Below are 143,738 nucleotides of genomic sequence, written 5' to 3'. Positions count from 1 at the left end.
GCAACAAACCTGCTGGAAATTCTGTGAGAACTAGGACTGGGGGTGAACCAGACTGGGCGAGGCTGTGAAAACCATCAGCCTGCCTGTGAGTTGGGTTTAGGGGAGGCCCAGGCTAGTCAGGACCATTTCGTCTGCTGGTGCTTGCAAGGGCCAGAGTCAGTGCCAACTGATTGGTCTTTGTCACACCATCAATAGCAACTGCCACAACTGGGTACCAGTCATGTCAGACTGGACCACAGTACTCCCTGGAAAGTGTGAAATCCAGGATTTGGATTGGGCCTAATAGGCAAAATGTGGGCACTCTTCTGCTGGGCTGTAGCTCCTACAGGAGTGCATGAGAGCCTGGACAAGTCAGCAGTGCCTGTCTGCATATGTGTGGACTGAGTCATGGGGTGGGGTTGGCCAGGCTAAGCTGAAATACCCATAGGTGTATACAGCAGCTTGTGGAATGTGGAACAAACCAGACTATTTGGCTGTACATACTGGCATGTGCAGAAACTGGAGTTGGGCTGGTTCTGGTGGGGCTTCTCTGGGGTTGCCCTAACTAGGCTGAGCTCCTGCTGGTGTGTGCAAGGGCCAGCTCTGTGGCACACTGGAGGGAGCTGGGCCACAGCATCCATCGGTTTGTATGGGACCTGGGGCTGGGGAAAGAACAAACCAGGGAATTGCAATTGCCTGTGTGGAGGTGCATATGAGTGACGACTGAACTGCAACCTGTGCTGGCTGGCATATGCAATAGCCAGGCATGGGGTCGCCTTAGGAGAGGTTTCTCAGGAGAAGCCCCAACTGCACCACTAAATTCAGAAGTTCAGCCTCAGAGAATCACGTGATTTGTGATCTAACCTTTCATTTCTCAATTCAAAGATTTCTTTATTTTTTAATTGCAAAGTCAGATATACAGAGATGAGGAAAGACAGAGAGGAAGATCTTTGTCTCTGTACCTTCTTCTCTCTGTAAATCTGACATTCATTCAAAATAAATAAATCATTTTAAGAAGGATGTATAGTTTAATTTTGAAGAAACATAGTAAATGTTATATGATGTATTGGAGAGCAATTTAGAAGAGAATACCAAGGATTAAAATGTAAGAGTATAGTCTTGAAATGGTTCACAAAGATTTGGTTAAATGAAAAATGAAAAATATAGAGCAATTGTAGTTTCTTGAAATTGTTTCTTAGTTTTCATGAATTTTTCACAGAGAACTTTACCAATTTGTTTGGAAGACAGAGTGACAGAGAAGGATAGAATGACGGAAACAGAGACAGAAATACATAGAGACAGAGATCTTCTTCCCACTGATTTACTCCCTGAATGACCAGAAGCCACTGATGTGCCAGGCTAATCCAGGAGCCAGGAACTTCATCTGAGTAGAAATTGTTCTATTCTCACCAAGGCCAAATACATCATGACACAGACATGACTTTAGCTAAACATTTAACACTAAGAGCTAGTGATGTGGCACAGCAAGTTAAACTGCCACCTGTGACTCTGGCATCCCACATGAGCACTGGTTCAAGTTCTGTTTTTTTTCTTTTCTGCTTCATCTCCCTACTGCTACCCCTGAGAAATCATTGAAAGATGGCCCAAGTACATGTACCTGCCTCATGGGAGACCACAGTGGAGTTGTTGGCTCCTGGCTTCAATCTAGTGTGGTCTCAGCCATTGTGGCCACATGGAGAGTGAACCAGCAGATTAACAATCTCTGTAATGCTGCTTTTCAAATGAGGTTTATTCATGTATTTATTTATTTATATCTCTCACATATATGTGCATATACATGCATTATTCAACTTCTTTTTTTTTTCTAAATGAGGTAGTGTTCTGAAACTCAACAACACCAATTAAGCTCCTCAATGTATGCAAGTATCACAACGTTTAAACAAATATTTTGTATTTCTTGTGAGGAGTGATTTGAACATCCCATCTTGGACCAGATGCGGCTTTCTGCTTCCTCTCCCCATTGTTTGTGAAATTAGTGGCATCTGGTTATCCACCAATGAAATGTAACCTCATGTCTTATCTGAGAATCCCACCCCCAAATCTCTCACTATCCCACCCTTTAGTCTCCACCCACCTACCTGTGGCTCAGATAATCCCTGTCACAAGTCCCTTGGGACCCTGCCCACAGGCCCTCCAACCCAATTGCCCATGCCCCGCCCACACCTTGCAGGTTCTCCTGGGTTTTGTGAATGAGCCTCCACCTATGCCCCTTCTCTTCCCTTCCTTCCCCTTGTTTTCCCATCCCTTCTCATTCTTCCCTCGGCTTCCCTCCCCTCCGCTTCCCTTCCCTTCTTTCCCCCTTCTTTCCTTTCTTCTCCTTTCTTTTCTCTCTCCAGTCCTCCATGCTGCCCCTTCCCCTGCCCTGGCAACCTCCATCCTGCCATGTCAGGAGATGTGTCGCTTCTAGTTTTGTCCCCCTTCACCCCCACTTCCAATCTTACCCTGTTGGAATATAAAGACCTCCTAATATCTCATCGCGTCTGGTGTTTTCAGCTTAAGGTAAAAGAGGACTTGGCTGTGGGAATTAGCTGCATGTAGCAATGTAAAAACTTTACAAACTTTAAGTCCGTTTTAAAAACCAACATTTCTAATTTGTGTATTTTGAAGAGTTGCAGTAGAGGTGAGGCCTAGCAGTAATGGAATATGGACAGAGAAGCCAGGAAAAGATGAATGTGTGTAGATTTGTAAGTGTGTCCTGGTTGTTTGCGGCATGTCTCTTAGAATACTTTATATTGTTGGGGAAGCTAGGACATAGGCAGTTTAATGGAATGGTTTCACAGTAATTATCGTTTGTTCTCTAAGGGTTTTCATTCAAACCGGATTGCCACCGGAGTTGCTATATGCTGATTTCTAGTGGCCCCTGTATCATCAAACTTGATTAATAAAGATCCCTTAATACATCCAATACTTGTCTGGCATGATCTGTCTTGTACCCTACAACATTTTCATACCCAAATGACCACAGCAGCCACAGCAGAGCTGATCTGAAGCCAATCAGCAGCCAGGAGCTTCTTCTGTGCCACACTCACAGATGCAAGGTACCAAGACATGGGTCGTCCTTTGCTGCTTTCCCAGGCCGTAAGCAGAGATTAAGGACATGGACCAGCACTCAAATGATATGCCAGTGCTGGCAGGTAAAGGATCAGCCTGCTGAGCCACTGCACTGTCCCCTCTTTGTGCTGTTCTTACAATTTTGTGTAAGTGTGAAATAGAATATTTCTAAAATAAGCATTTAAAATGATATCGACAAAACAGAATCCCCCAAATATAAGAAATCATCAATCCATACTGATGTAAGTCAATGAACAAATTGGAAATTTCAAAAGCAACAGCAATATCTACACTGAGTCAAATAATCTTCTTCCCCTTGAAAATCAATTGTGAAGTGAAAAAGAAACATAGAGGAGTAATCCAAGAGACACCATTAACACTATTAACACTAGCAGTAACACAAAATAAAAATAGATCATGTGATATTGTGCAGAGAGATCACAGGATGTTTTCTGAGTAAACAAAGCTGTGTCAACAGTAATCATTTAAATGCATTTGACAGATATTGTGCAACACTAGACTTTACTTTTTAAAGACGCAGTTTTAATTACCAATTGAAGAGAGACTGAGGAACTATTCCAGACATTTGGAATCTAAGGAATGTAATGGTTGAATCCAATTCATGCATTTGAATGAGATTCTTAGGCTAGAGAAGACACTGTAGACAAGCAGTCTATGGTGTAATCTGAGGATAACAGATAGAATATAATAGTACATCCCTTCCAATTATGAAGATTGTATGATCATATGAATAATATTCTCAGTTGTAGGACCTAGATACTAGAGTAATCAGGGATGATGTTACACATCATCATCAGTTTATTCTCTAATGGTTAAGGGAGGATATTCTTAACACTAGTGTGGGAAATTCAGTCTTAAATTTTCCTAAATGTCAAGAAAAATACATAATACATATATGAACAGAAAAAGTGAAAAGCCTTAGATAAATCTTATTTCCCTGTGAGGATGGTCTATTTTAGTCAGTACTTAAAATGCATCAGTTTTATGGAATTATGAAGACTGAACTATGTCCAAACATTGACAAAGGCCACAATATCAGTATACCAAAATGGTGCCTAGAGATTTAGATTTTCATATAATGGCAAAAATTGGTAAATAAGAATAAGCTACAAGTTAACTGCATGAAATTATGAATGAAAAAAATTTTAACTGTTGTGTAATGACTGACATACATCTCAAAAGTTATTTGCAGACACCAATGAGAAGAATAATATTCTGTGCAAGGTTAGATATTGGGTGCAGCAGTTAAGATCTTGGTTGGGGCATTCACAACCCAAGTCAGAGTACCTGAGTTCAAGTCATAGACACACTACAGGTTTCAGTTTCCTGTTAATGCACAGACTAGAGGATCCCAGGTGATTTCCCAAGTAATTGGTTTCCTGTGACACTTGTGAGAGACCTGGTTGGAATTTCTGGCTCCTTGCTATGATCTGGCCAAGCAATGAACAATGTATGAATTCCATAACAGACCAGAGGAAGGGGACTCTTTCTCTCTCCTCTCATTCTGTCTTCCAAATATCGAACAATTAAAAATAAGATAAAATGTTGTATAAAGGAACAAGAGTTATACAATTTGAAGAGAAATCAAATTATAAAATTTTATACTCACACAGGTACAAAAATATTTTCTTTTAGTAAAACTTTTCATGTCATATTTTAAATAGGAAACATTAAGATTTTGAGTTCACCAAGGAAAATTTTATTAACTCAGAGAATACATATTTTTTTCTTTCACGTATGTACAGATTAATGATCTCAGAACACAAACTTGGTTTATATTTTACCTCTGTTAGATGCTAGAGAAAGGCTCTATAAGATCCAGATCCAAGTTCAGCAATAGCTGGAAAGAAAAGTAAATTCTGTATCTCAGAGACTTCACAGTTAAGAACTTTATCAGTTTTAACAATGAAAAATTGTATATGTATAACTGTAGTACAAAATTGATATTGCATATACCATTTGCCTGCAGTTGCACAAGAATTAATTACTACTGTTTGTTTATTATCAAGAGTCCTGATTTTCTTATTCTTCAGCCAATTATTGTGTAATCATGTGCTAAGCAGTAACATTGCAAAGTGAAGACCATAGATGTACAGGCAGTTTCTACAAAGAGTTATACATGGCAGGAGTACAACAGAGTGCTACTGGAAAACAAATATGGGACACACATCTACCTTTATGACACTATGGTAGGCCTTTCGGTGGAGGTGGAATGGATGCTGGTACCTGCCAGAAAACTAAAGTGTACCAGAAAGACAGGGAAGCAGGGTATTTGCAAAAAGATAAAGAGAGAAAGACTTGTGGAATTTAAATAATCTAATTTGGATTAATAGAACCAAATTTATTTCAATTTTTTAAATTCCATGTCAAGAAACCTGGAATTTCCCTGAAGATAAAATGTAATTAAAGGACTAAGGCAATGACTAGGGCTATTACATGCAATCAGTCAAACAACAGCTTCTCAGCTGTAATTGCTTGACTGGCTAGTTCTAGATGAATTTGGATTTTTTCTTACTGTGTCACTACTATACACTGAGACTCTGATAGTGCCAGTTCTTAGTATGATTTCAATACTCTATCAGTGCCATAGCAATGGCAGAAAAAGTTTCATATTTTATAAAAAGATACATAACATGATGACTGAATCATGAATTATCATATTATTCAATATGAATGTTCATTTTCATGTATTTTATTAGATGTATCAAATGTCATATATTAAAGTAGGGTATGATAGGAATGCCATTTTTTATTTACTTAAATTTAATTGACAATTTTTATCAACATACCTCATCTAAGTCTCTACTTAGGTTGGTTTGTTTCTCTTCCAGCATCTGAAAGAAGTTTCACAAGATATCAGCACAAGGTATGTGAATGTAGTATCACTTACAAAATGTAACCTTTAAATAATACTACAACTTGTTGTTGTTTGTCTATTTATTCTAGGTTTTTTTTTTCTTAGTTTGTTTGTATGTTAGACTCAGACAGGAAAGAGCTAGCGTGGATTTATTCATACCTCACTAGGTGGGACACAAAGATTAGTCACTACTCACCATGGTGTTGAGGATTTTCCTGCACACCCCCTCCAAAAACAAAATGTTCTGCACCTTAATTGTTGACAAATGTCTTGTTAGAGTCATAAGCCAGTCTAGATTATCCTAAAATCAGCCAAGTTCAGCAAAATTATACTTCAACACAACAAACGGCTAAATACTAAAGTGAAAATAGACACGAACCAGCTGAGTAGTACCCTATAGCCATTTTAAGATGTATAGCAGCCGGTTCTGTATATAAGCTAAAATTGAAATGTCAATAAGCTAATCACAGGATGTGGTTAAGAACTTGCATTTTTTTTTAACATACTGGTTACTCAAAACCATGTCAATTCCATAATGTTGTAAATTGTTGTTGATGTTATGTTGGGGCTCTTAATTGATTGGGATGATATCCTGCCAGCTCTACCTTCAGACCAGAAATGGTCTCCCCAAGAAACTGTTCAATTCATCTGGACAATAAGATGCTGGACTCTATGCTTGGTATATGTTTGCAAAGAAAGAATCTTGATTGAATTTGAACTGTAATATTGCTACAAGGTGGAAGAATCCACCATGGGGGAAGGGCATTAGGAGGGGTTGGGGGATTCCCAGAGCCTATGAAACTATCACATAATGCAATATAATTAATAAAATTAAATAAATAAATAATAAATAAAAATTAAAAAAATAATACTACAACTGACTTGTGGATATCTTGAATAGAATAATTCCATAAATAAAGTTCTAATTTGTTTTAAGCTGACCATATTATAATGCTATTTGTATTAATTTTATAAGCAAAATTAGCATGAGTGTGTTGAATATGCTCTATTTTAGAAGGGTGAGGTCAGACCCATTTGACTAGCTGCCAGAAACAGACTTATGTCTTATTAATGAGCATGGAGTTCTAGGCACTGTCTATACTCAGGAAAAAATGTATTGATTGAAAATACAATTGACAAAATGCCCTTAAAGCAGTTTTTCAATAATTTTCAGGCATGAGACATAGAAGAGCAGCTTTCTAACTAGCTATCATTTCTGATGTTTTAAATAAAGGAACATAAATTAGCATCTCTTCTGTTGTATTAGCAACCTTCAGTGTATTTAATTTGTAAAATACATGTTTTAACCATAGAGAAAATTTTAATTGAAACAAGACACTGTTGAGAGAATTCCCCTATGATAGTAATTGTCTTGAAATAAGCTTGGTTTACACAAGTCAATCCACAAGTGAATTATTTTTGTAGCTGCTTATTTATAAGACAATGGAAAGGCAGACCTGAGCTCTTTACCTACTAGCATACTTACGTCCACCCAACTTCTAGTCATTGGTTGGAATGCATGGGCTCAGTCTCGCTCCACCTTCCTCAGGGGATTTGGGTGAAGCCCTTTGGGTGTGGATGCTTGGATCTACCTCTTTTGGAAAAGATGTGTGTTCACAAAATCATGGGTGAGAGAGTGTTGGCATCTCTGTAGTAAGCTGCCTGCTTTGTGAGTGTTGAGCATTTCTTTCCTGTTTTCAACTGCTGAGCAAATTATCTAATCTGATGTGACAGTTTGGTACCCCATACTCTTTGCACCTCTAAGTCACATTCTCTTGTTGGTATGTGTTAGCAACAAAATGAGTGCATTGATTTCCTATATTCAAAATTCAGAAGAGTAAGGGGAGTAACATGTACTGCCAGAGCCCCAGGCCCACCCCTAAAACCAGAACCATGCAACACTTGAAGAATGCGTTTCTACTTGACTTGAACATAATACTAGATACCTTCAAAACTCATTCCTATTTTTAAGAGATGGAAAGACTTGAATGGAAGATTTCAGAAATAGAAATATTTGAAGTCATTCAACAGTGACAAAGCACTACAAATGCTAACAATGCTAATACACTTGAAATTACAAGTTAGAAAATACGGTTAGTGCTTTTTCATTAATAAAATACATTACAATGTAACATTGTTATCTATTTGAGGTAGCAAAAAATTGTTTTAAAAATAAAGATACTCTTACATGTTTGCAAGGAAAGAATCTTGATTGGATTTGAACTGTAATACTGCATCAAGGTGGAGGAAGCCACCAGGGGGGAGGGGCGTGGGGGGGATTCCCAGAGCCTATGAAACTTTCACATAATGCAAAATAATTAATAAAAAAATAAAAATAAATAAATATACTCTCCCTTGGGATGACATTGGTTGGCAGTTCCCCATCTCTGGGTACTGAGGCAGTTGGGAGGCTGGGTGCTGCTTCTCCCTTTGTCTCCCCCATTCCCTCAGATACAGGAAGAAGATAAATAAAATTTGGAAACAGTGGTCTCATCCACTTCCCCTTAATCTTTAACCCTTACCACCCTGATCAACTATCACAAAAAATAAAACAAAATCAATAAAAATGAATATACTCAAATTTAATTAAGAGGATATAAGTTCCCCCATTTGAACTGTTGGTGTTGAGGAACCATCGGCAACAAGATTAATCTGTGAAGGCAGCTTCAAGCAATACTAAATATGTGTATTTTATTGCAAAGAAGAGAACGGGGAATGAAATTTTTTGTTTGAAAGTGATATATATTCTTTATAAAATAAGAATGACCTTTTAATATTTCAGTTATTAGCAAAGAATTCTTTAGCAAAAAAATCTATTCACATCTGTTAAACTGAATTTTTGTGAGATGGGGACAATGTGCAGCTTACATGGATTTGTGAAGAGGAAGAATGTAATTAATTATATTTGCTGGTATTTGCAGTTGAGATTTGTCAGCATAATCATCAGTTGTTCAAGTCATGGCAAGGTATTTGCTTTATTTAATTACTTAAATTGCACATTTTCCTGGCAATGGACACATTTTATACATAACAACTATTAGTAAGAGCAATTAGGTATGTACTGTTACAAAGAAAGAAATAGAAAGCAGAAATCTCTGTTAGTGTTGCAGGCTTCACGACTTATCTTGAATTCATTTAAAATGAAACATTCATCTGTTAAAAGAATTTATATGCCAATCATTCACAATGATTGTGGGGAAATTTACAGTGCAACAAAACCTTGAACTGCAGTCCAGTGAAAATCAATTAGACACTGAGCCAAATTCCTCAAAGTGTATTCTATGTTATTAGGCAGGGTTGTTCAGTTTGTAAAACCTAACTGAAAAGCAATTTTACAGGAAATTTTAAAAGCTTTCAACTTGATTAAATTTATTGAATGAAATTATTAAAAATTGGATGATGTAAAATTTACTTCCTTTGTGTGTTAGTTGTAGCAATTATGTGACTAACATGCATAAGTCAGTAAAATCCAGTGCTTTACCAAATAAAAAGTAAAATGGCATAAAAATTAAAGGAAAAGGAAAAAGAAAACCGAACCATAAATAAATAATCCACCATGCCGTTATGTGAAGTTTGTTGTCTTGAGATTGGGATCATTAAGTTTTCTTGTGAAATTAGATGTCTATTGAGTTCTAAAGTGTTGTTCACATTTCCAACGCAGCCTGACTCCAGGAGAGGCCTTCCAGTGAGAGTGTTGAGTAAGCATCTGTTCCGCTGTTTCTCCAGGAGAAGTTTGGTTCTGACCTCTGCTAACATGACAGTAGATCTGTTAAGATGAAAAAGATGAACTCTTAATATTTTATTTTTCCCTAATATTTAACTGACTTGCATTTAAAAACAAACAAACAAACAAAAACACCTGGCAATGGGAGTAAATGCTGTTTTCTACTCCACAGTTTTTTTTAACACTGCAGGTTTATCAGAACATATCTACTAAGTACAAACATTTTTAACTATTCAAAGTAGGGAGATTCCTAATTAATAGATGATTCAAAATGGTGGGAAATGGCTATCAGTGATGTATGGTGACCAGGGAGCACCACTGTCTCTGGCATGCCTGTCCTTACAACATTCATGGGAATGCCATTAGCAAAACTGTCTTTAAATGGTAATTGTGACATTATGAGCACATTGATTTTGTTAACTGAAATAATGGTTTTATTCTCCCTATAAATATACATAAACATGTTGCAGACCTTAAAGATACACAGTTGAAATCTTTTTAAAAAGGCTAACCAGTCTTGAGATTTAAGAAATTGTCCTGCAAAGACATTTTCAGAAATTTACTTTGAAAACTATCACATGCCTCAGGTTTCTTGATTTTTCCCACTTCTTGAGAAACACTAAACATTGAGGGGCAATTTGGAGCAGTAATCTTTAGAGGAGAATTAGATAGCTAAGTCAGTGATCACAAACTACTACAGAACTTCCAAGGGTGTTTAGGCTATAACACTACTGCCAGGGCTTCCACACACTCCCTCTATGTGGAACATATTTGATTTCCTTTTTTTTTAAGATTTATTAATTTTAAAATTATGTGTTTCAAAATTTGAGTTACACAGAGAGGCTGGCCAGGAGGCACAGAAACGGATCCTTCAACTTTTGGCTCACTCTCCAGTTATCTAACCAGAATGGCCACCACTGGGAAGGTCAAAGGCAAGATCCAGAAGCTTCTTCCAGGTCTCCAGCAGGACTGACAGATGTCCAGGCACTAGAGCCATCTTGGGCATTAGTAACAGGGAATTGGATCAGGGGTAGAGTTAGGTATGACACAAATAGGAGTTCATATGGCATTCTGGCATTACAGGACCCACAAAAATCTATTCCAAACCACTCTGAATTGCATTTTTCTAAGTTTCCTGTATATTTCACAAGCAGAATGAAAAAGCTGGGGAATCATTTATCTTTAAGGTACCCTGTACTAGTAACAATCAAAGAACTAACAATCAAGGAAAAGTTCAGTTTGTGTTTAGAATCATTTGCTCTATTGAGCTAGAGTGGTCATTCCTTTGGTTAGGTTATCCTAGGGTTGAAGTGAACCCAGCATCTGTATTTGAGAAATCTCAAACCAAAGCTAAATCATCATATTTGTGTCCTGACTTCCCACTGAAGGGCCCCATCAGATAACAGGTTTATTTTCTAGGCATGTGTGTAAATAAGCCCATGATGATTCTGTTCATCAGCTTCAAATCATCCCAGTTGATGTTGAGCTAAGAAGCGACTGTCCTTTTTACTCCCAACTAAATTCAGTTTATAAAAGCAAAAGAAATGTCATATTGAAACTGAATCTTTCTGGTTTTTTGTAAGAAGGTTGACGGAGTGGAAGGAAGGGAGCATAGAGGAAGGTGGGGTGGTGGAGGGTTATGGCTGATGCAGGAAAAAGAAAGCTGGTCTCCCATATGAGTTACAGGGATCCAGTGACTGCAGCCATAAGCTGTGCCTCCTGGAAACTGCAGTGCAAGGAAGCTAGAATTCGGTGCCTGATGCAGCAAACGCACCCAGGCACTCTCATATGGAACATGGGCATCTTAGGTTTTTCTATCCAAAAATATTGAAAAGTGACATTTTTAAACTTTATCTCATATATATGATTACACACATTTGTGATTGGATGTCTTAATACCACATGGTGATTATATGAATTGATACAAAACTGTGCATGTATACACAGTTAACTGCAAGCATTTGACTAGTTTTTGTTAATACACCTAGCTCTTCTTCCCCATATCTGATGGCTTTGTAGACTGTCGTGGCATTGGCAGACCTTGAATTACTTTCTAATCTAAAGATAGTTTTTTTTCTATTACTTACTTACTTTCTTTGTTTTTTTTCTGGTTGGGAAGGGAAGGCCTAATATGTGATAGTGAAATACAAAGGAGCCCAAATTTATTATGTTAAAATATGTGTGTCTAATTTATAAAATATCAGACTTTAAAATATTTTAAAATTATTTTTAAATATACTCAATATTCTGAAAAGTTTTATTTATTACATATAATATGTTCACTAAAATCTGTTTCATAAACATGTTTCAAAATATGCAGAAGATGTCTCAAATTGACTTACACTTTCTTCTTAATTTCTTCTGGAGTTTAAATTGCCAGTGGTTTCTTGTTGTTGTGTTAAAATAGAGATTTAAAGGCAAGCATTTTAATTGCAGTATAAAATCCTTTCTGACTCCAGATTGGGCTACTCCAGCTAGCAGCTTTCTTTTAAAGTGTACCCAGGAAGTTGGAACTGGGAGCATAGCCAGGATGTGAACACAAGCATTCTGATATGGAGGCAAAGTAGTGTTAAAGAAACATGGGGACGAGAGAGAGTGTGTGTGAGAGAGATCCACTAATCCTGAGAGAGCTCTGAACAAGTGCAGTGGCCATGGTTTAGCTGAAATAAAGAATTTAATCCTAGGGGCCAGCGAGATGGTTCAACTAGCCAGTTCTCCATTGGCAAGCACTAGCAGCGTATGGAAAATGGTCATGTTTTGCTACTGTACTTCTGATCCAAATCCCTACTGATGGCCTGGGAAAGCAGTGGAGGATGGCCTAAAACCTTGGAACCCTGCACCCTTTTCAGTATGTTTTTATTTATCAAACATCATTTTTGTTATTTAAACACAATCTAGTCCTCTATATTTAATATTCTCCAGGATTTTTTCTTCTATGTTTCTTGGTGTTCTCTTCTTTTTAAAAACATTTTTTTATTATTATTATCATTTTATGATACAGTTCCATAGGCTCCTGTGATCTCTTCTTGACAAACAAAATGTACTCATACTTCAGGGTCCCTAACATTCTCCTTTCAAGTTGCATATTATAGAAAACTACAGTCTGAACTGTTTTAATCTCATTAGTAATACTATGAATTATACATTTAGCCATACGGTAAGCTGGAATGATTCTTTACTTTTTAAATAGACTTAATTTCAGTACTCTAGTTGACCCCTGAGCTTTATTTTCACACTATACCTTATTGACTTCATTAGAAAGAAAACAACGCCCCCCAAAAACCTTGCAAATTTGAACTGTCCTATCCAGCAGCAATATAGTCAGCAAATTAATTGAGGTATTAACTATAGGATGAAACATTTAAGAAAGAATTAGTATATACATACCCTAAAGCAAGAAATAAAAGTCAAAAATCACCACACTAAGGCATTTTACTTAGTGATTAAGATGTCAAGTGGGATCCCAGCATCAATTTGGCAGTGCCTGGATTTGATTTCCAGCTATGACAGTTGCAACAGATGACAGGTCCTATTATCTATGTCCTTTTACCCATAGTGGAGTCCTGGCATGCATTTCCAGTTTCAGCGTTATCTTGGCTTTAGCCCACCCATACATAGTTTTCTTCTTCCATTTTCAATTGCATTCTAACTAGGAGGAATCTGAAAAAAATGCAGTGGAAAATCTATACAGTGAAGAAATATGAATGAAATGTCATAATGACTACAACAAATTAAATATCTTATTTCATGTTTCAATGAAGGTCATGCGTGTATTTGTTAGTGATGTGGAAAGACAGTTTGACTTGGCAATCTCGTTGCCTGCTTCCCAACCTTAGTGTCTCAGTTGGACATCTAACTCTCTCTTTGGTCTTGGGTTCCTGTTTATCTTGTTTTTGCAAAGTGATGATCCTTGAGTTTCTGATACACATGTTGAAAATTACTTCCTGGCAATGGTCCTGGACCAAAAGTTACCTTTGGAGTATTTGGGAACTATATCTACCTGTGTCTGATTCTTCTTGCCATTCAGAAAAAAAAAAAAACAGTTTTCCAAAATCTGTTATTTATAGGAGAACTTTTGTGTATTTCATTGGTACAGTTCGAAAAAGATACCCACACTTCGTTTACCCCCATTCTCTAATAAGCCATCTTTCCCCTTCCCCTCTCTTCATCACCATTCGAACATACATCAATTTAATTAACTCTACAGTCATGAGCTTAAATGACCAATAACCATAAGACTCAAAATGTGAATAATGGGAAGATCACAAGTTCACAGAAATATGAACAAGTTCTGAAAACAACAATGATATCCCAGTGATCATTTTATACCTATACCTATTTGGTATTCTATGTAAGCTGCCATGCATCAGAGAAAACATATTTTTTTCTGAGAAAGTCTTATTTCACTAAACATGATTATTCCTCTTTAAATCCATTTTGCTGCAACAAAAGACAGTACTTCACTCTTTGTATAGCTTAGTACTATTCCACCATGTATATATACTACATTTTCTTTACCCAATCATCCATTGATGGACATCTGGGTTGCATCAATATCTTAGCTGTTATGAACTAAGATGCAATAAATATGGGGGTTAATTAGCTACTTTATTCTCATTTCTTATTAAAACTGTACTCCTTTGAAAAGCAAAATACAGAGAAAAGGAGAGAGGAGAGATTTTGCATCTTTTAATTTTCTCCTCAGATGACTGCAGTGATTGGAGCTGGACTGTCCAAAACCAAGAGTCAAGAGATTCTTTTGGGTTTCTGTCACTGTTGCAGAAGCCCACAGACACTGGCTATGTTCCATTGCTTTCCCAGGCACATTCGCATGAGATGGGATCAGAAGTGGAGCAGTCTATACTCCAACCAGTGCCAGTACAGGATTCTGATGCTGCAGGTGGTGTATCTACCTACGTGCCACAGCACTCTGCCCCTCATGTACTGATTTCATCTTGTTTGGATAATTCCCAGGAATGGGATGGCTGGGTCATATCGTCACTTTACTGTCAGATTTCTAAGGAATTTCCATTCTGTATTCAGTAATACAAATCCTGATTTATACTCCTGCCAACAATGGATTAGCATATCTTTTTCTAACATATTTTGTATTTCCTCTAAGGTTGTAAAAGAGTTCCCCAATAATGTTTCTCTGTAAGATGTTCAGCTCATTCTTCTTATCAACCCTAACTTCATCAAAGAGGCAGACTGCAAGAACCTGAGGTTTTAGTGAGTTGGGTGGGGACAGTGGTGGGTTGGAGGCTTCGGGAGTTGGCCCCCCAGGGGCATGCACAGAGCCTGAACACAATTGGTGCTCGTCTCCCCGCCCCTCCACCCCCCGAGACTCCAGCATCTAGAGACAACGGGCGAGTGCTTTGAAACTGCCAAAACTATGTCTGGGAGAAAGGCAAAAGGCACACTGAATACTCCCTCGTGCCTTTGCGGTCTGGCACTCAGCTGGGCGGTGCTATTCCACAGGAACCCAAGCACGCCTCTGGGCTGGGCAGTCCCGTGCTAGCGCTGGGGCGGTCAGTCCCCTGCAAGCGCTGGGGTGGGCGGGCCTGTGCAGGAGGCTCTTCCAGAGAGCACCTGGAACACCCCACACCCTATAGTCCCGTGCTTGGGAGACGAACCAGGAGAGCACTGCGGACCCGCGTGCAGGAGGCATTCCCAGAGAGCACCTGGAACCTCCACGCCCTGCAGTCCCTGGCACTGGGGACACACTGAGAAAGCACCTAGAATCCTCTGAGCCCTGTGATCCCGCGCACAGGGGGCACGCACAGAGAGTGCCTTCACTCCCCCATGCCCTGTGGTAGCATACCTGTAGGGGACGAGCTGAGAGTGCGCTTTGAATCCGCTGGGCCCTGGAAGTGGCGCCCTGAGGTCCAGTGTTCTGGAGACGCACCAAAAGTGCCTTGAAAATTCCTACACCCTGATACTCCACGCCTGCAGACTCCGATCTCTACAGGATAGTACTTGGAGACCCCTCAGCACACTGGTGTCTATGTCTCCCAAAAAAGAAACACTAACACAATGGGAAGAAATACCAGAAAAGGTAATGATCCAGATGAGAGTGCCAACACCCCACCAATAAAGGATCAAAAGCCAATGTCTATTTCGGAGATGCGAGATGAAGACATAGAAGATCTACCAGACAAGGAATTCAAAAAAATAATGTTAAAATATGTCAGAGACAATGAGAAGAATTGGGAGGACTTCAAGGAATTCAAGAACCACATAGCCTCAGAAATACAACAAATGAAAAGTAAAATCCTTGACTTAGAGCACAAAATTGAGAGCCTAACCAACAGAACAAATACAGCAGAAGAGAGAATCTCTGAAACGAAAGACACACAAAATGAACATACCCAGTTCATTAAACAGCTGGAGACAAGTCTGAACAAAGCCAATAAGACCATACAAGAAATGAAAGACAACCTCAGAAAATCAAATATTAGGATTATTGGCCTTCCTGAAGGAGCGGAAAAAGAGTCAGGAATGCAAATGGTGCTAGACGAAATTATACAGGAAAACTTTCAAAACACTTGGAACATGAACCCAGCCCAAATCCAGGACGGTCAGAGGACTCCCAGCAGATATGACCCAAAGCGATTTTCACCCAGATATATGGTGCTCAAGTTCCACTCCAACGAAGACAAAGAAAGAATCCTAAGACAAGTACGAAGCAGAGAAAAGATCACATACCGGGGAAAACCAATCAGGATCACTGCTGACTTATCTGAAGAGAATTTACAAGCAAGAAGAGAATGGACACAGATTTTCCAAATCCTGAATCAGGACAACTGTCAACCAAGAATATTGTACCCAGCAAAGATCTCATTCATATTTGAGAACGAAATCAAATACTTTCACAGCAAAGAGAAATTAGAAGAATATGCCAGCACAAAACCAGCTCTACAAAATCTCCTTAGAAATGCACTAAATCCAGAAAAAAAGGAGGTGAATCATAAGCAAAGATGGCAAACAGGAAGATCTCCCCACTAAAGACCACACAAGGAAGGGCAATTACACAGATAACACACCCAAAAAAATAAGTATGGCAGGGCAAAATCACAACCTCTCAATTTTAACTCTTAAAACAAATGGCCTGAACTCACCAATCAAAAGGCATAGATTAACAGAATGGATTATCAAACAGCACCCAACTATCTGTTGCCTACAAGAGACACATCTAACCAGAAGAGATTCGAAGAAGCTGAAAGTGAAAGGTTGGAAACAGATATTTCATGCCAATGGACGAGAAAAAAGGCTGGGGTAGCTGTCTAAATTTCAGATGATGTGGACTTCAATCTGACACACATCAAAAAGGACAGAGAAGGACATTATATATTGGTGAAGGGACTGATCCATCAGGAAGTAATTACCATTGTGAACATATATGCACCAAATTCAAACGCACCTAGCTACGTGAAGCACTCACAGACTTAAGGGGAGACATAGATATGCACACAATAATAGTGGGTGATCTTAACACCCCGCTAACAACAATAGACAGATCAACAAAACAAAACTCAACAAAGAAACAACAGAGCTCATACAAACAATAGAACAACTGGACTTGGTTGACATTTTTAGAATTTTTTACCCTAAGGCCACAGATTATACATTTTTTTCAGCAGTGCATGGCACCTTCTCCAGGATCGACCACATGATAGGACACAAAGCAAACCTAAATAACTTCAAAAAGATAGCAATCATACCATGTACCCTCTCAGACCACCACGGAATGAAACTGGAAATCATCAATTCAAAATGCCCCAGGAAATACAGAAACTCTTGGAGGCTGAACAATATGCTATTAAACGAACAATGGATCAGAGAAGAAATTAAAGATGAGATCAAAAAAATTATGGAAACCAATGAAAACTCTGACACAACATTCCAAAATTTGTGGGACACTGCCAAAGCAGTGTTACGGGGTAAACTCATCGCAATTGGAGCTCATGTCAAGGCCCAAGAGAGGCGCCAAATACAGGAACTAACCACACACCTCCAGGAATTGGAAAAACAACAGCAGAAGAGCCCCACACACAACAGGAAACAAGAAATCATCAAAACAAGGGAGAAAATCAACCAGATAGAAATAAAGAAACCATACACAAAATCAATGAATCAAAAAGCTGGTTTTTTGAGAAGATAAACAAGATAGACACCCCACTGGCCCAACTGACAAAGAAAAAACAAGAGAAGGCAAGAATTAACAGCATCAAAGATGAAAAAGGCAACATAACAACAGACACCGCATCCATTAAGGCCATAATTAGAAATTACTACAAAGCACTGTACTCCAACAAATCAGAAGATCACCAAGAAATGGAAAAGTTCTTACACTTCTACCACCTGCCAAAACTTAGCCCAGAGGCAACAAACGACCTGAACAAACCCATAACTGAAGTAGACATTGAATCAGTGATTAAAGACCTCCCAACAAAGAAAAGCCCAGGACCAGATGGCGTCACTACAGAATTCTACAAAACATTCCGAACACAACTGACCCCAATCCTCTACAAACTCTTCAAAACAATAGAAAAAGAGGCAACCCTTCCAAACTCATTCTATGAAGCCAACATTACCTTAATCCAAAACCAGACAGAGAACTAACAGAGAAGGAAAACTACAGACCTATCTCTTTGATGAACATTGATGCTAAGATTCTCAACAAAATCCTAGCCAACAGAATTCAAAAAATCATCCCACAGATCATTCATCCAGATCAAGTAGGATTCATCCCTGGAATGCAGGGATGGTTTAACATTCGGAAATCCATAAACGTGATACACCACATCCAAAAACTGAAAAACAAGAATCACATGATAGTATCAATAGATGCAGAAAAAGCTTTTGACAAAATCCAACACCACTTCCTACGAAAAACCCTAACCAAGGTAGGCATAGATGGGAAAATCCACAACATAATTAAAGCCATATATGAAAAACCCAATGCCAGCATCATACTGAATGGAGAAAAGCTGGAACCCTTCCCACTGAGATCTGGAACAAGACAGGGATGTCCACTTTCTCCACTACTATTCAACATAGTCCTAGAGGTACTCGCTGAGGCCATAAGACAAGAAAAAGAAATCAGAGGAATCCAAATGGGAAACGAAGAAGTCAAACTCTCACTATATGCAGATGATATGATTCTTTATGTAGAAGAGCCAAAAGAGTCAATACAGAGACTGCTAGAACTTATACGAGAGTTTGTTGGAGTGGCAGGGTACAAAATTAATGAACAAAAATCAACAGCCATAGTGTATGCTAACAGCCCCAAGTTGGAAAAAGACTTAACCAGCAAAATATCATTCAAAATAACAGAGAAAAGTATGAAATATCTGGGAATAAATCTAACCAAAAATGTAGGAGACTTATTTGAAGAAAACTACAAACTACTTAAAAAAGAAATTGAACAAGACCTCAAAAGATGGAGTAACATCCCATGCTCCTGGATAGGTAAAATCAATGTCATTAAAATGTCTATATTGCCAAAAGCAATATATACATTCAATGCAATTCCATTCAAATTGACAAAAACTTTCTTCATGGAACTGGAAACAATGATCCAAAGGTTCATCTGGAAGCACAAAAAACCATGGATAGCTAGAACCATCCTGAAGAACAGGAAGTTAGCAGGGGGAATCACAGTTCCAGACTTTTGGACATACTATAAGGCAGTGGTTATCAAAACAGCATGGTAGTGGCACAAAGATAGAGAGGAAGATCAATGGAGCAGAATAGAAACACCAGAAGGAAACCCACACAGATACAGCCAAATAATCTTTGACAAAAAGACAAACGACAATCCAGGCAAATGGGAAGGTCTGTTCAATAAATGCTGTTGGGACAATTGGCTAATAGCCTGCAGAAACAAAAAAATAGATCCACATCTCTCACCATACACTAAGATCAGATCTAAATGGATAACAGATCTAAACCTACATCCAGAAACCTTCAAACTTTTGGAAGAAAATGTTGGAAACACACTGGAACACTTAGGGGTAGGCCCTCACTTCCTAAAAAAGACTCCAAATGCAGTAGAAATCAAGACCAAAATAAACAATTGGGACCTCATCAAACTAAGAAGCTTCTGTACAGCTAGAGAAACAATCAACAAAGTAAAAAGGCAACCCACAGAATGGGAGAAGATCTTCACACACGACATAGGTGACAGAGGGCTGATCTCCAGAATATACAAAGAGCTACAAAACAACCAAAATGTCAAAACAAACAAGCCACTCAAGAAATGGGCACGGGAAATGGGCAAACACTTCACAAAGGAACAAACCCAAATGGCAAATAAACATATGAAAAAATGCTCAAGTTCCCTGGCAATAAGGGAAATTCAAATTAAAACATCAATGAGGTACCACCTAATGCCAGTAAGACTGGCCCACATGAATAAAAGCACCAACAACACTTGTTGGCGAGGTTGCGGGGAAAAGGGAACCCTACTCCACTGCTGGTGGGGCTGCAGGCTGGTACAGCCTCTATGGAAATCAGTATGGAGAATATTCAAACAACTCAAATTCAACATACCGTATGATTCAGCAACAGCACTCCTAGGAATATATCTAGAACACTTGTTTTATGAGAAACCAACATGCACCCCTTATGCTTATAGCAGCACAATCAGTAATTGCAAAAACATGGAAGCAACCAAAATGCCCATCAACAGAGGATTGGATAAGAAAGCTATGGTTCATCTACTCCATGGAATACTACTCACCTATTAAAAAAAAACAAAATGCAGTTCTTTGTGGCCAAATGGGCCAAACTGGAAACCATAATGCTAAGGGAAATGAGCCAATCCCAGAAGGTCAAATACCACATGTTTGCCTTAATTTAAGATGATATGATGTTATGTATAACATGTTATGTTTTGAATGTTATATGTTGTGTATAAACTAAAATTGAAGTATAGGTGAGGTGGTCACAAAAACAATTTTGTTATTTATAAAAATATGTTAAAATTGCAAAATGTCCTATTCCTTCAAAATTGTTTTTGTGATCAACTTTCCATTACATATATTATATGTTGATAGAATACTTAATTTTACAAGTAAATAGTATGTAAAATTTGGTTCAGGTCAAGAGTACTTATTTCATAATAGAGCATTTACCTTGGAATCAAAATCAAACTCTTTCACTTCTGGTGTAGGCCATGGATCACTAGGATGAGGTTTTCTAGAAAGCCTTTAGAGAAAAATATACAAGAAAAGTGTGTGAATCTGGTGAGAGGTCAGCTCTCTTTATTGTCAATGATTGTTTGGAGACATAATTAAAATTTGACCTTTGCTTTAAGAAATCTTTTGGTTACTTATTTCAGGTTTCAATTCGCTCATCACTTTTAAAATTCAGTGAAGACTCACCATTAATATTACAACCAAGTCCGAAAACTGATAGTTACTGTAGTCCTGAAGGTTCAACAAAAGACCTGTTTGCTTGTTATTGGTGTTTGGTAACCTAAATGGAACAAACCTGACAGCCTGAGGTGAAATTCTATTCTAGTCCCTTGCTAACCTTTTCTGAAAAAAAACTAACCAGTGTGCCTCTAGAAGGTCCCATTCCTTTTAGAAACAATACAAGGTATCTCATGAAGCATCTGAGATTTTTGAATTCTAAAGACATAAAGCATACAGGAATCTATATAACATTTTCAGATTTAACCAGTAAATATTACAGAATACAATTATTTTCTTTATGTAAGTCTTGCATTATTGAGGTTCATGTAAACTAGCAAGCCCTCAAGCACTTCCACAGTTACTAAAATACCTCAGGGAGACTCTGCTGGAACAACAAGGGTCCTGATACATGTGCCTCTCTTTTTCACAATAGTCTGTTTTCTGTTGGGCTTCTACTCCCAGAACCCTCTTTCATCGTTTCAATGGCAGTGTTGTGTTTTGCATAATAATTTCGGTACCCTCCAAGGCCCGAGTACTTACTAGAGACTTGGTACCCCAACTCTTATGGCAATGATCAGTGGATTCAGGTGAAGGTAATTATGATACCTACAATCATGATGCTAAAGTAGGAGGGCTGTAGCTGGTCAAGGCATGACCTCTGAAGGCAGTTCCCATAAAAGATTAGGTAAATGAAGTCTGAAGCAAGTTATTTCTCGGCTTCCTGGATCACCACATCATTCTCCCTCCACCCACATGTTGCAATTTCTGCTGCACAACAGATGTCAATTTGCACTCTTAGATTCTGAGTCTCCCAAAGTCCAAGTCAAAATGAATACTCAAGCTTTATGAATTGCCTCCTCTCAATATAACAAAAAGCTCTCTAAATTTAAATCTTCAGCTTATGGCACATAGAACCTTTGGGTTAAGAAGGATAGAAGATATTTTTTTTCTGCTTCTGTCACACACACACAAAAAGCCTAGTACACAGATATAATGTTTGTTTGAAAGGGAGGAGAAAAGGCTTCAGTTGAAGCCTTTTAAAATTCATTTTAAAATTCAACTTGCTATGACCAGCCAAGAAAACAAAGTTGTGAAGTATGTTTAAGTCCTGATTGAATATATCTATTACACCATATGTGTTCAGGTTATGTTTGACAAACAGAGTTCCAGAAAGATTGAATACAGCTGGTATTGTATATAAGCAAAGTTGTATATCTTTGAAGAAAAATTCTATAAAATACAGAAATTCTTTTAAAAGCAGTTCTGAGCATTAATTTTAACATGAACAGAGCTAATATAAAATTATGATCAGCAACAATATGTTATTAAATTGTCAAAATATGTATACAATTAAAGGCATGGAGAGTGAAATTGGCAAGCATGGAGAAAAATATTTGGAAGATGTTAAAATGTCCGCAAAAATTTAATTGCAAGTTAGAAATTTTTATCTGACAGGACTCATTTCAACCGTTTTCAAGGATTTGTAAAAAGCAAACTTGAATTAAATATTTTTGCATGTTCATTGTAGAAATAAATAAATAAATAAAATAAATAAAAATAAAATAAAATAAATAAATAAAAAAGAAATGTTACATAAAATTCAGATGCCTATAGTGTCAACAGATATCCAGTTTATATTTTGCTCCTTTTATTAACTGATATAAGGCTATTTTCTGTTGTATTCATATTCAAACCTGTTTTTCTCATTTGGTTTACCAGTTATATCTGCACATGTTCACATATACCCTCTGGCACTCTCAGTGGTCACATACTGCATACTATGGATGCACTGTAGCTTACAAAACAAAATATGAGATATTGGGAAGCTATTTGCTGTACTATTTAAAAACAAATATCTTCTATAAAAGTTACTTTTGTGTTATACAAGGAGGGCATAGGTTTTTAAACAGGATACAATACTTAGCCCCAAAGTGTGTATTTTTAAAGTCACAGGCTAAGTAAACTTGAAGCAGCAGTGTATGTTCTACTTCTCTCAATATTCACAAACTTACAGAGAGAAGAATGTATTTTAATTCTGACTTTAATTCCTTCAGAATGCTTGGTTTTGAGGTAACACAGACTCAACCACGTAAGGCTGTTGATGGGCACTGTGTTTTAGCATTTTTTAGCTTTTGTATATTTTAAACTGCTAATATTTATTCTATAACCATGACATCATATGTGGCCAGCTTGCCAAAATTTGCAGGTATTTACAAATGATTTTCACATTTCCCTAGTAATATGAAATGTAATTTCCATCAACTGTTAAATTCCTAAGTATGCTTGCGTGTTCCTGGATTTTCTGTTTAGCTCCCTTCACTTATAGGTCTGTTCAGCCAGCAATAAAATGTTTAATTTTTGAAAATTAACAGCATATGTTTATAGCTAGAAGTTCAGGCATTTCACCAACTAACTAATGAAAGACAAAACAATGAAAGACAACATGTGTAACTCAAATATTTAAAACCTTCATGTTGCTTGTGGTTTAGCAAAATAGAACAACAGCTAAAGAATTCATGCTTGGAAAACAGATGAGTCTTGCTATTCAAGAACATGGGTCAGTGTGTCCAGTTCAGTAAATACAGACACGTGCACAGGGGTATGAAATAACTATTTGATCTACTTAAAAAAATTTCAGCCCAGAAGTTGGTATGTAATGGATATTATTTATTTCAAGTCTATTTTTCTAATGCATATAGAAATGTTTTTTAAGCTATGTGCACTAAAGGCAAATGGTGTAGACTTAATTGGGTTGGTTACATATCCAATAAAGTGCGCTGTAAGAACTCTTGAGTAGACAGGAACTGGCTGAAGTTTGGGTTTTGTTGTAGCCACTCCCAAGACACCCAGGGTGCCCTTCGGTTCCTGTTGCTGGACTTGAAAAGTTGCCTGGGTGTGGGGAGGGGGCATTTCTCCCGCTTTGGCCTGGTTTCTTTCCTGTCACCGCTGCCCCCATTTCCAGTTAGCTACTCTGGTATCTGCCATTCATGTCATTTACTCTCAGCCAGAGGAGCTGCCCTCCGTGGGCTGCTTCCCCCACGCTGGCAGCCTTGGGGATCTTCCTGAGGCGCTTGTCCTGGGAACAACACCCAGACAAGATCAATTCCCAACATCTTCCTCACACTCAACAGAGGACCTCAAGGGCCTCTGCCGTCTCCTACCCACCAAAGTGAAAATCTTCCTGTCCTCCTGTGCCAATGGCTGTGGAGACTAGACTTGAGCTTGGTGGGTAATGCCATCCTACCAATCGAAGATTTCTGCGCGTGAAGGGTAGGCGATTTGGGAGGGGCAACAGCTAGCCAGAAAAAACACATTTGCGCATATGTATGTGTGCTTGTGCTTGCGTGTCTATATTCCATTTGGATCTCAAACAACACAACCAAAATATCCAGATGATAAATGTAGAACACATAAATTCAGCTTCTATTTTAGAAGGACTGTTGGCCGGCCTGGTAGAGTAGTCAAGCAGCTAAGGTCCTTGCTTTGCACATGCCAGGATTCCGTATAGGCGCGGGGTTTTATCCTGATGTCCCCGTTTCCCATCCAACTCCCTGCTTGTGGCCTGGGAAAGCAGTCGAGGACGGCCCAAAGCCTTGGGATAGTGCACCCACATAGGAGACCCGGCAGAACCTCCTGGCTCCTGGCTTCAGATTGGCTCAACTCCGGCCGTTGCCGCGGATTAGGGAGTGATTCAAGAACAGAAGACCTTCCTCTCTGTATATCTAACTTTCCAGTAACAACTAAAATAAATCTAAAAAAAAGAGTGTTGGCAACTGCATGTACTTGTAGATTCACATGAAATGGACTATGAGAAAAAAGGTCCCTAATCCATTTGAATTGACATCCATTCAGGCAAATTTCCTGTCCTCATCCTTGAAACATCTACAGTGATTTTCATTATTCATGGATAAATGACAGGGGTAAGATATACAATATTAAACTATAAAACTCTCATAAAATAAAAAATAATCAGATTCCTTGTGTTGATTGTTTAATTTTGTATCTTGATTAAATGTATCTGAAGATCTTAGTTTTGATATTGCAGTGCTACAGTGAATAGTTTGAAAGTTGCTACTGTTGGAGGAAATTGAGTGACGCGTACAAGGAATATCTGCGTGATTTCTTGAAACTACATACAAATATTTAATTACATCAAAATTAAAACCTTAACTTGAAGAAAAAAGCACCCAGGAGGCAGGCTAGGCATTACCACTCTGTGTCAAAAACTTAGAAAGAGTGGGCCAGAAAAATAAGACCTTCCAGCGTATAAACATGAAACTGCTTCAAGTCTATCAGCTTACATTTGCTGGAACCAACATGTGAAAATGATGTTTCTCCTTTTACAGTTGTCAGCTAATGATGTGTTTATCATGGTTTCTGCCTGGCAGCCTCGTGGATATCAGGGAAGAGTGGATTCTAATCTCTACTCAGAAGGGACTGCTCCAGGTTCAGTAACCACCTTCATCAAAATCCTGGTCTACACAGTGGTCAGCGACTCTTTCAGGATAACACATTGTAAATCCCTAATTTGGGGGGTGGATTTGTGGCCCTGCATGGTAAAAGAGCTGTAAACTGCTTTTATTGGTTTAAAAAGCCCGAGCAAAATGTTATCACTTCAAACAGCCATGCTGTCTCATGTGGCTCTCTGTAAGATGAGCATTGTACTGATATTGATCCAAATAAACATATATTTTAGAGTCTGTTTTGGCCATTTCCCAAATTTATCAAGTTCATTCATTTTGTATTGGTAATGTACTTTTCCGGCATCATGAGCAATATATATGGTTGTTTCCCAGTGCAGGATGGTGTGTACCTTCAAGTTTGGAAAGCTATGATTTCTATATCACATTGTATTTTTCCTTTTTAAAAAGATTTATTTATTTTTATTGCAGAGTCAGATATACAAAGAGGAGAGATAGAGAGGAACATCTTCTGTCCAATGATTCACTCCCCAAGTGTCCACAATGGCTGGAGCTGAGCTGATTCAAAGCCAGAATCCTCAAGCCTCTTCCAGGTCTTCCATGCAGGTGCAGGGCCCCAAAGCTTTGGGCCATCAACTGCTTTTGCAGGCCCCAAGCAGGGAGCTGGATGGGAAGCAGGGCCACCTGGATTAGAACCGGCGCCCATAGAGGATCCTGGTGTGTGCAAGATAAAGACTTTAGCTGCTGAGCTACTGCACCGGGCCCCACACTGTATTTATTTTAAGAGAATGATTTTTTTTCCTCATTATGATTGCAAGATTTTGGGTGTTATTGTGAAATATTGAGCACTGGGGTGAAATTGCTAGGCAAATATTGGCTGCATTTATTGTGAAATTTGAAGAAATGTCCACATAAATATAAATATTGCAGATTCTAGTTAAAACAGCCGTTCAATATATTAACTCAGGCAGATCAGATGTTCCTATCATGTTTTTACTTTGAAATTCCACTGTGAAATTTTATTTAAAATATCATTAGAAAAATATAATCTTAAAATATCTTGAGTAAATTAAGAAGTAATGTCATCTCTAATATAGTATTGATAATTAAGTAGGAAGCTTTCTAGTTGCAAGTAATTTTATTCCATCATTAGAAATTATGCTTAGAATTTCAATGTTTTGTGTATCATTTGTACAAAAAATGGAATATTTTTTGTTGTACCTTCTACATTAATTTTAGGTGAAAACAAGCTGCTATAGAGTTTTTCAGTTAGAAATTTTCTTCCTTCCTTTCTTTTCTTTTTTTATCTTTTGTTCTTGGTACAGTTCCATAGGTTCTTGGATTTACCCTCTAACCTCCTTAAAACCTCTCTCCTCACTGATTTCCCCTGTATTATTACAGTAGTAGAGTCTTCATAAACAGTCCTAAGCCTGTCATTCTGCTATTTAAGTGTATCCTAGCATAGATACGGGCAATGGCAGAGTCTAACATCTTATTGTCAAGATATATTTAACAGTTTCAATGGGAGTTCATCTTTGATTTGTAAGTAAAGATGCCTATTGAATTGTATCATCACATCTAGATATGATAGTTTCTATTGCACAGTCCTCTAGATGACAGTACTTTCTAATAATGAGGAACCTCTTTTCATTATCCAGTTTGCTTCCATATCATATCACAGATGCATTATGGATTTTGTTAATCAGTTTTTGTCTGTCTCTTAAATATAGTCTCTTTTTATATTTTAAAAGCCATATATTTTAAAGATCATGTTTACAATAAATAAATTACATTGTGAAGAAATGTCAAAATAAAGTTGGTGGATAAAAAGCCACATAGTAAAGTTTGAGAGTAGAGAGAATAGAACAGTTCCTGTTTGTGTTGAAAGAAGAAGGAAAGGGTGACAGACATATTACAATGATTTCTCAGGTTCAGGGTTGTTGTCAGTTGAGTGATTAACATGAGCTGCTTTTTTCCCTCGTCCCAGCAGTCTCTGCTTTTCGCTGACATTCGGGCAGGCCCTAGGTCATGGGCCGTGTAGAGCTGATGCATCAGTGCAGGGCTAGGGCGGAGATGGCTGTGATCACCCAGCTGGTCGACCAGCTGGAATTAGAATCGATGGTGGTGGTAAGAGTTTACGTGGGCTTGCTCAGCTTTGATCCATCTTCCGGATGCAGCTCCCTGATGATGAATTATTTGGACAAATCTCTGGCGTGTATAGGGTGCCCAACATCCTCAAAGTTCTCTGTGGCATCGCCTCTGGCCTGTTCCCTCAGGACTTCCTCCCCAGCAGGATGCTCCTCCAGGAATTTGGTCAGGTGAATGATCACCTTGTGTGGTGATCAGCCAGGGGCTTTTGCTGTGGTTGTGCTTCTTAATCTCTTCCAGGGTGTAGTACTTCACTGCTTGGTTGCACTGCTCGGCCATTTCTTCACGTTGCGAGCCAGGCTGTCACTCAACATGAGTGGAACACAGCTAGTGTCTCAAGATATCTTATCTCTTTTGATAAAGTATTTGACAACTCATACTGATTTTTAAAATATTTATTTTATTTTTATCAGAGAGATATACTAAGAGGAGGAGAGGCAGAGAGGAACAGCCTCCTTCGAATGATTCACTCCCCAAGTGACTGCAATGGCCGGAGCTGAGCCGATCTGAAGAACGGAGCCAGGAGCCTCTTCCAGGTCTCCCATGCTAGTGCAAGGACCCAAGGATTTTGGCAGTCCTCCACTGCTTTCCCAGGCCACAGGCAGGGACCTGGATGGGAATTGGGGTTGACAGGATTATAACCAATATGCAGATGGGATCTTGATGCATGAAAGGCAAGGATTTTAGCATCTAGGCTATGGCACCCAGTCCCAATTTATGCGGATGTTAAAAAGATTTATTTATTCATGCTCGAAAGGCAGGCCTGTAGAGAGTAAGAGAAAGAGAGAAAGAGAGAGAGAGAAATATCTTGTTTTGCTACCCAAATAGCCACAATTGCTGGAGCTGGCCTGATCAGATCTGAAGCTAGGAGTCAGAAGCTTCTGCTAGGTCTCCAATGTGGGTAAAGTCACCCAAGCACATGGGCCATTCTCTCCTGTTTCCTCAGTCCACAAAAAAAGAGCTGGGTCTGAAGTAGAGAAGCTGGACTAAAACGTTTTCCTATGGGATGCCAGTTCTTAAAGGTGGAGGATTGGCCTCTTAAGCCACAATATCAGCACCAATTGATGCTTTTAAACATCATGATAACTTTGGATTATTAAGGTATCACATGTTTATGACATAATATTATATTGCCACATTTGATCTCTTAATATTTTATCACATATAGTCTATGCACAGTAAGGATTATTGTTCTGCAGGGTTTTTTTCCTTGTAATGTGTTTCTCAGAGTTTTTTTTAAGGTTTATTGATTCATTTATTTGAAAGTCAGTTGCAGAGTGGGAATAGAGAGATCTTCCATCTGCTTGTTCACGCTCCAGATGGTTCCAACAGTCAATTCTCGGCTGTGTTGATACTAGAAACAACACTGGGTCTTGTACATGGGTGGCTGGGGCACGAACACTTCAATCATCTGTTTTTGCAAGGCCATGGCAGGGAGTTGTATCACAGCTGAAGCCTCTAGGATACAAACCAAATCCACAGTGGATGCAGGTTTCAGCTTTACTCACTCAGCCAAAATGCAAGTTTGCATCTCTGGTATTAATAACAGTATTTTGCTACCCTCAGGAAGTTAAGTTGAAAGGTGTTCTTTCTACCTCATTTTTTTGTTTTTTCTTTTAAATAATTATTTTGCATTATGTGACAGTTTCATAGGCTCTGGGAATCCCCCCATCCCTCCCCCTCCCCTCCCCGCCCCGGTGGATTCCTCCACCTTGATGCAGTATTACTACCACATTTTTAAAAAATAGATGATGATGGATGCTTTATTGTGTTTTTTTCATCAAAGGTTTTGTGGAGTTATGAAGTCATCTAGGCCTGGAGATTATCTGGAAAGATGTCTTTTTTTTTCTTCCTTTAAATTTCCAATTCAGTTTCTTTAAGAAATACAATGTGAAAATACATTATTGTTCTTCAGTGAATTTTGATGACTTGTTTTATAAGGAATTCATTTCATCTGTTATCAGTTGTTTCTCCTTATTATTTTCCTAATTATTTTCCTAATTAGTATCATTATTATGTCTTTAGTTACATGTGCAATTCTTTTTTTTTTTTTAACTTTTATTTTCGATAATGTTTATGTAGTCAATCAGATTGGAAAGCACCTAGGGTTAGGGAGAAGTGGGTAGGATCATTGTTTCCAAACTTTCTATTTCTTCTTCCCAATTCTGGGGGGACAATACAGATAAGAGGATAGGCCACACTGAACCTGCCAACCATCCCAGTACTCGAGGATGGGGAATGGCCACCTGATATCAATCCAGAGTTACAATAGCCGCTGTTCAGAAGGTTCTGCCCAAGAGGATGCAATAGTTTCAAACAATGCTCCCAATTTCATGAATCTATGGATGAGGAATCCCTCCCAATGCTGACACCATTGACCTTACAGTCTCCAATCACCCAGATATTTGCTCTCATCATTTGGCTGAAGTAGTTGTCCATATGTTCTGTATTCCATTCTCTGCTATGGTATCAGATGTCCTCTGCAGGCCCCAATGAGCTACCATGTTCTTCCATGTGCAACATGGTGTGCATTCTAGCATTCCATCTTCTACACTGTGGAGGACCAGTTGTCCTAGGTGGGCTAATGGAACTGTGTCAGGTGACCTGGACCATGCTGGACCCCCACCACTGGGATTCATACATCCAGCAACCACCTTGCAGGCAGGCCCATGTCCAGCCTCACAGATGTGAGGCCAATGATCAGAACTCCAGAGCCAGTCAAACAGGTTGAAAATTCAAATATTATTAGTTACAATGCAACCTCAGGCCAGTATTCTTACCTGCCCCAATTGATGTGGGAACAAAAATTTTATACTGCATGCAAAACTATGCCCCTCCAATGACCTTCCAAACATTGGTACTTATTATGCTGTTTCTTATTGACACATCAAATATTTTAATTCATACTTTGAAAATGTTTATATAAACATCCCTCAAATCTGAAAATTTGTTCTAATCCAGTGTTTCCATAAGGGAGAGATTCTACTTTTCTGAAGTCATTTCTGCCATTCATCAACTTCTCCAATCCATTGCAGACTGGGTTCAGTGCACAAGTTTCCTCAGCATAAGTCAGAGATTTCTGAGGGAGTATGGTGTTAGTCTCTTCAGCACCAATGCCATGCAGTTTTTGGAGGGTGGCTGGAGTGTCAGGAAAGTGAGTAAGCAATGTGCTTGTGATTGAGATTTATTGCTAAGACTGTGCTTTCTCTTTGGATCAGGTAGGCAGAGTCTTGCAGTCATGCATAGTTTCATCCTTTAGGAATCTCCTTTGTTATTCAATCATTTATCTCCCTTTATCCCCATCCCACCCCACAATGCAAACCTGATCTCTCCCGCTTCTACTTCATCTGCTGCATGCACAGAATGACCTGGAAAAGTCTCTTACTATGTAATGCCCTCCCACCTGTCTTTCTGCCCAAACCTTGGCAGAAGAGCTCTCCTTAGCGCATGAGCAAAACACGTGTTTCCCAGTGTTGAGTTTGTTGCCACCTTCTCCTAGGAACCCTGTTTTTCCTCCTGCCCCTCCCTAGACATGAACTCAAGAGGGGTGGCATAGTCTCCTCCTTTTCCTTCTGGTTGCTTACAGTTTGCAAATCAGGGTCTAAAGAAAACCTTTTCTAGCTCCCTTTCCAAGCTTGTGCCACCTCCAAACTCACCTCCAAACTCTACCCTTCCTTCTTCCCCTTAGTCACTAGGAAGCAGCTTCTACTGCTGCTTCTGGTCAAGACTCAAGCTCCAGGTCAAAGACCAGTTTCTCCCCATTCTCTGTTTATGTATATTGATCACTGTCCCTTTCTCCTGTGTCAGGGAGAAACTTGCAATTCCATTTTCGCCTGCAAAAGAGCCCTTCTGCAACCTTCAGGCCAGGGTAAGGAAGGAAAAGGTTTTTGCTGCATTTTATTCACATTGACTACAAGAAAGCAACCCACAGGCTGATGTTTTACAGAAAGTGTGCCATGACCAGGTTCGGAGGATTGTACCTGCCTATCCTCAGGACTCTGTTGGTTATGCTGCTGAGAGCGACTGTCAAGGCCTTCTAATCATATGGGTGTTCCTAGAATGGGGGGTTCTTGCAGTATAAGTGGTTGGGAGGAAGGCTACAGGGAAATATCTTGTGGTCACTGACATAAGGGGTGCACACCAGAATAGAGCTTTTTTTTAGCTTCCAGGCGAGGTTGTGTTTGGACACCGTAGTAGACTGAGCTAAAGACAATTCTGGGGTTAAAGTATCTTTGGAATCTTTGGTGACTCCCTTTTCTGAGGTCACTTATTGGATGGTGAATGGCTCAGTCAGCACCACAGACCATACAGCCTCTTTACCATGGAGCTGGAGGCTCAGAGCTCACTGGTGTTACATGTAGATGCTCTGTACAGTCCAGGAAACCAAACATAACATTTGCATCATTGCTAGTGCTACAGCTTAGGACAGTTACTGGTTTCTGAGAATTTGCTTCTCACCTCCAATGCCAGCTCCAGTTTCGGGTCATACTGGAGTTGGTCACAATTGGGAGCAGCCTCTGGCAGCACAAAGAAGTAAACTCCTGACTCCTTTCCCTTCCTTTATCCTCTACCTCCATCCTCACCTCTACCCTCACCTTCTGTCCCAGACCTTCTCTCTTCCATGCCTGCTCACTGTCCACTGCTAGGAGGTCACTGAAACCCCCTTGGAGTATGTACTCCACTGAGTTAGAGAAAGGCAATAAGCTGCCTGCTCCCCCCACAAGCTGCTCAAAGGGTGGTGAATGAGAGTTAAACCTAGGAAACAGTCACAGCTCGTGTTCTCATGGAAAAGGCTGAGACTGTGATCATAGGAGTTAGGTCTGTCCTTCAGGAAAGATTGCACCAAGGTAAAGTACCTTTTCACTGTGAAGTATAAATATCCTTTTATCAGAATGTGGTCTCAGGCACATATCTCCTCTCAGCATACACACTCTCCTTTAGCAGTGAAAGCCATGGACCAAGGAGACCACCCCCATATACTTAACTTCCAAATCTATTTGTTGCTCCAACTCATACATCCAATAGCTCAAGTTCTACCTGAATGTCCCACAAATAGCACTCAGCTGAGAGATCTAGTGTCATCCACTCTCTGCTCGCTTCCTTCCTTCCTTTTTTTTTCCATAAACCAAACTAGAAATCTGGAGTAAGAAATATCATCTTTCTCTTCTCTTTTTTCCTTCATTCCACACTTAAAACTTCTGCTCATCAAACATCCATGTTTTCAACAAATATTAATTTGTTCGTTTTTCTATTATCCTATTGCCAGTGACCAACTCTATAGTTTTGGTAACATTCACTAGATCCAGTGGTGCCTCAACCATTGACATCATCCTAACTTGCTTAACACAACCAACAATGACATGCACTGGTACTTTCTTGCTATTAACTCAAACCTTGCTAATTTGTGTTTAAGAGATCAAGAATGTCCCCCCAAATGTTGAATGTAGCCCCAGTGACTCAAAGGTTTATTGTAGATGGCACAAAAATAAAAGCTCTTTTTTACATTTAAGAGTTCTGTATATATATTAATGTGTATTAGGAAAAATGTACACCAAAACCAGAAACACGTTTTTTCACATGTATTTTTAATTATGAGAGTTAAATATTTTCAAAGTGATTTTTTCTGAATAAAATGATTAAATAAAATTGATAATACAAATGGGACAAAAGTTAGGATACTTGACCAGGCGTGATAGTGTAGCAGCCAAAGTCCTGGCTTTGAACATGCTGGGATCCCATATGGGTGCCTGTTCTAATCCCAGCAACTCCGCTTCCCATCCATTTACCAGAGTGTGGCCTGGGAAAGCAGTCCAGGACGGACAATAGCTTTGGGACCCTGCACCCATGTGGGAGACGCAAAGGGATCTGCTGAATTTTGGGCTTATATTGTCTCATCTCCAGCCATTGCGGCCGCTTGGGGAGTGAACCATTGGATGGAAGATGGTCGTCTCTGTCTTTCCTCCTCTCTGTAGATCTGCCTTTCCAATAAAAATAAATTATTAAAAAAAAAAAAGGACACCAAGACCTCAGTGTTTAGTTTTTGGGAAGCACCAATTTGAAGGGCAAGTGCATGTTGTTTAGCACAACGTCAAGATCGTCTTTAATTTAGCTTTACCCACTTCTTCAGCCTTATCTACCATTATTTCTCACTTTCAACTTGATAAATTCATCCATCCTAAATGACTAGGGAGTCTATAGTTTCAAAAGGTCCATGTTTCCTCAATTTGCCTTTCCATGAACACTTCCTCCTCTGTCTGGCTTCTGGCAAATTCTTATTCAGCCCCCAATACTCCATTAAATCTCATGTCTTTGTGAAACCTTTACTGACTCACCTCATCCCTCCATACAAAATTAATTAAAGAAAATCATCTGTACTGATTTGGGATTGTGACATAGTTCTCTTATTGCCAGGATTGTCAGTTTTGTATTTATTACTGAGTGTCTATCTATGCTAATAAAACAGGAATGTTAAAAAGACTATAACTTCATTACCTAACAATGGAGAAAGATCTATTTACCAAACCTGAGACCATGTTAGGTATTGATTGCTCTTGGTCACACATTTACACCGTGATCTTGGGCAAGTCATTCATCTCTTCTATTTAAACTCTGGCTAAGGGGAGATAAGGATTCTGACAGGTTGTGTTTGGCACACAAAGGGCCTTACCTGGAAGAGTCCCATACAAGTGGCGCGAGAGTGACAAGGCAGGGCAGAGCCAGAAGCTGTGGTCCTGGACCCTGGCCAGCTCTGCTGGCGGCTCTGACCAGCACCAGGGATCCAATGCCCACAGCAGGAGTCAGCTGGAGCTGTGGCCAGCCCAGAATGCCTGTGAGTGCGCATGTGCCACTTCACGGAGGGGATCTCCCAGGAGATGGAGGCGCGCCACGCCCCAGTTGCTGGGCAACGAGGCAAGCCACTTCCCAGCCCTGTTGTGGGGAGCTGCTTTCTGGTCCATGGTAGGTTCCCTTCAGTATATCTGTGTTTGAGTCAGGGATGTGGAGGCGTGGCGTGGGGCTTGGGTGCGGGGGTAGTGCAGTCACTTTTCTGCCTGAGAGGGCAGCAAGTTGTGTCCCTGATGGAGCAGGTGCCCTTGGGGCCGTGACCTCCAGTAAGGCTCTGAAAGTTACAGGTGCACTGTTTTGGATGGGCACTGGGAGGCACAGCACCCAGCGGGAACCTTTGTCCAATGCTCACGTCCCTCACTTCATATAGCATGGATTCCCTCAAGCTGCTCCTTCATCTTCTTTCTCTCTTCTTCTTTTTATGTTTATTATTAAACCCCTTCTCCTTCTCTTCCACCCCCGCCCCTCCCACTACTCCTCCCCCTGCTCTCCTGCTTCTCTCCTCCTCCTGATTCTTTTAAAATGAATTTTCTTATTTTTTACAAGGGCAGATTCACAGAGAAGAAACAGAGAGAAGGAGATTCAGAAAGGCTCTTCTTTCTGCTGGTTCAGTACCCCACATCCTGAGTTGACTCAATATGAAGCCAGGAGCCAGTGGCTTCTTCTTAGTGTCCCATTCAGGTGCAGAGTCCCAAGAGCCTGGACCATGTTTGACTGCTTTCCCAGACCACAAGCAGGGAGCTGGATGGGCTGTGAAGCAGCAAGGACTCAAACTGGAATTCTGACTCTAAGGGATCACAGAATCCTGAGGGGGGTAGACAAGATAAGGATTAAGCCAGCAGACTATGGCCCCAGGCCGCACCTCTTTCATTTTTGACATGCCCCACCTCTTTGGGGTAATTCACAGGGAGGGTCTAACCAGTGAGCAAGGCCTTCTGTGAAAAGCTGGTCTTTCACTTGTCCAGTTCTTTGTCTAGTGAGTGTCATGACTCAGGGGAACAGTTAGGGCCTGAGGAGTTGCAGGAATCAGGCCTTTTCAGTCACAAGGAATTTGAATTGATTTTTCAAAATGTTTCTCGAAGGTTGGTCCTGGAGGGAAAATACTATATTGCAGGCACCTGGATATTGTAGTAGAAGTGGCATTCCCAAAGAGGATATATTAAAAATCAAGGGAGCTCCCATTTACTGATTTTTTTCACAAGGATCTGTAATTGCTGGTGCTGGGCTGGGGCAAAATTCACGAGCCATGAACACAATCGAGGTCTTGCCCAAGAATAGCAGGATGCCAGTTCGGTGAGCCTCCCAGGGTCTGTTGGTGAGAAGCCAGCTGGCGTCAGGAGCCAGAGCTGGGAGCCACAGCCAGGAATGCCAATGGAGTGATGCATGTGTTTCAAGTAGCAGCCTGAAAGCCTACTCTAGAGAGGAGGGGTGGGGTTCCTTTTCTACATGATGTCTCTTGCTAAATTGAAAGGCAAAGCTAGAGAGAGAGAGAGAGATGGAGCAATAGAGATCCCATCAGCTGGCTGGTTCACTACCCGTAGGGCCACAATGGCCAGAGCTGATACCATCTGAACCCAGGAAACTCTTCCAGGTCTCCCCCATGGGTGCAGTGTTCCAAGGGCTCAGGCCATCCTCCACTGTGTCCCAGGAAATCAACAAGCAACTAGATCACAAGTGGAGCAGCCAGGACACAAAGTGGTGCCCATAGGGGCTGCCAGTGCATGCCATTGGAGTATTAGGCTGCTGAGACACTGTGCTGAGCGTTCTCTCCCTCTTTGAACTCCCAATACAGCCCTAGGGCCAGCTCCAAGGTCAGCCCTAGATGACAGGCCTATAGGACAGCAGTTGACAGCATGTGACACCCTGAACCTCACCCCCTCTTTGGGCTTGGACTTTCACTCCTGGCTGCCCTTCTGAGGCCACCTCTCTGCACGTGCACACCCTGGCAGGGTGACTCAAGGATCAGGGTCCTTGTCACCCCCAGATCAAACGAGCCTGAACTTTTGCGCTGCTGACTTCCATGTATGCCAACCTCGGCCAGTGCATGTACTGGAGGCATGAATCAGTGCAGAGAAGATGGTCTGTGTCTTTGTGTCTGCCTCACAAAGCAAATTACATTTCATCATTCAATGTTTTTGTGTTTTTGATGCAAGTGAAGGGCCTTGCGTGATGGCTCCATTGACTAATCCTTCCGTTGCAAGTGCTCAGATCCCATATGAGCGTCAGTCTGTGTCCTGGATGCTCCACTTCCCTTTCAGCTTGTTGCTTGTAGCCTGGGAATGCAGCAAAGGATGGTCAAAATTCTTGGCAGCCTGTTCCTATGTAGGAGACCAGGAAGAAGCTCCTGGACCTTGGCTTTGGATCGGCTCAGATCTGGCCATTGTGGCCAGTTTGGGAGTGAACCTGCAGATGGAACATCTCTCTACTTCTCCTTCTCTTTGTAAATCTGTGTTTCCAGTAAATGTCAATAAATCCAAAGTTAAATAAATAAACATGAATGAAATAAAACTTAATATCCCTTACAGTTGTAGTCTCCCTTGGCACAAGTGTGGACTGGGACAAGAGACACCAGGCCAGGCCAGACTGCAACACCTTCTAGTGTTCTGGAGGACCAGGGTAGATGTGGGATGGACTCGGCTAGGTCTCAACCCCTACTGAGCCATATATGAACTATATGTGGGTATGGATGCACTATATGTGGGCTGAAACATCCAACAGCAAAAGCCAGAATGGGTTGAAGGCCAGTTATGAGAGGCCACTGTTCCTGCTAGGACAGGAGGTGAGCTGAGTAGTGCTAGCTCATGGACCCACTGGTATGTGTGAAATCTGGCACTTGGAGGGGTTCTGCTGCAGGAGCCTGGGCAACTCCTCTGGCAGTACACAGACCCTGCAGGTAAGCACAAGAAGCATGGAAGGATACAGCCAAGAGGTCATGGAAAGTGTCCCACTGGCATACATTTGGCAAGGGTCGGGGGCAGACCAGGCTGAATCAGTTCACGTCACCCACTGGCAAATCCGAACACTGGAACAGAGTATGAGTGGAGCCAGGTTTGGTCATGACAAAAGCTGTTCACAATGCAGAATGCCAAGGTGAGGTTGCCTGTGCCAGACGTGATTGCAGCACCCAACCAGCACATGTGAGAGCCAGGAAGGGAGGGGGCAGAACCGTCAGGGGAATAAGGGGTGGTCCCCTTGCTGAACAGCTACTCCCACTGGAGAGTGTGAGCAGGGATGGGGGGCAGACCAGACCAGGCAGGGCTACTGTACCTGTGCACCTCATGTGGATCAGAACAGGGAAGAACCAGGCTGGGCCGATTGTTCCTACTGCTGCAATCTATAATTAGAGTGGGTGAGGATTGTTGGAGCTTGGCTGCAGCATCAGCTGACAGAAGCTGGCACTGGGGGCTAGTTCTGTCAAGTTAAACCACAAAACCACCCGGAGACTACATAATCCGAGAGTGTGAGTGGCCTGGGAGGGAAACAGTGGGCTCCTCTCTCGGGTTACAGCTCCCCATGGAAGGGCATGAAAGCTAGGGCAGGGGTTGGGGTGGCTAGACAGAGAGACACCCAACAACATCTGTGAGGGCTGGGTAGTTGAGCTGGTTAGATGGGACATGGTTCTCATGCCCATTGACATCTATGAGAGCAGAAAGGGATGTGAGATATACTGGACATACATATTGGCAAACCAGGGCAGGGGGCTGGTCTGGTGGGGTTATTGTGGGTCGCTCCAACTGGACGGCAGCCCCCACTGGCTTGGGCAAGGGCCGAGTATGTGCTGGGTAGAGCCAGTCTGGACTGCGGATTGGTTCCAGTGGAAGGCGGGGCTGAAGACAGAACTAACCCAGCAACCGCAACCACCAGCTGATCGGGGCGATGGACTGTGACAGGCTCGGTTCTTGCCGGTACATACAGGAGTTTGGCCTGGGACCATCTCGGAGAAAGGTTCTATGGGGATTTCCCCAGTCGAACTTTCGGACTCAGAACACTAACCATCAGTTGACGGAGGACAGAGCAGGTTGATCAACCACCTCAGCTATGTGTTGGCAATGTAAGTGCTGGGCAAATGGAGACTCTATGATGGACTATGTCAATCAGTGGATTCTCCAGAGACCGCAATGTGCTTGGAGTGGTGAGAGTGGCAGCAATTCAGATCCTTTGAAATGTCAAAAACACTCTACCAGCTCTACCTTCAGATCAGAGATGGTCTCCCCAAGGAACTGATGAACTTATCTGGACAGTATGATGCTGGACTTTATTCCTGGTAGATGTTTCCAATGAAAGAATCTCAGCTGAATTTGAACTGTGGTAACGCAACAGGGTGAAGGAGTCCACCATAGGGGGGTCTGGGGGGTTTGGGAGGGGTGGGGAGAATCCCACTGCCATTAAACTGTGTCATATAATGCAATGTCGCCAATTAAAACATAATAATAATAACTTACCTAAAAAAAACTTAATATCTTGTTATCAGTAAGCACAGGTGAGCTGCCCTTGTGTCTGGCACCCCATTTGGCTGATAATTGGTTTCCCAGTGCCCGACTTCCCATCAAAGTTCCCTTTCATGACCTGGTAAAAGCAGAACATGATGCAAGTCCTTGGGCTCTTGCACCCATGTGGGAAACACAGAGGAAGCACCTGCATTCAGTGTGGCTCAGCCCTGCCCATGCAGCCATCTGGTTAGTGAACATGCAGATGGACAACCTCTCAATGTTCCTGATTTCCAGTCAAGGAATTAAAAAAAAAAAAGCAAACAAGGAAGAGCAAAACCAAGGATACAGACCTAGATAGGCATCTTAATGAGTGTCTCGTTTGATCATTGGGGGCTGGTGATAATTTGTGAGCAAGTAATTGATCTCTACTTTGGAATAGTGTTCTCGTAAGAATCAGTCAACAGGAAAAGGCGAGTTGGCATAGTGACCTACTGGTCTACCTACAAGTGCTGGTATTTCCTGTGGCAAGTGCATATTGTGCTGATTGTTCCTCGTATGTTCCAGATCTCTGCTTGTGGCCACAGAAAGCAGTTGAGTTTTCCCCAAAGCCTTGGCAGCTATAAGGGAAGCAGAGCTGGAAGAAGTTCCTTGCTTCCAATGGGCTCAACTCAGGCCATGGTGGTCATCTCCTCCTCCCTGTAAGCCTGCTTGAAAAGAATAACACTTTCTGGGCCTGGCACAATAGTGTAGTGGCTAAGGTCCTCCCCTTGCATGCCCGGGATCCCATATGGGTGCCGGTTCTAATCCAGGAAGCTCCACTGCTCATCCAGCTCTCTGCTTGTGGCCTGGGAAAGCAGTCGAGGACAGCCTAAAGTTTTGCGACCCTGTGCCTGCGCTGAGACCCAGAAGAAGCTCCAGGCTCCTGGCTTCAGATTGGCTCAGCTCCAGCCATTGTGGCCTTTTGGGGAGTCAACCAGTGTATGGAAGATCTTCCTCTCTGTCTCTCCTCCTCTCTATATATCTTGCTTTGCAATAAAAATAAATAAATCTTTAAAGAAAAGAAAGAATAACACAGTCTGTTCAAATCCAATCCTATTGGAGCTTGGGTCCAAGTCCAGGTAGAGAGAGCTTGTCCCAAGTGAACAATACCGACTAGGCAACAAGACCTGCACATGCCATGGGGAGGCGGCTGAAGATGTGTGCAGTGTGTGAGGGTCCTGCCTAAGTGACAAGACTTTGCAATGAGCAGGAAAGGCAGGCAACCTGATGGACCATTTGGCATGTACACTCTGAGTTATGTAAACAGGTACACACAGCTGTCCTGGAGCCAGTGCTGTGGTGAAGCTGCTGCCATCCATGATGCCATTCCCTATGGGCTGCAGGGTCGAGGCACTTCTGCTCCACCTCCCATCCAGCTCCCTGCTAATGGCCCTGGAAAAGTGGCGGTGGATGGTGCAAGTGTAAAGTGCTGAGCTGAGAGGCACAGGGAAAGAGCAGGGCAGGAGCCCCAGCTAGGGGTGGAATACTTAGCAGGGTGACCTGCTTGTCACTGGGGCCTCCTGTTGGGACCCAACCAAGGCCACCAGGTGCTTGGCATCCATGACAGGCATGCTAGCCAGACAGCAGAATCTAGGGCCTGAATCCAGAGGCCTAGGAGGGCTCAAGCGGCTTGAAGGTCCTTACCAACACGTGCCCCATGCAGGTGGCCAGGTGGCACCGAGGATGGTGACAAGGCGGCTGGGCCTCGGGACAGGGACCAGGGCAGCACAGCCACCAGGAGAAGGCAGCTGCAGCTGCAGGTGGCCACTGGAACAGTGCGTCCATGCATATGCCACATCACTGAGGGTGTCTCCCAGGAGAAGGAGGCTCACCAGGCCCTGGTTGCCGGACAACAAGGCAAATCACTTCCCTGCCCTGATGGGGAAAGCCTCTTTGTGGTCCACAGAGTAGGTCTCCTCCTCCAAGTGTCTGTGTAGGTAGGGTGGCAGGGGTGTGGAGGTGATGCAAGCAGGGATGGGGGATATATGAGAACTTTTCTCCCCTAGGTGGCGCTGTGCTGGGTTTTAGATTGGGCCCTGCAGGGACACAGTTGGACTGGCAGGAATCCTTGCCCTAAGCTTTCTTCCCTCACCTCACCTGTATTGCCTACAAGTCTTGCATGAGCTCTGCCAGCTTGTGTTTCCTTGATCTTGGATTTGGTTCTCTCTTTCTCCAGGATTGATTTCTTTTCATTGAAGGGCTGATTGACAGAGGGATGGAGATACAGAGAGGATCTTGTGTCTGCTGGTTTACTATGCAAGGGGCCACAATGGCTGGAGTTGAGCTGATCTGAAGCCAGGAGCCAAGAGTTGCTTTGGAGTGTCCCATGTGGCTGCAGGCTCCCAAGAGCCTGGGCCATCCTCGACTGTGTTCCCAGACTACAAGCAGGTATCTGGATGGGAACTGTAGTGGTAGAGACATGAATTGGTGCTTCTTTGGAATCCTGGCTGCTTGAAGTGGAAGGCTTTAGTTACTATGCTACCACATCAGGCCTAGTGTCTTTATTTTTATAGATCCACATATTGGGATGATTGTTGGATAATATATTCTGTAGTGTTATTCAGCCATTCTTGTTTTCATATTTTGCCTTTGGCCTATACCTTACTCTGTTGAATCAGAGAGGCTGGCTCTTTGTCTTTTTTGAGCCTCCACATTTATTTTCTACCATCTCATAAAGCCAGCAACAGGTGCATTCCAATCTACAACATGTGTTTCCAGGCCAGATCAGACGTTTATTTGGAACTCCCTGTCATTGTGTATCAAATGGATTGATCCCATTTCGCTGGTTCCTATAATTCCCTACCAGATTGATACTTAGTTCTGGCTCTCACATGTGTCAGTGGGTGCTATAGCCCAGTTCAATCTGGCCCACCCTTAGTTTCCACCTTGCATGTACCAGTGGGTTGTGTGTCCTAGTTTATGTGACTCTGAAGAACTCAGGTCTGTGCCCAGGCCTGACCTATTCCTGTCCTGGCAGGTGTTCAGCCTATTTGTGGAGACTCATGGGATTCCCTTCCAGGACTGCCACCTGACGTTTCTATTATATTTGTCAGTGGGTGCTACAGTCATGCCTGGCCTACCCCAGCACTGGCTTACATGTGTCAGCAGGGGCTGTGGTGTGATCAGGGATTCCTAATGCAGGCCCACACCCAGTTCCAGCCCCCTTGCATGCCATTGGATGCTGCAGCCAAGTCCACAGGACTGCACGTCTATCTCCCATGTACTAATAGCAATACTAGTGGGATGGCCATGGGCAGCATGTGTCCAGGGTGGCACTTGCTCCCAATTCCTCCAGATCTTTAGAGAAAGAAATATAAGAATTGGAAAGGTAACTATGCTGACATAGTAGTATAGTAAACAGACTTGGCATGAATCAGGCCCAGAATGCTCATGTGCCTGTGGCTGCTTTTCTCCCAGCACTGTAACACTTGCCTAGATACAATGCAGCCAAGGTTGCTCCTACATCTGGGCTTTTCTCCTTCTTTAAAATGTCATATTTAAACATTATTTGAGAGGAAAATGTAGAAGAGTAGAGTAACTTTATCTTTTTACTTGAGATGAAGGCATCTTCAAGAAATTCAAATGTGGATATCTTTTTCAAAAAAGAAACTACATCCAGGTTTTACATTTTGTCAATTCATGTTATAACTGAATATACCAATAATAATTCTTAACCTGAGCAAATAATAGTTTGAACACAATTTTAGAAGATATGTATTTTTATAGCAGAAACAGTATACCTTTCGTGATATGAATGTAAGCAAAAGTTAATCATAAATCTATCAGCAAATATGTCATAAGCGAACGTTACTTGATAGAGAATAGTGGTATGTGGAAACTTATTTTGCCTTTTGATGTCTGCTACAATTAAAATAAATCCCAATGAGTTACTCGCAAAGTTGGCATCTAAAATGATGACAAAATCAGATGAATATGTATTTTTAAAAATTAATTTACTCATTTGATTATTTGAAGAACAGTTTCCATCTGCTGGGGCATTCCTCCAAAGGCCTATACGAGCAAAGGCCGAAGTGCTGGAAGTGTCCAATGAATCCTCTCTGGGTGGTAAGGACATTGATATTTCAACTAATAAAATGTATGTCAGGGCCTGACAGAACAGCCTAGTGGCTAAAGTCCTCACTTTGTATGTGCCAGGATCCCGGATGGGCGCCCTTTCTATTACTGGTGACTCACTTTCCCACCCGGCTCACTGCCTGTGGCCTGGGAAAGCTGTGGAGGACAGCCCAAAGCCTTGGGACCCTGCACGCACATGGGAGACCTGGGAGAAGCTCCAGGCTCCAGTCTCCTGTGTTCAGATGAGCGCAAATCTGGCCAATGCAGCAGCTTGGGGAGTGAATCATCAGACGGAAAATCTTCCTCTCTGTCTCTCCTCTTCTCTGTATTTCTGACTTTCTAATAAAAAAATAAAATAAATCTTTTTAAAAATAATCTATTTTAACAGGGATTTGTGTTGAAAGTGATGCAGGATTGGAACTGTGGTACTCCAGTTGGGATACAGGCGCCCCAAGTGGCATTATAACTGCTGTGCCAAACCCGGGCAGCCTCATTATCAAACAACACAAAAACAAACAAACAACAACAGTGAAAACTGGGTCCAGCATAGTTGCTCAATTAGCTAATCCTAACCCTTAAGCAGCTATATCACATATAGTTGCTGGTTCACTGCCCAGCTGCTCTATTTCCCATCCAGCTCCCTGACTTTAACCTGGAAAAGCAGTAAATGATGGCCCAAACTGTAGGACCCTGTACACATGTGGGAAACCGAGAAGAAGTTCTTGTCTCCTGGATTTGCATTGGTTCAGCTCCATCTATTGCAGCCAACTGGGGAGTGATCCGATTGATGGAAGATTTTTTTCTGTGTCTCTCCATCTCCCTCTATAAATCTGCCTTTCCAATAAAAATAAATAAAACACTATAGTTACAATTGAGAACTATGTTCGGTTGAATAGCTTTAATATTTCATTCAAGTATTTTTGTATAAAAGACTTTAGTTGAAAGGCAATTAGAGAGGGAGTAGAAAAGATTTTTCTGTAAATTTATTTAGTCTCAGGGCTTTTATATCTTGCGCTAACATACAGTTCCTATTTTACATTATGAGTGTGAATGCAAGTAGGGAACTCACACTTTGGCCAGCACAAGAGGGTGATGCTGTCTCATCCCTGACTGGTAGAAGACTGGTCTGGCACAATGCCATAGGTCCCAACATGGGATCCTCATGCAAGGACACCCCGAGACCAGGGCACCATTTCTAATGGGTCATCAGATGGAGTACACATGGATGGAAATATGCGTAGAACCTTGTGTACATGCAGTGTATCCTGTGCCTAATCAAATGTGTGAAAATGGAAAGAAGAAGTGCAGGATTATACAAAGCCTTGGAAGTTTCTTGTAGCATAATGTCCTTAGCCAGGATCTCAACTTCAGAAAGGAATCAGGGCAAGGTTCATCCACTCAGAAGAATCATTCATTGCACATTGTGTCCTGCAGGATTTGCCTCCATTTTCTGCCTGACCTGTGTGGTCAGGTAAAGCACATGACAATGACCTCTAGGGTCTGCTCTGTTGTTGTCAGCAATTAATTCCAGGAGTGTTTTTCATGTACTTGTGCCCATTGTGTGATTATTTTAAAGCTAGATCATGTTCATCTTGAGCCTCTTACAGTATCATTATTAGGACCTGGTATACCCTGATGGGCTGGAAAGTGGACACCATGGGAGGAGTGTTCAGCAGGGTGAGTGTGCACCCCACATGTGGCTCACACATATCCTGCCTACCCCCAGTCCCAGGGAAAGCAGTGACAGCCATCTGCATATAATGTAGGTGAAGGACAGAGCCTCTGTGACATCATCTGTGACATCATCCTGTGTATTAGTAACAGGGAGGGGTGTGCCAAGGATAGAAGCAGAGCAGGGAGAGCCCCTGGATAGTCATTTCCTGCTGGGAGAAGGCTTGAGGGTAGGGTTTGCAAGGGCACAGTGGATATGAATGAGAATTCAAAGGCCCAGTGGGTACAGATGAGGGAATACAGTGGATGCAGATGAGGGAATTCGAGAGGCACTAAGAGAGAAATGGTACAGGTGGGAATAGGTAAGGTTATGGTGGGCTGAGGGTGGGCTGAAGGTGGGTCAAGGGAAGTTAAGTGTTGGCTGAGGTTGTACACGGGAGGGCGAGGGTGGGCCAAAGGTGGGTGTGGGCTGGCAGAGGAAAGTACAGGTAGGCTTAGGGTTGGCTGTGGGTCCTATCCAACCAGGACATGATGACAACCACAGGACGAGAGTGGGCAGAAGGTGGGCTCCCAGTGAGCTGAGGGAGGGTGAGGAAGGGTAAAGGCAGAAGAGGTTCTGTTGAACTGGGTGAGAATGGGCAAAGGTGGACTGAGGGTGGGATGAGGACAGGCAAGTGTGGGCCGAGGACTGCCATGGGTATTGAGATGGGAATAACAGGATTGATGGTGGTGAGGCTGGCATGGCACAAGGGCTGGTGGCTTCCAGGGCAATGGGAGAAGTGCTAAAGCCAGGGTCCGGTAGATTACATTGTAAGCCATTTTGGGCAGTCTGGGAATTTGGGGCTGGACAGTGAGAGTGTTGGAGGTTTCCCTTCCTTAGTACATGGCGAGAATTTGGGTCCATGGGAGTTCTTTCCTTCAAGAGTTAGGGAATGTACTTCTGTCATTCAGCAACTTGTGTACAACCTTTTGTTTCTTCTTTAGTTCTCAGATTTCCCAGGACATTTTTCATGGTGTCCTGTCTCAAGTTCTGACGTCTTGGTCTTTCAACAGGATAATCTTGATTCTCTTCCTAGTATAGCCTGATAATTGAATCTTATGATAGTACTGTATTTTTATATTTCAGAGTTTTCACAGAGAAAGTTTGTAGACTGATTCAAGGTAACAGATTTCCACATTTCAGGAGAGTGCTCAACAAATGTCCTCCTATTGAAGGACTCTGATACAAATATGAGGTGCCTTAAAACAGCCTTTGTCACCTCTGGAAACTGTCCTCTGAAAGACAGACTGACTCTTCATTTGAGGATTCTGGCACCACATTGAGCTATGCAAACAGATCATCTTATTCCAAGATATCTTCTTAGCAGTTTCCAGGAATTGTGCCAATTCCTAATGAAATTTCTACTTCTGTGTCATTTGGGGGCCAAGTATTGTTCATCTGACTCTAGGCTAACATTGCCTCTCCTGTGTGTGGGAGTGGGGAAACTTGGGAAACTTTCCTGGTGAGCTGTAACTCTCATTGGTGAGCAGGTCATTCAGGCCTCGGTGAGTTGGTCAAAACCAGACAAGGTAGCACCACCTATTGGCAAGTGTGTGGATTTGTTTTGGAAGGGGTGGACTGGGCAGGGCCAGGCCAACCTAAGCTCATTGGCAAACGCAAGAGCCAGGCTGGAATGGGGGGAATGCCTGGTTAGACTATCACACCTATCTTTTTGCATGAGCCAGGGATGTGAGTAGACTGAGCAGGGCAAGGCTGCAGAACCCATTAAGGAGACTTGGAACTGAGGGCGGGCCAGGACAGGTCAGACTGCAGCATCCAATGGGAAAGGCCAAGACAGAGGATGGGCTGTGCTGAGCTGCGTTAGAGCAACCACTGGCATGTGCAAAATCTGTGACTGGGAGTGGTTGGAAAGCTAACGGGATACTTGGATGGGTTGTGGTTCCCATTGGTGAATGTGAGAACTGGGATGGGAGTGGTGGTTTGGGCTGGACATGGCTTCAGTATTCCTCAGCATGGTTGTGGACTAGGTTTGGGGTGCACCAGGTTGGGTTAGACTTCAGCATGCACTGATGCTCTTAAAAGCCAGAGTGGATGCTGGATGGTCTGGATTAGGTCTTGATTCTCCCTTGGCCATGTGAGAGGTACATCAGGGCATGGACTAAGTGTGGCTGGACTATAACACCCAACAGTAAGAACAATACTGAGAGTGGGCCAGTGGGCTAGCCTACTGTTCCTGCTAGAACAGGAGTTGACTAAGTCAGCCTAGGCCTAAAACATACTGGTGTATGTGATATCTGCCACTGGGAGGAGACCCAACAAGGAGCCTAGGGAACTCTTTTGTCAGTGTGTAGCCCCTGTAGAATGACAAGGCAGGGAGCAGGCCAGAATGGACCAGGTAACAATACTTGCAGGCATATGTGTGGCTCAGGTCTTGGAGTGAGCCAAGCTGTGCCAGTTCATAACACACACTGGCACATCTGAGAACCAGGATAGGGTGCAAGACAGGCTTGGTCTGGCCGCATCATCAAATAGTTCACATTAAGGCTGGTACTAGGGGCTGACTGTGCTAGGTTGGGCGGCTGAAACCATTAGCTGAAATGAGGCCAGACAGGCTAGGCCAGGCTAAAGCACCTTCCGGCAAATCCTAAGTGAGATGTGCCATGCCAGGCTGGGCCACAGCATGGTAGGGGAATAGTGGGAAGTCACCTGCTAGGGCTACTGCTCCTGATGGTGAGCACGAAAGCTGAAACTGGTTTTAGACCAGGCTAGGAAGGGCTACAACACCTGTTGGCCTACTTGCATACTGGGTTGGGGGAGAGCTAGGCTGGGCTAACTGTATCCACCAGTACAGGCATGAGTTGAAGTCAGGGCAGTTGGGTTGGACTTTGCTTCAGCAGAAGCTGTAAAATGCTGGGACTAGGGAAAATCCTGTTGAGCTGAATTACAGAACAACATGAAGTGTGTAAGATCCAGGGCAGGGAGTGGATCCATTGAGGAGGCTGTGGGCACCCCTCTGATGAGCTGCAACTCCCACTGATGAGTGTGGGAACCAGAACTGGAGGTGGGCCTAGATGGACATAGGGTTGCACTCACTGGCACCAGGGTGGGCTAGAGGGTGGAGTCAGTCGGGTTGAATTAGGCTTTAATGTCCAATGATGTGTATGAGAGCATACATAAAGCCTTGGCCTTTGAGGTGTAATGTATGTGTACATATATATCTTGAAAGGAGGCTCAAAGGACATGGCTTTAAAATTATAGCTACTAAGTCCTGTTTCATTTTTTAAAAATTTCAATGGGATCACACTATAATTTAGTGGTAAAAACTGAGTTTATGTGCTCCCCAATCGCAACCTAGTTTACAGTTTGTTCATAGCTTTAGTTTGAACAAACTTAATTTTAAGGACAATCTGTTGTAGCTAAGTCTATTTCCCTTACTGCTATTTGGTGCAGGGCATACTTTTGTGCATTTGAGGAAATTTCTGCAGACTGTCAATCATTTTTGTAAGCTAAAATGGACAATATCTGCACTTGAAACAAATTCTGGGAGCAGTTGAATCATCCTGCCAACTTACCCAGGAGTCGCAGTTCCTGCTGAGTTTGTCACTTGAAGCCAGGGCTATTCACAAATATTTAAAAGCAGTCAGGGCTTGCGTCTTGTACCTTATACTTTCCATGTTCAGTCACCAGCATTCAGATGGGTGATTTTTCTAATATAGATGTGTGTTGACTTCACCTCTTTTACATTGTGGCTTTTCATTTAAGGGGAAGCATAGTAACTGTAATGGAGACTGTCATATCCAGATGTGAGAATACAATACACTATGCATTTCTACTTCCAGACTAAAGATGGACTCCCAATGAAACTATTTACTGTATCTTGACAACAGGATGCTGCAGTCTCTGTCATTGTCAATGCCCATGATGATGGACATGACTGTTTATGAAGAACTGTACTATAGTAATAATATAGGGGAACTCAGAGAGGTCGATGAGGGAATTAGGAGGGGGATAAAGGAAAACTCAGGGGCTACGGAACTGCATCATAAAGTGATAATAATAAAACAAAGCAAAAACTTAAAAAAGTACAAGTGGAAAAACATTTGGAAGTTATTGGTATGTATGAGCATTTGTGGTTAGTATGAACCAGCTGACATCTTGAAATACATAGCTAACTGCATGTTTATTCCTTAGTTACACATGCAGCACAATGGGAATTTGGACTTTTGTTCTTGTCACAATATGGAGATGTGTAGAAAAGTCACTTGCATTTTTTCCTACACTTACCTTTCATCTGTTTCCTGTAGTATCAGGAGTAGAGCAAGTGCTAAAGCTTTATCTTATGTGAAAGCTGGGTGCCACGTGGATGCATTGTCGCCACCTGCACGGCTGTCAATCTTTACATAATTATGTGTCTCCAAAGGTCAAACGGGAACATAAATGATTGTTTTAGTTCTTAGTTTTTATTTTTTTAATTAAAATTTGTAATACATAAAACACCTATACACTCTTCAAAATTGTTTAGCAACATACCAGAGGAGTTTAAAAGTTCACCAAAATTGGAATGAAAAACAAATTTGTTTCCATACAAAAAAAGTTGAAATGTTCGTAGTTGATTTTAAAATATCAATACATGGCCACAAACCACTCTTGAAAAGCCATTTCCTGTAGTTGTGATAACAGGAATAGAAAGCAATAGCTTCTAGAGAATGTCAGGTAATTAAAAAAAAATAGCACTATACCACAGAGACAAGTTTTACCCATATGCTAAGAAAAATATTAAGGGGCTGTAGCATCACTACAAAAATTAATCTGGACATTTAATTGCAGTTGCTGTACAAAGACCATTACTTAATCAAGACTTTGTAATGAAACATATCATGATATTATCTTTGTACAAATAAAACAATTCTAAATAAAACATAGAAAATAAGCAAATGAAAGTGAAACACAACAAAATAAAGAGAATCATGGTATCAAATAACAATCCTTAACGAAGCACACTAAAAAGAAAAAAGAAAAAACACAATCCACCAAATTAATATTGGTTTATTGGATTTAACACACTGCATTTATTTTTCTGAATAGGAACTATATAGAATCAGTAAATTTTTTTCATTTAAGTAGTTACGGTTTATATGGGAAATGCACACTCTTTAATGGAACAGTAAACAGGCTCAGGCCAGAATTCAAGGAGAAGAGAGTTCGGAGCCAATTGTCATCAGCATGACTGAAAGCCGCCTCCCATAGGCCAGGGGCAGGTGAGCAACATGGCCCCTGTCTAATCAGTCTTTCTTTAAAGCAACTTGATCCCCGCCCTGGTTTACACCCAGGAGTCTGCCATTGGCTGTCATTTTGCTTGTCATGTGTAACCCAGTGACCTTGACTGTTAGTCTCCATCTTGTTGACTTAGAGACCTATTCACTTTTGGGCCCCACCTACCAGTAATATGACCTTTGCCATTCTCTACATCCTCATCCACATTAGGGACACTCTCTCTTTGTGATGACACATTATCTGTTGTTGTTGTTGTTGTTGTTGTTTAATATTCAAAAGGCAGAATTTATAGAGAAGCAGAAAGAGAGATCTTCTGTCCACTAGTTCACTCCTCAAGTATCTGCAATGACTAGAGCTGAGCTGATCTGGAGGCAGGAGCCAGAAGCCAGGAGCCAGGAACTTCTTCTGGATCTCCTACATGGATGCAGTGTTCTAAACCTTTGGGCCATTCTCTACTGCTTTCCCAGGCCACAGGCAGGAAGCTGGAAGGGAATTGGAGCAGCTGAGACATTAACTGATGCCCATAAGGGATCCTGCTGGATACAAGCCAAGGATTTTTGCCACAAGGTTACTGTACTGGGCCCTTCTGGTGTGTGGTTAGGTTTGATCAGCCTTTCCTTGGTGGCTAATGAAGCAAACCATTTTATTAAGCACTTGTTCTCTTACTTGGATATAGATCTGCTTAGATGTTGTGCTATATTTAAGTTGCACTATTTGTCTTTTTTTATATTTTATTTTTTTATTCATTGATTACATTGTATTATGTGATACAGTTTCGTTGGAACTGGGAATCACCCCACCCCTCCCCCCACCCTCCCCCCATGTGAAATATTCCACCTTGTTGCATATCCACTGATCAAGTACAGTTGAGATTCCCTCTTTGCAAGCATAAGCTAAACATAGAGTCCAACATCTTATAGTTCAATCTAGTTCCTCAGCTTCCTGGGGAGACCCTGTCCAGTCCAAGGGCAGAACCATCAGATTATCAACCTGATCAATTAAAGGCTCCAACATACCTTCAGCAACAATTACCTTCATTGTGTAACTTATAGTTATAGTATTGAGTAACCAGCATGTTAAAAACAATTGCAATTTCTGAACCATCTTCTGTGATCACCTCATTGCAAAATCAGTTTTAGTTTATACACAACATATAACATAATATACATAAAAAAACATGTTTTACATAACATCATATCCTCTTAAATTAACGCAAACATGTGGTATCTGACCTTTTGGGATTGGCTCATTTCCCTTAGCATGTTGTTTTCCAGTTTGGCCCATTTGGCCATAAAGAACTGCATTTTGTTTTTTTTTTAAATAGCTGAGTAGTATTCCATGGAGTAGAGGACCCATAGCTTTCTTATCCAGTCTTTTGCTGATGGACATTTTGGTTGCTTCCATGTTTTTGCAATTACTGATTGTGCTGCTATGAGCATAAGGGGTGCATGTTGGTTTCTCATAAAACAGGTGTTTTGGATATATTCTTAGGAGTGCTATTGCTGGATCATACGGTATGTCGATTTTGAGTTGTTTGAATGTTCTCCATACTGATTTCCATAGAGGCTGTACCAGCCTGCAGCCCCACCAGCAGTGGAGAAGGGTTCCCTTTTCCCCGCAACCTCGCCAACAAGTGTTGTTGGTGCTTTTATTCATGTGGGCCAGTCTTACTTGCGTTAGGTGGTACCTCATTGATGTTTTAATTTGGATTTCCCTTATTGCCAGGGAACTTGAGCATTTTTTCATATGTTTATTTGCCATTTGGGTTTGTTCTTTTGTGAAGTGTTTGCCCATTTCCCATGCCCAGTTCTTGAATGGCTTGTTTGTTTTGGTGTTTTGGTTGTTTGTAGCTCTTTGTAGATTCTCGAAATTAGCCCTCTATCACCTATGTCGTGTGCGAAGATCCTCTCCCATTCTGTGGGTTGCTTTTTTACTTTGTTGATTGTTTCCTTCGCTGTACAGAAGCTTCTTAGTTTGATGAGGTCCCATTTGTTTATTCTGGTTTTCATTGCTAATGCTTTTGGTCTCCTTTCTAGGAAGACAGGACCTACCCCTAGATCTTGTAGAGTATTTCCAACATTTTCTTCCAAAAGTTTGAAGGTTTCTGGATGTAGGTTTAGATCTGTTATCCATTTAGATTTGATCTTAGTGTATGGTGAGAGATGTGGGTCTATCTTTTTGTTTCTGCAGGCTATCAACCAGTTGTCCCAACAGCATTTATTGAACAGACCTTCCCATTTGCCTGGGTTGTCGTTTGTCTTTTTGTCAAAGATTATTTGGCTGTATTTGTGTGGGTGCCATCTGTTGATTCTTTATTGCTCCATTGATCTTCCTCTCTATCTTTGTGCCAGTACCAGGCTGTTTCGATAACCACTGCCCTATAATATGTCCAGAGATCTGGGACTGTGATTCCCCCTGCTAACTTCCTGTTCTTGAGAATGGTTCTAGCTATTCGTGGTTTTTTGTGTTTCCAGATGAACCTTTGGATCATTGTTTCCAGATCTGTGAAGAATGTTTTTGGCAATTTGATTGGGATTGCGTTGAATATATATATTGCTTTTGGAAGTATAGACATTTTAATGATATTTATTTTACCTATCCAGGAGCATGGGATCTTATTCCATTTTTCGTGGTCTTGTTCAATTTCTTTTTTAAGCAGTTTGTAGTTTTCTTCATATAGGTCTCCTACATTTTGGGTTAGGTTTGTTCCAAGATACTTCATGCTTTTCCCTGTTATTTTGAGTGATATCTTGCTGGTTAGATCTTTTTCCAACTTGGGGCTGTTCGCATACACTATGGCTGTTGATTTTTGTTCATTAATTTTGTACACTGCCGCTCTTCCAAACTTTCATATAAGATCTCTAGTCTCTGTATTGAGTCTCTTGGCTATTCTACATAAAGAATCATATCATCTGCGTATAGTGAAAGCTTGATTTCTTCGATTCCCATTGGGATTCCTCTGATTTCTTTTTCTTGTCTTATGGCTTCTGCAAGTACCTCTAGGACTATGTTGAATAGCAGTGGAGAAAGCAGACATCCTTGTCTTGTTCCAGATCTCAGTGGGAAGGGTTCCAGTTTTTCTCCATTCAGTATGATGCTGGTGTTGGGTTTTTCATATATGGCTTTGATTATGTTGTGGATTTTTCCATCTATGCCTACCTTGGTTAGGGTTTTTAGCAGGAAATTGTGTTGGATTTTGTCGAAAGCTTTTTCTGTGCCTATTGATACTATCATGTGATTCTTTTTTTGCAATTTTTGGATGTGGTGTATCACATTTATGGATTTCCGAATGTTGAACCATCCCTGCATTCCAGGGATGAATCCTACTTGATCTGGATGAATGATCTGTTGGATAATTTTTTAAAATCTATTGGCTAGGATTTTGTTGAGAATCTTAGCATCAATGTTCATGAGAGAAATAGGTCTGTAGGTTTCCTTCTCAGTTGGGTCTCTGTCGGGCTTTGGGATTAAGGTGATGTTGGCTTCATAGAATGAGTTTGGAAGAGTTGCCTCTTTTTCTATTGTTTTGAAGAGTTTGTAGAGGATTGGGGTCAGTTCTGTTCGGAATGTTTTGTAGAATTCTGCAGTGAAGCCGTCTGGGCCTGGGCTTTTCTTTGTTGGTAGACCTTTAATCACTGATTCAATCTCTGCTTCAGTTATGGGCTTGTTCAGGTCGTTTGTTGCCTCTGGGCTAAGTTTTGGCAGGTGGTAGAAGTGTAAGAACTTTTCCATTTCTTGGTGGTCTTCTGATTTGTTGGAGTACAGTGCTTTGTAGTAATTTCTGATTATGTTCTTAATATTTGTAATGTCTGTTGTTATGTTGCCTTTTTCATCTTTGATGCTGTTAATTCTTGCTTTCTCTTGTTTTTTCTTTGTCAGTCAGGCCAGTGGGGTATCTATTTTGTTTATCTTTTCAAAAAACCAAGTTTTTGATTCATTGATTTTATGTATAGTTTTTTCATTTTTATCTGATTAATTTCCTCCCTTGTTTTGATGATTTCTTGTTTCCTGTTGTGTGTGGGGCTCTTCTGCTGTTGTTTTTCTAAATCCTGGAGGTGTGTGTTTAGTTCCTGTATTTGGTGCCTCTCTTGGGCCTTGACATGGGCTCCAATTGCGATGAATTCATCCCGCAGCACTGCTTTGGCCGTGTCCCATAAGATTTGGAATGTTGTGTCAGAGTTTTCATTGGTTTCCATAAATCTTTTGATCTCATCTTTAATTTCTTCTCTGACCCATTGTTCATTTAATAGCATATTGTTCAGCCTCCAAGAGTTTCTGTATTTCCTGGGGCATTTTGAATATCTGATGTCCAATTTCATTCCATGGTGGTCTGAGAGGGTACATGGTATGATTCCTATCTTTTTGAAGTTATTTAGGTTTGCTTTGTGTCCTATCATGTGGTCAATCCTGGAGAAGGTGCCATGCACTGCTGAAAAAAAATGTATAATCTGTGGCCTTGGAGTAATAAGTTCTATAAATGTCTACCAAGTCCAGTTGTTCTATTGTTTGTTTGAGCTCTCTTGTTTCTTTCTTGAGTTTTTATTTTGTTGGTCTGTTGTTGTTAGCGGGCGTTAAGGTCACCCATTATTATTGTGTCTTCTCTTAAGTCTGTAAGTAATTGCTTCACTCAGCTAGGTGCGTTGGACTTCGGTGCATATATATTCACAATGGGGATTACTTCCTGATGTATCAGTCCCTTCACCAATACATAATGACCTTCCCTGTCTTTTTTGATGTCTGTCACCTTGAAGTCTATATCATCTGAAATTAGAATAGCTACTCCAACCTTCTTTTCTCTTCCATTGGCATGAAATGTCTTTTTCCATCCCTTTACTTTCAGTTTCTTAGAGGCTTTTCTGGTTAGATGTGTCTCTTGTAGGCAACAGATTGTTGGGTTCTGTTTCATGATCCATTCTTTAATCTGTGTCTTTTGATTGGTGAGTTTAGGCCATTTGTGTTTAGAGACAATATTGAGAGGGTGTGATTTTGGGCTGCCATGAGTGTGCGTGTAAGTGTGCAAGTGTGCATTTACAACTATTCTAATCTCTGCCTGGTTGACTATCCTCTTATTGATTTTAGTGGGTAGGTCTTCCCATTTGCCATCTTTGATTTTGGTTTTCATTTTTTCTCTCTGGGTTTAGCACCTTCCTGAGGAGGTTGTCTATAGCTGGGTTTATGCTGTTGTATTCTTCTAGTTTCTCTTTGCTGTTGAAATATTTAAACTCATTCTCAAACACAAATGAGAGTTTTACCGGGTACATTATTCTTGGTTGGCAGTTATTTTGTTTCAGGATTTGAAAGGTTTTACCCCACTCTCTTCTTGCCTGGAGTGTTTCTTCTGAGAGATCTGCTGTGATTCTGATTTGTCTTCCTCTGAAAGCAATCTTGTCCTTTTTTCTTACTTGTCTTAGAATTGTTTTCTTGTATTCGCTTGAAGGCAGCTTGAGGACCACATGTCTGGGTGAGGATCGTTTTGGGTCGACTCTATTGGGGGTTCTCTGACCTTCCTGGATTTATGCTGGACTTATATTTCCAGTATTCTGGAAGTTCTCCTGTATTATCTCATTGAGCACCTGTTGCAAGCCTCTCTCCTTTTCCACTCCCTCTGGAAGGCCTATTATTCTAATATTTGAGTTTTTGAGGTTGTCTTTCATTTCCTGTATGGACCTATTGGCTTTCTCTAGATTTGTCTCCAACTGTTTGATGAACTGCTGCCTTTCATTCTGAATGTCTTCCAATTCTGATATTCTGTCCTCTGCTGTGTTCATTCTGTTGGTTAGGCTATCAATTTTGTGTTCTATATTAAGGATTCCCTTTTTGACTTGATTTATTTCTGCAATGACATGGTTTTCGAATTCCTTGGACTCTTCCCAGCACTTCTCGCTGTCTTTGATAAATCTCATCACTAGTTTCTTAAATTCCTTATCTGTGAATTCCTCTATGTCATCATCTTGCATCTCAGGTATTGAGATCAGTTTTTGGTTATTTTGGGAGGAAATGCTTGATCTTTCTTGTGAGTCATTACCTTTTCTGATACTTCTCCTCATTGTGTTGTTGTTTCTTGCCATTTTGGGATTTTAGCCTCTCACTTTCTTGTCCAGAGCCGTTGCCCTCGGTGCTATAGCTTATAAGAAGTGTGACCCAGCAACTGCTGTATGGAGTGTTGGCATAAGTATACTTCTTCTTACTCTATTGGGGATAGCAGACGATGGTGAGGTGGGTGTTGATTGGCTTCGTTTGCGCCTGGGTTTATACCTCTGCCACTTGTCTCCATTGTAGCTAGTTGGTTGGGTGTTGTCCTATGTGTGCCAATGGGGATAGGGTGTAAATGATATAGTTTGTATGGTTGGGCTTCTTCTCTTTGCTCTGGGTAGATGTAGAGCTTGCTGTTCCACACCCAACTATACCATCATAGATGTATTCCCCTGTTGGGAAAACCCCTGCTGTGGCCCTGCTTGCCTGTGTTTCTTCCCGGTTCAGGAGATCTGTTGGGTGGTGCCACTGACTCTGGGGCTCTAGCTAAGCACAGCAGGGGGTTCTGGCTGAGACTCCAGCTGCTTGTTGCTCAGAATTGTGGACCACAGCCCCAAGCTGGGTCAGTAGGCTCTATGTCCCAGCCCTAGTGCCAGGCCTTCCCCCTGGAGCTCCCACTCAATGTCGTTGCCCCACTGGGAGACACACTGCTCCATGCCTCTGTCTGGGTTAGTTGACTCTGCTGAGCTGTGTCTTGCCTCTTGGGCTCAGGGCCTCTGCGCCACTTCAGGCCACAGGTCTACAGAGCTGCGTCCCACCTCTTGGGCTTGGGGTGGGAGCTGCGTGTAGCTGGGGCCCCTGTGACACCTCAGGCCACAGGGCTGCAGAGTCTCGTCTTGCCTCTTGGGCTCGGGGTCTCTGCGCCACCTCAGGCCACAGGTCTACAGAGCCGCGTCTTGCCTCTTGGGCTCAGGGTGGGGTTGGGGCCGTGGCCATGTGTAGTAGGGGCCTCTGCGCCACCTCAGGCCACAGTCTACAAATCTGCACCCCACCTCTTGGGCTTGGGGCGGGAGCTGCGTGTAGCTGGGGCCCCTGCCACACCTCAGGCCATAGGTCTTCAGAGTCTCGTCTTGCCTTTTGGGCTCGGGGTCTCTGTGCCACCTCAGGACACAGGTCCGCAAAGTCTTGTCTTGCCTCTTGGGCTGGGGACCCATGCTGCACACTGCGGGGGTCTCTGTCCTGGGCCCTTGCCTCCTGTGGTTTGGAATCTACACCCTAGGCTGGGTTGGAAAGATCCGTCAAGTTCTTCTCCCGGGAATTCCCACTCAAAAGGGTTGTCCCACTGGGAGATGTACTACAGCGACTCCGCTGCCAGGCCAGCAGGCTTTGTTTAGTAGCCTCCAGCTTCTGTCTGCGGGGAGAACTTGCCCCGTGTTTCTGCAGAACCGGCTTTGCTTCAGGGTCTCCTGCTCAGCTGAGCACAGCAGGGGATCTGCTTTAGTTCACAGTCCTGTCCAGCCCCCTTTACAAGGCTTTTCTTTCTTTTTTCTTTTTTTTTTTTTTTTTTTGCACTTTCTCAAATGTGTTCCGCCATTGGGAGCAGAGCCATGGGAGTCATGTAGCCGTGCTCCCACCAACCTGCACCTCTGTCCAGGGAGGATCTGCTGAGTGTTGCCCTGCTCTTAGTGCTCAGGCTGAGCCCAGCAACAGTTTCCACTGGAGTCTCTTGCAGCTAGTCAACCATTTGGAGCTGAGTTGGGGATTACTGTAACCCGATCCCAGAGCACAGCTCCAGTCCCCTCTGCACTCTCTCAAAGCTGCTGACCTGATGGGAGGCAGATTTCTGGGCAACCCCCCTGCTTATCTTCTTGGGTTGATGCCCCCTTTGTTGAATCCAGTAGCCTCCTTTAGGGTCTCCTGCACCCCAGTGGTCGGTGCCCCTGTCGATGTGGATGCCTGTCCTTCCAACCGCCTTTATCCTCCCTGGAAAGGCTGAGATTCCGCCGCCTTCCCCCTGGCTGGGTTCATATCTCACCAAAATTCTCACGGCGTGCTGTCTCCTCTTTTTTCCTTTTCATGGTTGTCTCTCCACGCTGTGTAGATCTTCTTACTTCAGCAAACTCCAGTGACATTCCTACACTTATCCCCACAATTCTGTGTCTCCTGGTTTGTTTCTCTGCTGGATCGGTTCCCCTCTGTCCCCACTCTGCCCTACACCAGCTCTCTATGGTCGGCCATCTTCCCCAAGCCTCTGCCATAAATTTGGTTTTGACATGCCTTTTTTACACTTAAAGTTCCTAGGCTAAGGACAAATTGTCCTTTTATACTTTATACATTTTAGATAGAATTCCAGAAATGCCCGGTGGGTTCTTTCCTCAGCTTAGTATAGAAATAAAAAGCCGGGAATCTGTTGCAAGCAGATAAGTTTACTTGTGAAGGGACCAGGTGAACAGGGAAGGGAGAGGAAGGGGAAAGCACCTCCCAAGAGCCGGAGGTGGGGTGCCTCTCGAAAGAGGAGGGAGAGAGACACCAAAGGTCTGAGGAAGGGTCTTGGGAGTTTAAGCCTTCCTTGACCACTCCTTGTTGGGCGGGGAACCTACAGGTAATATGTTCCCCATTGGTGGTCTCTTAATTAATTAGAAAACTGGTGAGCAATGCTGGTGCCGCCCACCTGGAGGTGTGGCCAAGACCTCAGAAGATCTGGATAGTCTCAGGTAGGAATAGAGAGAGGAATGAATGCAAGAGAAGCTCAGACATAGTTACTTAATGCCCTTGGTCTCACTAATCCATAAGCAGTAACCCCTGCCCACACCACCAGTATACTTTCTCTTCTCTGGGAATCGGTTCTGTGTTTTGTCTTACAATGAAAGTTGGCTCTCAAATTTTGTGATATGCTGTCTCAAGTGAGACATAATAGCTTCTCCATCAAACTTCCAGGGTGTAAGGCTTGATGAACTCCTTTCTTTGTTACTAGTCTACAAATCATTCTATGATATTCCAGAACTAAAATAAAGAATACTGGGTGAAAAAAATCTGTCCCTTTGCACCTCATTTGAGAATTTTCTGTTTTAACTTTAGAATAGCATAAAGTAAAAGTTACGTAGGAAGTAGCCACAGTCCAGGTGGGCAGCAACCCTGCATCTGAGAAGTGTCCTACAAGAAACTGGGCATCCCTTGCCAGAGGTTAGGGAGATGAGTTACTTGTAGATGCCTCTAATTCAACACGGCACCCAGTTCAGTGAGAGTGTGGGCTCACTCTGCCACCAACAGAGCATTCAACAAATCCATCTATGACCCATAGAAAGAGACCAGCATTTTTCATTCTTCACCATGGAAGTTCTCAATAGCATTCAAGGCTGTTAACCACTCGGAGCATTTCAGCACATTGTCTCCTGTCACCAATAACCCTTTTATTTTCCTCGTTGCCATTCTAGGAACTCTTTTCCGAATATGTTTATCAGAGCAAGTTAACAGATGGGGGCAGGGGAGGCAGTTCAGCATAGTGCTTTTCAATCGCTCAGTAATGAGCTCTAGTATTTTTTTCCAGCACATATTCGCATCCTTTGTGACACCTTCACGTCTCCTCCTTTGTCACCATGCAACTGACTTCAGACTTATTTCTCCAATTTATATGTCTTCTTTGAGTCTGCTCCACGTCTTCTCTCAGATGTCTCAAGGGTCCCTCCAACCTGAGACATGTCTAAATTAACAGTCCCTGTTCCACTAGACTCTACCATAATTACACAACCAGATGCACAGACCAGAAAGCTATTGTTGTTACATTCTTACCACACTTCTCCCTTGCTACCAAACGTCTACTGAATTGATTACATCATCTCCACTCCAGTGTTGACAACTGAGCTCCCACAGTGGTTCCCTATCGAGACCTCCATTCCACTTGTCCTCCTTTCATCTGCCCTGCACCCTGAAGACATGTTGAGTTTTTGGATATACACTCTTGATCATCCCCACTGAACTCTGCTCATATTACTCTTTTAGTCCCGGACAGTGGTCAGGCAGGCTCCTTCCCACCAACAGCCATTGCCAACCTGGAATGCTCTTCTCCTAGGTAACCCTGTTCCTCTCAAAGATACAACCTCAACCACCGTTTTCTCAGGAAAGCTTGTCTTTGCCTCTGTGATTAGATCAAAATCATCCGCTAGACGGTGATGCAGAATCATGTACATCATTATATCCATGATTGTTTCCCAAGAGTATGGTATATTTTGGGTTTTGCTTGCCTTGGTCTTCTCAGGACTGGCTTGACTCCTGGCAATGAATGAGTAGATGGTCTCACACTGTCTCTTTTTTTTAAATTTTTATTAATTATTTTGCATTATGTGACAGTTTCATAGGCTCTGGGAATCCCACCATCCCTCCACCTCCCCTCCCCCCAGTGGATTCCTCCACCTTGATGCAGTATTACAGTTCAAATTCAATCAAGGTTTTTTCATTGCAAACATAAACCAAGCATAGAGTCCAGCTACTTATTGTCCAGATGGGTTGAACAGTTTCTTGGGGAGACCTTTTCTGGTCTGAAGTTTGAGCTGGCAGAATATCATCACAGTCAATTAAGAGTCCCAATATAACATCAACAGCAATTTGCAATGTTATGGAGTTGACATGGTTTTGAGTAACAAGTGTATTAAAAAAAAAAAAAAGGAAAACAAGTCCTAGCCGCAACCTATGATTAGCTCATTGACATTTCAATTTTAGTTCATATACAGGACCGGCTGCTATATACCTTAAAATGGCCATAAGGCACCATTCAGCTGTTTCGTGTCCATTTCATCTTAGTATTTAGCCAGTTGTTGTGTTGAAGTAAAATTTTGCTGATCTTGGCAGATTTTAGGATAATCCAGACTGGCTTGTAACTCTAACAAGATATATGTCTACATTTTAGGTGCAGAACATTTTTTTGGGGGGGGCGGTGTGCAGGAAAATCCTCAACACCATGGTGAGGAGTAACTAATCTTTGTGACCCACCCAGCGAGGCATGAGCCAATCCATGCCAGCTCTTTCCTGTCAGATTACAAGTTCTATTTTCTGTTGTTTATTTATTTTAGTTTTTTTTTTTTTTTTTTTTAGTTTGTAGGATTGTTTGCTATGAGGGGTTTTCGAAGCAATCCCGATGGTCATTGCGAGGGAGGGCAGGGATCCAGAGGTGGAGCCAGGCTTGGACCAGAGAAAGCTCTCCTCCCTGGTCCTGAAGGACATTTATTGTTCTTCTGTGTCTGCGGACCACTCAGGGCTTCTGGTTGTCTTCCCGATGACGTTGGTTTCTGCACGGTAGTGTTTGGAATTCTTCCATCCCCTGTGGATGCTCCAGTTGGGGGTGGGTGACCTCAGAGTACTTGGCCTTCGAGGGCATCCAATTCCCTGTGGCCTCCTTGGCAGTTGGGATATAGTCCTTGTTGCTCGTATTAATAGTTTGTGGTGAAGGTCTGGGAGTCTTCGTGGTTGGGATCCAAGCTTCCTCCTTACCACCTGCTCCACCCTGGAGTGCTCCCCTGCTCCACGCACATGACCTCCTGGAAGAGGTTGTCAGGATCGCACCCGATTCACCCCTCATGCATTGGTATAGTAGTTTTACTATTGTTTAGTGCCGCTTTGAGTCTGTTATCTATGAATTACCAGATTTGATCATGATAGGCTATATTGTACTTTTTTCTCACTCTTTTTATGGTCCTGAAAGATTTCCCTGCACTCCCTCCCCATTACCGGTTAACATAGCGTATTGAGGGTATAGTAGGTTTTACAGTTTTTCGATGTAGATCTTAAGTATTCTGACATTAATTGTTGGTTTATAGATCATATCACGTTATCTTATTGCATTGGATACAGGTTGTTAGAGATTGCACTAATATTACAATATACAGGTACTATCTTCCAAGTTGTCCTCTTTTCATCTCAGATTAAGGCGAACATGTGGTATTTAACCTTTTGGGATTGGTTCATTCTCTTAGCATGATGGATTCCAGTTTGGCCCATTTGTCCACAAAGAACTGCATTTCGTTTTTTTTAATAGCTGAGTAGTATTCCATGGAGTAGATGAACCATAGCTTTCTTAGCCAGTCTTCCGCTGATGGGCATTTTGGCTGCTTCCAGGTTTTTGCGATCGTGGATTGTGCTGCTATGAACATAGGTGTGCATGTTGGTTTCTTGTGTAGGAGATGTTTTGGATATATTCTTAGGAGTGCTATTGCTGGATCATATGGTATGTTGATTTTGAGTTGTTTGAGTATTCGCCAAACTGATTCCCATAGAGGCTATACAAGTCTGCAGTCCCACCAGCAGTGGAGAAGGGTTCCCTTTTCCCCACATCCTCGCCAGCAAGTGTTGGTGGTATTATGTATGTGTGCCATCCTTACTGGAGTTAGGTGGTACCTCATTGTTGTCTTCATTTGGATTTCCCTTATTGCCAGGGAACTTGAGCATTTTTTCATATGCTTGTTTGCCATTTGGGTTTGTTCTTTTGTGAAGTGTTTGCCCATTTCCCGTGCCCATCTCTTGAGTGGCTTGTTTGTTCTGGTGTTTTGGTTTCTCTGGAGATCTTTGTATATTCTGGAGATTAGCCCTCTATCACCTATGTCGTGTGCTAAGATCTTCTCCCATTCTGTGGGTTGCCTTTTCACTTTATTGATTGTTTCTCTAGCTGTACAGAAGCTTCTTAGTTTGATGAGGTCCCAATTGTTTATTTTCGTCTTGATTTCTCCTGCTTTTGAAGTCTTTTTTAGGAAGTGAGGGCCTACCCCTAAGTGTTGCAATGTGTTTCCAAAATGTTTTTCCAAAAGTTTGAAGGTTTCTGGATGTAGGTTTAGGTCTTTTATCCATTTAGATTCGGTCTTGGTGTATGGTGAGAGATGTGGGTCTATCTTTTTGTTTCTGCAGGCTATCAACCAGTTGTCCCAACAGCATTTATTGAACAGACCTTCCCATTTGCTTGGGTTGTTGTCTGTCTTTTTCTCAAAGATTAATTGACTGTATCTGTGTGGGTTTCCATCTGTTGTTTCTATTCTGTTCCACTGATCTTCCTCTCTATCTTTGTGCCAATACCAGGCTGTTTTGATGACCAATGCCCTATAGTATGTCCATAGATCCGGTACTGTGATTCCCCCTGTTAGGTACCTGTTCTTCAGAGTGGTTCTGGCTATTCATGGTTTTTTGTGTTTCCAGATGAATCTGTGTATCATTTTTTTCCAGTTCGATGAAGAATGCTGTGGGTAATTTGATTGGGATTGCATTGAATGTATATATTGCTTTTGGTAGTATAGAGATTTTGATGATATTAATTTTGCCTATCCAGGAGCATGGGATGTTGTTCCATCTCTCGAGGTCTTGTTCTATTTGTTTTTTGAGTGTTTTGTAATTTTCTTCATAAAGGTTTTCTATGCTTTTGTTAAATTTATTCCCAGATATTTCATACTTTTCTCTGTTATTTTGAATGGTAGCTTGTTGGTTAGATCTTCTTCCATCTTGCAGCCATTTGCATACACCATGGCTATTGATTTTTGTTCATTTATCTTGTATCCTGGACTCTGCAAAATTCTCGTATGAGTTCTAGGAGTCTCTGTATTGAGTTTTTTGGTTCTTCTATGTAAAGAATCATGTCGTCTGCAAATAGTGAAAGCTTGACTTCTTCATTTCCAATTTGGATTCCTTTGATTTCTTTGTCTTGTCTTATGGCTTCTGCAAGTACCTCTAGGACTATATTGAATAGCAGTGGTGATAGTGGGCAGCCTTGTCTTGTTCCAGATCTCAGTGGGAAGGGGTCCAGTTTTTCTCCATTTAGTATGATGCTGGCATTGGGTTTTTCATATATTGCTTTGATTATGTTGTGGATTGTTGCTTCTATCCCCACCCTGGTTAGAGTGTTTAACATGAAATGGTGTTGAATTTTGTCGAAAGCTTTTTCTGCATCTATTGATACTATTATATGGTTTTTGTTTTTCAGTTTTTGGATGTGATGTATCACATTTATGGATTTCCTTATGTTGAACCATCCCTGCATTCCCTGGATGAAACCTACTTGGTCTGGATGGATGATCTGTCTGATGTTTTTTTGTATTCTTTTGGCTAGGATTTTGTTGACTATCTTAGCGTCAACGTTCATCAGGGAGATCGGTCTGTAGTTTTCCTTCTCTGTTAATTCTCTATTCGGTTTGGGGATTAAGGTGATATTGGCTTCATAGAATGAGTTTGGAGGAGTTGCTTCCTTTTCTATTGTTTTGAAGAGCTTGTAAAAGATTGGGGTTAGCTCTGGTTGGAATGTTTTGTAGAATTCTGTGGTAAAACCATCTGGGCCTGGGCTTTTCTTTGTTGGGTGCTCTTTAATCACTGATTCTATTTCTGTTTCGGTGATGGGTTTTTTCAGGTCTTCTGTTGCTTCTGGGGTAAGTTTTGGTAAGTGGTGGGAGTCTAGGAATCTTTCCATTTCCAAGTGGTTATCAAATTTGTTGGCGTATAGTTCTTTGTAATAATTTCTAATTATTTCCTTAATGGTAGTAGCGTCTGTTGTTAAGTTGCCTTTTTCATCTTTGATACTGCTAATTCTTGTTTTGTCTTGTTTTTTCTTTGTCAGTCGGGCCAGTGGGGTATCTATTTTGTTTATCCTCTCAAAGAACCAGCTTTTTGATTCATTTATTTTCTGAATTTTTTTTAATTTTTTTCTGATTTAGTTCTTGTCTTGTTTTGATAATTTCTTGTTTCCTCTTGTTTGTGGGGTCTTTCTGCTGTTGCTTTTCCAGTTCCTGGAGGTGTGTGCTTAATTCCTGCATTTGTTGCCTTTCTTGGGCTTTGACATGCGCGCTTATTGCAATAAACTTACCACTGGTTTGGCAGTGTCCCATAAGTTTTGGACTTTTGAATCTGGGTTTTCTTTGGTTTCCATAAATTTTTTTATCTCGTCCTTAATTTCTTCTCTAACCCATTGTTCGTTTAATAGCATATTGTTCAGCCTCCAGGAGTTTACATGTTTCCTGGGACATTTTGAGTTGTTGATTTCCAGTTTCACTCCGTGATGGTCTGAGAAGGTACATGGTATGATTCTGATATTTTTGTAATTAGTTAAACTTGCTTTGTGTCCTATTATGTGGTCTATCCTGGAGAAGGTGCCATGCACTGCTGAGAAGAAGGTGTAGTCTGTGGCCTTAGGATGAAATATTCTATAGACGTCTACTAGGTCCAGTTGTTCTATTGTTTGTGTGAGATCTGTGGCTTCTCTGTTGAGCTTTTGCTGCGTTGATCTATCTATTGGTGTTAGTGGGTGTTCAGATCTTCCAGAATTATCGTATGTTCATCTATGTCTCCCTTTAAGTCCAAAAGTAGTTGTTTCACGTAGCTGGGTGCATCCGGGCTAGGAGCATAAATGTTAAGAATGGCGATTGGTTCTTGTTGGATCCTCCCTTTCAAGAATATGTAGCGCCCTTCCCTATCCTTTTTGACATTTGTTACTTTGAAGTCCATATCATCTGAGAATAGGACTGCCACACCAGCCTTTTTTTTTTTTTTTGTCCATTGGCATGGAATATTTGTTTCCACCCTTTCACTTTAAGTTTCCTGAAGTTCCTTCTTGTTAGATGTGTTTCTTGCAAGCAGCATATAGTTGGGTCCTGATTTTTAACCCAGTCTGCTAATCGGTGCCTTCTGAGTGATGGATTTAAGCCATTTGTGTTGAGGGTTAATATTGAGAAATTATAATTATGCCGTGACATATACCTGTGTTTTTGAGGTTGTTGGTAATTGATTGTCATTTCTGTGGATGGACTTTATTGAGATCTCCCTGATTGCCATCCTTGCTTATGGCTTGCTTCCTTTTTCTCTGGGAGTAGCGCATTTCTAAGGAGATTTTGTAGAGTTGGTTTTGTGTTGGCATATTCTTCTAATTTCTCTCTGCTGTGGAAGTATCTAGTTTCGTTCTCGAATACAAATGAAATCTTTGCTAGGTAGAGTATTCTTGGTTGACAGTTGTTCTCTTTCAGTACTTGAAAGATTTTGTTCCACTCCCTTCTTGCCTGGAGCATCTGTTCTGAGAAGTCGGCAGTGATTCTGATGGTCCTGCCCCTAAATGTAAGCTTTTCTTTGGTTCGTGCTAAACTTAGGATTCTTTCTTTGTATTCATTGGAGGGTAGCTTGATTACCACGTGTCTTGGGGAGGATCGTTTTGGGTCCACCCTGTGGGGAGTCCTCTGGCCTTCCTGAATTTGGATTGGGTTCATGTTCCAGGTATTTTGGAAGTTCTCCTGCAAAATTTCCTCAAGTACTGGTTGTAAGCCTGTTTCTCTTTCCACTCCGTCTGGGAGCCCCATTATTCTGATATTTGATTTCTTTATGTTGTCGTTCATCTCCTGGATCGTCTTGGTTGCCTTGTGTAGTTGTGACTCTAGTTGGTTAATAATCTGCCTGTTTTCATTCTGGGAATCTTCCAAGCCGGATATCCTGTCTTCTGCTGCTGTAATTCTGTTGGCTAAGCTCTCAACTTTGTTCTTCAAGTCTAGGATCTCGTTTTTGAGCGATTTTGTTTCTGTGATTATGTGGTTTTTAAAATCTTTGAGCTCGTCCCATCGCTTTTCATTGTCTCTGAAGAGTTTTATAATTATTTTTCTGAACTCCTTATCAGAAACGTCTTCAATTTCTTCATCTGTAATCTCTGCGATTGACCAGGCTTTATGGTGGCTTTTTGGGGCGGAGCAAGCTGTGTCTACGTCACTCTCTTATTTCTTCCCATATTGTGGCTCAAGGTGTTGCTGGATTCTCACCCTAGTCTAGTGTTTGTTTTTGAGAGACCCAGGCACCAGCTTGCTGAGGGGTCTCCAAGCGCTATCCTGTAGAGATCAGAGCATGCAGGCGTGGAGTAGCAGGGTGCGGGAATTTTCAAGGCACTTCTGGTGCGTCTCCAGTACACTGGACTTCAGGGCGCCACTTCCAAGGCCCAGCAGATTCAAAGCGCACTCTCAGCTCGTCCCCTACACGTATGCGACCACAGGACATAGGGGAATGAAGGCACTCTGTGTGCGCCCCCTTTGCACAGGAACACAGGGCACAGAGGATTCTAGGTGCTTTCTCGGTGTGTCCCCAGTGTCGGGGACTGCAGGGCGTGGCGGTTCCAGGCGCTCTCTGGGAACGCCTCCTGCACGCGGGTCCACAGTGCCCTCCTGGTGTGTTTTCCAAGCACAGGACTGTAGGGCGTGGGTTGTTCCAGGTGCTCTCTAGAAGCGCCTCATGCGCAGGTCCGCCCACCCCAGCAGCACGGGACCGCCCACCAGAGTGCAGGCGACCACCCACCCCAGCGCTCGCACAGGACCGCCCAGCCCAGAGGCACACCCAGGTTCGCACAGTCCAGAGGTGCGGGTTCCTGTGGGTCAGTACCGCCTAGCTGTGTGCCAGTCTGCAAGGCACGGGGGAGTATTCAGTGTGCCTTCTGCCTTTCTCCTCAGCGCACAGGACCGCTGTGCATCAACTCCAAGACAGTTTTGGCAGTTTCAAGGCACTTGCCTTGTGTCCCCAGAGGCTGGAGCCGCCGGGGGGTGGAGAGGTGGGGAGATGAGTACTAAGGATGTTCAGGGTCTGTGCGTGCCGCTGGAGAGTTAACTCCCGGAGCCTCCGACCCACTGCTGCCCCTACCCAGCTCCCTCAAACCTCAAGTTCTTGCAGTCTGCCTCTGCCTCTGGTGAGGACTTTCACCATGGGTGCTGCTCCTGGCAGCTGCGGCGGGTCAGGGTCTGTGGCGGGTATGGCGGCGCCCGGCGGTTTCTGTGGCTGCTCTCACACTCTCTCTTGAACTGACACATACGTACAGACGTCGGCCAGGAGATCTTGATGACCAAGCCACTTGACCTGGGCACCAGCAATTTCTATTGCAGAGTCGCTGGAGAGACATGGATTGGGAACGCTGTAAAGAAAAAAAAAAAATCAATTGTGTTTGGTGGAAGATCTTTATATTGTGACCGAGGGGTTTAATCTGATTCTCAGCTTGATCTCAAAGATGGATCTGCTGAATGCTAGTACTGAGAACAGAGCAGGGTTTCAGCTACACAAAAAGGATTTTAGGAAACAGATTCACTGAGAGAAATGGCCTGAAAAACACTTAAGGTACAGACATGGAGAATGTCTCAGATATCATGCAGTGGCCCTCACCTCAGCTGGCTTCCCTCTGCCCACACACCAAGAGACTGATAGTATTCCAGGTCGGATAGTAGCACTGAAGGAGCCAGACATGTTTGAGCAATGTGTGTTTGCCCTCATCCCCTATCTCCCAGCCCTCCTCTATTTCCTCTCTTCTCCCATCCCTGCCACTTCCCTGGACTTTCACTCAATGATTTCACCAGCTTCCTCTCTGCTCCTCCTCTCTCCTACTGTGCACCGTCCTCCCAGAAGGGCTTTTCCCTCACAAACACGATGTCACTTCCCTGCTGTACCTCTTTCATCCAAGCTGGATCTTTCACCGAAACTTCATGATTTACTCCTGAAATTCCTGCACAGCCCTTCCGGTTTTCTTCTCCATGGCAACTTCCTGCTCCTTTCTTATTCCAGCTCCTCTCCAACCCAACCCTACTAGACCCAGCACCATCTCCAGTTCCCTTAAACCTGCAGTTGGCTCTCCCCTCCTCCAAGTCTAATAACTCAGAGGAAAAAGCATTGTAATGTAGCGTGTTGTATTTGTTCCTATTCTTTTTTTTTAAATCAAGGCCACACCTAACCTCCAAATATGAACTCCGATGTAGCTGTAGCAAGGCTTCCCCCAAGGACAATCCTGTCCCTTCGATATTTGCAAGCTTTTTGTAATAATTCTTAGCAGAAAGTTCACTCACTTTCTGTCACATAAGCGCGGTTAAAACTCTTTATTTGGCATCTCTTGAAGCAGCCTAGCTACAAAGAGCTGGCCTATGCAGAATCCAAGGAAAATTCTCCCACAAGGGACCTTCCACCTCTGCTCAGACCTCACCAAGATGGCCACCTGAGAGCGCCTGGACGACCTACGTCATCACGTGCCAGGGTAAGGGTGGGGGGCCCTGGATGGACCGAGCGAGTGGGCAGGGCCGCGGAGGGCGGGGCCTTTTCTTATTCAGCTGGTGAGCGCAGCATGGGGCGTCAGGGAGTGAGCTCTACGCCCAGTGCAAGAGCTCCTCCAACAGCGCGTTCAGAGCTCCTGGGAGCTGTGGCCACAGGAGCGGGCGGCTGGCGCTCGAGCTCCGCGGCGGGAAGCACCAGGACCAGGGAAGCCATGGCAGCCAAGAGGCAGCACCTGCCTCCCCTAAGCGGCCGCGGCGAGGATCACGGAGACGGTGGTCCCACGGGGCACGACGACCCAGGCCAGGCCCTGGAGAAGGCGCGACAATCCAGGCCAGGCTCCTGAAGAAGGTGCAGACCACTCCTCCGCCACCAGGCCCACTCACCTCGGCGCCGCCATTTGAAAAGGCACCTGTGTTTCCCGACGTGAGCCTTTGCGCCCGTGCTCCTGCGTGGCGCGCCGGGGCAGCGTCCTGGACAGGTGCAGGCGGGGCGCACGAGGTTCCTCCAGAGCATGGCTTCTGCTGTTGTTGCCGCTGTAGTTCCTCCTGGCTGGCACCAGATCTCCAGGACCTTGCCACCCGCGCTGGGGGAGGAGGGGCTGCTGCCCGGGCGCCAGGAACAGCAACGGTGCCAACATCACCTATGCCAGCCACAAACAGCAGAAGCCGGTACAGAAAACGTGAATGTCCCAGACCCCCAAATGCCCAAGAACCCAGAGGATTAGGTCCGCTGAACCCGGATTGGAGACCCGACTTTTATTTTTTCTTTCCTCTCTCTCTCTCTCTTTTTTTGTCTTGTTTTGTTTTTCTTTTAATTTCTCAGCGCCCTCTTCTCCCTACTCCACGCCCCGGTTGTGGCTGGTGTATTTTAAAACTGGGCTCCTTCTCTCTTGTGCCTTGCTGTCTGCCCTCCTCCTCACTTCCCCAGGGTCTCCGGGTCGATGGAGCCCTGGGACAGCACACTGCATGGGTGATAAGTCACCGACTGTCCTGACCTGGCCCACGGTGCCCCTGGCTTAGCACTCCTAAGCCTGCTCTGAACTCCCCTTGCAAAAGGTGCTGTGCGCTTTGGCTGGGCTGGGCTGATCTGAGCGCCGCCTTTCCTGGGATGCGCACTGGGGGGCTAGTGGACCCCAGGAGCTCCCTCAGCATGTGTCTGCCTCCCAGGAAAAGGTTGAGAGCTTGCCTGTAAAGGTGTCTTTTTTGGTGTGTGACAGCTGGCACCTCATGGCCCTGAGTCTTTGTGCTGATTTTATGAGGCGCCCAGGTGTCTGGCTGGGCCACCTGCGTGGGGCTGGTGGCAGGTGGCAGTTGCAACAGGCAGGTCCTCTGTGGCCTTGGTGTTTCGGCCAGGGAGGGAGGGCATTTAGAGTTTGTAAAGATTTATTAAGAGAAGTTTGCACCCTTGTTGCCTCCTCTCCCCTGTGTGAGAGTGATTCTAGCAGAGTGATCCCGAATGCAGATTTCTGTTTGCTTTGGTGAGGTGTTTGTGGGGGAGAGGGCAGATTGTCCCAATGATTTATTTCAGGAAATTCAGGGACTCCTTGCTTGGGACAGGTTTTGTTTTGTGAGTTGGCGGTGTTCGCATTTACACCCTTGAGATTTGCACTAACAGTTTTTAAGAATGTGTATCAGAAAACAAACAAGCAAAACTTCGCTGTCACTATTGCAAACCAGGAGGTTATGTGATAGTTAAAACCAGCTTTGAGTTGAAAAGTGTCATGGTTGTGGAATTTTCATTTGCTTCAGAACCTTCTGGATCGGCATCGGCAGAGACAGTCATTCTTACCTGGACTCCGATTAGGATTTGAACTGGTGGTGATGCCGTGAGGCTCCCAGGAATATGACCCACTCACTCCCCAGTGCTCTGCCCTGACAGCTAGTTCTGACACAATACTTTACGTTCTTTAGAGTGGGCTCTTCTATAAAAACCTGTTTGCAGTTGATCCTGAATGGGTAAAATTGGGAGGCCTCCCAGATACCTGCTTTGTATGTTGGCCGATGTAATATGCCTGGGTCACCAGAGTGTGGTGGGAGTTGGAGGTGGAAGGGTTGTGTGTGGCCACAGGATGTGAAACTGTGCCTTGTGAGGGTTCAAGAGAGTGGGTTTGAGTCCCTGTCCCACCAAATGGCACTGATGCCTTTGAAAGCCAAAGTAAATGAGCTAGTTAGGCATTCATTGTAAAGGTCAGCATCTTTAGTCTCCAGATAATATTTAGTAAAAAACCTTATATTTTCACACACTACAGTTGTTTGTGCAAGCTGTCCCTTTTATTGCAGTACCTTAACAAGACCTTTTAGTCTACTTCCTGAGGCTTCAATGGGTCCTTGTTTAATAACTGATGACAGTGTAATGTAATGAATGTGCTCTGGGCTTTGTTTTATTTATTTAGATTAGACCTTTATCAGCTTGTTGCTGAACACTGTACATTGCTTCTAATTATATGGGTCCTTTAAGTGTCAGTTTGCTGTATAACAAAGACCTGGTGGCATTATTTACATTATGGAGTGAAAGTGTTGATATACTTGCTGGAGTGATATAGTGTCACATTTATGATTTGGCTAGTCGAAGTTCATCTTAGGAGTGTGGCCAGTAAAACAAGCATTAAGTTTAGTGTGCGCTTTTAAATTAATCCACTAATTTGTAGCTCATGGATCCTACAACGTGCAACATTGTCCTGTGAAAGTGCATCTTGTTTGTGCTGAAGATGTTATCACTCAAGTGAGAGCCATTTATTTTACTTCCACAGAAAATACACTGTAGCAAAAATGTAGAACTGCTTTAAAAAAACACCTTCATTAAAGAAATAGATAAAATGTTGGGATTAAGTAAATGATACAATTTAATCTAAAAAACTTTTAAAATCTGTAATTGAATTCACAAAGCAAAATTTATTCCCCCAGTGGCAAGTCCCACACTGAGAAAATATCTTTATTTGTAAGAAATAATTTTAAACATATTACGTTGAAGCCCAGGAAAGTAATTCATGTGTAGCCGGCTCTCAGTATTTCCTTCCTCTGTGGAGATCTGGTGGTTAGGAAATGAGCAGCTCCAAAGCAGCCCTGCATTAGATGAGTGTTCCTATACTTCAGAGGAACATTTCAAAGATACCTTAGGAACAGGACCTGCTGAACCTTCCCCCTTAGCAAGCCTGCTCAGAAAATAGAGCAAGTGTTTTTATTGAAACCCTGTCCCTTCCCCTTTTTGAGACAAAAGCCTTTCTGTATATTTTATTCATTTTTATCTTGTGAAGATGGCTGAAAAGCCTATAAAGAATAAAATGAAATCTTTTCTCCTTTATATGATAATGCCTTTATATGGTTTCATATAAACACTTTTTTTTAAACACTTTTAATGGTGTTTCCACTTTGCCTGTTTCTAGATGGTACTATATGGTGGCAACTGGCAGGTGTTGGGCAGCTGACATGTGCACTTGACAGTGCAGTGTTGACAGTCAAGCCAACCATTGGGAAGGGTTGGAACTGGAAGTAAATTCTAAACTTTACCTGATAGTCTGTTAAAATGCATGCTTAGAAAACATTTGACTTTATTAAGCATGCTAATATTAATGGGAAAGCCTGGTCTTTCCTGCTAGTCTTGTTACATTGTTGTTCATTGTATTATAAAATCATGTACCTCAGTTCTATAATACTGGCTTACTGAGTTTTGCTGTGATATAATATGCATCACTTGTTTCCCAGAATTGTGGCATAATGCTGATTTCTGAATAGGACCTAAAAGAAAAGGATAGGTCCTTTCTATCACCCAGTTGTCCCTCCTCATTGTTGTAAACAGCTTTGTTGAGGTAGCATATGCTTCGTGACTATTGGCCACTTTTGCATGGAACATCTGGGACATACAGTTCAAAGTGTTTAGTTACAAGTTACATTTAATGGGAGAAGGAGAAACGGGGCGTAAAAATAGAGAGCACAGGTCCCACATTGGAAGGGGAGATTGCATTCCTGAGGAGGTAGATCTGAACAAGTCTCCTGTTCCAGAAAGTGAGACAGCGGGGACCCACACCATCACTCCTGCAGTCCAAACCCACAGAACTGAAGTAGTTTGGAACCCACAAAGACTGCCACGGATTCACATGAAGTGGAAACACACTTGTGTTCTTGAAGTCTTTGAGCTTAGAATCTCACAGTGCAGTCGATTCTCCTGGGAAGCAGTAAGAGGCAGCCTCTGATTCTGTTCCCAGTTCCAGACACTGCCGAGATGTACTGCTTCCCGGGTGAGGAATCTGGTGCCGTCCCTGCCTACTGTCCTCTTGGTGAACAGTTAAAAATAAGGAGGACACACATGTTTACCAACAGTGCCTTTCTACCTCCAGGCTTCTTTAAAAACTGATTTTCCTCATTGTGACCCCAGTAGAAATACTGCTTACTGACACCTTGAAACTGTCATGCACCCTGCTTGACTTACATCATGTTGTGATATTCTGATAATACCCAAGAAAGGCTGTGTGTGTGTGTGTGTGTGTGTGTGTGTGTGTGTGTGTGTGTGTGTGTAAAGGAGTCTGGGGTCACATACTGCATTGCTCACTCAGCTGGTCAGTGAAGGAGCTGAGACTGGACATTGGCTCGCAGCTCTGTGTCCTTAGCAACTTGGCAGTAGTGTGCAGTGGTGTGCACATGTCCCCATGTCTTGGGGATTCCTCTGGGCCACTGTCTCTCAGTGTGGTGGCTAAAATCAGCTATTTGCTTTTTTAAAATGTGATTTGTACTTGCTTATCTCACAGGTTGTATTTATTTCCTTTCTACTCAGTTATTGATTAGCTACCTGACACCCTCTTGTCTTAATCATTGCTGTTAATGACTGCATGATACCTTGAGGAGGCCTTGCTGTTATTTCCAGATTTCTAGTATTTAACTAATATTCCAGAGAACACCCCAAGGCATATATATTTTTATGAGGTTTTCTTTTGTTTCTTGGAAAATTCCCAGGATTGAAAATTTGGTCTAGAGAAGTGTGTTCACTTTTAAGATTCAGCCAATTATTATACTCAGATAGTGTCAGACTGCTCTTAGAAAAAATTAATTTTGTTATCATTTTGTGAAAGTATTTTCTCCCCTTGCAGTTTGCGTTGGCTAGTTAAACTTACACTGCTGTGTTGGGAGTGTACTCGTGTTTAGCAGTAAGGAATATGTCTATTTTTAGAATTTCTGCTTACAGTGTCTTTTACATGCTCACTTGTTTGTCATCTAATTTTCCATCATTTTCTAAATGAAATATCCTTTAAAAATGTCTCCCGGGCTTGGCAGCGTGGCCTAGTGGCTAAGGTGCTCGCCTTGAACCCATATGGCCACTGGTTCTAATCCCGGCAGCTCCACTTCCTCTCTATCTCTCCTCCTCTCAGTATATCTGACTTTGTAATAAAAATAAAATACATCTTAAAAAAATGTCTCCCTATTAAGCATTTCCTGAACATTAAAATTAAAATATGTACATATAAATAGAAAATAATGTCTTAAGTTTAGTATGTTAGGTTTATGTTTTGACATAATATTGTGGCAGCTTGGACTTTGAGTATTCCTTTGTCTTTTCTTAACCGTTTTCGCCTTTCTTAAACCTCCCAGTGTCATTTTTTCTCACAACTTTGGCTTCAACTCACTTGCAGTGTTACATTTTTTTATTGTTAATTTTGCAAATTACTTGCGATGTTATTTTTTTTTACTGTATGAATATTGCCTATTGTTGGAATTAAAGTATGTAATGCCATGAAGTATGCTATCATCAGTATTTTTCTACCTATTTTCACTTTCATATTTATTTGCATCAAGGTTTAGCTGTCACTTAGGTTTGCTGAAAACAGAATTATTGTGTCAGCCCTTTGCTTTTTCTGTTTGGGTATGGTTTTCTCGAGAGTTTTGTAGAATCACAGAATAAAAGTGGAAGGGCTTTGCCTGTTTTAAGACCACATTGAGATGCCACATCTCCAAACGCTGTCTTACTTGGTACAGGATGAACAAGCTCCTTAGAGCTGTGACCTGTCTTTTAGGAGTCTTTGTTACCATGAGCTTTCCTGGTGCTGTGCACACAGGAGGTATTTGAGATGTCCTGATTTACCACTGACCATCATTTGGATTTTTTTTTCTCATTCTCGGAGAGAAGGTACTTCTGGACCTCCAGGGGGAAATACTGGAGAGGAAAAACTGTCCTTGCATAGAAGGAGGGGGGAGAGATCGTAGAAGCAACAGCAGTTTCTTGATTCTATGTCACTTGGCAAGTTTTCAGTCTTCTATGAAGTTATGGGCTGTTGATAGCCCAAGTTTCCACTTTGGTTAGCAAGCAAACCCTGTGAGTCAGGACCCTCACAAAGGCAGAGACTAGCAAGGAGCCAGGGACTCAGCAGCAAATTTCTGACTCAGTCCATGTGGCCCCAGCGACAAGCAGCACTCCCGCTGTTCTCAGCAAACAATGAAAAGTCACCTCTGTGAAATTCCGTACAGCACACGCTTTTTGTGGAGACTCAGAATTAATATTCTGAGATAAGTATGCACTGAAACTAAAGGCAGGAAATGAAGAATGACTAGTGTTAAGAAAGAGCTGGGCTGCACTGAGCATGGTGGAATGGGCGAGGGGTATTGTGGCTGAATGACACTACTTTAGACTTCCTCACCATTGAGTGCTTTCATAGCTGATCTGGAGAAGAGAGAGTGCCCAGTGTTCTGAAACTATGAATGAAAGGACATCCAAGCATAAGAACCAGAACCAAGGATGATTAAGTTTTTAATAAGGAGACTAAAGGCACTAGATTCAGTCATCAGAGGAAAAGCCAATTGAGCAAACTCATAACTTATGAAAGGGAATCTCGTTTGAGAATGTCCTTTGATTTCACAGGAAGACTAACACTGCATTTTGATATCATTTTGGTTTTATGATGAGTACACAGACATTCACAGTTACATTATAATCCAGTGGACGTGATTTTAGCAATGTTGGTTCAAGCACTGTGTGCAGATGTTGAAGCTCACATTAGGTGGATGTTACAAAGGCTTTACTGAAGTTAGCAACCAGTCGACCCTGGACACTGCTGTGCCTGTTGCCACCTGAAGATGTAGCTCACAGGGCTTCTCTCCCAGAAGCGTGGCATGCAGTCAGCTGGAGGTGTGATTTCACAATTCTGGCCCACAGGTTGGGACAGGACTTTTGAGGTTATGGTTTAAAAAAGAAGTTGCTCTTTTGCCTGGTTACCGTCCTACAGGACCTCTTTTCTGGAGACTTCTGACCAGCAGAAATCCCAAGTCCAATCTTAGAAGGATGTTTTTCTCTAATTCCAGTATGGCTTTTTATTTAGATGATGACTGGCAGTGTACTCAAATGTGGATTTTAAGACAACTCATAAATAAAAGTATTAGTGTAGTTCACATCAACTAATATTGATGGAGGATTACTCTCCATTACTATTTTTACATCATTGACATGTATGAATATGGGTGAATTGTGTTTGCAACACAGTTTTGAAAAATGTGTCAAATGCACTGCTTTGACTTTTATGATCTAAAACCGGAAAGGCACAGTGGGTGTGCATTGCTAAGTCCCCCAGGTGCTTCTCAGCCCTGCCCTGACTGAATTCCTCTGTGCATTTGACTTTGTTCTGTGACTTCAGGATATTGTAGCCTGCTTCTCATGCCCGTCCTGTGCCTCTTTCCTGTGACATCTGTCTCTGCCTGTGCCTCTTCTACACCATCCTGGAGGCTTGTCCTCCAGTCCCCATCCCCCTTGTTAGCACTACCTCTGTCCATATACACAGTTAGGAAATGTGTAGGGGTTTGTTTTTGAGCCACAAATCTTCACTCATTGTTTTCCTCCATTGTTTCCCGTACCGTTTCATTTTGCTTTGGCACTGTTGATCAGCTCCAGTCATGCATGTCACACATCTAGGCAGCAGATACCTGGAGTCCACCATGATGAAAATCATGGCAAACTGTTGGGGCTGCCTTGACTTTCTGATTGAGACACAAAGTATCAAAAGTAATAATTAAGTGGGATGTCAAGTACCTTACCAGGGTACTGTGGATGCAAAAATAGTTTTATGTACAGAGTAGTAAGAATCACAGGAAAACAAGCATACACAGTTGGGTTGCTTCATACTTGATGTACAGGAATTTATTCTCTTGTTAAGTGTTTCATAAGATGGATGATAACATGTTGGAGACATGGGCAGTATTTCACCATGCAAGAAAATGGTCATATGGTTTTTATGAGTCAACTTGTTGAAGTGATGTATCACATTTATTGTTTTGTGAATGTTGAACCATCCTTGCATACCTGGAATGAATCCTGTCGCGGCTAGCTGAGCCGGCATAGTAGGCACGGCGAATGTCCGAGCAAAAAGCACCGACACACACGGAGACCATGATGGTGTTACAAGTGCTGGGAGCCGTCTCTCTGAGCCGTCTCTCCACAAGCCTCTTTATTACCATATTATCTCCTCTTTCCCCCAAGCCCATCAACAGGACAATAGGACACCAATGAGTCTGCAAAGGCTAGGTGCTACTGCCCTAGGCCCGATTCCTGAGTGCTCAGCTTAAGGAATGTAAATCAACTCCTTAGCCCACAACATATTCCCCCTTCTGTATTAAAGCAGACTTGAATGCGCCTGTCTTAGGTTGTGGACTCTCAGGTTATCAGCCTTACCCGTCATTGGGAACCTCCGTAGCATGACGGAGACCCTGTCCTAGGTTGGTCAGTTCCCGGTCCATCTCACCCGTCACTGGCTGCCATTCAACGCCTTGTCTGCTGCAGCTGCTCAAACCATACTTGGGGAAGCTGGTAACCCTGTTCCAAGGCCAGGAGTGAATATCAGCTCAGTAGCAAAGAGCAAACAGCAGTTTTCGGGCTTGGGAAAACAAAGCACTTCACAGGTGAAACATACATTAAAGGCACACTGGGAGGCAAGAGGCCATGATCTTAGGAGTAACTTAGCTCAGTAACAATGAGCAGACAGCAGTTCCCAGGCTTAGGAAAACATTTTGCACTTGCACAGATGATAAAACAGAAATGCATACAATACAACAGAAAGGCATACGATGGGGTACAGGAGGCCAATACTAAATCTAACAGCATTTGCTATTCCTTTTCTAACAAATCAACCCATAGTCTAGCATAATCATGCCCACCCGCTCATGTTATCAGTAAAGTCCTGTTGTTCCATAACTCTGGCAGTCTGTTCTGCAACCTTGTTCACTGTCACCACGGTAGCTGGTGGTAGTGGCTGTTGACGTACTGGCTATGATGGTCGCCGTTATGCCAAAGTCTCTTTTATTCTTATCAGGCCAACATAGGCCTCTCCGTCAGTCCCAACAGGCACAGGCGGGATACAGGGCAGCTACAGGATAACAGCAGAATCACAATTGCCATTCCAGCATGCTGTCAGGGTGTACTGGAACTTGTTGTCATTCCTTTCACAGGCATCTCCTGTGCTTAAGAGAGAAGCATAGGGATAACACAAGCAAACACAAGCTTCAAATTCAAGAGCTAAGGTTCACTCACAAGAGCGAGTCTTCAGGTTCAGAGGAAAGAAGGAACTAATCCTCTGCCATAGTGGCGGGAGGAAAAACAAGAGAGAAAAACCTGTATTCATGGTGGGAAGAGCATTTTTTAAAATTTCCTCTCAAAGCTGTTTCTCCAAAAACAAAGAAAATTCCTGGTATCCAAGGTACCTGGCCTTGGGACAAAAGGCCAGAAAGGTGTCACTGGCCCACTTCCTTGGTCCCTTTCAAATGATAAAGAGGCCAGTCTGAAGCCCTCCTCCTTGGCAATGCCTGGAGAAATAGGCTGAGGCTTCAGGTGGGGAATAGAAATGCAAATGTCTCCCTTGTCTGTTGGGGAAGTAAGTACCTAATAAGATAAGCATTTGTCCTGGGAGAGACATGCTCTGGTGACTCCAAGACAAGGTGGGGAAAATATAAACCTAACAAAAGGAGTTTCAAATCAAAGCATGAATGGGTAATAGCAAGGCTCAATACTTCCTCCCCCATCCCACATAGCTCTCGGAGAACAAAGTCCAAAGCCACCGATAAACTTCGGCTTTGCCATCAGTCAGGGAACACGCTGCAGAACAGCGACAAAATACTGATATACTTATGTTATATATAAAGGCCTAATATACTTGCTTGTCCCGTTGATCTTCCGACTCAAATGCCATCATCTTGGCCAGTATCCGAGCTCTCACCAGACTCCGCAGCAGAAGCTTGCCGGACAAGCCTCTCAGGAATCCACCTTGGACCATTTTCATTTTCTGGGAAAACACAAACTGATCCTCGCCCCCAAATGAGGGCAGGATCTGGGCCTAGCCACTTACCAGTCAAGGGGTCTTTCCACATAACATAACCTTTCTGCTTCTGAGACTGATTCCAATGACAATCTGCAGCAGACCGTCCTTCAGCATCCAATGTTAGAAAATTTAAAATAAATAATACAAGATTCAAATGATCTCGGGGAGTGCTATATTCCCCCTTTTTGGTTTTAATAAGGTAATCCTTAATAGTACGGTTGGCACGTTCCACAATACCTTGTCCTTGAGGATTATAAGGAATACCTGTAATTAGTTGTATATGGTGAGAGGCAGCAAAATCACGAAACTTGCTGCTAGTATAGCAAGGACCATTATCAGTTTTGATAACTTTAGGAGTTCCCAAGATGGAAAAGCATGCATAGCAATGGGCTAGAGTATGTCTGACTTGTTCTCCTGTTTGAGGAGCAGCTAAAATAAATCCAGAACAAGTATCGATAGTGACATGCACATACTTTAGTGTCCCAAACTCTGGGATGTGTGTCACATCCATTTGCCAGACATGATTGGGCAACAGTCCTCGGGGATTTACACCATAATGAGGAACAGGTAAAAACTGAGGGCACACTGAGCATTGCTTCACGATGGTTCTGGCTTGTTCCTTAGTCAGACTAAAGTGCAAACGAAGCGTGTTAGAATTTAAGTGAAATCTAGCATGTGCCTTTTGAGCTTCTTCAAGAGCTGAGGCCACCAATTTGGTGGCTGAATCTGCAGCCACATTTCCTGATGTCAAGGGCCCAGGTAAACCTGTATGGGCTCGAATATGAGTCACAAAGAATTTATCTTTGCGGGCCCAAATACAGGCCTGAATTTTAGCAAATAGAGATGCTGCTGTAGAGTGGGAAGAAATTTGGTCCAAATCTCCAGCACAGGAAGGGAATGGGCAACATATCCACTATCAGAATACAAATTAAAGGGCTGCATGGAAAATGTTTGAAAGACGGCAAGAATGGCCACCAATTCTACAACCTGTGCAGAGACAAAAGATGTGGGGATGGTGGTAACCTGGCCATCTACTACAAAAGCTGCCTGACCGTTTGACGACCCATCAGTGAAAACAGTTAAAGCTTCCGGCAATGGTTGAAGAGAGGTTACAAGTGGAAAAACAACAGGATGCAAAATAAAAAACTGTACAATGGGGTCCTTGGGATAGTGGTTGTCAAAATTAACATTTAAAGTACTCAAAGTATAGACCAGGTCTCTTCCATATTCTGCAACCACAAAAGCTTCTGAGTGTATGGAACAATAATGGTATCTGGGACCTTCCCAAAATGTCTTAGGCTGCTCTTAGTGGCCTTTTGTATCAACTCTGCTATGGCCAAATAGCAAGGCACAATTGTCTTAGCAGGAGAGACATGCAAATGTTCCCACAAAATAAGCCCCTGCTGATAAAATACCCCTGTAGGTGTATATGAGGATGCTATAACAATAAATAAAAGTGGAGTACTGTAATCAATCCTGGTCAAATGGGATTGTTCAATAGCTATCTCAACCTTGCGTAGGGCGTGACATCCCTCCATAGTCATTACCCTAGGGGATGTTGGAGAGGAGTCACCTTTTAAGATATCAAACAAAGGTTTCAAATCTGCATTGCTAAGTTTCAAACTGGGTCTCATCCAATTTATATCCCCTAACAATTTCTGAAAATCATTAAGTGTTCGCAACTTTTCTGTGGCTATGGCAATTTTTTTGGGTTTAACACAATTCTAAAAAAGTTGAAATCCCAAATAATTAAATGGAGAAACAAGTTGTATTTTATCTGGGGCTATAGCTAATCCTGCTTTTTCTAACTCTTGCTGTAACTTACACAAACAGGATTGCAACACCTGAGTAGATAGAGCTGCCAGCAAAATATCATCCATATAATGAACGATCATAACAGAAGGAAAGCTGGCGCGCACTGGTTTTAAGGCGGCAGCCACATAAATCTGACACATAGTAGGACTATTAGCCATTCCTTGGGGTAAAAATTTCCATTGGTACCGTTCAAATGGTTCCTGCAAATTAACAGAAGGCACACTGAAAGCAAAACGAGGCGAATCTTCTGGATGAAGGGGAATGGAAAAAAAACAATCCTTTAAATCGATCACAACAATATTAAAATCTTTTGGAATGGCAGAAGGCAGCGGTAATCCTGGTTTCTGTGATCCCATTATCTCCATGGTAGCATTCACTGCTCTGAGATCCTGTAAAAGTCTCCACTTCCCTGATTTCTTTTTAATCACAAAAATAGGTGTATTCCAAGGTGAAGTGGAAGGGACAATATGTCCAGCAGCTAGCTGTTCTTGAACTATTTCCTTAATGGCGGCTATTTTTTCTGTAGAAAGGGGCCATTGGTCAATCCAAATGGGTTGAGAACTTTTCCATGTAATCTTCAGTGGAGTAACCTTAGCCACCATCACAATGGCCCCTAGGGAAAATGCCCTAGCCCTTTCTTATCCTTCTTATGTTCCACGGAGATTGGTTGAGTAATTCCTTGCAGCTTTCTTCCTATACCTTTTCCAGGAATATAGCCGTACCTCTCCATCTGCTGCATAGCTAATTCCTGACCAGATACTAATACTGCCCCCATTTGTTGCAAAACATCTCTCCCCCACAAATTAACTGGCAGACCTGGTACTACATAGGGGGTAACATGGCCACCATTTCCTTCCTTATCCCTCCAGGCTACAGGCCTGGAGCTAGCAAGGGGGCTTTAGGTAATCCCCAATCCTTGCAGAGTGGTCATGGTGGGTGTAACAGGCCAACCTGGGGGCCAATATTTCTGTGAAATAAGAGTGGTGTCGGCACCAGTGTCTAGAAGCCCAGTAAATTTCTTTCCTTCTATACTCAACTCCAAAGTAGGGCGGCCTGCCATATCAGCGACCCAATAAACAGAGGCTTCACCACTGGAACCAAACCCTGCTTTCTTCTGTCCAAGCCTGCAAGCATTATCTGACTTCACTGTGGGGAGCAGCACTAACTGTGCTAGTTGTGCCCCCTGGGGCAAAACTGCAACTCCAGCATGAACACTGGCTAAAACTTTAATTTCTCCTGTATAGTTTGCATCAATCACTCCTGGGGTAATATGAACTCCTTTCAAGGCTGTGCTGCTGCATCCCAGCAGAAGCCCTACAGTGTCAGGGGGTAGTGGCCCATAAATTCCTGTAGGAATAGCCTGTACCCCCATTTGGGGTGTCAATACTATGTAGGAGGTGGTATGGAGGTCCCATCCTCCACTGCCTGGGCTCCTTTGGGCAAGGTCATAAATGGCCTTTGTCCCTGAGGAACAAACTGAATTGCTGCACCATAGATTGGTGCTTGTGGGGCCCGGGGCTGGCCCCTGCTCTCATTTCCCGGCACAGATGGCTGCCTGGAGATATCTGTCTTGGACCTGCATTCATTTGCCCAATGTTTCCCACGTTGGCATCGAGGGCAAACTCCTGGGGACTGCCTGTCCATATTAGCAGCCTGTGCACAACCTTGGAGTGGGCAGTTCCTGCGGATATGCCCTAGCCGGCCACATTTAAAACATCCTTGTTTTGGGCGAGCTCCTGAGCCCACGGTTGTGCCATCGCGCAATGCCTCTGCAATGGCTGCACCCATTATCTGTCCTTCCCCGATGTCCTTACAAAGTTTAAGATACGTGTTAAGGGGCTTATGCTTCCAAGGTCTAATTGCTTCCTGGCACCATTTGTTGGCATTTTCATATGCTAGTTGCTTTACAAAAGGCATGGCTTGATCTGCATCACCAAATACCCTATCTGCAGTTACCAGTAGGCGATCTACAAATACCTGGTAAGGCTCGCCCGGGCCTTGGACAATTTTAGAGAGATGTACATGTAGCGAGCCCTTAGGTGATAAAGACTTCCAGGCCCTCACTGCAGCAGCAGCGGTCTGTGCATAAACTCCTGGGTCATAATTAATCTGATCCTGTACATTAGCAAAAATCCCCTCTCCTGTCAACATATCATGATTTCTCTCAGGAAAGCCTGCCTGGGTATTTTGCCGTGCTGTGTCAAGGCAAAGCTCAAAAAACTCAGATTTCCACATTAGCAAATTGCCCCCATCCAGAGTAGCCTTACAGAGCTGTTTCCAATCGGCCGGAGTCAAATTGTTAGGTGCTAAGGCTTCAATCATGGAAACAGTAAAGGGGGCCGATGGACCATACGTGGCAACAGCGTCCCTCAGACTCTTTATGTCCTTAAAGGACAGTGCCAGGCGCTGTCTAATTCTCTGCCCCTGCAGATTCTCTACCTCAACTACTGGGAAGGTAAAGCGCCTAGCAAGGGTAGCCGCCTCAGGGTCTCCCTGCTCCTGTGCTTGCTTTACTGCATGTTCCACAGCTGAAAGAGAAGTTGAAAGCGGGGGTCCAGCACAAGCCCCAACAGTGCATCCACTCTGTTCCTGCCTCAACTGAAGGGAGAGGCGCTAAAGTTGCTCTTGTAAACCTTTTACAACTGTGCTCAGACATGATGGTACCAATGGCTCAGGCGGCGCAGAGAGCTCTGTGCCTGTCCAAGAGGGACGTTTGTTTGGCAAACGCTCTACAGGTGGAGGATCCTCAGCAAACTCACTTCCATCCTTTTCCTCCTCAGCCTCCTCAGAAGAGGACCGCGAATCTCCTTCGCGCACTTTCTCCAGACTTTGTCTTGTCTGGGGTTCCTTCTCCTTATTTACCCTGGTTTGTAGCTGTCTCCTACTTTCAACAGACAATTTCTTATGGCGGGCTTCCACCACTGCTCGACGGGATGACCAAGCAATATTTAGAAAGCGCCAGAGAAAAAAGATGACTACAATGAAAGCAAACCATGGGACTAAGTCGCAGACAGTTTCAAAAAAACTTAAGCGTAGTGTCGGTGCCTAGTGACTGGAGCAGATCTCGGATTCCCTTAATTACCTGCATTTTAGAGAGTTCTTGCCTCATGATAAATTTTACTTATGCCCCTGCAAAAATTTTAAAACCTGCCTCTAGATTTCCGGGGTCCCTCAGATTGTCCCTCGTGCCCCAAGACGGGGAGAAGGTCTGGGGACGAGATAAATTTGCCCCTCCAGAGTTCCAGGGGACCCTCAGATTATCCCTTGTGCCCTAGCACAGGGAGAGGGTCTGGGGATTAAATCAGTTATGCCCCTGCAAAATTCCCAAATTCCAAATTCTTAATTCAAAATTCCTTAATTCCTAATTCCTTAATTCCTTACCTTCGTAGTTCCAGGGGTCCCTCAGACGTCCTTTGCGCTGTGTCCCATGTTACGGCGCCATTTGTCGCGGCTAGCTGAGCCGGCATAGTAGGCACGGCGAATGTCCGAGCAAAAAGCACCAACACAGAGACCATGATGGTGTTAGAAATGCTGGGAGCCGTCTCTCCGAGCAGTCTCTCCACAAGCCTCTTTATTACCATATTATCTCCTCTTTCCCCCAAGCCCATCAACAGGATAATAGGACGCCAATGAGTCTGCAAAGGCTAGGTGCTACTGCCCTAGGCCCGATTCCTGAGTGCTCAGCTTAAGGAATGTAAATCAACTCCTTAGCCCACAACAATGCTCTATTATGAAATAAGTACTCTTGACCTGAACCAAATTTTACATACTATTTACTTATAAAATTAAGTATTCTATCAACATCTAATATATGTAATGGAAACTTGATCACAAAAACAATTTTGAAGGAATAGGACATTTTGCAATTTTAACATATTTTTATAAATAACAAAAAATTTTAACTACTTTGATGAAGTTAGGGGTGATAAGAAGAATGAGCTGAACATCTTACAGAGAAACATTATTAGGGAACTCTGTTACAACCTTAGAGAAAATACAAAATTTGATCAACTTTTTTTTACATTTACATTTACAAATAAATCATTCACATATACCATTAGTTCTTACAGTAATCATGGAAGCTCCCTGATGCCTTTCATTTTGAAAACTGAGTAACACTTCCTGTAGAATGATTTTTTTTCCCTTGGGTCTTGTTCTTTCTGCTGTTATTGTCTATGCCTTGGGTCTATTCATTGAATTATGTGTCTATGCCAATGTATCCAGTGCTTCCATGATGAGTTATTCCAGGTTGAACCAGTCACAGCATTGTCTTCCTGCCTTTTCTTTTGGGGACCACTGGTGTGTTAATTTTGTAAATTTTTTTCAACCAAAAAATATCTGTTTCACTGGATTTCCCTACGCTTCCTGCTATTATTTCACTGAATAAATTCTCTAAAAAATTCTGTTTCCCAATCTTTCAGGAATGTCTAATACAGGTACATTTTGTCATTTGACTGTATCCTATAAATGCAATTGTTCCTGAACACTTTTCATTCTTTTCTGAATTTTTGTTGTTATTCTGACTATGATATTTCAGAATCTTTTATCTACCAGATCAGATATTCTTTCGATGGCCTCACTTTGTCTTTTGCTCAAACTTTCCAATGTATGTTTTAATTTAACATAATGAATTCTTCATTTCTAACATTTCAATTTTGTTGCTAGCTACCACTATTTTTATTTCACAAATTTCTCATGTCATTCATAGATTTGTTTAACTATGGACTTGCTTCTCTATTTTTCAATATTCTTACAACCAATCTTTTGACTTCCTCACAGATATTTTATCAATAACCTTGTCTTGACAGTTCAAAATTAAAATATTACTGTGTCTTTTAGGGAAGTTGTATTATCCTTCTTGTTCATACTTCATAGATAGATAGATAGATAGATAGATAGATAGATAGATAGATAGATGATTTTTATTCATCTGGAGAAAGACTTACAGATATTTCCTCGGAAGTTTCTGTTCTTGGCGAATTTTCTACCTGGCATAGTGCACAATCAGGCGCTATCTAGAGATATGGGTTTCGCTGGGCCATAGAGTTCTGTCCAGCACCTGTGGGTGGGACAAAGGACAAAGTCCAGGGTGCCACCCTAAATATGTTAGAAAAAGATATCCTAATCCAATGTTGGCAGGAGCATAAATCAGGATTTGTATTACTAATACAGAATGGAAATTCCTTAGAAATCTGACAGTAAAGTGACGATATGACCCAGCCATCCCATTCCTGGGAATTATCCAAACAAGATGAAATCAGTACATGAGGGGCAGAGTGCTGTGGCACGTAGGTAGATACACCACCTGCACTATCAGAATCTTGTACTGGCACTGGTTGGAGTATAGACTGCTCCACTTCTGATCCCATCTCATGCGAATGTGCCTGGGAAAGCAATGGAACATAGCCAGTGTCCGTGGGCTTCTGCAACAGTGACAGAAACCCAGAAGAATCTCTTGACTCTTGGTTTTGGACAGTCCAGCTCCAATCACTGCAGTCATCTGAGGAGAAAATCAAAAGATGAAAAATCTCTCCTCTCTCCTTTTCTCTGTTTTTTGCTTTTCAAAGGAGTACAGTTTTAATAAGAAATGAGAATAAAGTAGCTAATTAACCCCCATATTTATTGCATCTTAGTTTATAACAGCTAAGATATTGATGCAGCCCAGATGTCCATCAATGGATGACTGGGAAAAGAAAATGTAGTATATGTACATGGTGGAATAGTACTAAGCTATACAAAGAGTGAAGTACTGTCTTTTGTTGCAGCAAAATGGATTTAAAGAGGAATAATCATGTTTAGTGAAATAAGACTTTCTCAGAAAAAAAATATGTTTTCTCTGATGCATGGCAGCTTACATAGAATACCAAATAGGTATAGGTATAAAATAATCACTGGGATATCATTGTTGTTTTCAGAACTTGTTCATATTCCTGTGAACTTGTGATCTTTCCATTACTCACATTTTGAGTCTTATGGTTATTGGTCATTTAAGCTCATGACTGTAGAGTTAACTAAATTGATGTATGTTCGAAAAGTGATGAAGAAAGGGGAAGGAGAAAGATGGATTATTAGAGAATGGGGGTAAACGAAGTGTGGGTATCTTTTTCGAACTGTACCAATGAAATACACAAAAGTTCTCCTATAAATAACAGATTTTGGAAAACTGTTTTTTCTTTTTTTCTGAATGGCAAGAAGAATCAGACACAGGTAGATATAGTTCCCAAATACTCCAAAGGTAACTTTTGGTCCAGGACCATTGCCAGGAAATAATTTTCAACATGTGTATCAGAAACTCAAGGATCATCACTTTGCAAAAACAAGACAAACAGGAACCCAAGACCAAAGAGAGAGTTAGATGTCCAACTGAGACACTAAGGTTGGGAAGCAGGCAACGAGATTGCCAAGTCAAATTGTCTTTCCACATCACTAACAAATACACGCATGACCTTCATTGAAACATGAAGTAAGATATTTAATTTGTTGTAGTCATTATGACATCTCATTCATATTTCTTCACCGTATAGATTTTCCACTGCATTTTTTTTCAGATTCCTCCTAGTTAGAATGCAATTGAAAATAGAAGAAGAAAGCTATGTATGGGTGGGCTAAAGCCAAGATAACGCTGAAACTGGAAATGCATGCCAGGACTCCACTATGGGTAAAAGGACATAGATAATAGGACCTGCCACCTGTTGCAACTGTCACAACTGGAAATCAAATCCAGGCACTGCCAAATTGATGCTGGGATCCCACTTGACATCTTAACCACTAAGTAAAATGCCTTAACGTGGTGATATTTGACTTTTATTTCTTTCTTTAGGGTATGTATATACTAATTCTTTCTTAAATGTTTCATCCTATAGTTAATACCTCAATTAATTTGCTGACTATATTGCTGCTGGATAGGACAGTTCAAATTTGCAAGGTTTTTGGGGGCGTTGTTTTCTTTTTACTGAAGTCAATAAGGTATAGTGTGAAAATAAAGCTCAGGGGTCAACTAGAGTTCTGAAATTAAGTCTATTTAAAAAGTAAAGAATCATTCCAGCTTACCGTATGGCTAAATGTATAATTTGTAGTATTACTAATGAGATTAAAACAGTTCAGACTGTAGTTTTTTTATAATATGCAACTTGAAAGGAGAATGTTAGGGACCCTGAAGTATGAGTACATTTTGTTTGTCAAGAAGAGATCACAGGAACCTATGGAACTGTATCATAAAATGATAATAATAATAAAATGTTTTTAAAAAGAAGAGAACACCAAGAAACATAGAAGAAAAAATCCTGGAGAATATTAAATATAGAGGACTAGATTGTGTTTAAATAACAAAAATGATGTTTGAAAAATAAAAATATACTGAAAAGAGTGCAGGGTTCCAAGGCTTTGGGCCATCCTCCACTGCTTTCCCAGGCCATCAGTAGGGATTTGGATCAGAAGTACAGTAGCAAAACATGACCATTTGCCGTACGCTGCTAGTGCTTGCCAATGGAGAACTGGCTAGTTGAACCATCTCGCTGGCCCCTAGGATTAAATTCTTTATTTCAGCTAAACCATGGCCACTGCACTTGTTCAATCAGCAGATTAGAGCTCTCTCAGGATTAGTGGATCTCTCTCACACACACTCTCTCTCATCCCCATGTTTCTTTAACACTACTTTGCCTCCATATCAGAATGCTTGTGTTCACATCCTGGCTATGCTCCCAGTTCCAACTTCCTGGGTACACTGTAAAAGAAAGCTGCTAACTGGAGTAGCCCAATCTGGAGTCAGAAAGGATTGTATACTGCAATTAAAATGCTTGTCTTTAAATCTCTATTTTAACTGCAACAACAAGAAACCACTGGCAATTTAAACTCCAGAAGAAATTAAGAAGAAAGTGTAAGTCAATTTGAGACATCTTCTGCATATTTTGAAACATGTTTATGAAACAGATTTTAGTGAACAAATTTACGTAATAAATAAAACTTTTTCAGAATATTGAGTATATTTAAAAATAATTTTAAAATATTTTAAAGTCTGAGTATGATATTTTATCAATTAGACACACATATTTGAACATAATAAATCCGGGCTCCTTTGTATTTCACTATCACATATTAGGCCTTCCTTCCCCACCAGAAAAAAAAAAAAAAATAAAGAAAATAAGTAAGTAATAGAAAAAACCTATCTTTAGATTAGAAAGTAACTCAAGGTCTGCCAATGCCACGACAGTCTACAAAGCCATCAGATATGGGGAAGAAGTGCTAGGTGTATTAACAAAAACTAGTCAAATGCTTGCAGTTAACTGTGTATACATGCACAGTTTTGTATCAATTCATATAATCACCATGTGGTATTAAGACATCCAATCACAAATGTGTGTAATCATATATATGAGATAAAGTTTAAAAATGTCACTTTTCAATATTTTTGGATAGAAAACCTAAGATGCCCATGTTCCATATGAGAGTGCCTGGGTGCGTTTACTGGATCAGGCGCTGAATTCTAGCTTACTTGCACTGCAGTTTCCAGGAGGCACAGCTTGTGGCTGCAGTCGCTGGATCCCTGTAACTCATATGGGAGACCAGCTTTCTTTTTCCTGCATCAGCCATAACCCTCCACCACCCCACCTTCCTCTATGCTCCCTTCCTTCCACTCCGTCAACCTTCTTACAAAAAAAACAGAAAGATTCAGTTTCAATATGACATTTCTTTTGCTTTTATAAACTGAATTTAGTTGGGAGTAAAAAGGACAGTCGCTTCTTAGCTCAACATCAACTGGGATGATTTGAAGCTGATGAACAGAATCATCATGGGCTTATTTACACACATGCCTAGAAAATAAACCTGGTATCTGATGGGGCCCTTCAGTGGGAAGTCAGGACACAAATATGATGATTTAGCTTTGGTTTGAGATTTCTCAAATACAGATGCTGGGTTCACTTCAACCCTAGGATAACCTAACCAAAGGAATGACCACTCTAGCTCAATAGAGCAAATGATTCTAAACACAAACTGAACTTTTCCTTGATTGTTAATTCTTTGATTGTTACTAGTGCAGGGTACCTTAAAGATAAATGATTCCCCAGCTTTTTCATTCTGCTTGTGAAATATACAGGAAACTTAGAAAAATGCAATTCAGAGTGTTTTGGAATAGATTTTTGTGGGTCCTGTAATGCCAGAATGCCATATGAACTCCTATTTGTGTCATACCTAACTCTACCCCTGATCCAATTCCCTGTTACTAATGCCCAAGATGGCTCTAGTGCCTGGACATCTGTCAGTCCTGTTGGAGACCTGGAAGAAGCTTCTGGATCTTGCCTTTGACCTTCCCAGTCTTGGCCATTCTGGTTAGATAACTGGAGAGTGAGCCAAAAGATGAAGGATCCGTTTCTGTGTCTCCTGGCCAGCCTCTCTGTGTAACTCAAATTTTGAAACACATAACTTTAAAATTAATAAATCTTAAAAAAAGGAAATGAAATGTGTTCCACATAGAGGGAGTGTGTGGAAGCCCTGGCAGTAGTGTTATAGCCTAAACACCCTTGGAAGTTCTGTAGTAGTTTGTGATCACTGACTTAGCTATCTAATTCTCCTCTAAAGATTACTGCTCCAAATTGTCCCTCAATGTTTAGTGTTTCTCAAGAAGTGGGAAAAATCAAGAAACCTGAGGCATGTGATAGTTTTCAAAGTAAATTTCTGAAAATGTCTTTGCAGGACAATTTCTTAAATCTCAAGACTGGTTAGCCTTTTTAAAAATATTTCAACTGTGTATCTTTAAGGTCTGCAACATGTTTATGTATATTTATAGGGAGAATAAAACCATTATTTCAGTTAACAAAATCAATGTGCTCATAATGTCACAATTACCATTTAAAGACAATTTTGCTAATGGCATTCCCATGAATGTTGTAAGGACAGGCATGCCAGAGACAGTGGTGCTCCCTGGTCACCATACATCACTGATAGCCATTTCCCACCGTTTTGAATCATCTATTAATTAGGAATCTCCCTACTTTGAATAGTTAAAAATGTTTGTACTTAGTAGATATGCTCTGATAAACCTGCAGTGTTAAAAAAAACTGTGGAGTAGAAAACAGTATTTACTCCCATTGCCAGGTGTTTTTTTTTTGTTTGTTTTTAATGCAAGTCAGTTAAATATTAGGGAAAAATAAAATATTAAGTGTTCGTCTTTTGTCATGTTAACAGATCTACTGTCATGTTAGCAGAGGTCAGAACCAAACTTCTCCTGGAGAAACAGCGGAACAGATGTTTACTCAACACTCTCACTGGAAGGCCTCTCCTGGAGTCAGGCTGCGTTGGAAATGTGAACAACACTTTAGAACTCAATAGACATCTAATTTCACAAGAAAACTTAATGATCCCAATCTCAAGACAACAAACTTCACATAACGGCATGGTGGATTATTTATTTGTGGTTCGGTTTTCTTTTTCCTTTTCCTTTAATTTTTATGCCATTTTACTTTTTATTTGGTAAAGCACTGGATTTTACTGACTTATGCATGTTAGTCACATAACTGCTACAACTAACACAAAAAGGAAGTAAATTTTACATCATCCAATTTTTAATAATTTCATTCAATAAATTTAATCAAGTTGAAAGCTTTTAAAATTTCCTGTAAAATTGCTTTTCAGTTAGGTTTTAGAAACTGAACAACCCTGCCTAATAACATAGAATACACTTTGAGGAATTTGGCTCAGTGTCTAGTTGATTTTCACTGGACTGCAGTTCAAGGTTTTATTGCACTGTAAATTTCCCCACAATCATTGTGAATGATTGGCATATAAATTCTTTTCACAGATGAATGTTTCATTTTAAATGAATTCAAGATAAGTCGTGAAGCCTGCAACACTAACAGAGATTTCTGCTTTCTATTTCTTTCTTTGTAACAGTACATACCTAATTGCTCTTACTAATAGTTGTTATGTATAAAATGTGTCCATTGCCAGGAAAATGTGCAATTTAAGTAATTAAATAAAGCAAATACCTTGCCATGACTTGAACAACTGATGATTATGCTGACAAATATCAACTGCAAATACCAGCAAATATAATTAATTACATTCTTTCTCTTCACAAATCCATGTAAGCTGCACATTGTCCCCATCTCACAAAAATTCAGTTTAACAGACATGAATAGATTTTTTGCTAAAGAATTCTTTGCTAATTACTGAAATATTAAAAGGTCATTCTTATTTTATAAAGAATATATATCACTTTCAAACAAAAAATTTCATTCCCCGTTCTCTTTGCAATAAAATACACATATTTAGTATGGCTTGAAGCTGCCTTCATAGATTAATCTTGTTGCCGATGGTTCCTCAACACCAACAGTTCAAATGGGGGAACTTACATCCTCTTAATTAAATTTGAGTATATTCATTTTTATTGATTTTGTTTTATTTTTTGTGATAGTTGATCAGGGTGGTAAGGGTTAAAGATTAAGGGGAAGTGGATGAGACCACTGTTTCCAAATTTTATTTATCTTCTTCCTGTATCTGAGGGAATGGGGGAGACAAAGGGAGAAGCCCCACCCAGCATCCCAACTGCCTCAGTACCCAGGGATGGGGAACTGCCAACCAATGTCATCCCAAGGGAGAGTATATTTATTTATTTTTATTTTTTTATTAATTACTTTGCATTATGTGACAGTTTCATAGGCTCTGGGAATCCCCCTCACGCCCCTCCCCCCTGGTGGCTTCCTCCACCTTGATGCAGTATTACAGTTCAAATTCAATCAAGATTCTTTCCTTGCAAACATATAAGAGTATATTTATTTTTAAAACAATTTTTTGCTACCTCAAATAGATAACAACGTTACATTGTAATGTATTTTGTTAACGAAAAAGCACTAACCGTATTTCCTAACTTGTAATTTCAAGTGTATTAGCATTGTTAGCATTTGTAGTGCTTTGTCACTGCTGAATGACTTCAAATATTTCTGTTTCTGAAATCTTCCATTCAAGTCTTTCCATCTCTTAAAAATAAGAATGAGTTTTGAAGGTATCTAGTATTATGTTCAAGTCAAGTAGAAACACAGTATTTCTTCAAGTGTTGCATGGTTCTGGTTTTAGGGGTGGGCCTGGGGCTCTGGCAGTACATGTTACTCCCCTTACTCTTCTGAATTTTGAATATAGGAAATCAATGCACTCATTTTGTTGCTAACACATACCAATAAGAGAATTTGACTTAGAGGTGCAAAGAGTATGTGGTACCAAACTGTCACATCAGATTAGATAATTTGCTCAGCAGTTGAAAACAGGAAAGAAATGCTCAACACTCACTTCCAAAGCAGGCAGCTTACTACAGAGATGCCAACACTCTCTCACCCATGATTTTGTGAACACACATCTTTTCCAAGAGAGGTAGATTCAAGCATCCACACCCAAAGGGCTTCACCCAAATCCCCTGAGGAAGGTGGAGCGAGACTGAGCCCATGCATTCCAACCAATGACTAGAAGTTGGGTGGACGTAAGTATGCTAGTAGGTAAAGAGCTCAGGTCTGCCTTTCCATTGTCTTATAAATAAGCAGCTACAAAAATAATTCATTTGTGGATTGACTTGTGTAAACCAAGCTTATTTCAAGACAATTACTATTATAGGGGAATTCTCTCAACAGTGTCTTGTTTCAATTAAAATTTTCTCTATGGTTAAAACATGTATTTTACAAATTAAATACACTGAAGGTTGCTAATACAACAGAAGAGATGTTAATTTATGTTCCTTTATTTAAAACATCAGAAATGATAGCTAGTTAGAAAGCTGCTCTTCTATGTCTCATGCCTAAAAATTATTGAAAAATTGCTTTAAAGGCATTTTGTCAATTGTATTTTCAATCAATACATTTTTTCCTGAGTATAGACAGTGCCTAGAACTCCATGCTCATTAGTAAGACATAAGTCTGTTTCTGGCAGCTAGTCAAATGGGTCTGACCTCACCCTTCTAAAATAGAGCATATTCAACACACTCATGCTAATTTTGCTTATAAAATTAATACAAATAGCATTATAATATGGTCAGCTTAAAACAAATTAGAACTTTATTTATGGAATTATTCTATTCAAGATATCCACAAGTCAGTTGTAGTATTATTTTTTAAATTTTTATTTATTATTTATTTATTTAATTTTATTAATTATATTGCATTATGTGACAGTTTCATAGGCTCTGGGAATCCCCCAACCCCTCCCCATGCCCTTCCCCCATGGTGGATTCTTCCACCTTGTAGCAATATTACAGTTCAAATTCAATCAAGATTCTTTCCTTGCAAACATATACCAAGCATAGAGTCCAGCTACTTATTGTCCAGATGGGTTGAACAGTTTCTTGGGGAGACCATTTCTGGTCTGAAGGTAGAGCTGGCAGGATATCATCCCAATCAATTAAGAGCCCCAACATAACATCAACAACAATTTACAACATTATGGAATTGACATGGTTTTGAGTAACCAGTATGTTAAAAAAAAATGCAAGTTCTTCACCGCATCCTGTGATTAGCTTATTGACATTTCAATTTTAGCTTATATACAGAACCGGCTGCTATACATCTTAAAATGGCTATAGGGTACTACTCAGCTGGTTCGTGTCTATTTTCACTTTAGTATTTAGCCGTTTATTGTGTTGAAGTATAGTTTTGCTGAACTTGGCTGATTTTAGGATAATCTAGACTGGCTTATGACTCTAACAAGACATTTGTCAACAATTAAGGTGCAGAACATTTTGTTTTTGGAGAGGGTGTGCAGAGAAATCCTCAACACCATGGTGAGGAGTGACTAATCTTTGTGTCCCACCTAGTGAGGTATGAGTAAATCCACGCTAGCTTTTTCCTGTCTGATTCTAACATACAAACAAACTAAGAAAAAAAACCTAGAATAAATAGACAAAGAACAACAAGTTGTAGTATTATTTAAAGGTTGCATTTTGTAAGTGATACTACATTTCCATACCTTGTGCTGATATCTTGTGAAACTTCTTTCAGATGCTGGAAGAGAAACAAACCAACCTAAGTAGAGACTTAGATGAGGTATGTTGATAAAAACTGTCAATTAAATTTAAGTAAACAAAAAATGGCATTCCTATCATACCCTACTTTAATATATGACATTTGATACATCTAATAAAATACATGAAAATGAACATTCATATTGAATAATATGATAATTCATGATTCAGTCATCATGTTATGTATCTTTTTATAAAATATGAAACTTTTTCTGCCGTTCCTATGGCACTGATAGAGTATTCAAATCATACTAAGAACTGGCACTATCAGAGTCTCAGTGTATAGTAGTGACACAGTAAGAAAAAATCCAAATTCATCTAGAACTAGCCAGTCAAGCAATTACAGCTGAGAAGCTGTTGTTTGACTGATTGCATGTAATAGCCCTAGTCATTGCCTTAGTCCTTTAATTACATTTTATCTTCAGGAAAATTCCAGGTTTCTTGACATGGAATTTAAAAAATTGAAATAAATTTGGTTCTATTAATCCAAATTAGATTATTTAAATTCCACAAGTCTTTCTCTCTTTATCTTTTTGCAAATACCCTGCTTCCCTGTCTTTCTGGTACACTTTAGTTTTCTGGCAGGTACCAGCATCCATTCCACCTCCACCGAAAGGCCTACCATAGTGTCATAAAGGTAGATGTGTGTCCCATATTTGTTTTCCAGTAGCACTCTGTTGTACTCCTGCCATGTATAACTCTTTGTAGAAACTGCCTGTACATCTATGGTCTTCACTTTGCAATGTTACTGCTTAGCACATGATTACACAATAATTGGCTGAAGAATGAGAAAATCAGGACTCCTGATAATAAACAAACAATAGTAATTAATTCTTGTGCAACTGCAGGCAAATGGTATATGCAATATCAATTTTGTACTACAGTTATACATATACAATTTTTGGTTGTTAAAACTGATAAAGTTCTTAACTGTGAAGTCTCTGAGATAAAGAATTTACTTTTCTTTCCAGCTACTGCTGAACTTGGATCTGGATCTTATAGAGCCTTTCTCTAGCATCTAACAGAGGTAAAATCTAAACCAAGTTTGAGTTCTGAGATCATTAATCTGTACATACGTGAAAGAAAAAATATGTATTCTCTGAGTTAATAAAATTTTCCTTGGTGAACTCAAAATCTTAATGTTTCCTATTTAAAATATGACATGAAAAGTTTTACTAAAAGAAAATAGTTTTGTACCTGTGTGAGTATAAAATTTTATACTTTGGTTTCTCTTCAAATTGTATAACTCTTGCTCCTTTATACAACATCTTATCTTATTTTTAATTGTTCGATATTTGGAAGACAGAATGAGAGGAGAGAGAAAGAGTCCCCTTCCTCTGGTCTGTTATGGAATTCATACATTGTTCATTGCTTGGCCAGATCATAGCAAGGAGCCAGAAATTCCAACCAGGTCTCTCACAAGTGTCACAGGAAACCAATTACTTGGGAAATCACCTGGGATCCCCTAGTCTGTGCATTAACAGGAAACTGAAACCAGTAGTGTGTCTATGACTTGAACTCAGGTACTCTGACTTGGGTTGTGAATGCCCCAACCAAGATCTTAACTGCTGCACCCAATATCTAACCTTGCAACAGAATATTATTCTTCTCATTGGTGTCTGCAAATGACTTTTGAGATGTATGCCAGTCATTACACAACAGTTAAAATTTTTTTCATTCATAATTTCGTGCAGTTAACTTGTAGCTTATTCTTATTTACCAATTTTTGCCATTATATGAAAATCTAAATCTCTAGGCACCATTTTGGTATACTGATATTGTGGCCTTTGTCAATGTTTGGACATAGTTCAGTCTTCATAATTCCATAAAACTGATGCATTTTAAGTACTGACTAAAATAGACCATCCTCACAGGGAAATAAGATTTATCTAAGGCTTTTCACTTTTTCTGTTCATATATGCATTATGTATTTTTCTTGACATTTAGAAAAATTTAAGACTGAATTTCCCACACTAGTGTTAAGAATATCCTCCCTTAACCATTAGAGAATAAACTGATGATGATGTGTAACATCATCCCTGATTACTCTAGTATCTAGGTCCTACAACTGAGAATATTATTCATATGATCATACAATCTTCATAATTGGAAGGGATGTACTAATATATTCTATCTGTTATCCTCAGATTACACCATAGACTGCTTGTCTACAGTGTCTTCTCTAGCCTAAGAATCTCATTCAAATGCATGAATTGGATTCAACCATTACATTCCTTAGATTCCAAATGTCTGGAATAGTTCCTCAGTCTCTCTTCAATTGGTAATTAAAACTACATCTTTAAAAAGTAAAGTCTAGTGTTGCACAATATCTGTCAAATGCATTTAAATGATTACTGTTGACACAACTTTGTTTACTCAGAAAACATCCTGTGATCTCTCTGCACAATATCACATGATCTATTTTTATTTTGTGTTACTGCTAGTGTTAATAGTGTTAATGGTGTCTCTTGGATTACTCCTCTATGTTTCTTTTTCACTTCACAATTGATTTTCAAGGGGAAGAAGATTATTTGACTCAGTGTAGATATTGCTGTTGCTTTTGAAATTTCCAATTTGTTCATTGACTTACATCAGTATGGATTGATGATTTCTTATATTTGGGGGATTCTGTTTTGTCGATATCATTTTAAATGCTTATTTTAGAAATATTCTATTTCACACTTACACAAAATTGTAAGAATAGCACAAAGAGGGGCCAGTGGGGTGGCTCAACAGGCTGATCCTTTACCTGCCAGCACTGGCATATCATTTGAATGCTGGTCCATGTCCTTAATCTCTGCTTACGGCCTGGGAAAGCAGCAAAGGACGACCCATGTCTTGGTACCTTGCATCTGTGAGGGTGGCACAGAAGAAGCTTCTGGCTACTGATTGGCTTCAGATCAGCTCTGCTGTGGCTGCTGTGGTCATTTGGGTATGAAAATGTTGTAGGGTACAAGACAGATCATGCCAGACAAGTATAGGATGTATTAAGGGATCTTTATTAACCAAGTTTGATGATACAGGGGCCACTAGGAATCAGCATATAGCAACTCCGGTGGCAATCCGGTTTGAATGGAAACCCTTAGAGAACAAACGATAATTACTGTGAAACCCTTCCATTAAACTGCCTATGTCCTAGCTTCCCCAACAATATAAAATATTCTAAGAGACATGCCACAAACAACCAGGACACACTTACAAATCTACACACATTCATCTTTTCCTGGCTTCTCTGTCCATATTCCATTACTGCTAGGCCTCACCTCTACTGCAACTCTTCAAAATACACAAATTAGAAATGTTGGGTTTTAAAACGGACTTAAAGTTTGTAAAGTTTTTACATTGCTACATGCAGCTAATTCCCACAGCCAAGTCCTCTTTTACCTTAAGCTGAAAACACCAGACGCGATGAGATATTAGGAGGTCTTTATATTCCGACAGGGTAAGATTGGAAGTGGGGGTGAAGGGGGACAAAAGTAGAAGCGACGCATCTCCTGACATGGCAGGATGGCGGCTGCCAGGGCAGGGGAAAGGGCAGCATGGAGGACTGGAGAGAGAAGAGAAAGGAGAGGAAAGGAAAGAAGGGAGAAAGAAGGGAAGGGAAGCGGACGGGAGGGGAGAGAAGAGGAGAGGAAAGAAGAGGAGAAAAGGATATGGAAGGGAAGGGAAGCGGAGGGGAGGGAAGCCGAGGGAAGAATGAGAAGGGATGGGAAAACAAGGGGAAGGAAGGGAAGAGAAGGGGCATAGGTGGAGGCTCATTCACACAACCCAGGTGAACCTGCAAGGTGTGGGAGGGGCATGGGCAATTGGGTTGGAGGGTCTGTGGGCAGGGTCCCAAGGGACTTGTGACAGGGATTATCTGAGCCACAGGTAGGTGGGTGGAGACTAAAGGGTGGGATAGTGAGAGATTTGGGGGTGGGATTCTCAGATAAGACGTGAGGTTACATTTCATTGGTGGATAACCAGATGCCACTAATTTCACAAACAATGGGGAGAGGAAGCAGAAAGCTGCATCTGGTCCAAGATGGGATGTTCAAATCACTCCTCACAAGAAATACAAAATATTTGTTTAAACGCTGTGATACTTGCATACATCGAGGAGCTTAATTGGTGTTGTTGAGTTTCAGAACAGTACCTCATTTAGAAAAAAAAAAAGAAGTTGAATAATGCATGTATATGCACATATATGTGAGAGATATAAATAAATAAATACATAAATAAACCTCATTTGAAAAGCAGCATTACAGAGATTGTTAATCTGCTGGTTCACTCTCCATGTGGCCACAATGACTGAGACCACACCAGATTGAAGCCAGGAGCCAACAACTCCACTGTGGTCTCCCGTGAGGCAGGTACATGTACTTGGGCCATCTTTCAATGATTTCTCAGGGGCAGCAGTAGGGAGATGAAGCAGAAAAGAAAAAAAAAAAACAGAACTTGAACCAGTGCTCACGTGGGATGCCAGAGTCACAGGTGGCAGTTTAACTTGCTGTGCCGCATCACTAGCTCTCAGTGTTAAATGTTTAGCCAAAGTCATGTCCGTGTCATGATGTATTTGGCCTTGGTGAGAATAGAACCATTTCTACTCAGATGAAGTTCCTGGCTCCTGGATTAGCCTGGCACATCAGTGGCTTCTGGTCATTCAGGGAGTGAATCAGTGGGAAGAAGATCTCTGTCTCTATGTATTTCTGTCTCTGTTTCCATCATTCTATCCTTCTCTGTCACTCTGTCTTCCAAACAAATTGGTAAAGTTCTCTGTGAAAAATTCATGAAAACTAAGAAACAATTTCAAGAAACTACAATTGCTCTATATTTTTCATTTTTCATTTAACCAAACCTTTGTGAACCATTTCAAGACTATACTCTTACATTTTAATCCTTGGTATTCTCTTCTAAATTGCTCTCCAATACATCATATAACATTTACTATGTTTCTTCAAAATTAAAGTATAAATCCTTTTTAAAATGATTTATTTATTTTTAATGAATGTCAGATTTACAGAGAGAAGAAGGTACAGAGACAAAGATCTTCCTCTCTGTCTTTCCTCATCTCTGTATATCTGACTTTGCAATTAAAAAATGAAGAAATCTTTGAATTGAGAAATGAAAGGTTAGATCACAAATCACGTGATTCTCTGAGACTGAACTTCTGAATCTAGTGGTGCAGTTGGGGCTTCTCCTGAGAAACCTCTCCTAAGGCGACCCCATGCCTGACTGTTGCATATGCCAGCCAGCACAGGTTGCAGTTCAGTCGTCACTCATATGCACCTCCACACAGGCAATTGCAATTCCCTGGTTTGTTCTTTCCCCAGCCCCAGGTCCCATACAAACCGATGGATGCTGTGGCCCAGCTCCCTCCAGTGTGCCACAGAGCTGGCCCTTGCACACACCAACAGGAGCTCAGCCTAGTTAGGGCAACCCTAGAGAAGCCCCACCAGAACCAGTCCAACTCCAGTTTCTGCACATGCCAGTATGTACAGCCAAATAGTCTGGTTTGTTCCACATTCCACAAGCTGCTGTATACACCTATGGGTATTTCAGCTTAGCCTGGCCAACCCCACCCTATGACTCAGTCCACACATATGCAGACAGGCACTGCTGACTTGTCCAGGCTCTCATGCACTCCTGTAGGAGCTACAGCCCAGAAGAAGAGTGCCCACAGTTTGCCTATTAGGCCCAATCCAAATCCTGGATTTCACACTTTCCAGGGAGTACTGTGGTCCAGTCTGACATGACTGGTACCCAGTTGTGGCAGTTGCTATTGATGGTGTGACAAAGACCAATCAGTTGGCACTGACTCTGGCCCTTGCAAGCACCAGCAGATGAAATGGTCCTGACTAGCCTGGGCCTCCCCCAACCCCAACTCACAGGCAGGCTGATGGTTTTCACAGCCTCGCCCAGTCTGGTTCACCCCCAGTCCTAGTTCTCACAGCATTTCTAGCAGGTTTGCTGCTAGGCCAGGGTCTTGTTTGTGTTGATGAGTACTGCAAAACAAAGTGGTATGGCCCATCTCATCTGGGCATTCATTGGCAGGTGTTGTAGCCTGGCTTTGTCCACATGCCCCTAGTCCATGCTGGGTGGTGCAGCAGACTGGTACTGCCCAGCCCAGCCCCCAGTCCTAGCACTTATTTGTTGCATTGCCACCCAGCCTGGCAAGCACCTCATCCTGATACTCACTCAACCCAGTGGGTGTTGCAGACCCCCATCCTGGACTTGCTCTAAACCTGACTCACTTTTAAGACAGTGGACACTAACTCAGCCTCTCCTGCACTGCCCATAGCTTTGGTTCTCCCACTTACCAGCACGGACTGTGTCAAAACAGGGGAGTTCCCCAAGTTCCTCTGTCAGACCAGCTCCCAGTGCTGGATCTCGAGCAATTGTTGTAAGGACTAGCCAGACTTGGCCCACTTCTAGTCCCAACATTCACTGCAGCCTTGCCACACACACTTGTTCTGGCTCTCATGTGAATACAGCCCAGCCCTGCCTGGCCCACCCACAGACCTGGCTCTTATGTGGATCAGGGGTGTCAACAACTAGCTCAGCCCATCCCATACTCTGACTCTCATGAAGCCCGGGAGGTGTTGGAGCTAGTTTTAGTCTGGCACATCCCAGGCCCAGGCTACACACATGACAAGGAATTTTGTAGCTGTGGTTCAACCTAGTTTAGCCGTATTCCTAGCTCTTGCAATGACCACTGGGAACTGCAGCCTAGCGGGGGGACCCCTCATCTCCTCTGTTAGACCTGTTCCCAGCCACAAATCTTATGCATACCAAGATTTGCTCTCACCATTGTGATTGGATTCTGAAGCCTGGCCTGCCTAGCCCACTCCCATCCTCAACTCCTGGTAGTGGGTGCTGCAGCATAAGTCTGTCTAGCCGGCCCTCATCCCTGGCTCCCATTCAGACTGGAGGGTGTGGTAGCCTAGTACAACTTGGCCCACACCACATCCTGGCCTCTGTACCTGCCAATGTGCTACGGCTTAGCATGGTCCTGCTCAGTCCACCACCTATGTCAGGCCACTACTTGCCAACAACTGCAGGTATGTGCTCATCAGTATGTGTTTCAATCCAGGAGAAGAGCACCTCAAGCTCCCCCACCAGGTCCTTTCCCAGACCTCATGCGTGTAATTGGATACTAAGCCCCTACTCAGAATAGTCTGCCCCCCTTCGTCTCGGCCTTTGTGTGCTGGTGAATGTTGTGTTCCTGCCCATCCCACACTCTGTTCTTGGGTCATCTGTGGGTGCTGCAGCCTGGAATACCCCAGCCTATTCCCAGCCCTTAAGGGTTGATTAGTTCTGTGGTCATGCCTAGCTTGGCCAGTCACTACCCCCAGCCTTTGAGAAAACCAGTAGGTAGCTGATCCATAGGGGTGGGCATACAAATTCCCCGCATGAGCTACCCAAAGACCCTGATCTCTTGTTTGCCAGTTAGTGTCATGACCCAGCCTATCATGACCCACCCACTGCCCCAACAGGTAATGTGAAATGTATCCTGCCAGGCAGGCTCCCCAGCCCTTGCTTTTTAAATTTAATTTTATTTTTGATGATACTTACATTGTTGATCAGGAAAGGGTCGAGGATTAGGGGAGGGTGGTAAGACCATTGTTTCCACACTTTCTTCTTCTTCTTCTTGTATCTGGGAAAAGTGTGAGACAATGGGAGAAACCACATCCAGCCTCCCAACTGCCCCAGCGATGGGAAATGGACACTCAATGTCATCTCAGGTTCCCTGATATAGAGCATGGTCTAAGGGTTCTGCTCTAGTGGTTTTGATAGTTCTGACATGCTGTCGATGTCACAGATCCAAGGATGACGAAATCCTTCCAAAGTCCATTTTCAGGCATAATCTCCATTCACACAGATAATCAGTGTCAAGCTTCAGAGAAATGGATGACCAACTTATTCTGTCATCCTTGCTCTACTGTGGTATCACATGTCCACTGCAGATTCCAATGGACTGCCACATCTTCCATGTGCATCTGGATATGACATCCACTGCTACGTCCAAGCACCAAGGAGGTCCAGTTCTGACACATCCACTCCATTTTCAGATCACAGGTCATGCCACTCTCCTCATGGTTGGAGTTCTGAGTCCAGTAGTCCATGTTGAGAGATCCCCAGTGGATCATACTCCAGCTCTAATTTCTGTGCCTGCTAGCATGCAGTTGACTGGTCTGGTCTTTTCCACATCCCATTCAGCTCTCCTATACATCATTGGGCCTTGAAGCCTAACTCAACACAACTGATTCCACCCTTCAGGCCACACTCAATTCAGCAGGTGCCACTGATTTTCCAGCCAGGCCTGCTATTAATACTGGTTCTCATGCTCACCAGTGGAAACTGCAACCATCTCAGGAGTAACCACAGTTTCCATCCTGGGCCCACTTCCTACCGCAGATCTTGCATTCTCCATGTGGTTCTGCAATCCAGCTCAATAACACTGGCCTCTATTCCTAGCACTAGCCAGCCGATGTTGTGGCAAAGCCCGAACAGCCTGCCCTTATCTGGATCATGCCTGAACCAGTGGATACTGCTAGCCAGCCCAACCTGGCTCTCCCCCTAACCCACTTCACATGTAGGCTGACAGTGGCTGTAACTCTGCCAGCCTGATCTGACCCCAGTCCCAGCCCTCATGCTCACCAGCAGGAGCAGTGGTCCAGCATGGTAATCCCCAAAACTCCCCCACCAGTCTCTCAGCCTCCTCTAGTGGCTCACATGTGTTGATTGATATGCAGCACAGTATGGTATGGGACATTTCACCTCAGTATTTGACAAGCCCTAGCATTTGTATCCAATGGTCAATATTAGCTAATACAGCTTAGGTCTTCCAGTTTCCCTTCCTCCAAACTACGCTGTCACAGCCTTCTGGTGTACCTGCAAGAGCAATGTTCTGGTCAGTGGAAGTTCCCCAGAGAGCATTCCTCACCTGTAATGTTCTCCTTCAGCATTCTTCCCTCCCACACATCCCATACTCCTTGCCTGAGCTGTCCACTGCCCCCATGCAGCAAGTGTGTAGGTCCCTTTCCTTGCCTTAAAATCCTTCATATCAAGGAAGATTTTTGCTATAAGGAATGAACCTTTTATTAGAAAAACAAATCTGTTACAGCTTTTAAATGCAGTACACTTTATTCTACTAAGTACAGTTCAGTAAGAGACTGCTGTTGTAAAACACACTGTACGGGAAAGGACGGCAGGATGTTATACCTCCATGGGCTCCGCTGACTGTGGATCAAAACTATGAGAAAAAGAAGTGGCAGCTGAACTGATCATGTGTGGACTTTTTCCTGCCCGTATTCCAGAGGTGGGCATGTCTGGTCTGGCAGCCATAAGACCCTGGCAAAACAGGAAGGAAACAAAGAGAATGTGGAAATGGTGATCTCACCCACCTTCCTGTAGCTCTAGGTCCTTATCACCTTAATCAACTGTGTAAAAATCATAAAAAATAAAAATAGTTAATATTTTTAAAAAAGAGGCCAGCAGAATAATTTTGTCTAGTCCTGCCAAGGCAACTGCTAGTGGGAATCTAAATTCAGTAAATCTATCATAATGCTATTTTAAAAAATATTTATGTATTTATTTTTATTGGAAAGTCAGATATACAGGGAGGAGTAGAAACAGAGAGGAAGGTCTTCTGTTACCTGATTAACTCCCCAAGTGGCTGCCATGGCCGGAGCTGAGCCAATCAGAGGCCAGAAGCCATGAACTTTTTCCAAGTTTCCTAAGCTGGTTCGGGTTCTCAAAGCCTTGGGCCATGCTCCATTGCTTTCCCAGGCCATAAGCAGGGAGTTGGATAGGAAGAGGGGCTGCCAGGACAAATATTGGTGCCTATATGGGTCCTAGCCAGTACAAGGTGAGGATAGTAGCCACTAGGCTACCATGCCGGGCCCAGTGTTATTTTTAAGTTGATCATTTTGTTTGGCCTGCAAAAGATATTGTGAGTACCCGGGTGATACTTGCAAGATCAAAGGTTCCCCACCCCAACACCTAACCAGCAAGACATAGCAGCTATTTATGTGTCGTTTGCATTGTATGTTGTTAACAAGTCTAGAGGTTGTCTAAAGCCGATAGGCAGGTGTGTGTGTGGGTTATTCAAACACCAGACCATTTTCCGTAAAGGGCTTGAGCATCTGTGGTTTTGGTATCCTCAGTGTGTCCAGAACTACTCCTCTGTCCACACTGAGGGATGATAGAGTCATCAGACCCTAGAGTGAATGGTAGTGATGGTAGGGTTTCAGAAACTTGGGCCCTGACTTTAAAATGTGCTTGTAGAAACACCAAGGGATTAATACCTGAGAAGTGCAAGCAGAAAGGTGGAGAGGACTAAAAAGTGGATTGGCATCTGCTAACTTTCATCTTTTATGAAATGTGAGACAAATGTTCAGACTCTGAGTGTGTGTAACTCTTTATTCTTATGGCCCAGAACTCACAGGTGAAACCCATTTCAAAAAAGAGCCAGGAAATGTTGACCAATGGTTATGTTTCCCCTCCCAGGAAGGAGAGCTTTCTGTCTGGAGTGAAGATTTCTTATGGTTCCCAGACTGGTACTGCCATGGTAAGTAAGACCAGTAGATGGTGTTTGTGCTTGGATGTCATGACATTTTCAGAAAATGCTAGGCATATTCAGTGAACTGAATTAGTCTTGTAATCTTTAGTCTTCACCCTCTTGCATTACACACACTGTTTTTCCTCCTGGTGAGTGAGTTTTTTCTTTCTTTCCTTAATATTGGTTTACCTATTTACTTGAAAGGAGGAGTGACTGGACTCTCATCGGTTAGTTTGCTCCCCAGATGGCCACAGTGGCCAGGGATGGGCCACATCAAATCTGCGATCTTGGATTTCCATCTGGGTCCCACATGCATGGCAGAGCCTCAGCACTTGAGCTGTCATGCACTCCTTTCCCAGGAAGATTAATGGGCTTGATTGGAAGCACAGCCTCTGGGACTCTGAGCATTTCACTCTGGGATTTTGTCACAGGGAAGAGTTAACCTGCTGTACCACACTGCCAGCCTCAGGTTTCCTCTCTGTGTCCATTGACTGCTGATTGTTGGTACCAGGGGGTCAATGGTGTGAGCCTCTTTGTTCTGTTCTTTCTTTTGCTTCAGCAGAAAAGAGGCAGTGCCCTTAGTAGTTCCTGTGGGAGTAGGAGTCGAGGATAGCAAGCAAAGCCTGGCAGCAGCAGTGTCCCAGTGTCCCTGGCTTTCACAACTTGACCTGTTTAGTTTTGACTTGTGTTAGTGTTAGTAGAGTGTTCAAGTAGACACACATTGCAGACACCTAGCTAAAAGATGCTTTTCATGCTGTACTGGCATCTAGGAACACCCAGGTTCTTAGTTGTGAGGTCACAGCTATTCAGTGATTTCTAGGAAAGGATTCTTGGTAAGGCTGGCATGAAGAAAATCAGGGACCATTCATTGTGTATTACTGTGGAGGCTTCTACTGCCCTCATGTGGTTGTCAGCATAATACTTCTTAGATTTTCAGTTCTCTTGCTCAGGGTTACCCTTAGCAGCAAAGATGGGAAACCCAATGAAAGGCAAAGAGAACTCTAAGCATCAAACCAGTGTTCTTTCCCTGCTACTTCTCCAAGGCTCTTCTGAGTGTTGCTGTGCAGCTGGTTAGGCTGCTGGTTGGGATATGGCATCCATTATCAGAATGCCAGTTAGAGTGCCAGTTATTGTGTTTCTGATTCACCTTCCTGCTCCTTGGAGGCAGCAGATGATGGCTGAGTGTGTACTGCTCGTGTGGGAGACATGGTGGAGTTCTGGGGCCCTGGCTTTAGCCTGGTCGAGCCCCAGGTGTTGGTATGCATTGGAATGTAAACCAGTGAATTGAAGGTCTCTGCCACTCCTCTCTCGCTAATATTCTGCCTTTTAAATAAATAAATCTTAAAAAAGATAGAAGCTCTTTTTATAAACAGGAAAGGTTGATTTTGACTCACAGTTTTTGAGGTTCTTTGAAGTACTTGGCCATCTTCTGCTGCCCTGCCAGGTGCATTAGCAGGGAGCTAGATCAGAAACAGCAACTGGGACACAAACCAGCACTTGGAAATGGGACAGTAGTGTTGTGAGTGGCAGATTTACCTGCTTGCTGAGCCACAAAGTGGACCCGAAGGTCAACGTCCTTTGGGTGTTCTGTGGCTCTAATAAGAGGCTTAGGCAATCACTGATATCTGAAAGTTGTGAGATGACTGGGTTAGCTCTTCCCATCCATGATCTGGACACGTGGATCGTTTTGTTTTGAAGGTTTCTATGCATCAGTTCTGATACTATTTCTTGAATACATTTTTTCCTTCTCTGTCTGTCTGTCTGTCTTCCTTTCCTGTTTGTTTCTTGCTTTTTTTTTCTTTTTTCTGAGACCCATGTTAAGTTGAGTAGTGGCTGCTATGGATTATTTTCTGTGATTGAGATGCTTTTTCCTTTAATGCTATTCATACTGAAGTCTTAGATTTCCATCCCAAACCTTCTTTTTTGGAGTGTTTTAAGATTATTCATAATTAAGAAATGTCCTTTTGAATTTCTCCTTCAGTCTCTGATCCCGTTGCTTTCTGTTATTCTCCTGTCCATATGTTCTCACCGTGTTCTTGCTGATTCATGGTTTTATGTTTCTAGTTTGAACTCATGTGAATTTTCATTTTTGGCTGCCTGTCTTACTTTTCATAAGAATGTGTAGTAAGCATCTTGAAATCAGTGTGTTCAAACCTGTGCTACTTAAACAGCCTTTACCATTTCAATGTATTTTAACTTTATTCTCCCATTTGTCTACTTGTTTTCCTTTTTTAAAATAAAGTTTTATTTATGTGAAAGGCAAAATGAAGCACAAGAGAAAAGGGAAATTAGGAAAAGAAGGAAGAGAATATGGGAGAAATAAGGAGAAAGAGACAGAGATTGGCAGATATCTTCCTTGGCTGTACACAGTCCAAGTGGCCATAACACTGGGACTGGGGTTGGGGTAGGATGAAGGCAGGAACCAGAAGCTGTGGCTGAGTCTCCTGTGTGTATGTGTGTGTGGGTAGGGGGTGGCAGGAGCTGAACTACCAGAGCCATGAACTGCTGCTTCCTGGGAACATTAGCAGGGAGCTTGATGAGAAGCAGGGCAGGCAGTGTTCAGTCCGGCCATCTGATATGGGAAACTCATGTGGGGAGCAGTATGTTGGCCTGCTGCGCCCCAGCTGCCATCCCTGACTTCTCTATTACTCACAATGTACATCTAATCTGTCAGCAGGTCCTGTTCTGCTTGCAGAAAAGAGCCAGATTCGAACCCCTGCTCAACATGTTCACCACCGAGCCAATGTTGTGTTTTGTCTGGGTTACTGCAGTCAGCTCCCAGCAGTTGCCTTGAGTGAGTGCTGCCCAGTCCTCCCCAGAGTCCTGTATACTCTCAGCTCATCATCCTCAGCACATTAGCTTAGGTAAACTCATGTTCCCGTCCACCTGCAAGCTTACGATGCCCCTCTGCACTCAGGAAATGCCCAGGTCCTCATGATGGCCAAGAGACCCTGCAACTGTGGCTCCCTGCTAGCTCTCCGCATCGCCCACTTCCTGGATCCTCCTTCTCATGTTGTTATATCCCCTGGCTGAGTGTTTCCCATCCTTTGTGCCTGTGCACTCAAATGTTCCCTCTGCCTCCTGCCTTGCTCCCTTGTTTCCTTCAGATTTGGCCAAAATCTTATTTCCTCTTTGAGCCCTACTGCAGTTTCTGACCCCAATGCTTACCCTTTCCTGACCTCCCCATTTCCCCTCTGCTGCTGACTACCGGGAGACACTGGCAGACTGCACGGGCTAAAGGGCTTAGTGCACCAGGCTGTCCACACTCGCCACAGTTGTTGAAAATTGCTGAAGCACAGCTTGGGGTTTCCCATCTTTTCCTTAGGTTCAATGACTTGATGGAACATCTCACAGACTTGGGGAAATTTTTATTTACCAATTGATTATAAAGCATGCAACTCAAGAACAAATGGAAGACTAGAATAGACAGATGTGTAGAAACTCTGTGCCTTTTTCTTAGTGCATCAGTGTATAACCAGTTTTTCCCTGGAGGCGTCATACTGTTGCCACGCTTGGTTGAATCACTGGTATCTATGATTAAGCTCCGTCTCCATCCGCTTCCCCTCGCCAGAGGTGGGGATGGAGGGAGCAGAATTAAGCCTCTACGTGTGGTTTGCTTTTCTGGCAGCTGTGCCCCAGCCTTGATTTACAGAAATTTCTTCACCAGAAAGTCATCTTGCTGTCATGTAAAAGATAATAAATCTGAGGAACTTCCGGAGCTTTGGGCTTGGGACAGAGACTAAACATTTATTTTTTAGTACATGCACTTGTCCTGGTTCTACTGTGTAAAATAATAGCCCAAAGCTGCACTCCATTGCCAGAATTGGAATTTGCCTCCAATGCACTCATCACCATCTGGTATACCTTATAATCGTGATACATTAGAACTTAAACTTCTTGGAGCAGGGACTTCGTCTTGCTCATTGTTGTGCCATACAGCCCAGTAATGAGACTGGAATGTTACTGCCCAGTGAATAAATTTGTTTTGACTCAATGTGCTGGCAGGTAGCAAGTCTGGTGTTGGGCCACCAAACATAAAAGAGCTCAGTGTTTTCCTGGATTCTAACCTCTGGCCAAAAGTCTTATCTTTTCCTCCACGTTTGTTTATTTCTTCATTTAATAGGGAGGAGTTGGTGAGTATTTTGCTTGGGAGTCAACTATGAACGTTGCATGGGCTCTGCAGCCTTCTGTGTGTCTTTGGCTCAGACCCATACTGTCAGCTAATGGGTTCTTGTTGATCCCTTGTTTCCTTCCCTTGTGTTGTGCTGGCTGACTTCAAGCCCGGTCATTCTCTAGCTTCTGTCTGCTCTATGAATAGGAGTTCTCTCCTAGGGCTTCCTCATATCTGTCAATCTGTGCCTGTGTATTTTTCCCATTCTTTGGACTCATCACTGTTTCTTTTGCTGCTCCTGTGGGCTGATGCTAGCAGAGTGAAGCAGCTGGAATATGGAAAAGCTTACGCAGCCTTAGTGCTACAAAGCCCCTATGGAGTGAGCACGGTCAGACGGGATGATGGGGTCCCTCATGACACTGGAGGGAACAGCTGAAGTGAGAACAGGCTTTGTGCTCCTTTGATAAATATCAGTCACAGGGAGAGTTCTTCATGAGGATAGCCACAGTCTGTGGTAATGGGATAAATAACAAAGGCTATATTTTGCGTATTTGTCTTGGCCATGACTTTATTTTTATTTTCCTCTTAGGGATTTGCAGCAAATTTTGCTGAAGCAGTTACCTCCCTAGACTTGCCCGTGGACGTTATCGATTGAAAGAATACGATCCAGATGAATATCTGATAGGAGAGGTTGGTAATGGTCCTGTTGATTCTTCATTCAAGATTCTCACGTGTAATTGACCTCCTGTCTCCTTGGCTACATAGATTCCTCACAGTCCATTTCATGCTGAGTGATTGTAGTGGGTTGATCTTTGCATTGAGTTTGTAGTGTTGATTGTGCGCTGTGTGGTGTATGAGGCCAATTCTTCTGATGCATTAGAGTGTCCTGGGGCAGCGGTAGGACTGAGAAAGCTTGGGTGGTGTGAAGTCCCTGCCCCACCTTGGACTCACAGTGTCAAGAGAGGGGATCATCAGTGATGGCCGTGTGTTGTATACATGGCCGTGGATAAGCTGACTGCAGGTCAAAGGCAGGAAGCATGGGTTTGGAGTTTGAGAAATCTCTTACTACTTGTGTGACCTCAATACATTACTTAGTGTCTTTGAGAGTCTAATTCCTTACCCTAGAAAATGCCCCTTCACCGCCCCCTGTCAAACACAGTTGATATTTTTGCTTTAAAGTGGTAGTGCTCAAAGTGTGGGCCCTACAGCAGCGATGTCAGCATGTGCTCTGCCCTGGTTAGAATACAGGCTCTGTGACGTGGGGCTTGGTTTTCACAAGTGTTCCAGGTGATTCTGATGCAGCTGAATACAGAGGAGCAGAGCAGGGGTTCTACAGACTTGGGCATGAAGGGCCGGGTAGGAAGTGCCTTTGGCTACTTTGCCTCGATGTTACTCAGTTCAGCCGTCAAGGCCCAAAGCAGTCACAGTTTGTAAAGAAACATGGCTGTGTCCACTGAAACTTAAATCCAGGCAAGCGTAAGCTACAAAGCGGTAGTCTGCAGACCTCTTTACTGGGTAAATGTCCAGGTGTAACTGTCCATTGATTTGTTCCCCCAAGAAAACACTGCAGTGTAAGTGACTTTGAATGAGTGACTTTGAATCCACTCTGAATTAATTCTGAGACAATGTTAGCAAACTGTGATCCTTAATTACAAGTGAGTTGGCTCTCACCAACCTCCTAACCTGGAATTCTTAAGATACCTTCAGGCAGAGGCAGTCCTCCAGTGGGACTGAAGATCTCTTTATTTCTTCTTCTTCTTCATTTTTTGAAGACTTTCATTTATTCATATTGCAAAGTCAGACACACAGAGAGGAAGAAAGACAGAGAGAAAGATTTTCTGTCTGCTGACTCCCTACCCAAGTGGCCACAATGGCTGATGCTGCTCCGATCCAAAGGCAAGAGGCAGGGACTTCCTCCAGGTCTCCCACACAGGTACAGGATCTTAAGGCTTAGGGCCATCCTCGACTGCTTTCCCAGACCACAAGCTGGGAGCTAGATGGGAAACAGGGCTGCTAGGATTAGTACCAGTGCCTATATGGGATCCTGGTGCATGCAAAGTGAGTACTTTAGCCACTAGGCTGCCGCATTGGGCTTGAAGATCTCTTTCTGATAATGTGAAGTGTTAACTTACTTTACTTTGAAAAGTTTGATTGTTTTAGGCAGTTTCTAGAAGATCTTTCTGTTTTTCTGTTTTGTTTTCTTAGCTGATTGGGAATTTTGGTTCCCAGTGTGCAGAATGAGGTCTGAAATTTGGAGGTCTATAATAACAAAGGAGTTTTCTTCAGTTAAGGTGTCCTTGTTGTGTTTTCTTTCACTGCTGGACTGAGTGATGTTTGGAATAGGCCCTTTGTTCTTAGAGATGAGTATGACATGAATGCTGGCAGTTTGGGAAAGAATTTTCCTCAGTGAGATTGTGTGTAGCTTGACTGTTCTAACAGTTCCCTTCTTGCCTGGGGCACTAGTAAGACTGTGCCTTCCTGCTTGCTACGTGCATGGATAGCCGCCCACCTGAGAGGGCGGAGTGTTTCTGCAAGTGGTTAGAGGAAGCAGCCAGTGACTTCCGATTTGACAAAACTTACCTAAAGGGTATGAGATATGCAGTGTTCAGCCTGGGGAATTCTTCCGATTTGAACCACTTCAACAAGGTATATGTGTGTTGAATTATAGGGATACATTCTCTTTTCAATAAATAAACACAAACCTCATACACACACCTAAGTTAAGTCATCTACAAACTGGCACTAAATGATAAATGTCTGGTGTTACTCTTTCTTTATAATTGCAAGTTGCCATGCACATTAGAACACTTGAGGAAGTTTGTGGAAAATGGTGGCAGGTGTTTGGTGCAGTGGCTTTCAGATACCACTTGGGGGTGACCCACAACTCCTATGTGAATGTGAGATTTGATTTCTTGCTCCTCCACTTGTTATCTAGCTTTTTTGATTCACATGCAGCCAGGGATACAGCTCAAGGACTTGGGTTCCTGTCCCTGAGCTATGGCCTTGGTTCCAGGCCTGGCCTGCCCTGGGTAGTGGGACCATTTAGAGGATGAATCAGTGAGTGGAATTTATCCCTCATTCACTCTGCCCCTGATATGAAATGAAAATAAGAAAGCAAACCTTTAAAAGAGAAAATTTCTGCAAAGTAGAATGTAAAGATAAGATGATACAAACGTCTGAACCTAATGCATACTTGGGTCTTCAAAGATAATGCATATAATGAAAATGCTATATATGGAATTCAACATATTTTTTTTGCATCAGAAAAAGTTCTTGGGACCATAGGTGTGCTGCAGCAAGTTAGGCCTCTGCTTACAACATTTGCAAACACCAGTTTGAAGCATTAGTTTGTATCCTTGTTGCTCTCTGCTAGTGTGCTGGGAGGACAGCAGAAGAAGGCTAGAAGTTTGGGTCATGTCTGCCTCATGGGAAATTGTTGCAAGCATTTCCTGAGTGAACTGGTAGAAGGGAAATCTGTTCTCTCTCTATTTAAAACTTATTTATTTATATTTATTTTATTTTTTAAAATCTATTTTTATTGGAAAGTCAGATTTGCAGAGGAGAGGCAGAGAGAGAACATTCTTCCATTTCCTGGGTCACTCCCCAAGTGGCTGCAATGACCGGAACAGAGCCAATTCAAAGCCAGGAGCCAGGAGCTTCTCTGGGTCTCCCATGTGGGTGCAGGATCACAAGACTCTGGGCCATCCTCTGCTGCTTTCACAGGCCATAGCCAGGGAAGTGGAAGGGAAGTGGAGTTGCAGGGGTACAAACCGGTGCCCACATTGGATCCCAGAAAACACAAGCTGAGGACTTTAGCCAGTAGGCTGCCACACTGGTGTGTGTGGATATATATATGTATCTTGAGAGAGAGAGAAAGAGAAAGAGAGACAGAGAGGAAGACTCTCCATCCATTGTTTCATTCTCCAAGTGGCCACAATGGGCAGAGCTGAGCCGATCTGAAGCCAGGAGCCATCTCCAAGTCTCCCACATGGATTATGTCTTTGGGCTATTCTCCACTGACGTCCCAGGCTACAGCCCAGGGAGCTGGATGGGAAGCGGGACTACCGGGATTAGAACTGGTGCCCATATTGGATCCTGGTTCATGCAAGGTGAGGGATTTAGCCACTAGACTACTGTGCTGGGCCCTATTTATATTTTAAAGGCATGTTTCATAGAGAGGCAAGGAGAGACAGAGGATGATGCTCCATCTGTTGGAAAGTCAGATTTGCAGAGGAGAGGCAGAGAAAGAACATTCTTCCATTTCCTGGGTCGCTGCTGAGCCAATTAGGTGTCAGGAGGGAGGAGCGTCTGTGCTCTGTGAGGTTTGGTAGAGCAAGATCAGAGTCCATAGTGGATCATCCAGCCTCGTCTGGAATGTTGAGAATGCCCTACAGGAACCATTCAAGCCTTGTGCCAGCCCACCACAAGGAGTAACCTGCTCTAAAGGTGACTTGGTAAACAACACAAGCATGTGCAACCAGAAGCTGCTACCTTCTACCATCCTCTGTGCCTAAGATATATAAATGCCCACTGCTTTATACTCTGGCCCACCATTTTCCTCACACAGTTACTCTGCTACGTGGAAGTGTTCTGGGCTGTCTCTGCCAGGAAGCAGTCCATCACACTCTCCTCTAAGAAAACACTTTGTCTAAACTAAGACACTCTCTTTTTGTCACAGTTGCCTCTAAGCCTAACAGGCTTCCATGTGGGTGCAAGGTCCAAAGGTCTTGGGCCATCCTCCACAGCTTTCCTGGGCTGTAAGCTGGATCTGAAGTGGAACAACCATGACAGGAACTGTCACCTACATGGGATGCCTTGAGCACAGCAAGGAGGATTAGCTTGCTGAGTGCCTTTCTCTTTGCCTTTTGAATCAAATAAATAAACTCACTTTTCATTCAGTTGTTGATTCATGGAAAAAAGTAATTAGCGTTTTTAAAAGATTTATTTATTTATTTACTTTGGAAAGGCAGATTTACAGAGAAGACATAGAGAGAGAAAGATTTTTCTATCCACTGGTTTACTCCCCACATGGCCACAATGGCAGGAGTTGAGCCTATTTGAAGCCAGGAAACAGAACTTTCTTTGGGTCTCCCATGCAGGTGCAGGGTCCCAAGGCTTTGGGCCGTCCTCGACTGCTTTCCCAGGCCACAGGCAGGAAACTGGATGGGAAGTGGAGCAGCTGGGACATGAGCCGGTGCCTATATGGGATCCCGGAACATGGAGAGCATGTATTTTCATATTAATGCTCATCACACCTGTCCTGGAACTAGCATTGTTAATCTTTGTTTTAATGAAAGTGTTGGCTTGTGCCCATGTTTAAAGAAATCTTATGCAGAATATCAGGATGTATCATATACAGATCTTTGGTTGAGACTGGGGTGTGAGGGTTTGAAACCTTTTTGGCTAATTCCTGCTGGAGGGGCAGCAGCTCCTTCCCAAGGCACAGGACAGCTTTGGCTTCTGCAGAACTGTCTGACAACCTGATGGAGGGATCAGGTTTTGAGCTCTTGTTCCTCTTTCCTTGCAGGTCATCAAAAATGTTGATTGGTGGCTCTGGATACTCAGTGCTCATCGTGTGCTGTCTCGAGGGCAGGGTGACTACAATGAGGCTCAAAGCAAACATGGCAGCATTGAAGCCGTCTTCCAAGCATCGAAGTCCCAAGCTCATCTCCCAGCTGCGTGCACTCTGTAAGGGAGACAAGAAGTACTGTGGTGACAACTGCAAGAAAGGTAAATATGAATCCAGAGAGCATGGCTCTCTGGAAGTGGATCCGAGCTTCAGCACTCAGGATGACATGTGTCACAGAGACACTGAGGTGTTTAGCCTGCAGAGCTGAACTTGACCTCTGCTCCAAGAAGGTGTTTCACTGGCTACTGGTTAGGAGTAAGGCCCGACCTTCCTGGGGTGAGGTTCAGGGAGGCTGGTGGGCCTTAGGAATTAAGCCACAGTGTGCTGGATGTTTCTTCCACAGTGTTCTTCGTTTCTTCCCTGCAAGGAAAGAGGAACAAGAGCTCAATACCTGATCCCCCATCGGGTTGTCAGACAGTTCTACAGAAACCAAAGCTGTCCTGCACCCTGGGAAGGAGCTGCTGCCCCTCCAGCAGGAATTAGACAAAAAGGCTTCAAACCCTCACACCCCAGTCTCAACCAAAGGTCTGTATATGGTACATTCTGATGTTCTGCATAATATCTGGTTGTTGTACCATGTGTTATGGATTAGACGCCAAGGCTCAGAGAAGCTATTTGTGTCCAAGGCTGAGCGCTTGTCTCCAGATCAAGCTCCCTCTTAACCCAAATGGCCACCAATGGCACTCCAACCTCAGGCTGCAAGTCCTTTCTTTCTTCCCTGGAGCTGACATTGCCCCCTTTTTCTCCTACACATACAGCAGTTCAGTTCTGTGGCAGGTCATGGCTTCAGACACTCTGTTACTGCTGCACTGTCCTCATAGCTGTTGTCTTTTGACCACTTGACTGTCACTATGTCATTTTGGAGCAAGTTCCAATTCTGACCTGTGATGTTTCCTCCCATTATTCGTGGTGGCTGAGACGTCCATGGAAATGGACTGTCCAGCACTGTGGCAAGTCTTCCAAGTCTTCAGGTCTCTGTCATTTTCTTTGTTGACCTTGGTCTCTCCCTTCCATGATGACCTCTGAAAGTCAAGTCCCTGTGTTGTTTACTGTGATCCACTCCAAGGAACCTGCTTTAACAGTCTTCTGATCCCATTTGATCACCCATGTTTTTCATTAGGTAGTGGAAACTGCTCATAGAGCTTCCAGGTTAGATGTTTTTTATGCTCAACTCTTTATAGCTATCTTCAATTGCCTTGTCTGTTACTTTGCTTTCTCTCTTTCATTTTTTTTTTTGGATTATTCTTTTTTCATTGCATTTCATTTTATAACATCGTCTCATAGGCTCTGATGTTCCCACAACCCCTCCCAGAGCCCTCCCCTCATGATGAATTGCTCATTTTTATTTATGTATTTTTTTTAGATTTATTTTATTTTTATTACAAAGTCAGATGTACTGAGAGGAGGAGAGATAGAGAGAAAGTGGAGCTGCCGGGATTAGAACCAGCGGACACATGGGATCAAGGCAAGGACCTTAGCCACTAGGCCACGCTGCCGAGCCCTATTTATGTATTTTTAAATGAATTGAAAGATAGGGTTACTGAGAAAAGGAGAGTTAGAGAGACAGAGAGCGAGAGAGAGAGAAAGAGAGCGCTTACATCTGCTGGTTCACTCCTCAAAAGGATGTAGTACCTGGAGCTGAGCTGACCCAAAGTCAAGAGCCTCTTCTGTGTTTCCCATGTGGGTGGAGAGGCCCAAGGACTTGGACCCTCCTCTGCAGCATTCCCAGGCACATTAGCAGGAAGTTAGATCAGAAGTGGAACAGCTGGGACTTAAACCTCAACCCATAAGGGATACCAGTGCTGCAGTCAAGGCTTAGCTCACTAAAACCATGGCACCAAACATTGTTGCTCACTTTTCTAATCCTAGTGACCAAACTCCAGGCAGAGCAGCATCTGTGGTCTGCTTACTGTCTGACTATGAGTTCATGACTGCTCAGGTGTCTCAGAGCTGCTTACACATCTCATGGCATTCCCTTTCACACTCTTCAACATGACTATTTCATATCTTTTTTCCCCACTCTTCTATTAGCATTCATCTGAAGCTGTCAGAATAAAACTCTGAGTCCCATGCCCTATCTCTACTCTTCATCATCTATCCTATCTCAGAAGACCAAGCATCAGGTTCCAATTCAAGACTGATGGCCATCCATGCCGTATAATCAAGGACTTGGGTCCTTTATTGACCACATTTCTCTTTCTCTGCTATGTCCTTAACCTCTTCGTGTTTATTAGCTTATTGCCATGGATGCATAGACATATGCACAGCCACCTATGTTTATTTATGTGTTTATCAATTTGACTTTATTTGAAAGGCAAATTTATAGAGATGGAGAGTTAGGGAGAGATACCTGCTATCCATTGGTTCACTCCTCAAATGGCCACAGCTGCTGCACCTGAACTGACTTGAAGCTCTGAGCAAGGAACTGCTGGGTACATGTGCTCCAGGACTTGAGCCAGCCACTGCTGCTTTCCAGGTCACAAGCTATCTTAAAGGCAGCAAGTCAGAGGGAGAGGGAGAGAAGCAGGCAGTTAGAGACCTAAATCTCCCATCCACTGATTCACTCTCAAAATGGCCACAGTAACCAGAACTGGGCCAGACTGAAGCCAGCAGCCAGGAGCTCCATGTGGGTTCCAGCATGGGTTCAGGAATCCAAGCACTTGGATCATATTCTCCTTCATTGCATCAACAGGGAGCTGGATTGCAGGTGGAATATCCAGTACTCAAACTGGTACTCCTGACACAAAGACTGCTATGTCAACCCCTACTATTAACCATTTTACTCTAGAAGTCAGGTGACATTCTTGTATGCACAGTTTGCTTGCATCTGCCTCATGTATGATTTTTATGTCCTTTTTATTATATCATAAGGTCATGCAGTGTACCCAATTCTCTCCCCTCCAATTGCTTTGTTTTGATGGATTTCTGTGTTCAGAAGGTTTTGAATGTATGTGATATATGACCTTGTGTTGGTTTTTTTCACTTAGCATAATAAAATTTGTGAAGCTTACCATGTGTACCTCTTGATTCTTTTTTAAAAATTATTCAATAGTTTGAAAGGCACAGTTATATAGAGAGCAGACAGAGAGATCCACAGGTGATTACACTGGCAAGAGTTGGGGCAGGGTGAAGCCAAGAGGATTGAACTCCCTTCTGGTCTTTCGTGTGGATGGCAGGGTCCAAGCAGTTAGGGCCATTTTCCACTGCCTTCTGGAAAGAATTAGTAGGGAGCTGGACCAAAGGCAGAGCAGTCAGGACTAACCAGCATCAGTATGGAATGATGACGTCAGAGGTTGTGCCTTATGCAGCTGCACCACACCACAGCCTTCTGTTTATTTGCTGTAATAGTCTAGTGTTTGTAAGTACCAAATCTGATTGATCCATCCATCTATTGGAGGCATTTTTATTGTTTCTACCTTTTAGTTGTGACAAATAATGCTACTATGAACATTCATGTACAAAGGATGTATTTGCATGCTCTTCTCAGTTCTTGGGTTTTCCTTGAGGATTTGAGTTGCTGCATATGGTAGTTCTATATTTAAAATTTTGTTTAAGTAACTGCTAAATTATTTACTACAGGGATGTACCATTTTATGTTCCCAATGGCAATGCATTAGGGTTCTAATTTTTCCCATATTCCCACCCATGCTTACTTTGTTTCTCCTTGAACTGGTAGCTGTGCTGGTGAGTGGAAAGTGCTGTCCAATTGTGGGTTTGACTTTCCTAAAGATTAGGACAGAGCATCTTTACATGTGCATTTGACTGCCTTCCCTTGAGAAATGTTAATTGCAACCCTTTGCACATCCTTTAACTGGGCTGTCTTTTTGTTTGTTTGTTTTAAATCTTCCCATTATTCTTTATTTAGGTAACCTACTACCTGCTCACATATTGTGCTATAATTTATTTTCCTAGCTTTGAATAAAGATGTGAAATAAGTATGTTTTGTAAAGTGGGCAATGTGTCAGGATCTTGAAGCTTTCTTCTTTTTTTGGTAACCGTATTGCTTCGTCAAATGCATTATATAAGATTATCACAATGATTTTGCATTCTTGACCACAATTAGTACTACTCTATGGACATTTATTATGATTACATCTGATCAAAGTATCAGCATCCCAACATGTTGATGTTGCATGGATTAATAGGTGTATATACATAGAATAATCCAGAACATGAATGTGAAGAAATAATTTGAAAGTGCATCTGAAAAGATTTTAAAATGCCATAATTCAGTTTGATCCCATTTTAACAAACAGAAACATAAAAATGAACATATAGGAATAATGAGTATGATGAGCCAGAATATTTACTTGAAATATGAACTTTCTCAAAGGAATTTTTTTGTTTTCTTAAATTAAAAAAAAATATTTTTATTATTTTTAATAATCTTACTTAGTTGATTAGGGTACGAAAGGTCAAGGGCTACAGGGTGAAAGTGGGTAATACCATTGTTTCCACACTAATATTATCATTTTTTTTTTCCTGTATCTGGGGTCAGGGGAGAAACAAAAGGAAAAGTCCCACCCAGTCTCCCACCCATCCCAGATCCCCAATGTGAGGCATGCTCTGAGGGTCCTGCTCAAGCAGTTTTGATAGTTTAACAATTCTGAATTGCTGCCAATCTGGCCATTTCAATCGCAATGAATCCTATTCAGAATCCACTGGCTGACATAGTCTCTTCATGGTTGGGGTTCTGAATTCAGCAGTTCAGTTGGAAGGATCTCCAAAGAAACTTCATATGAGATGATCCCAGACCCGATTCTTGCGTGAGTTTGCTAGTACAGGGTCCAACACTGTCCATAGCACCAATAAGCTTTTGCACATACTGGTCGTTGCTATTGCTGGGTTCGTTCTGTTTCCAGCCCTGTCTTCCTACTGAACCAACAGGTGTTGTGGTCCAGCTCGATCCTGCCCACTTCATGCATGGTCCTTATGCAAACCAGTGGGAGCTGCAGCCTAGTTGGGGCAACTCCCCATAACCCCCACGAGTTCTGCCCCCTACCATGGCTCCCATGCTTGCCAGTATGTACTGCAGGCTTGTCCAGTCTGTCCCACATCCCATTTAGCTCTCGTACATGTCAATGGGCATTGAAGCCTACTTCAATCCAACCAACCTACTATCCATCCCACACACATACTGGCAGTTGCCTTTCTGTCTAGGCACCCCTGCCCCTGTCCTGGTTTTTGTGCTGTCCAGTGAGAGTGGTAACCCCGAGGGAGGTGCCCACTATCTCTCTTCTAGGCCACTCCCACTCCCAGATTATGCACTCTCCAGGTGGTTCTGGCATTTGACTTGACAGAATTAGCTCCCAATGCCAGCCTCTGCCATCTGATGCTGCAGCTAAGCCCAACCAACCCTCATCCACTCTAATTTTTGCTTGCACTAGTCAGAACAGTCAGCCCAACCTGGCCCTTCTCTTGTCTAGCTCACATGAGGCCCACAGGTGTTATAGCCCTGCCTAGTCTGATCTGCCCCCGTCCCGACTCACGTTTTCCAATGGAAGTAGTCCAGCAGGGGAGCCCACATTCTCCTGTCGGCTCTGCCTCCTCCCCCCGATTTTCACATGTGCTGTTTGGTCCCTGCAACCACATCTGGTACGGCTCATCTCACCTTGGCATTCCTTAATGTGTACTTGTATGTGTCGCAACCGAACCTGGCCCGGCCCACACTCTGATCTGGTGCTTGGATTTGCCAGGGGGTGATGTGAACAGGTTCAGCCTGGTCTGCCCACAACCTATGCCAAATATATGCCAGTGGGGTAATTTCGATAGCCTGTTATGGGCTGTTTCCTATTGTGCTTCTTGTGCTTACCTGCAGGGACTGTGTCCTGCCAGAGATGTTGTCCAGGTTCCTCCATCAGAACCTCTCCCAGTGCCAGATTTTGTGCATACCAGTGGGTCCAAGAGCCAGCCCTGCTCAGCTCACCTCCTGTCCTAGCATGAACAGTGGCTTTTCCTTACTGGCCTTCAACTCAATCTGGTTCTTACTGTTGGATGTTTCAACCCAGCCATGGCTCTTTCATACCCCCATACAGCTCACATATGGTTCAGTAGTGGCTGAGATCTAGCCTAGTCTGTCACACATCTACCATGGTCCTCCAGAGCACAAGATGGTGCTGGAGTCTAGGCTGGTTTGGTGCTTTCAGTCCCAGTACACACTAGTGCAAGGTGAGATTATAACCATATCCTGACCAGAATGCAGCCCCCATTCCAGCCCATGTGCTCCTTGGTGGGAAACTCAACCCAGCTAGGGTGTCCCCTTAGCTCCCCAACTGGGCCTATTCCCAGCCTTAGATCACCCGCAGGCCAGTGGTTGCTCTGACTCAGCTTGGCAGAGCCCCTCACCTGTTTTGGGCCCTGACATAGATGCTGTGGCTTAGCGTCCCTGGCTCACGTAGATCAGTAGGTGCGAGGGCCTACTCTGCATGACCTGTGCTCCAGTGTGCACCTGTTCTTTCTTGTGAGTTAAGGTTTGGTCGACCCTGCTCTTTCTGCCCCCTTCCAGTTGCAGCCTGGCCCACCCCCACATCCTGTTGTAGGATGCACATTCGGGTGCTGCCTTGACCTGCCCAGACTGTTGTGGGCTCCTTTACCCGTCCGTGATGGCAGGTGGCATGGTCACACCTAGCTTAGTCCATCACAACCCCAGCTTGCTAGCTAACCAGGGGTTAGGCCCACACAACCCCACAGAGTCTACCCCCAGACCAAGTTCTCTCGCGTGCTGAATAATGTCTTGACCCTGTCAAATGTGACCACTCCACCACTCCACCACCCAGTTGGGTAATGGTACCTAACACTACCAAACAGGCCCCTATCCATAGCTTTGGTGTGGACTGGTGAGTGGCCATCAGTGATGCTGCATGCTAACAGCCCATCTCTGGATTCCTAATTGGAATGGTGAATCAGTCTAACCCAAATTATCCTATGGATATTTCCCTCCAAACCATCTGGTCTCAGTCCCCATGCATGCCTGAAACTTTCATGACCCTGAACTGGGAATCATCCAAAATTTACCTCTCACCTACAATGAAACTGGCATTATTCACAGGTGTCCCCAGGCAGCAACTACATAAATTAAAAATCCCAGAGTTTGTTGCCGGATGGCTAGCAGGCAAAGCTGTGCACAACTTGGTGCACTGGCCACCCAAGGTCAAGGACTCCTTCACTGCATTCCAGCAGTGTCTTTGGCATGAGTCCCCAGCATTGGGTCCAAGCTCGCAGGAGCATCCCCCATAGCCATCTCAAGTTCCCTCATGGCAGACTTACCCTGAGGGAAGAGCTCTCTTGGGTCCTGGGGGAAGCTGAGGACTCCTTCACTGCCTTCTGGCAGTGTCTTTTGCTTGAGTCCCCAGCTTTGGGTTTGACCTGGCAGGGGCATCCCCCACAGCCGTCTCACTGCAGGGAGCTGCAGTTGCCCCCAACCCCAAAGCCAGAACCCCTCCCACACTCTCCCAGCCATAAGATGTTAGCGGCAGGGAGGAGCTAGGATTTCAATCCAGTTCCCAAGTTCCCTCATGGCGGACTTACCCTGAGGGAAGAGCTCTCTTGGATCCTAGGGGAAGCCGAGGACTCCTTCACTGCCTTCCGGCAGTGTCTTTGGCTTGAGTCCCCAGCATTGGGTCTGACCCACCAGGGGCACCCCCCACAGCCGTCTCACTGCAGGGAGCTGCAGTTGCCCCCAACCCCAAGGCCTGAACCCCCAACTGGGCTGTCTTTAATAATGTGTTGTAAGGATTCCTCATATGTTTTTGATAATTACTTTATCAGATCTATAATTTGCAATTTTTTTTTTCATTTTGCGAATTTACTTTTCACTTTCTTAATCAGGTCCCTTTGATCAAGGACTAAAGTTTCAACTTTCTACAAAGTTTTATTTATCTGTTATTTTGTTGTGTGCATGAGCTGGCCCCCAAAATGTATATTTGTAAATTTGGGGGTGTTTGGTACCCCTTGTAATTCATATGAATTAAAGCATTACCTTTTTTCATTTATGCAGAAGATGTTTTTTGATATTTTTATAAAGGTTTATTTATGTATTTTTTTATTTGAAAGGTGGAATTATAACTAGAGTGGGAGAGAGCCCTTCCATCCCCTGGTTCACCTCCCATGTAGCTGTAGTGCCTTGGGTTGGCTTGGGCTGGGTTAGGCTGAATACAGGAGCAAGGAGCTCCATCTGGATCTCCCACATTGGTGGCAGGGGCCCAGGTACTTGGGTGGTCTTCCATTACTTTCCCAGGTGCAATGCAAGAAACTGCATTAAAAATGGAACAATCATTGGTGTTTAGATGGATTGCCAACACTGCGGTGGCAGCTCAACACTGTATGCCAGAACAGCAGCCCCACAATGTTGTGGTTTTAGAAGAAATTGCAATGTGTCTGTAGAATATTTTAGGTAACTTTTATTACTTTCCTAAATGTTTTATTAGGTGTGAGGTTTACAAACATGACTGGTGTTAGCAATAGTGGTGTAGCTGCGAGGGTGTTACAGCTACAGGCTGCATAGTGAGAATCACCAATGGTGTGGCATAACTTGTGGCTTTTTCCAAGGCTACCACTCTTGTGGCCTGCAAATGTCAGCCCACACATCTCCCTGTGCTTGTGAACTGGCTTGTTGATCCACTGAATGTCAGGGTTTGCTCTGACAGCTTTATGGAATGGATCAATTAAGATAACTTCAGGAAATTTGTGTGTGAAATCTTCACCAATCCAGTAAGAATGCAGGACATGCAGAGCCCTACAGTGATGCCCAGTTCATTATTTGGTAACAGACTGCAGGTTTTGTTCAAATTTGAGCTGGTTAACATTGTGATGGATGGGCTAACCTTAAGTCACACCCTGAGGCACGGGGTCACCACTGCACACGAGAATTCTATATATGACATAACCTAGCTTGGCTGTACCTTGCCAGGCTGGGTGGAATTGGGCACAAGTGCAGCATCGAGGGCATCACGTCTAACTGCTTCCTCCTCCACAGTTCCTGGAGGTACTGGTAGACAGCCACCATGGCTCACCTAATGGTTGCTGGCTGATGGAAAGAAAGATGTTGGAAGGAAGATATTATCTTAACATTATTAATTCTTTTAATCCATGAGATGTCTTGTATATGCTTAGTTGATCCATAATGTATTTTGGGAAAATCTGGATTTTCAATGTACAAGTCTTTAATCTGCTTGGTTGATTCTCCCCACCCCCCTTGGTATTTTAGTTCTTTATATTCTATTGAATTCAAAATGGTCAGTGACTAGATTTTGAATGCTTTTAATCTTCTATCATTTGTTGAGGTTATTTTCTGGTCTAACATCATTTACTCTGGGACATATTTATTGTGATTCTCAGAAACGTCTGTATTCTGGTTTTGAATGGAATGTTTTATGTATATCTAACAGATCTACTTGCTTATGTTGTTTGTGTTGTATTTCTCAAACAGAAGGATCTAATTAGGTTATATTGCTCTAGTCGTGTCTTTAGTGATCTGCCAAGTTTGACTATTCAAAGTGAGTTATTGAATTTTCTAATTATTGTTAGTAGACAACAGCCTGTTCCATTAATTCTGTCAGTTTTTGTTTCATAGTTTTTGAGTCTTATTGTTACATGTATGTGTACATCTTTTTTAATATATATTTTTATTCATTAATTACATTGTATTATGTGACACAGTTTCATAGGTACTTGGATTCTCCCCACCCCTCCACAAACCCTCCCACCATGGTGGATTCCTCCACCTTGTTGCATAACCACAGTTCAAGTTCAGTTGAGATTCCCCTGTTGCAAGCATACCAAACATAGAGTCCAGCATCTTATTGTCCAGTCAAGTTCAATGGCTTCTTAGGCATACCCTCTCTGGTCTGAAGGCAGAGCCAGCAGAGTATCATCCCGATCAATTAAAAGCTCCAACATACCATCAGCAAAAATTTACATCATTATGGAATTAATTGACATAGTAATGAGTAACCAATATGTTAAAAATAAATGCGAGTTCTTAAACACCTTCTGTGACCACCTCAATGACATTTCAATTTCAGTGTGTACATCTTTTTGATGGGATAACTCTTGTATCACAACGTAATAGTCATTGTCTCTTGTACTAATTTTTGAGTAGCACCGTATTTTGTATGATAGTTACCCAAGCTATCTTCGGTTACTACATCCATATAGTGTATGTTTCACATTCTTTCTCTCTTGTCTGTATTCTTAGAGTAAAGTCAGTCTCTTATAAATAGAATTTTTGCTTTGTTTTGTCTGTTATAAACATCATTTGGCTTGTCTCTCCCTTTTAATTGGTAAGTTTAATTATTAGCTTACATTTAAATTAATTCCTGACAAAGAATCACTTTGTCTTCTTCCTATGTTTTCTGTGATCCTCACATCTTTTCCTGTAGCTGCTACTCTACAAAACTGACCTCAGTTGAATTCTTTGATGTGCTGTTTGGATCTCTTTCTTGAAGTTCATTAAGTTTATTGGTTACATAGAGTTTTTTTAATCTATTTTATTGTATTGTTGTTGACAATCTACATAGTTAGTTACGGTTAAAGGAAAAAAAAGAGAAAAAAAAAACGTTCAGGGGGTTTAGGGAAGTGGGTAATACTATTATGTCCATATTGTTTCCATCGTGTATCTGAGGTAAAGGGGGATATTGAGGGAGAAGCCCCACCCGGTTTCCCATCCACCCCAAGTCCCAGATATGGGGCATGCTCTGAGATATTTGCTCAAGTGGTTTTAATAGTTCTCCAGTTATGAATTGCTGCCAGTTTCACTCGATGAGGTCATCCACTGATTGATATGGTCCATCATAAGGTCTCAGTTTGCCCCATATTTCGCTGCCAACAGATAGCTGAGATGAATGTTTGACCTGTTCTGTCTTCTGTCCTTTCTTGGTTAGAGTTCTGAGTCCAGCAGTTCGATTGGGAAGATCTCCAAAGAAACCTTGAGGTATTCCCAGACCAGATTCTTGTATGTTCTAGCAAGCACAGGGCCTGGCACAGTCCATCACCCCAATCAGCTGGTGGTTTCAATTGCTGGGTTGGTTCTGTATTCGGTCCCGAGTGTTGCAGTCCAATCTGGTTCAGCCCTTACATCAACCAGTGGGATCTGCACCCTAGTCGGGGCAACCCACAATAACCCCCACTAGGCCCGCCCCCTACCCTGGTTTGCCAGTATGTATAGCAGAAGACCAGTCTGTCCCCCATCCCATTTGGCTCTGGCACTTGTCAATGGGTATTAAAGCTTAGTTCTATCTAACCAACTCAACCATCCAGCCCTCATGGATGTTGTTGAGTGCCTCTCTATCTAGCCATCCCAGCCCCCGTCCTAGTTTTCATGCCCTCCCACGGGACTAGTGACCCAAGAAGGGGGAACCCACTTTTTCCCTCCCAGGTCTCTCTCTGTCCCGGTTTATGCACTCTTTAGGTGGTTCTGTGATTTGACTTGACAGAATTAGTCTCCAGTGCCAGCTTCTGCCAGCTGATGCTGCGACTATGCCCAAAATCCCTCACCCACTCTAATGTATGCTTGCACCAGCAGGAATAATCAGCCCAGCCTGGCTTTTCCCTATCTAGTCCACATGCTGCACACAGGTGTTGTAGCCTTGCTTAGTCTGGTCTGTCTCTATCCCAGCCCACACTCTCCAGTGGGAGTAGCTGTCCGGCGAGGGGACCAGCCCCTTAATCCCCCTGTCAGTTCTGCTCCTCCCTTCCTGGATCTCACATGTGCTGGTTGGGTGCTGCATTCATATCCAGTACAGGCAACCACATCCACCATTCCATAATGTGTACTTGTTTTGTCGCGACCAAACCCAGCTCATCCCACACTCTGTTCTGGTGATCAGGTTTGCCAGTGGATGACATGAACTGATTCAGCCTGGTCTGCTCCTGACCCATGACGGATGTGTGCCAGTGGGAAACTTTCCATGGCCTATTCTGGGCTGTTTCCTATCATGCTTCTTGCGCTTACCTGCAGGGACTGTGTCCTGCCAGAGGAGTTGCCCAGGCTCCTCCATCAGAACCCCTCCCAATGCCAGATTTTGCACATGCCACGGGGTCCTTGAGCCAACCCTACTCAGTTCACCTCCTGTCCTAGCAGGAACAGTGGCTTTTCCTGTCTGGCTTTCACCCCATTCTGGTTCTTGTTGTTGGATGTTTCAGCCCGGCCATGGCTCATCCATAACCACATATAGCTCACACACGGCTCAGTAGGGGATTGAGACCCAGCCTAGTCAGTCCCACATCTACCCTGGTTCTCCATGACACCAGATGGTGTTGGGGTCTGAACTGGCCTGGTGCATCCAATCCCAGCCCACACTAGTGCCTCGGGTGACTACACCTGCTTCCTAGATAGAACGCAGCCCCCATTCCAGCACATGCGCCCCTTGGTGGGAACCTCAACCCAGTTAGGGTGTCCCCTTAGCTCCCTGATTGGGCCTGTTCCTAGCCGTAAATCATGCACCTGCCCGTGGTTGCTCTGAGGACCAGTAGGTGCAAGAGCCTAGCTCGGTATGACCTGTGCTCCATCCTGGTTTCTAGTTTTGCTTGTAGGCAAAGGTTTGCTCAGTCCTGCCCAGTACATTCTGTTCCATTACCAATTTACACATTTTGGAGCTACTATGCCCTGCTTGGCCAACCCCCAGATCTGGACCACGTGTTCACCAGCGAAAGCTATGACTCACCAGGGGAGCTTCCCAAGTTCCTCCACTTGATCCACTCCCAGACCCAGTTTACATACATGCCATTGGGTTTTAGGCCAGTGCCCGGTGTACTCTGACCTCCCATTTGGCCTTGTATGAGCTGGTGAATGTTGCAGCCCGGCCCAACCCACGTCCCATTCAGGATGCACATTTGGGTGCTGCTGCCTTGCCCAGTCCAGTCTACGGTGGGTCCCTTTACCTGTGACTGATGGCAGGCTCCTTGGTCACACCTAGCTTAGTCCATAACCACCCAAATTTTAGGTTTACCAGTGGGGCTAAACTTTCTACAGGGTGTGGCCCACACATCCTGCACAGAATCCACCCCAGGATAAGGTTTTAGAGTGCTACTTGATATTATGGCCCTGCCTAATGTGACCAGTCTCCTGAACCATCATCATGTCAGGCAAAAAAAATATCCGGCTACACAAGCCGGAGCTTATCTTTTGCATGATAGGTGTTCAAAGCTCAGCATTATTAAGTGATTAGAAGTTCTTCAGAAAAAGAGTTACTGGCATTGGGAATCTTTAGGAATGACTCAGATCCCAGAAACAGTGGGGTCAGCCTAGAGCTATAAAAGCAGCAATTTGGACATCCATTACCCTAGAGCTCCTCACCCGGGCCCAGCTCAGCATGAGCACATGTTGGCTAGGATCGGGATCCGAGCAAGACGCTCTCTCCTGCAGCCCCCAACAGCCTCCTGGCTGCTGAAGTTTTAACCCGCAGGCCCAAGGTTGTGCCTCACCCCAATCCCGTCTACCGCCCAATGAGGGCCTTGGGTGACCCCAGACCCACCCAGTCCCAGAGACTCCCCCCCTCGGTGTACTCACCAGAAAGGAAGCAGCCTCTGAATCCAGGTGGGCCCGGGCCCAGCTCAGCATGAGCACATGTTGGCTGGGATCGGGATCCGAGCAAGACACTCTCTCCTGCAGCCCCCACATAGAATTTTAGCTCAACTAATTTGTGAAGATTTCAGTTAGAATTTTTTCAAATATCCTTTTTCTGCTTCCTTTGGATTTTCTCCTTATTTGTACACTGGTATTATTGACAGTGTCATACAGACTATCCATATTTTAGGCCAGACACTTTCAAATGATGTGTTTTCACATTTGTTGAATTTTCTGCCCATTCAAATCTGCTATTGAAATCTAGTGAATTTTTGAGTTCATATTATTGTAGGTTGCAGTGTAAGAATTATGATGCATTTCCTTTTATAATTTCTGTTTCTGTTGATAGTCTGTATTTGTGGAGACACTGCTTATCTTTTAGCTTTTATTAGTGATTTCTTATCTCTCAGTATACTGAATATGGTGATAAAGGCTTAAAGCTTTGTTAGGTTCATTGCCTGGACGTCCTTAGGAAACACGTCTGGGTCTGGTTTGCGCTGCTCTAAAAGAATACCTGTGGTATTATGAAATTTACAAAGAACAGAAGTATGCTGTTTTTCATTTCTGGAGGCTAGTAAGGCCAAGATCAAGGTGCCAGTGTCTGGAGGGTCTTCCTGCTTCCTCTTCATGTGGTAGAAGCCAGAGGGAGAAGAATGTGTGAACCCACACCCACAAGCACTTCTGATAGTGGCCTTCATCTATTCATGAGCTCAGAGCCCTCCTGACCTAGCCGCCTCCCCAGAGGCCCCACCTCCTGGTACTGTTGCATTGGTGATTGTTCCCAACTTGGGAATTTCAGAGGATTCACACTGAAATGACAACAGTTTTTCTTAATTTCTCCTATCAGTGGGTTTGTAATTTTTTTGGCATGTATTATTGTAAAGTAGGTATTTTTGATATTTATACTGTGGTAACTTTAAAAATCCTCAGGATTTGTTTCTGAGATTATTTCTGCTGGCTTTTACATAGTGCATCCAACCTCATGTGGTTTGTTAGTCTCTTGCTTGTGACATGTCCTTATCTTCTCTCTTCCCTACATCCCGTGCAACTGTGAGAAAAGGGTCTCCAGCAGGTAGCAGGTCACTTCACCATGGCTCTCATTTACCTCCTGAGAGTTCATTTTTAGTTCATACTTAACTTCTGCCTTTCCTGCTTTATTTACCTTTGGCCAACGTAGTGATTTGTATAAAACTGTACTTTCAGAAATGTATTTTTCTGTTAGTTGTTTCCTTAGAAGAGGGAATAAGGTCTATATTGTTCCATGGCTGGTAACAGAAGTTGTGCTTCATTCACTTATGCCAGTTTGGTTCTCTAGCTTAGTGAGGGTGCCCATGTGCAGGCTCCCATGACTGGATGTTGTGAAGCCCTCTGGCTGTTGCTCTGTGTTCATTTCACTTCTCAAGGGCATTTGACAGAACTGACTCCTGCTATAACCCTAACTTACTTCACATGACATCATTCTTGTGATTTTCTGCTCTTTTTGGTGGGGTGTGTTTATGCATTCTCTAGAGGTTGAAGTGACTCAAGGTTTGTTGCTGTGTTATTTCTTTCTTCCTGAATTACCAACTTTCTTCCTGAATTCCCAGTTTCATAGCTCAGAACATGGATTGTATGCCAGTTAGTTCCACAGCTGTATTTCCAGCTCAGAGGTGTGTTCATACACACACACACACACACACACACACACACACGCCTGTATCTTCAGCATTGGTACTTACATGTCTAAGACCTCTTATGCTTCATAAATCCAAAAATGGAACTCTTTATTTGCTATTTCTCAGCCTGTTCCTCTTTGCTTTTTTCTGACTTTGAACATAATACCACTGTGTAGCTTGGGTTAAGAGGGAACGTAAGAGCTGTACTCAGTTCCTTCCTTTTCCTGATTTGTAATATTTATTTCTTCGTAAATCTGCTTGGCACATTGTCTGAAACAGGCATCAGTAAGCTTTCTCTGTGTAGATTTCAGCTTTCAGGCTGTGTGGTTTCTGCTACAACTATCGGCTCTGCCGTTACATCTGGGAAACAGTCCTACTAATACCTGATGAGCGGTCATATTGAGATTGGACCTGAGGATGGCTGGATTTGGTCAGCAGCTCATAATTGGATCTCTTGCCTGAAATATCTCTAACCTACCATTTTTCTCATCTCTTCCGTCATCCTCTAGGTTCAAGTCATATATTTTGACTAGTAGAAGAGCCTCTTTCTAGCCCTCTCATTTGAACTTCTCCCATCTGTTCTCCACCCAACATGCAGAATAATTGTAAAAACACAAGGGAGATAATCTTTTCTCTTGTTTAAAAGACTTCAATGATTTCCCATTGCTGCCTCATAAAGGCCACATTGCTTTGTAGGACGTAGGCTTAGTCTGACTCTTGAACTTGACTGTCATCCTATACTATTCTTGCATCCTATACTGTTCTCTTTTCTCACCATGCTTGTGCTGAATAAAGGTGTCAAGTGATATGACTGAATATCCACCTTTGCTCTCCTGTGAAGCTGTAATGCAGTCCAGCACCTTTTCTTTCCCACAGTTGGGCATTGTCTAGACATTTAGGGAAATTTGAAGTGGACTTTTTATTAGATAATACTAATGTGTATTAATTTTCTTATTTGTAATTGTTGGTTTTGTGTTTCTTTAGATCATGTGCTTTTTATTTGTTGTGATGCATTCTTCGATGTATTTCAGGGTAAGATTTCATAGGGGCTACAGCATTCTCCCAGTGATCAAACATGAGATTCATTAGGATGTCAACCTACTAATAAAGTCTTGCTTTTGCTCTTCCTTTTTTTTTAATCCTGTGATTGGAAATCAAGAGCATGGATAGGTCCTCCATTTGGTGTTTCATTTACCAGATGAATGCATGGTAAGAGCTGAGACACACAGAATACAAATGCTTCCTCAGTGTCTCCCACATGGATGCAGGAGCCCAAGGACTTGAATCATTTTCTGTTTTTCCCAGGACCTGAGTGGGGAGCTCGATGGGAAGTACAGCACTAGGAAACCAACTGTACACAATTGGGGTGCCAGGCACAGGGTCAGCTCAACTTTGGTTATTGATGTATTAACAAGAATATTATGTTTTATTTGATTCATATTTATTTATTTATTTCACTTAGGATTTATTGACATTTACTGCAAAGGCAGGTTCACAGAGAGCAAGAGAAGTACAGAAATCTTCTATCTGTCAGTTTACTCCCAAATTGGTCACATTGGTCAAATCTGAGTCAATCAAAAGCCAATGTCCAAGAGATTTTTTTGGGTCTCCCACACGGGAAGAGGATGCCAAGAATTTAGACCATCCTCTGCTGCTTTCCTAGGCTACAGGCAGGGAGTTGGAAAGAAAGTGAAGCACCCAGGACACAAACTGACTCCTATATGGGAACCCAGAACTTGCAAGGGAAGGATTAGTCAATGGAGTCATCATGCCAGGCCCTTCACTTGTATTGAAAACAAAACACAAAAAACATTGAATGGTCATACGTAATTTGCTTTGCAAGGCAGACACAGAAAGACACAACCATCTTCTATCCAGTGGTTCACCCATGAAGAGCTGCCTAGCTGAGGCTGACACGCATGGGATCCAGGAGCCCAAATGTTCATGTAGGTTTGCCCTGGGTTCGCTTGAGTCATCGGGGATGCCCGATCCTTGAGTCATCACCTGCTGCCCTACCATGGTGTGCATGGTCAGAGAGGTTGCCTCTCAAAAGGGCAGCCAGGAGAGGAAGCAGAGGTTGGGTTCAGGGTGTCCCAAGCCACAAGCTGACTGTTGTTCCACAGGCTTGCCCCTCTGGGGCTGACCTAAGAGCTGGCCCTAGGGTTGCATTGGGAGTTCAGACAGGGAGAGAAGGCTTGGTGCAGTGTGTAATTAGCTTAAGAGTCCAATGGAACCCACTGGCAACCAGTATGGGTGCCACTTTGTGTCCCGGTTACTCCACTTCTGATCTGGTTGCCTGTTGATTTCCTGCAAAGACAGTGGAGATTGGCCCGAACCCTAGGGACCCTGCACCCATGGGAGAAACCTGGAAGAACTTCCTGGCTTCAGATGGTATTAGCTCTGGCTGTTGTGGTCCTATGGGGTGAGAACCAGCCAGTAGCTAGATCTCTCTCTTGTTTCATGTCTCTCCACTCTCTAACTTTGTTTGTCAGTTCTGCATGAGATATCTTACAGAAAAAGACCTCCTTCCACTCTGGAGCAGGCCCTGAGGCTGCTGCTTGAGACAACTGCATCCCTCAATCAGTGTTCCTGGCTAAAATTCCCACTTCTGGCTCCTGAGGCCACCTGGCTTCCCACCAACAGACCCTGGGAGGCTCAGCAAATTGGCTTCCTGCTACTCTTGGGCAAGACCTTGATTGTGTCCCTTGCTTATGGAGCTTGTCCCAGCCCAGACCCAGCCATTACAGCTCCTTGTGAAATGAACCAGCAAATGGGAGCTCCTCGATCTTTAATACATCTTTTTGGAAAGGCCACTACTAAAATTTCCAGGTCTACTGCAATAGAGCATTTTACTTCCAGGACCAAACTTCAAGAAACATGTTCAAAATTCAATTCCCACATGTTTCAAAAGGCCTGATTCACACAACTCATGAATAAACAGTCCCCCTGAAATTTTGACACACACTAGGCCAAGGAACTAGATAAGTGAAAGTCCACACCTTCACAGGATGCTTTCCTCACTGGTTAGAACCTCCATAAAGATGACCCTAAAGAGGTGGGGCTATGTTATTTGCAAGTCTCACCCTGGTCTTCTAAGGACAAAGATGATAGAGGTGGGGCCCAGCACATTATCCTGGTGGCTCAATTCTCACCTTACCTGCACCCCCCTCACCCCAGGGATCCTGAGATCCAACAGAGCCGGAGCTCTGGGTGGAGCCCTGGCTGCTCCACATGTCATTCAGCTCTCTGCTTGTGGCCTCGGAAAGCAGTCCAAACATGTCCCAGGCTTGTTGGTACCCTGAAGCCTCAGGACACTGAGATGAAGCCCCTGGTTCCTGGCATCAGATTAACTCAACTCTGGACTCGGGTACTGGACCAGCAGGCAGAACATCCTCTCTGAATCTCCTTCTTTCTGTCCATCTTTGCTTCAAAAAAATAAGGAAATGCTTCATAAAGAAAGAAGAACAAGAGGAAAAAGAAAGAAAAAACAAGATAAGAAGACACCAGCTTGCAGAGCTATTGGAAGAGCTTGAGGGAATCCATGCGATGTGCAGTGAGGGAAGAAAACTTTGGGCAAAGTTTCCCACTGTCCACTGTGTCTCCCTAGTGCCCATACAAAACACTGCACCTGTAAGTGCCAGAACCCTGTTGGAGGTCACAGCCACAAGTACAACTCCTCCATCAGGGACACAAATTTGTGCCCCCTCAGGTAGAACAGTAATCACGCTATCCTCGCCCCTCCCCCACACTCCACACCTCCACATCCCTGACTCACACACAGACATCCAGAAGGGGACCAACGTGTGGACCAGATAGCAGTTTCATACAACAGGGCTTGGAAGTGGCTTACCTCATTGCCTGGCAACCGGGGCGTAGCTTGCCTCTTTCTCCTTGGAGACGCCCTCAGTGACGTGGCACATGCGTGGTCACTGATAGACCAGACCAGCCACAGCCCCAGCTGCCTCCTGCTGTGGGCCTTGGAGCCCTGGTGCTGCTCAGAGCCTTGGGCAGAGCTGTCCAGGGAGTCCGGGACCAGGACTTCTGGCTCTTCCCTGCGTTGTTACACTTTCGCTGCTTGTGTGGGATACTTCCAGGTAAGGCCATTTGTGTGCCAAGGACAGCCTGTCAGAATCCTTAGCTCTCTTTAGCCAGAGTTTAAATTTTCTGAGCTGAATGACTTGCCCAAGATCTCGCTGCAAATGTGTGACCAAGAACAGTCAAAGCTGAAAACTGTCTGAGTCTTGCTAAATGGCTCTTTCTCCATTGTTAGGTGATGAAGTTATAATCTTTTTAACATTCCTGTTTTATTAGCAGAGATATGTACTCAGTAACAAATACAAAAATGACAATCCTGGCAATAATAGAATTATGTCATGTGTACCAAATCAGTACAGATGATTTTCTTTAATTAATTTTGTATGGAGGGATGTGGTGAGTCAGTAAAAATCTAACAAAGGTATGCAATTTTATGGAGTATTGGGGGAGGACAGAGAAGGAAGTAATTCATGGAAAGCAAAATTAAGAAAACATGGACCTATTGAATCTGTAGACTCCCTAGTCGTTTAAGATGGAAGAATTTATCAACTTGAAAGTGAGAAATAATAGTAGATATGGCAGAAGAAGTGGGTAGAGCTCAATTATGGGTGATCTTAAAGTTGAGCTAAATAACATGTGCTTTTCCCTAGAAACTTGTGCTTCCCAAATGTTATGCACTGATGTCTCAGTATCCAAACTTTTATAACTCTTGTTTTATCATTTAATCATTTTATTCAGAAAATTTTCACTTTGAAAGTACTTAACCCTGTCATAGTTAAAAATACATACAAAACCGTGGGTTTCTGGTCATTGGTTTACATATTTTTCTAACACACATTAAAATATACAGAGAATTTGTAAAAGTAAAAAAAAGGTTTTTTTTTTCTGTGCATATATATGATAAACCTCTGAGTCACTGGGGATACACACAAAATTTTCAGAGGGGTCAATCTTGTTCTCCCAAACACAAATTAGATAGGACTGAGTTAAAAGCAAGAAAGAGGCAGGGCATGTCACTGTGTTGGTTGTGTTAATCAAGTTAGGATTAGGTCAATGGTTGAGGCACCACTGAATTTAGTGAGTCTTACCAAAACTCTAGAGTTGATCATTGGCAATAGGACTGAAAGAACCACCAATAAACTACTGTTTGTTGAAAGCATGGATGGTTGGTGAGTGATTTTTAAGTGTGGAATGAATGAAAAAGAGAAGAGAAAGATGATATCCCCACTCCAGATTTCTAGTTTGGTTATTGGAAAGACAATGGTATCACAAAGAGAAAAGGGAAGTAAATAAAAAAAAAGAAAAAAAGCAAGCAGAGAGTGGATGGCACTAGATCTCCCAACTGAGTGTTATTTGTGGGACATTCAGGTGGAAATGGGGCTGTTGGATGTGTGAGTTGGAGCAGCAGATAGATTGGGAAGTTAAGTATATGGGAGTCTATGGCATTCATTACTAAATGAAAGTGTCTATGCTGAGAGGAGATATGTACCTAAGACCACATTCTGATAAGAGGGTATTTACACTTCAGAGTGAAAAGGTACTTTACCTTGGTGCAATCTTTCCTGAAGGACAAACCTAACTCCTATGATCACAGTCTCAGCCTTTCCCATGAGAACACGAGCTGTGACTGTTTTCCAGGTTTATCTCTCATTGAGCAGCCTTTGAGCAGCTTGTGGGGAATAGACAGCTTATTGCCTTTCTCTGGCTCAGTGGAGTGCATACTCGATGGGGTTTCTGGGACCTCGTAGCAATGTCCAGTGAGCAGCAAGGGAAGGGAGAAGGTCTGGGACAGGAGGTGAGGATAGAGGTGAGGAGGGAGGTAGAGGGTAAAGGAAGGGAGAGGAGTCAGGAGTTTACCACTTTGTGCTGCCAGAGGCTGCCCCCAATTGTGACCACTTCCAGGATGACCCGAAATTGGAGCTGGCATTGGAGGTGTAAAGCAAATTCTCAGAAACCAGTAACTGTCCTAAGCTGTAGCACCAGCAATGATGCAAATGTTATGTTTGGTTTCCTGGACTGTGTACAGAGTATCTACATGTAACACCAGTGAGCTCTGATCCTCCAGCTCCGTGTTCAAGAGGCAGTACTCTCTGTGGTATTGATTGAGCCATTTACCTCCCAATAAGTAGCCTTAGAAAAGGCAGTCACCAAAAATTCCAAAGATAGTTTAACACCAGAATTGTCTTTAGCTCAATCTACTGCAGGAGTCCAACCTCAACTTCACCCTGGATGCTGAACAAAACTATCCTAACTAATGTATTGCCCTTCTATCAGTGACCATAAGTCACTTTCCTATAGCCTTCCTCCCAACCATTTACACTTCAAGACCCTCCATTCTAGGGCCATCCCTAGAATTAGAAGGCCTTGGACAGCCACTCTCAACAGCATGACCAACATTTTCCTGAGTATATGTAGGTATAATCCTCTGGATCTGATCATGGCATATTTTTGTAAGACATCTGTATGTGGGGTGCTGTCTTGTATTCAATGTGAGTGAAATGCAGCAATTCTTCCCCTTCATTATCCTGGCCTGAAGAAGAAGAAGCGCCTTTGTAGGCACAAAGGGAACTGCAAGTTTCTCCCTGACACAGGATGAGATTGTCAAATATCATGTACTGTAAATAGGGAATGTAGAGGAAGAAGTTTTTGCCCTAGAGCTTGAGGCTTGACCAGAAGCAGCAGTGGAAGGTGCTTCCTAGTGACTTAGGGGAAGAAGGGAGGGTAAAGAGTTTGCAGGTGAGTGGGAAAAGAGAAGCTGCTTCCATATCCTCTGGTACCTGCTTGTGTGGCAAGCTAGGAAAAGTTGTCCCTAGATCCTGATTTTCGTACTGTAAGCACCCAGAAAGAAAACTAGAAACTATGCCATACCTCTTGAGTTCATGTCTGAGGGTGGGGGCAAGAGGCAAAACAGGGTGCACCTAGGAGAAGTTATCAACAATCTCAACCATGGGAAACATGCTTTTTGCTCAAGCAGTAAGGAGAGCTCTTCTGCCAAGGCTGGGGCAGAAAGACAGGTGGCAGGGAATTAAACATTAGATTTTTTTTGATCATTCTATGCATGCATCAGATGAAGTAGAGCCAAGAGACATGCAGGTTTGCATTGTGGGGTGGGATGGGGAAACTCCTAAAAGATAAAGCTATGCTCGACTGCAAGACTCTGCCTATGGATCCAAGGGTAAGCACAGTCTTAGCAATAAATGTCAATCACCAGCATATTGGTTATTTACTTCCTGATACTCCAGCCAATCTCCACAAACTGCATAAGGTTGGTGCTGAAGAGACTAACACCATGCTGGTCAGAAATCTCTGGCTTATACTGGGAAAACTTTTACACTGAAGGTAGTCTGCAATGGATTGGAGAAGTTGATGAATGCCAGAAATGACATCAGAAAAGTAGATGTCTCCATCATGGAACATTGGATTAGTGCAAATATTCAGATTTGGGGGATGCTTATAGGAATTTTTCCAAAGTAGGAATTAGAAGAATATTTGATGTGTGAATAAGAAATCTGCATAGTAAGTAGGAATGTTTGGAAGGTCACTGGAGGGGCATGGTTCTGCCTGCAGTACAAAGTTTTGTTCTCACATCAAATAGGGCATGTAAGAATACTGGCCTGAGGTTGCATTGTAAGTAATAGTATTTGGATTTTCAACCTGTGTGACTGGCTCTAGAGTTCTGATCATTGGCCTCACATGTGTAAGGCTCACAGGAGGCTTGTTGTCAGGTTCTTGAGAGCAAAGTAAAGTTTCTGTTGTAAGAAGAGGTCTGGGGCTTAAGATATGCTGCCTTCTGGTACCTGGTTGACAGCGCTCTGCAAAGATGCTGAGCCTGATGGGGTCTGCTCTGTAACTCAGTTCACACCTTGGAGAGGAGGTAGACAGGGACAGCAGTGTTCTACATCATTCTGGCCCCACGTTGAAATGCCAAACATTTTCAGCATAAATTCCCAGCCTCCTGAACCTGAATGTTATGTTGAGCCACTGTGAAGTGAGGCTTTATAGGAACAAAGTGTGCCAATCTGGGGAATAGAATGAAAAGTAGGAGAGAAAGTGACCTTTGTGGATTTTCAGTTGTACCTCCGAAGGCTTACCTAGGACATTTTTGTCATCAGTATAAAAAGTTCTCATCTTTCCCTACATGAGCCTGTTAAACTCCAGATCATTGTTTTCTGTTGCATTAAGCTGTTAGTTTTGTAGATCCTGCAGCAGCCACCAAGTCAGAATACCTTACCTGATTTAAGTGGTTCTGCCATTAGGCTGGTAGAGCCTTTCATTTCCTTGAAATCTGTTAGTGTGGACATGGTGTAGAGGTGCTGATGACAGAGGCTCGGGGCACTCAAAATAGCAGGAAGGAATTTGTGCTTTCAATTGTAAAGGCAATGGAGCCCTAGGCAGTGAGTGTGACAGCTGTCAGCCAGCACTCCCACAGGGTGGAGGCATACATTTTACTGATACTGCTCAATACTCATACATTGTAAGAGGTGGCTAACTCACTGCCCCACATTACCAGCCCTGAGAAACAATGTGAACAGCTTCACTAAGACAGACTTGAAATGTGTCCTTCAGTTGATTTTAGCACATTTGTAATAGTTGCACACTTATTAACACAATCTCAATGTAGACTGTTTTCATCAGTGAACATGGGGAATGATACCTTTTGCATTCTATATAATGTTCAGTCTTGACTTAATTGTGCCTGAGGCAGATTGTCTCTGATCAGCAAACAATTTTCCAATTTTTTTATTCAATTGGTTCTCTGATATTACAGATGAGAACTCCTCAAAGTTAACAAAGAGCATTTAATAGGAATGTAATTGTATAACATTTCAAATAATGTTATTGTGGCTACACACAGAAACCACCAATTTAATTTCAATTTAAAGAAAGCCGGGTGAGAAGGAAAGTAACATGGGAAGCTGATGAGTCTGTACTAAGACAGAAACTGAATATATGAACAAATATGGTTATACTGCTGCACTGGCCTGAGTATTTGTCCCTGATCCTGCATCAAGGCCTAGTCTACCCATTGAAATCCTGATTGGATGGCCAGACTGAGTGGTAAGGGTTTGATGTTCAGTGTCATGATCTAGTCTATCAAGTACATATCTGATGTAAGGCTGTAAGAGATAAAATGCAGAAACAGTTTGGAGAGATTTTTTTCAAGGAATACTTCCAATGTACCAAACATTTGAACATTGTGCTGTGATCCCCATGAAAAAGGGCCAATTGGCAGGACTTATTGGGAAGATTCATAAATGCAATGAAGACATCTGCTTCTTCCAAAGTAACAATGAGTGCTGCTGCAATGAAGGACAGCCCTGGGACATTACCAACGTCAGCTCTATGACGCCTATGCCCCTAAGATACCATATATAACGTCATGATATGGACCACACTTCTGAGAGATGTAGACATGGAAATGTACACGATATATCCAACAAATTAATTCCAGATTGGCCTCTCCATTAGTAATAACATACCGCACTGAAACTTTTTCACCATCCTTTTTATATTTTTAAAGATTAATTTATTTTTCTTGGAAAGGCAGGTTTACAGAGAGAAGCAGAGACAAAGATCTTCCATGCACTGGTTCACTCCTCAAGTGGCCACAATGGCCAGAGCTGATCTGATTCAAAACGAGGAGCCAGAAACTTCTTCTGGGTCTCACTTGCACGGGCAGTGTCCCAAGGCTTTTGGCCATCCAATGCTGTTTTCCCAGGCCACAAGCAGGGAGCTGGATGGGAAGTGGAGCAGCCAGGACACCAACTGACGCTCATATGGGATCGCTGTGCGTGTAAGGCAAGGATTTGGCCACTGAGTCATTGCACCAAACCCTCCACAGTTCTCCTGCTATTGAAAGGAATGTTTCAGGAAGTTCAGGACTGATATTTAGTTCATTTCCTAGAGCTAGACTCCACATTTTCCCACAACCACTAGGTGGCAACGTCTGCCACTGCAATTCTGACGCTCTGGTGTGAATGTGTTACTTCCCAAATGGGCAGGTTTCAATCTTCCAAAACACCTTTGCAATTGCATGCTTAGCTTCCTGTTTAAATCCTTCTTTAATGATTCCTTTTCTTTTAACACTTCCTATTTTAGGCTCATTCACCATCTCCTCTCATTCTTGTTGGTGACCTAAAGCTGCTTCCGCAGATTTGGCAGGAATCGGGGCAGGGTAGAAAACGCTCACATGCAAAGATCTTAGGGCCTTCTCATGTCCAGTCGTCCATGCTTCACATTTGTGCTGAATGATTTTGGAAGTTTCCTGAAAACTCTAAGAGGGACTTGACCAAATAATTTCCAAGCAGCAGCACAATAGCCAACTGATTTGAGTTCCTAAGTCCTTTTTGGAGAAGGGTTTGTGGTGAAGAAATCAGAGAAGCCGCTGCTGCTTGGAGCCAGAGTGGCGGTGCCCGCTAATCTCTTCTTTGAGATGGATGAGCTGTAGGAGACAGGTGGTCGCAGTCGCTCTGGCAGCTGCTCACCTCCCAAGTGTTTCTGGCATTCAAGCGAACTTAGGACAAGCTGAAGCAGACTCAGAGCCCGAGCCCCCACTAGTTCTCTCAACCGAGTTAGCTGGGACACGCCCTCCACCAGATGCCTTTGCTTAACTCCCTGCTACCCCAAGTCCTCCCTGGTGCTGCCGCCACTGGACAGGCTGTCCTGGAGCCACTGCCTGCACGCTGGGGCTGCAAGATATCTGCAGTGGCCACGGGGCAGCTCCGCAGGGGTTCTTGAAGTACCTTGCCATGTTGGACCCGCTGCCTATTCTCTCCGCGATCTTGTCACCAGAGCTCTCTGGGCAGAGGCGATCACAGGGGCTATGGCAGCAGGACTCTGGGCTTCCTGCAAGTCGCGACAGTCCCGCCTCGGCTGAAATCCAGTGTCTCAGTCATGCCTCCGTGAGCCAGGCTGCTTGTTCCGATTTCTGATCCTGGTCCCAGAGTGGGACTGCCACAGGCTGCAGGACACAGGCCTGGTCCCCTGGCACTGGAGAGCAGCAGAACCCCCTGCTCCAACTGTGCACCAGGCACTGCTAGGGGACGCTAGGGAACTTTTTTTTTTCAAATGCATAAAGACGGTTTATTCCTGCTAACCTCGGCTCCCAGCTGCCACCACCGTCCAGCAGAACTGGAGATCAGTAACAACTGAATCAGCATCAGCAGAAAAAATGGCAGAAGAAGGGCCAGAAGGAAAAAAGAAAGACTGAGGTTCAACAGCACAGGGTTTTTACACATTTCAGGCCAATTCCAGATAATTATACAGTCATGATTGGTCAGTTGGACAGTTAACTTTTAAAAAGAGCAAATTGGCAGGGTTTTTTTCTCAAGGTCATGACAGCAACTTCATTTAATATATATTGTTGGCTCATCAATACTGAATTCGTCTGGTGGAATAAGCTGGTACATGGTAAGCGCACTCTGGAAACCTTGACATTGTTTGATACCAGAAGATAGGCCAGGCTTGAAGTCTGGCAAAGTCATCAACAACTGGTAGCATGCTTAGGGCTCATGGTGGGTAGCCTCTTCCAGGAGAAAAAGTTCATAAGTGTTTGTTGAATTAGTAGGCTAGGGAACTTTCTTTCAGCCTCTTTCTTTCTCAGCCTCCCTGGAGGCCCCACAGCGCAGATGCCTGCCTCGACCAAAGCCACCCACTGTGAGCACCTTTTCATCCTGGTGGTCAGACCCTGGCGATGACACTGGGACTAATTGGGAATTACTTCCCCAACAGCAATCCTGGAGTTGGGTTGGCTACCGCCAAACCAGGCAGTGTAGTCTCCATTTGGGAGCAGCTCTGGGGTATGGGATCCTTGCTGCTGCCATAATGTTTCCAAATACAGCCCTGACATTTGTGGGGTCACCCATTGGGCTTGGGCAGGTGCACATAGTTGTTTTCTGTTTTTTTCTCAGCAATTAAAAATATTTATTATTATTATTATCATTTTAAGATATAGTTCCATAGACTCCTGGTATTTCCCTTATCCCTGCCCCAATCCTCTCCCCCCACCTAGTTCCTCTGTATCATTACTGAAGTATAGTTCTTCATACATAATTGTATGTCCATCCCTGCGGGCATGGACAATGGCAGAGAGTCCAGCATCCAATTGTCAAGATATAGCAGTTTCATTGTAAGTCCATCTTTGTCTGGAAGTATAAATGCATACTACATTGTATCCTCACATCTGGATGTTAGTCTCTCTTTCACAACTACTGTACGTACCCTCAAATGAAAAGTCATAATACAAAATCAACAATAGAAAGAAAAATAGAAATTTACAATGCCCTAAAGTTAAATAACATGCTACTAGATATGACAGTCTCCATTACACAGCTACTATACATTCCCTTAAATGTAAAATCACAAAATAACATCAGGAAGAAAAAAGAAATTAATAATACTGTGAAGTTAAATAACATGATACTAAATGACTAACGTGTAGCTGAAAAAATGAAAATCAAGAACCTTCTTTAAGAAAAAGATGCTACTGTATGATCTATGAGTCACTGAAGAATTTAACTAGAAGAAAGTGTTTTGAACAAATGAAACCAAGAGAAAACATCTAAACTATGCGATATAGTTTCTGCTAATTTTTGTTGGTGAAATGTGTCTCTTCTAGAAAATAAATACATGGGTTTTGTCTTTTTAATCCAGTCTACTAATCTAAAACGTTTGATTGAGTTTAAGCCATTTACATTCAGGGTTAATATGTATGGATGGCACTTTGGTCCTGTCATTTTAGGAATGAGTTGTTCATTGGTTTAGTCTTCTATTGTAATTTTACTGGGATGTTCTTCCCATTTGCCTTTGGTTTTTTTGGGTGCTTCTCCTCTTCTCTGCAAGAGAACATCTTGAAGTATCATTTGTAAGGCAGGTTTGGAAGAGACAAATTCTTTTAACTTTTCTTTACTGTGGAAGAATTTTATTTCGTTTGCAAAGACAAAAGAAAGCTTTGCTGGATATGTTATACTAGGCCGACAATTTTCTTCTTTTAGGATCTGGAATATGTCACTCCATTCTCTTCTTGCCTGTAGAGTTTCCTGTGAGAGATCTCCTGTGAATTTAATTTGCATTCTTTTATAGGTCAATTGATTTTTTTCACGTGCACATTTAAGGGTCTTTTCTTTATGTTCAATTGAAGAGAGCTTGATG

General features: G+C 42.8%; 2 protein-coding genes and 3 pseudogenes across 2 annotated transcripts; 2 read left to right on the top strand and 3 right to left on the bottom strand.

Moving 5' to 3' along the window:
* Window positions 1–4,830: 4,830 nt before the first annotated feature.
* Window positions 4,831–9,694, bottom strand: LOC131483193 (ankyrin repeat domain-containing protein 26-like). Its single transcript, XM_058680546.1, has 3 exons — window positions 9,467–9,694; window positions 5,862–5,906; window positions 4,831–4,912 (listed from the first exon to the last, which is right to left on the bottom strand). The coding sequence occupies exons 1-3, from the start codon at window positions 9,683–9,685 to the stop codon at window positions 4,862–4,864; spliced, it is 315 nt and encodes a 104-aa protein (XP_058536529.1). The 5' UTR covers window positions 9,686–9,694; the 3' UTR covers window positions 4,831–4,861.
* A 17,698-nt stretch (window positions 9,695–27,392) lies between these two features.
* On the bottom strand, window positions 27,393–28,002 carry LOC131483245 (cytochrome b5-like; annotated as a pseudogene).
* Window positions 28,003–91,238: 63,236 nt separating this feature from the next.
* Window positions 91,239–96,185, top strand: LOC131483239 (ankyrin repeat domain-containing protein 26-like). The gene is made up of 3 exons (XM_058680838.1): window positions 91,239–91,466; window positions 95,029–95,073; window positions 96,023–96,185. Exons 1-3 carry the CDS (start codon window positions 91,248–91,250, stop codon window positions 96,071–96,073), a joined length of 315 nt encoding a protein of 104 aa, XP_058536821.1. The 5' UTR covers window positions 91,239–91,247; the 3' UTR covers window positions 96,074–96,185.
* Window positions 96,186–102,442: 6,257 nt separating this feature from the next.
* Window positions 102,443–115,542, top strand: LOC118757786 (S-adenosyl-L-methionine-dependent tRNA 4-demethylwyosine synthase TYW1-like; annotated as a pseudogene).
* A 101-nt stretch (window positions 115,543–115,643) lies between these two features.
* LOC131483168 (TBC1 domain family member 12-like) lies at window positions 115,644–141,339 on the bottom strand (annotated as a pseudogene).
* Between the last annotated feature and the right edge of the window lie 2,399 nt (window positions 141,340–143,738).

Source organism: Ochotona princeps, chromosome 24, assembly GCF_030435755.1.
Source record: "Ochotona princeps isolate mOchPri1 chromosome 24, mOchPri1.hap1, whole genome shotgun sequence".
Taxonomy (NCBI): domain Eukaryota; kingdom Metazoa; phylum Chordata; class Mammalia; order Lagomorpha; family Ochotonidae; genus Ochotona; species Ochotona princeps.
Note: the sequence above shows the minus strand (reverse complement) of the source record. Positions and strands in the feature narration are given on the sequence as shown.

Excerpts from the sequence above, each read along its gene's own strand:
- LOC131483193 (XM_058680546.1), bottom strand. The coding sequence starts at position 9,685 with ATGTTAGCAGAGGTCAGAACCAAACTTCTCCTGGAGAAACAGCGGAAC. Across the intron at positions 5,907-9,466 it reads TGGTGGATTATTTATTTATG|ATGCTGGAAGAGAAACAAAC; the intron begins GTTCGGTTTTCT and ends AACTTCTTTCAG. Across the intron at positions 4,913-5,861 it reads TAAGTAGAGACTTAGATGAG|CTATTGCTGAACTTGGATCT; the intron begins GTATGTTGATAA and ends TTTTCTTTCCAG.
- LOC131483239 (XM_058680838.1), top strand. The coding sequence starts at position 91,248 with ATGTTAGCAGAGGTCAGAACCAAACTTCTCCTGGAGAAACAGCGGAAC. Across the intron at positions 91,467-95,028 it reads TGGTGGATTATTTATTTGTG|ATGCTGGAAGAGAAACAAAC; the intron begins GTTCGGTTTTCT and ends AACTTCTTTCAG. Across the intron at positions 95,074-96,022 it reads TAAGTAGAGACTTAGATGAG|CTACTGCTGAACTTGGATCT; the intron begins GTATGTTGATAA and ends TTTTCTTTCCAG.